Source organism: Anopheles marshallii, chromosome 2, assembly GCF_943734725.1.
Source record: "Anopheles marshallii chromosome 2, idAnoMarsDA_429_01, whole genome shotgun sequence".
Classification (NCBI taxonomy): domain Eukaryota; kingdom Metazoa; phylum Arthropoda; class Insecta; order Diptera; family Culicidae; genus Anopheles; species Anopheles marshallii.
Genome location: NC_071326.1, coordinates 16,518,798 through 16,660,121, shown reverse-complemented (window position 1 = coordinate 16,660,121; position 141,324 = coordinate 16,518,798). Strand labels below are relative to the sequence as shown.

The 141,324-nt window shown below is 43.8% G+C and overlaps 15 protein-coding genes across 17 annotated transcripts; 8 read left to right on the top strand and 7 right to left on the bottom strand.

Moving 5' to 3' along the window:
- Positions 1-11,593: 11,593 nt before the first annotated feature.
- On the bottom strand, positions 11,594-15,725 carry LOC128708075 (cingulin-like protein 1). Its single transcript, XM_053803032.1, has 5 exons — positions 15,438-15,725; positions 15,006-15,276; positions 14,203-14,738; positions 13,799-13,863; positions 11,594-11,873 (listed from the first exon to the last, which is right to left on the bottom strand). Exons 1-5 carry the CDS (start codon positions 15,723-15,725, stop codon positions 11,594-11,596), a joined length of 1,440 nt encoding a protein of 479 aa, XP_053659007.1.
- A 491-nt stretch (positions 15,726-16,216) lies between these two features.
- Positions 16,217-16,573, top strand: LOC128708285 (protein chibby homolog 1). Its single transcript, XM_053803254.1, has one exon. It carries the CDS (start codon positions 16,217-16,219, stop codon positions 16,571-16,573), a length of 357 nt encoding a protein of 118 aa, XP_053659229.1.
- Positions 16,574-29,502: 12,929 nt separating this feature from the next.
- On the top strand, positions 29,503-30,871 carry LOC128708223 (fibroblast growth factor receptor-like 1). The gene is made up of 4 exons (XM_053803183.1): positions 29,503-29,626; positions 29,715-29,824; positions 29,898-30,132; positions 30,228-30,871. Exons 1-4 carry the CDS (start codon positions 29,503-29,505, stop codon positions 30,869-30,871), a joined length of 1,113 nt encoding a protein of 370 aa, XP_053659158.1.
- Positions 30,872-31,027: 156 nt separating this feature from the next.
- On the top strand, positions 31,028-36,082 carry LOC128716184 (uncharacterized). The gene is made up of 6 exons (XM_053811107.1): positions 31,028-31,051; positions 31,449-31,734; positions 31,804-32,280; positions 32,578-35,207; positions 35,718-35,915; positions 36,002-36,082. The coding sequence occupies exons 1-6, from the start codon at positions 31,028-31,030 to the stop codon at positions 36,080-36,082; spliced, it is 3,696 nt and encodes a 1,231-aa protein (XP_053667082.1).
- A 2,988-nt stretch (positions 36,083-39,070) lies between these two features.
- On the bottom strand, positions 39,071-46,304 carry LOC128710357 (ankyrin repeat domain-containing protein 50). Its single transcript, XM_053805410.1, has 7 exons — positions 42,237-46,304; positions 40,806-42,159; positions 40,429-40,734; positions 40,040-40,350; positions 39,726-39,924; positions 39,338-39,653; positions 39,071-39,260 (listed from the first exon to the last, which is right to left on the bottom strand). Exons 1-7 carry the CDS (start codon positions 46,302-46,304, stop codon positions 39,071-39,073), a joined length of 6,744 nt encoding a protein of 2,247 aa, XP_053661385.1.
- An 11,795-nt stretch (positions 46,305-58,099) lies between these two features.
- LOC128716173 (histone H5-like) lies at positions 58,100-58,459 on the top strand. Its single transcript, XM_053811097.1, has one exon. The coding sequence runs from the start codon at positions 58,100-58,102 to the stop codon at positions 58,457-58,459; it is 360 nt and encodes a 119-aa protein (XP_053667072.1).
- Positions 58,460-60,737: 2,278 nt separating this feature from the next.
- Positions 60,738-61,247, top strand: LOC128709116 (high mobility group protein HMG-I/HMG-Y). Its single transcript, XM_053804101.1, has 2 exons — positions 60,738-60,800; positions 60,903-61,247. The coding sequence occupies exons 1-2, from the start codon at positions 60,738-60,740 to the stop codon at positions 61,245-61,247; spliced, it is 408 nt and encodes a 135-aa protein (XP_053660076.1).
- Positions 61,248-64,417: 3,170 nt separating this feature from the next.
- LOC128706673 (calreticulin) lies at positions 64,418-67,286 on the top strand. Its single transcript, XM_053801612.1, has 3 exons — positions 64,418-64,496; positions 64,608-64,712; positions 66,250-67,286. Exons 1-3 carry the CDS (start codon positions 64,418-64,420, stop codon positions 67,284-67,286), a joined length of 1,221 nt encoding a protein of 406 aa, XP_053657587.1.
- A 3,618-nt stretch (positions 67,287-70,904) lies between these two features.
- LOC128707634 (mucin-5AC) lies at positions 70,905-83,410 on the bottom strand. The gene is made up of 4 exons (XM_053802593.1): positions 83,386-83,410; positions 73,647-73,848; positions 73,455-73,566; positions 70,905-73,370 (listed from the first exon to the last, which is right to left on the bottom strand). Exons 1-4 carry the CDS (start codon positions 83,408-83,410, stop codon positions 70,905-70,907), a joined length of 2,805 nt encoding a protein of 934 aa, XP_053658568.1.
- Positions 83,411-86,435: 3,025 nt separating this feature from the next.
- On the bottom strand, positions 86,436-87,333 carry LOC128706774 (transmembrane protein 179). Its single transcript, XM_053801716.1, has 4 exons — positions 87,224-87,333; positions 87,014-87,157; positions 86,790-86,951; positions 86,436-86,712 (listed from the first exon to the last, which is right to left on the bottom strand). The coding sequence occupies exons 1-4, from the start codon at positions 87,331-87,333 to the stop codon at positions 86,436-86,438; spliced, it is 693 nt and encodes a 230-aa protein (XP_053657691.1).
- Positions 87,334-97,571: 10,238 nt separating this feature from the next.
- On the bottom strand, positions 97,572-115,390 carry LOC128708970 (diacylglycerol kinase theta). 3 transcript variants are annotated; one of them, XM_053803951.1, is made up of 16 exons: positions 115,279-115,390; positions 112,733-112,915; positions 112,090-112,281; positions 111,778-111,984; positions 109,815-111,032; positions 107,955-108,122; positions 107,420-107,556; positions 107,224-107,336; positions 106,673-107,159; positions 106,368-106,597; positions 106,131-106,279; positions 105,732-106,046; positions 103,417-103,708; positions 103,179-103,335; positions 103,000-103,107; positions 97,572-97,786 (listed from the first exon to the last, which is right to left on the bottom strand). In XM_053803951.1, exons 1-16 carry the CDS (start codon positions 115,388-115,390, stop codon positions 97,640-97,642), a joined length of 4,215 nt encoding a protein of 1,404 aa, XP_053659926.1. In that variant the 3' UTR covers positions 97,572-97,639. The 3 variants fall into 3 exon arrangements, with proteins under 3 accessions (XP_053659926.1, XP_053659928.1, XP_053659929.1); XM_053803953.1 differs by lacking the exon at positions 109,815-111,032 and adding an exon at positions 104,933-104,939 and having other exon boundaries at positions 105,751-106,046; positions 106,131-106,322; positions 106,366-106,597; XM_053803954.1 differs by lacking the exons at positions 97,572-97,786; positions 109,815-111,032 and adding an exon at positions 100,843-101,043 and having other exon boundaries at positions 105,867-106,046.
- A 7,178-nt stretch (positions 115,391-122,568) lies between these two features.
- On the top strand, positions 122,569-124,917 carry LOC128707174 (exocyst complex component 8). Its single transcript, XM_053802122.1, has 5 exons — positions 122,569-122,623; positions 122,713-122,868; positions 122,954-123,287; positions 123,363-124,674; positions 124,738-124,917. The coding sequence occupies exons 1-5, from the start codon at positions 122,569-122,571 to the stop codon at positions 124,915-124,917; spliced, it is 2,037 nt and encodes a 678-aa protein (XP_053658097.1).
- Positions 124,918-125,026: 109 nt separating this feature from the next.
- Positions 125,027-127,237, bottom strand: LOC128716162 (inner centromere protein A). Its single transcript, XM_053811086.1, has 3 exons — positions 127,211-127,237; positions 126,045-127,140; positions 125,027-125,979 (listed from the first exon to the last, which is right to left on the bottom strand). The coding sequence occupies exons 1-3, from the start codon at positions 127,235-127,237 to the stop codon at positions 125,027-125,029; spliced, it is 2,076 nt and encodes a 691-aa protein (XP_053667061.1).
- A 495-nt stretch (positions 127,238-127,732) lies between these two features.
- On the bottom strand, positions 127,733-129,309 carry LOC128708467 (N-sulphoglucosamine sulphohydrolase). The gene is made up of 2 exons (XM_053803446.1): positions 129,225-129,309; positions 127,733-129,153 (listed from the first exon to the last, which is right to left on the bottom strand). Exons 1-2 carry the CDS (start codon positions 129,307-129,309, stop codon positions 127,733-127,735), a joined length of 1,506 nt encoding a protein of 501 aa, XP_053659421.1.
- A 932-nt stretch (positions 129,310-130,241) lies between these two features.
- Positions 130,242-131,283, top strand: LOC128708155 (ras-related protein Rab-4B). The gene is made up of 3 exons (XM_053803116.1): positions 130,242-130,257; positions 130,404-130,484; positions 130,703-131,283. The coding sequence occupies exons 1-3, from the start codon at positions 130,242-130,244 to the stop codon at positions 131,281-131,283; spliced, it is 678 nt and encodes a 225-aa protein (XP_053659091.1).
- The last annotated feature ends 10,041 nt before the right edge of the window (positions 131,284-141,324 follow it).

The window sequence follows — 141,324 nt, the reverse complement described above, 5'->3', positions numbered from 1 at the left end:
TTCCTATGTGGTTTCTCTTTCTTGCCAGTTTGCTGAAACCTGCTCTCGTTTCTGAAGATGGTGCACTATATAAAGCTGGACAGCCTTAACCTAAACACTCGATAGTTACATACGTGGTCGGCTTCAAAGTGAAACATTATTGTGCCTAGACGTATCGAGAGCGCAACCGGCACTACGGAAGACCATAATTCGTTTAAATGGGAAAAAAGGTTGAAGAGGTTATTTTTACACCCGAAGACCATCTCAGCTACCGAGGGGAGAATGGAAACGATTTGTGACGCGGTAAGTTACAAGCGGTTTGCACGAATATTGACCACGAATCTTAACACAAACCCAGTTGTCTAGTTAACCGTTTTTTTATATAAGGGATAAAAGTCATCGATTATCTCTTTGCTGCAAAAGTAAAAACAATCCTACACACGTTAGAAGTAAAGCCATTTGAAGCACAGAAAACCTACAGCTTTAACCCGGCCGTGATACAACGCAACATAAACACGCGCACCACCGTAACACCGATCGTCCACCATCGCCATTTCCTTTGGTTTGTTTATCGATTCGCTTCAAGAACAATTTGTCAGCTCATGTTCGATCTCTTAACGATCTGTCTTGCCTGTACAGATTGTGGTCTGTCAATTTGTCGCCTGTTGCCAATTTTTCTTCACCGTTCTATTTGCTTTTCGCGTTTTCCCGGCTTCTAACTTCCGGTGCGTCGCAGATATGGCCAGTCCGTACCTGAAACCGATCGATAAACATCAGGTCGAGTGTTGCCTGCTGTCCATCACGAACCATGTTAGCCAATTTGTGTGTTTGGCAATGTTGAAGTTGGTTTAATTATTGGTCCACTTACCTGCCCAACTACCTGCCGGCTGCTCGTTTCTTGCTTCCTTCGCTACTCCGGGTGAGATTGTCATGATTTCGATGTACTACACCAATCAACCTTGTCAGTTCTAATGAACTTTCGATTCGTTCGTTCAGTTGTACTGTTTGTTTATGCTTTTAGCTGTACTGCAATCTCATTACTTTATCGATGTTTGCGTGCGTTCGTTTCTTTGTTTTCGATAGTTCAGTTTTCCTATTATTGGCGCATTAAAACACATACCACCCTTCTTTGTTATTGTCTTGCAGTGTGCTGCAAGCTTCCCATGTGATAAGTATTTTGTCACTGGGTTCAGTTTGGCATTAAGCTCCCAATAAAATGTCGCTAAGCCGATTACTCGCTATCCAATGCGGCTATACGTCGCAGTAATGTGCGTACCATAAAGATGGACAAAAATATGCAATTATGATTGAGTAAAACCACAAACACACATAAAAACTGGCCAAACTCACATTCCGGCTGCGTAAAGTTTTCTCATTTCACAAAATCCACAAAAAAAAACACTAGAGAGCACAGAGCGCAGGGAGAAATGAGAAGACGTGTCGTATGCGGGAATGAAACGTCCAGTAGTGTCGTAATGTCAGTGTGATGGGCCTTGCTGTATATGAAACCCTAATCAGTCTATGTGGCTTCTCTGCAGTTGTGTTCAAATTTGTGCACTTTGATAAATTACTGATAATAATTAATCTTGAAAATATTGTTGATAAAACTAATACGAATGAACCTACGGTTTATGATATTTAGGCACTAACATAAGTGTTTCATTTAGATTTTAATATGTATATCAAATTATTTAAAAAGCATCCGTCATTTGATAACATATCGGTGTTTTCCGGTACATTAATTAGCTGTAGTTTATTTTTTGATTGCATAACAAATTTTTATAGTTTTATCTAACTTTATTACTATATAACTTATTATTTATATTATTAACTTATTATTTTTAATACTTAGTTTAAATTTAAGTGAAACATCACGAGTTTTTGATACTTTTTATTATTTTTGCTCATTTTTGTTTTTTCCAAAAACTTCCAAAAACTTAAGAAATATTAAACTAAATTTAGTCTTACCAGATTTTCCCACACATTCGATTTACAGGGACCTTCCCACAATTAATATACCTTTTTCAACAGAGATTACTCTATTCATCCATGAAAACCAAAAGAAGTCAGCGAGAGGCTATTCGCGGCTATGAAGAGGGCTGTGTAAGTACGATGCGCTGAATTCCCGACCCGGTGGTCGGACACGTGGATGTTGTATGACTGGGCGCCTCCATCACGCCGTGTCTGGAACATCTGGAGTGTGGCAAAGCATATTTCTGCCACCAAGAAAGGACCCCAAATTCTATAGAATTGTCAATGTTGTCTTCCGGCTTTTCAATGATAATTATCATTTAAATGGACAACTCGAACTCTCTTTCATTCAGAGCTCGTCTTTAGCTAATATTATATTTAACATAGAAAAGAAAAATCTGAACAAACACCAATACAAGTACTAAGCCGAAATACACACCTCGCGAGGACAACATTTGCAAAACAACCTGAACCATCATGGCCCTACCTCACCCAACCAAATACCAGCTACCCATCTCGCAAAACAAACTATCAATGGCTCTGCATATTCCGCAGATCATGGCACACATGCTGTGGCATCGGGGCTGCGGTTCTAATAATCTAATTTTCGCCGCTCACCCATGATAAATGGTCGTGATAAATGCTGCTTAACCCGAACGAAATGGTCAAGCTGTATAGACGTATGTCAGCGAAAAAAGCATACCATAAAAACGCACGCACACTGAAACCACCATCCACAACATGCGACGCCAGGCACTGATGCGGATTGGGACGATATGGTTTAGTGTGTGAGATGGAGAAGATGGACCAAAACAAAATAAAAAAAAACAGAACCACACAATCTCATCAATAATGCATTTAATCTCTTCGCGGTCTAATGTGAAGCTGGCAGCTTGTTCGGTTCCCTCTGTTGCTCCGTCAACTGATTGCTTTCATATTTTATTACGAGATTTTTTCTTGACGTTCACTTGCTTATACACACACACACGGCGCACAGTGTACATTTTCCAGCCCAAATGGCTCCCGGAGATGTTTTGTGTACGACGGTGACGATGACGTACACTTCTGTCTTGGCGCAGCATCCAAAACAAAGTAAAAAAAAAAAACGCTTCTGAGTTCTGTCGCACAAAACACGGCACGGCTCTGGGCCGAAGTACATTGTTATCGTTTGATAGCATCGGTTGATTATGATTGATGGATGGATCACTTTCGCTGCCATTGACGTGCGTTGTTTCATTTTTTATCACCTCCATCAGCCCTTGCTGGCGAACTCTTTAACGCTGCTCCAAAGGTCCTGTAAGCCGGCGCGCTTATTTATAGGCTCTTAAGTCCATGTCTGCGGCAAAAAAAATTATATCTACATGCCAGTGGAGGCTTGGATTTACAATCTGCTGCGGAGTGATTCTGGTGTTTTTGTTTACATTCGGCGCAAAATAATATGAACGACTAGCCACTTTGCAATCTCATCGTTAGACAATGTTTGCGCCTAAATGTATGCAATGCTTGTGAGCGGGTTTGGTATTTCAGCTTTGGAGTAAGTTGCGGAAAAATTGGATTTATTGAAAAGGCACACAAACTTATGTTTCATAAATTGATAATGGAAAACTTTACTAAATAATTAAGCTAATAAAACAAACACGGGCCTATTTCGTGTTGATGTTTTTTTCCTGGGGAAAATTCAAAGTTACATGCTGGTCCTCAAACAAACGTAAATAAAACAAATTTTGTGACGCCTTTTTTTTAATTTTTTTGAAAAATGTAGTTTTTGAATCCCTACAGCTCAACTCATCCGCACGATCATTATGGGAATAAGATATTTAAATCTAATTTCAATTTCATAATTATCTAAAATAACACCAATTTTAATAAATAAGCCATAAACTCTTCATCCAATGAATTGAATGTTTTGCATTATTGACAAGTTAATTTAAGTTTACATAACTTACTTATTTACTTATCTTGCGTTACAATCGCTTCGGTTCGGTTCGGAACCGGTCTTGGCTTCCTGCAAGAGTCCTCACAACTGCTCACGATCCAGGGCCTTCATCTGCCAATCCATTATTTTGGCCTTTCTGACGGACGCATTAACGCCATCACTCCATCTCAATTTGTGCCTACCGTGCCTTCTCTGGAACTGGAACTTTATAGGTGTTATATAGTTCTAAGTTTACAGCAACCATGTTAAAAAATACCAGATACAAAGAAATCAGATGCAACACTGAATAATTGCACTGCAAAATTATAATAATACAAGAAAATGAGAATTATAAATAAATATATAAAACGCTTTCAATTGTAAAAAGAAACTCGTTTTCCCCAAATGGAATAGTTTGCAGTAAAGTGGATATTGTTTTCAATACAAAAACCGCGTCTTACTTCAAACATAATTCCATTGCAGTAAGAACCTCCTCAACAAACAAATGGTGCATCCACTACCCAAAGCCACCATTCGTTTCCTCGCTTTGGAAGTAAAAAGATTTGCTACTGACAAACAATGTATTCGGCAAACACGTTTTTCCATCAACATCGCCAATCTACAATGAAGGAATGAAGAAAGGAAGGCTTCTATCATTACCTTCTGATGGTGCTTAAACATTCTGCACCGTAAACGTGCAGTAAGCTTGGCTGTACTTTTACACAACTTTACTTCTATGCTTTTGCGCTGGTGTTGCAAACTGTACAGCATCCATCCTCGCTGCAACAAACTATCCAACGGGTCGTGATTCTTACCAAAACTCTTGTTCCTGGGTAAGAGAAAAAAAATATATATATAAATGCACCATTATTCGAACCAGACCTGTAACACATGGTTGCAAAAAGTTTATCAATTTCGCGGTATTTGCGCTTCTTGTACGCGCGCATAGGGGTTCCATCGTGGCCACGAGCGTACCGGCGACGTTTTGCGTCGTTTATCAAAAGCACAAAACGGTCAGGGGGGTGGTGATGCACTTTTTAAAATTCATGAAAGAATATCATGTTTTGGGTGGTGGGCGAAACATCGGCTGGCTGCACTTTATGGGGTGCAGCTCGCGTGCAAAAAACCAGCGTGCCTCGTACCCGGTGTATAAGGGTATGATCATACGTAGATAGCATTATAAGTTGCCTGCCAGTTGTTGCCCTTATTGGGATTTACAACCATTCTATGGTTCTCTTCAGCAACGTGTTTAAAGCAACGAAAAAACGGGAAGATAGCGTCGATACTTTTAAGAGCTAAATGGGGAAATTCTTCCTCTGTGCAGTATTTGCTCTTCATATCAGTCTCATAATGGGGATACTAATACCGGCCATAACTTCACATCCGATTTCCAGGCGTCCGTCTATCAAAGCGACCATTTCCAATTAAAACGTTCCTGGAAGTAATTTGATTCGAAACTCTATCACCCTTCAATTGGCCTCAACATTCACGACCGCTCGGTACCATCATTACAATTTAATAGCCAATTTAGCACACATACATACCGAAACTTCATCCCCCCCTGTAGCCAAGATCGCTTACTTTTGAAGCTTGTTGGGAAACTGTATTGGAACTGATCGCCACTGAATGGGGCCACACTATTCCCAGGTTTATACGGTCAAGCTCCGGATAGAAGAGATTTAGTGAAAACTTTCCCCATCGCCTCATATTGGCGCTCGAGCCATCAAACACCCGCTCGATCTACTGGTGTAATATATTGGAACTTATCTCTGTTTTTTTTTATTCTTCTCCTAGGTTGTATTTCTTTTTTTATTTTTGCACACCCTCAGGTTCGCTTTCAAAACGTCGTCCAATGATTGTTAATTCAATGCACATAATCTGTAAACTTTCCGTCACCATTCACCTTTTCCCCACCGGTGGATAGTAATAGTTTCCCCACCCGTTATCTCGGTTGCGCAAACGGGCGCCCTCTTACGGTCAGTCCCAACCGCTACACGGACCTGTTACGTATCTCCCAGCACGACCTGATTGTAGGTTCAGCGAAGCCATCGTACGAAAGTTTGCGACTTACGAAGAATGTTTTCTCTACCGGCACCGGAAGCTTCGATCACTTACTCCGCCCGCCGACAATTGGGTTACCCGGTCGGGGCGCACGTACTACACAAAAGGTACTGCCGGCAAGCAGTGCTGTGGAAGCGCTGATGGAGCCTTTTAGATACCAGTTGATTCCCTTACGTAACGTTGGCCCCGGGTGCTGAGAGGATACCTCATATCCTGCTTTCTATCTCTTCCCCATCCCTTCGTAGTGATAGCGGCCTTATATATTGGCATGTGTAACATTACACTGAAACTTTTACGAACTTTCGAACCGTGCACGGATGCGATGAAAGCCAACAAGTGAGTTCACCGCACAACCGGTGAGCAGGGATGGGTGGATGGCAGGGATGGAACCAGAAGCCACAAGCCCAAACAAACATAGATTACCTTCGAGTGCAATTCATTTTACTTTCGCTCCCACAAGACTTCCGGCTGTGCTGTTCCCGCACGCTCGGGTGGAATATCAAAGCTGTGATGCGAACGCACTGTCAAGAAGATGGCAATTTTGTCTACTAAATCAGTACGTACGTTCACTGCCAACCCTGCCCTGGTCCGGTCCGTGAGCACGGGACATGTGCAGGTACAGCATCAGCTTAGAATTCCCATCGTCCCGAAGGATGTCCGGATCGGTGAGCTGATGAGAGAAGCGAACCGACTGCATTTCATCGATGCATCATCAATCCGCACTTCGGGAATAGTGTTCAACCTCCCAACGGCGGATGGTCTTATTGAGCGAAGTTACGACCGAATTTATTTTTATACATAACATAACGCCCGCAAAGGGGACTGAGAAAGTTTCAACGGAATTGGGATCAACTGTACGATGTTTGCCCTTTGTAACCTGATCGTTGATTGACAAAATTACACAAGAATTGGATTGAAGTTAGCAAACCACACATGGGAGGAAGAACCTTTTAGCAACTGGAGTTATGCTTTGATAAGTGTATCAGGATGACCGACTTATAATTTTACACGATAATACTTGATAAAATTTAGCATTTTTCAATGATGGTATAAATAATTTAAGGAATTGATTGATAGAGCAGTTGGCTCCGCGATAAGAAATTTGTGTAATTGGTACTCTCGAGAAGCCAGGATAACGGTCGAGTTAAATATAGAACATTCAGAGGACTAGATGAATGATATTTCAAACCCTTAGCAAACCTCTACTTTGCTACATTACTTCACATTCCCATGACTACTACTGTCCCACTACCATCTAAAACATTATTACCTGCCACTGATTCTTTCGCTAAAACTTCCCCAAAGTGCATCCACACTGCTAGAACGCACCCAATAGAAACCCCAACCAACAACGAAAAACTACCAAGAACAACGAGAAAAACAACCCAAAATGATCGGATTTATGGGACCACGAGGCGTGCATTAAAAGTGCACTAGACAGGAAATTTATCGACCGCAATTTTGCACCGTTCCATGCTGGCATACTGGTGTAAGGAATCCTGTTCGTTTCATTTTCCTTCGTTCGCTACCAAAAAGCGTCGCCTACTCCGTTGTGATGCATCCCATCGAAAGAACATACAGCTCACATCGCATCTTCATGTTTGCTTTCTTCCACGTTCGATCTTAGCTGAAGGGTGGAAAACGCATCGATGCAGTGTCCCCGGTGACACGAACGACAACGGCACTTTGTGAAGCACTTTTGCCAGCACCTAGGCGTTGGTGGAAAACTTCTTCGTTTGTAAGGTTTCTGGTTAGAAGATGTGCTATCACCGTCTACACGGGGGAATGTTTTCCATGCACCAATGCGGGGCACATTTCACCAACTGCAGAGCGTACCAGCTTAACCCATTCTCTTCCTGTCGTCTGCTTGTTATGGGTTGTAGCAGCAGACTTATGAATTTCTGTTCCGTTAGTGCACCAGATGGTGCGAGCTTAGCTGGTGGAATCGACAGCCACAAAAATTTCCCATCCCCAAAACACCCTCAACACGATCGTGCATATTTCGTCAGCTCGACTGTATTATCTATCCGAACCACCAAACTATCCATCAATCGAGACTCGGCGATCTCCTTTGCGGTTGGTGAAATTGTCCGAAGACACGTCGCACGTCTCCGTCAATGTGGGCAACATAGAGTGCCTTAAGTTTTAATTAGTTTCGAGCTCCTGTTTATGACTTTTGGAAGTTGTAAGCCAGAGACTTTCGCCCTAAATAAAAGAGAAACGCTCATGGAATATGGTTGATCTATAGCGATAGCACTTACTCCTGGTGATAAGTATCAATAGAAGTTCGCAGTATTTATTAGCATGAAATTGGACCTCTGGTCCTATTGCTCTGTTCTGCTCTGCAATTAATATTCATAAGTTGAGTAATTTATTATAGATCTTCAATTTCCTTTTGAATTTCGTTTCGTGGATAACAATAACGTTGCTCCCTATCACAACATCAATTATGATAAGAGTTAAATAGTTCAATCCCTGCAGCTAAAACTATTTCTGTCTATTTTCTATTTCTATCCGAAAAGACAGTTTCTGTTTTCAAATTGCTTCAAATTCGTTTCATTTAATCTCAATTCCGGCACACGTTGTTGCGGAATGAGTTTAAAATCGTTCCATTTCTTCCAACAAAAAACTCCCATTTAGATTAGATTCCATTTTTCGCTATTACCAGCATCGCAACGACCCTGCCATGTCCTTGGAATTGCCAAGGATGAAGTAAAAAAGAAGGAGCAGAAATAGAAAACCGCGATCCGTTGCCAAAGTATTGTCCGTGGCTAGTGTACGTGACATTGGTTTTTCGTACCAGCAAAGGTTTTACAATGTGATGACAACTTTTCTTTTTTCCTCCTTTTTCTTTTTCTCCTGCATCCAGCTATAAAAGAACTACAAAAAACAACACACACACATCTTCTGGTTACCAAAAGCAAGATAGGAACAATTGGCTACCTGGCCACCGGGAGATTTCTTCTATTTCTACTTTCCCGCAAGTTTTACAGTGCCGATTTCAAACATGCTTTCGTTCAATTGTTGTCGACGCTTTACAGAAACAAAACAAGAAAAACACATAGCACTCCACAGAAGAAGGACACACAACACGTACGTACCCATTCGCTGCTGAGTGGCACGTAAAGACGTGAAGATACGAGCTGTGCCGTAACACAATTTTTGGTTAAAAATGGCAGAGAGCTGGTGTCATGTTGCACCATCCGTAAGAGAGTCCTTCTCGCCTCTGCTGCAGCGATGGTCAAGTATCTTAGAAGGAGTTAAACTCGGGCACAAGTGCAAATTGACAATAGATTGTGTTTAAAAAAAAGACAACGTACACATTCGAAATATACCTTTCGATTTGTTATTCTGAGGGTCGTGGTGAAGAGAACTATCAAGGAAATTTTCTACATAGAACTAAAGGTTAAAAAACCGACAATTACTATCATTTTATTCGTATCATTTTGCGATTTCGCCGTACCGTGTTCTGTATGCTAACTTCGTCTATATCTTCTACAGCACAACAATGCAATTAACAACTCTTCCAACACGTTCACTCCAAACTAGATGACACTGTGTGCTGAACAATGCATTTTACCAAACACTAAAAGTTGCATCTAAACGATAAAGCTTCCACCGCTACCATAGCAACCCGTTGCAATGATGACGAGATTACAAATAAGATTATTCTCAACCTACACCCAATGGGCCCGCACATCAGCACAAAACCTGCAGACAGGAGCTGAAGCTTTCATAAACTAACTTGCGAGTGTCACTTCCCAAAACACTCACATCCCAAACACACACACACACACGTCCCACAATGCACATTAGATGGCACGTCTTCGTAACAATTAAATTGACTGCCTGCCTAGCTAACTGACGGACTGGGTTACTGAGTGTAACTTTCCGAGCTGGTAGCTGGTCCCGACGGAATCGGATACGTCTTGAGCCGCATGCCCGCCATGCTCCTGGAATGGAATGTGATGCCAAAGTCAAACACGTCCCAGCCAGTGCCAGCAAAGAAACTTTCCGCGAGTCTTTAGCTGCAATAGCTGTTGCACCGACAGCATTCCACATAATCTCTGGCGGTGGTTGGCACTGGGTAAGCGTGAAACTTTCTTTGCAGCAAAGACATTATTATTCATTCCCCTAACTGGCGGTAAAATCGGTTAAGATTAAACGCTCGCATAAATTCACCCGCCCGTAGTGCAGTGACAGCGAAGTTTTTGGGGTAAGAAATTAATGTACCGTGTAGAAAAAATGTCGAAGCAAAATGGTAGTTAAAGTCGTAGCACTTTTGGCGCACAATGCTACCCACGGCAAAAAGTTTTACGTTTATATCTATGTTGCACAACATGAGGATGGCTATTGAATTTTAAAATGTATTTACGATATTTGTAGTACGATTTGGTACTCCTCGATGTAGTATCCCATCTTAAAGGTTCTTTATGCAATGCATGTAGTTATTATAGGGTTTTCAAGTAGCTACGGACCTACTGTAGGAACCCTACATAAATTTTTTAATGAGAACTATGAGTCATTAAATGATGTCTTGTTCTTACCGACTAAACAAAGCCTTTGTCTACGAGTATCCATCACTGGATGTATTATTTATCTATTGACTTCATTCAGATAGTATATTCCTACTTCCTAGGAACACGTGGGACCCGAGTATTACCACGAGACTGTACGGATACTTAGAAAATTACCATCACATCATGAAACTCTATTCAAATAATTCGAAAAGTAAGCTATTCCCATCAATTGAAGTGCGAGTTAATAAAAGAATACGAATGTTAAATACTACATTAGACGTGTTGTTTTAATTTCATTTAATTCTTCAATATTATACCATATTCCCTCATACATGTTTGCGATTTTTTCTAACAAAGCTTTTACCTCAATATTATTGTAAATGTTTCTTAGCACACTAAGTCATCCACTTCACTATACATTATTAGAAAACTATTTTTACAACCTTATTATTTAATATATTAAGTCTCTTTCATTTGTATCAATCATCAATGTACCAGATATTTATGGAAACGATTCCAATCATGGAAAATGGTTCACTCGGCACAGCTATACTTTTACAACCTATTTTATTCACTTTGTGTATGGCTTCAGCTTATCATCCTGAGAGATATTTTCGAAAAGTACAACCCATCACCATTAAGCTTCATCCAGTTTGGTGGGAAAAAAAACCTCATTACGCAACTGATTACGCCTAATTACGAACGTGTGAGATTGAATAAACGATACGCACAAGGTTCAATTTCACGGACATAGATACGGGAAAACTTTTTAACACCCACAACCATACTTCCACTTTCCGGTTCGATATTGACGATTGGATATCACCCATAGACACTCTCGGTAAGTAAGCATCGCCCGTTCGGCCCGGACTGTGGCCGATACAATGGACCGCTGCATCAATTACAATGTTTGTTGATCAATTGTGTTACGAGTAGTACGTAACCTACCCCGTAAACTTGACATCATTACAACTCCCGCGAGGTTTTGTTTGCCCTAGTTGCGTGCGTGTCCATCCTGGCAAGTAGAACCAGCCCTCTTACGCTAATGGAATTCATCCTACTCAGCTGAAGGGCTTTGCCGGTGGACGATGGACGGAAGTTTCACCACAAAGCCCGTATTCCGCATTTACCACTCGCTAACCCACTCTCACGGACGACCGTTCGTCGATGTTCCGGTACCGGCAGTGATCACCGACTGGGCGCCTCCATCCAACCGACCGGGCGCCTCCACCGGTGACGATGCCATTAATAGCTGATCCTTTAATTGATTGTTTTCCGCTGTCAGCTTGCAATTCTCTCGCTGCATCGTTTCAATCTTTCGCCGCAGCTCGTCGGTTACCGAAAGCATCTCGCGCTTCCAGCGTTCCTTCAGCTGTTCACTGTTGGCCAGCAGACGCTGCAGGTCTTCCTCCCGGGCACTGCACGCTCTAGGGGTTTGCGGGCCCGCCAGTACGATCGGAGCCAGGAAGTGATAATTAGAAATGAAACAAAGATAAGGAGAATTTGTAACGATCAAGGCCAAGTGAGCGATTCTGCAACGCATAGGGCATCGGGACGTTGGCGAGTAAGGGTGGAACGTATCCTTCCCAACATCCTGCCACGTTCACACACGACTATTCGAGAATGGACGACGATAGATGCAGTGGACGGGATAAAAAAAAGATAAGAAAAAAGTAAACAATATAAAGTAAGAGATATGTAGCTGCCTGCTGATCGAAAACTGCATTGGACACCAGGAGGGCACATACATCGAGATGCACTCGGTTTCGTTCCACATTTTTAGCCAAAGGAAGCATCTCTTCCGTACGACACAATGGCAAAGGATGTGCCTTTCAGCAAGCACTACGACAGGACCGCCCCGGACAATCTCGACAAATGTGTGTAGAGGATCGCTTTATGTTCCGATAATTTATATATGCCTTTTTTTCTCGAACTTTATTGGCCTTCGCGTAAGGAAACACGCTGTGGCTGAAAGCATTGCAAACGTATTTTTTCCCCTTTTCAAACAAGCGTATTTGCTTTTAATTACCATTCATACTGCTTTATGAGTAGTAATTTAAACGAGTATTTAAAATTTATCGGTTGTGTACATCGTACCGAATGCGCATGATGTAAATGAATAAACTAGCTCTTGATTATGTTTTATGGCCATTGGAACATCAGAAGCATACTGAAAAACGAAAGCTATAAGTTATTTATTATTTTTAAGATATAAACAAATCTATTAGAGTTAATAGAATAAAACAAACCTAATGAAACATTCAAATACAGAGTTTACCATAACTATATGTCCACCTGCTTTCTTTGCAATATACTTTAAATCCCAAAGAGATAGATAACATAACAGCTATGATGGGGTGTATGGCTGTAAGAAAATGTAGGAAAACGTTTTGGTTCTAAAATAAGTTTTGGCATGTTTAACTGATTCGTATCACGATTGAACCGCTTATTCTCTGTGTTGGTTATAATTCTGTACATAATCCGAAACATTTACAAACAATACAAACAATACATAACAAATACTACACATTTTCAAGTCCGTACATTTATATTATGACCCAAAATTCATGTCTTAACCGTAACTCATTCAAAAAATAGTTTGAAAGTATGCTAAAAGTATTAAAATACGTAAAATTGCATTAAACACAAGTTTTGCTAGCAGTGTTCCTATTTATGTAAGGCGGAATTTAAGTAATTTACAAAAAAAAGGTGCGCATGTAGTTGTGGTAAGCACTGCATAATCCAGCAGCAGTTTATAAAATAACCATCGAAGAAAAAAGTACAACAAAAAGAACAATTTTAGTGTTAAAAAGAGTTTAGCGATTTGACTTGGCCCATCCAAATGGAACACAAAAATAAACCTTAACACAAACAACCAAGTTTATTACAATACAAGAATTATAAAATTAATTCCCTTTGATAGTAAAATAAAATATATAAACAAATAGAACTAAACAATTTCCGATAACGTTCAAAATCTGGTCCGGATTATGCATCTTTCGCTTTTTAACGATTCTCTTCTACGGGTACTGACGCTAAAATGTGTTTTTTCAACCCAGCATTCGCTTCGCTTTGAGCGCTTCGAAAACCAATCTGGACCAACCCCAAATCAGTGCCTGGTAACGAAAATATCCGCATTCCATTTCGATAACACTCCATTCACTCTGGATTGGCTCATTAATAAACGATAATGGAAAATATGAAGCAACGGTACGACAATACCACCTCCACAAAACTTCCTACTGGCGTTTGTGAGTGTGTGTGTGTGTGTTTGCGGACAAATAGAAGGAAGCGAACACTAGCGAACCAATTTCCTTCCATCGGCGCACTACACACAACTCGCACTACTCACCGGTTTGTTTCCTTCTCTTTGGCCATCGTTTTCTGAAGTGCTTCCATCTTGAGTTCCATTTCGATCTGCGAAATAAAATCGGGATGTAGTTGGTTGTGTTTTTTACTCTCAAATATCGTTTCTTCTATGCAGTGACACCCCCCGTGTGTGTCATTCCCAGAATTGCTTTCCGTTATTGCGGTACCGAAGCTTCTGGTGGATGCAAAATGCCCAACTCAGCATTATCATCGCAGATCAGCATACTAGTCCTGCTCGGTACCACCTTGATATTAGTGGAGGTAAAAAAAAAAGGAAGATCCACTCGCTACAAATGCTACCCAGCAAAGGCAACACAATACCGGTCAGCCTTGGAATACATATACTAGTAAAAGAAGCAATACAGAAAAAAAAACTATCGCTCTTACAATCATCTTTGAAGCCGCCCGCAGATCGGTATCGAGATTTTGGTTCGTTTTTAGCAGCGTTCGGAACTTTTCCTCCACCGTGCGGGCCCTCGTCTCGGCCTGGTTGGTCCGCTGTGCCTGTGCCTCCAGTGTGCTGCGGGTTTGGTCAAGGGCCCGCTCCAGCTCGCCTATTCGCCGCTCGTACCCGCTGCGCAGTCCGCCGAGCTCGTGTTCCACCTTCCGTGCCGCTTCTTCCATCACTTGCCCGATGGTTGAGGCGAGAAAGTCACACTCTTCGCGGGCATCCTGTTCACGCCGCACCACGCAGTTCTTCTCCTCGATCGCACTGTCCGCCAACTGGAGGGCTTCCTGGACCTTGGCGAGGGCAACGTTTTCCCGGCTCATGTGCTGCCGGGCCAGTGCGGCAGCGGTATCGAGCAGCGTCTCCAGCTCGGACTTATCCCTCATCGTGCGCTCGAGGTTTGTGCGCAGCTGACACTCGCTTGTCCGCAGCTCGTCGATTGCCTTCGTTAGCACTTCCGTTTCGAGCCGGTGCGCTACGCCGTTGGTGTGAAATAATTCCATTCCGCGCGGAGTGAACGGGATAAACACGCACAGCAAAAAGTCGTGTTCCGCCAGAAAAAGGAAATACAGAAAGTGACGTTAGTGCGCAAAACCTAGGGCAGTTTCGGTGCAAATCCCCGGGAATGACAGCAGCTCTTAAGGCTGTGTCATACCGTAACCGGATCGCAAACTCTAATCCCCCTTCAGTGCGATGGTTGCCGTCGCACAACATTTACATACCCCGTCGCGTACATGCCTACCTTCCACGGCTTCCTCCAATACCTTCACACGTTCCTTTGCCACCTGCTGGTCGCTCTGCAGGTGTCGGTTTTCGGTTATTTTTTCGTCCAATGCGGCTCGTACGCCCGACAGATTCTGTTCCAGCAGCTGTACGGCGGCCGCGTACTGTTGCCGTGCGTCAAGCACACCTTTAGGCTGCTTCAGTTGCCGTCGGTACTCGTGAATTTCGAGCTCCAAAATGCGGATGGTACGCTGCGAGCTTTGCCACAGCTTTTCGAACGTTTCCTTTTCCTGTATTTGTTTGTTTTTCGCGCATCCATTGGGATGGAGAAGGGGCAAAGGCAGAGAGAAAAAAAAAAGAAACAATCCCCAACAGTTTATGCCGAACAAGCTCGGTAGATATATGCATTTATATTGATACCGAAGCCACCGTAAGCCACCAGGACACGAACCTCTTTGATCAGCTGAATTTGGTTCTGCTGGTTCTGGATCACTTCATCGCTGACACGTTTGTAATCCGGACCGGCAACCGTTTGCGCGTCGTGCCCGTACGTCGGATCTAGTGCTTCACTCTGTACGCGTTCGAGCTGCTGCTGCAAATCCGTACGGATGCGGTCGTGCTCCTGACGGTGAGAACGTAGCTCCTGTTCAATGCCACGATAAACTTCGTTAAATTTCGTCAGCAAGTCACATTTTCCATCACTCCTTTTTGTGTGTGCTGCGACACTCGCAACCGACATTACAAAACAAATACGCCCAATCAGTGGTGTGAAAGTTTAGGGTTTTGTTAATTAATTTTTACTATTGAATGAGAGGATTTTTGTTTTCTGAAAACAACACCACCATCACGGAACGTCAAACAGGCACTCTTGTGGGGTGAGATATCGTATGCTCATTTAGCATTTTTGTGTGTGTCCCTACTAGCGTCACCATGGCAACGGAAGCGTGTGGTGTATTCATATAGCGACGGTTGCTAAGCACCCTGTCACAAACAGTGCCAGTGCGTTTGACAGCAGGTAAAAGCCAACCCCTTTTGTTCGTAACGTCAGTCGCTGCTATACATATCCAATTGACAGCTGGCAAAAGCGAACGCTTCCAGCAGATTAGCGCACAGATTAACACCACAGGTAACTACCGGAACGTAGCTGAAATGCAACAAGTCCACTAAATCCTTTTTTGCGTCGTACGCCCTTTTCAGGCCGTCCATCTACGCCGCCCGAACGTCGCCAGGATGCCCATTTTTCAGAAGAAATTTTCCCCGAAAGTCGCACCACCGCGTACCCAGCGGCTCAATATTGGCTGTCCACCGCCGGCCGAAGATTTGGACGACTTCCGCACCATTACGCTGAATCTGGTCGACAAGCAGCTTTGCTTCAACGATGGCGTTTGGTTGAATGGGCTGAAGCCGGTTCCGGGCGGCACTGCAACATCCGGTACAGGCGTCAACCAGACGGACGATTTGTTGCGCATGAAGCGGCGTATGAAAACGCTCGAACAGGAAAACAACATGCTGCAGGTGAAGCTCGATGTGTTGGTCGATCTGTTGACGGAAAATGTGATTGAGCTGAATGAAATTAAAAACCACTAGGTGGAAAACTCAAAACCATCGTTAACTTCATTTTTAAGGTATAAAAACGTGAAGAAGTTTTAATTAATCAAGGGAAACATTTGGTTGATTGATTGCACTAGGTATACTGCCTCAACATCTAATGTACCGATGGGTGTATGTTGAAATGCTACTGAACCGGATCGAACAAAAGATTTTACTTTAGGTCAACAAATGATGTCACGGAATTATATTTCATCACTCAATCTCTTACAATATGCAATAGTGAAATTATTAATCCCTTGTTGCCTGTATTTGCTTATGAAAGTAACAATTACATACAATATTGTTCAATCATACTGCATATCACAATCTACCATAAATCTGAATCTCTCTACTGCGCTTTACATTTCATTCCATTTCCTCTAAATCAATTAGTAGAAGACTTTTCACCCAGTGAACCTCAGTTAACCGCTCCAAAACAGAAGGTTATCAAACCATCAAAATGTTCGGAGCGTTGAAATGTAGCTTTTGATGAAAAGTGGATTTCCAATTTCCATGCTCCCGGTATGACCTTAAAGGCTGCATGTACAGCATGATGTCCATTAGGGGGTTTTCCAAATAATTCTCATTTCCTTTCCACTGTACAACAAAAAACGTAGTGCTAATGGTAGAAACGTTCTGGCAACCATTTCCATCCATCTCCAGCCGCAAACAGTATCGGCAAACATACACAAAATGGTGGCTGTATGTTAATAAAACCAAAGTAAAACAAATAAAAAACTCCCGAAAACAAAAATGACTCCCAAGCAAAAACGAATATAAAACAAAAGGTAAAGCAACTGGCCTACCGGAAACGAAGCTTCCGGAGAGCAAGAATGGCATTTTAGCAAAATGTTCCCACAACACCACACAATGTAACAGTGGCGTGCAAAAATATCAACAACAAAAAAAGGAAAGGGCAACAAAAAGGTGTACATTACAGGTCAGAACCACATCGCACATCAGGAGCCACATCAGCCTACGTATCGCCTTCCAGGCAATCGGTGAAGGTAAACGAGACCAACTAGGGAATCACCTCGCATCGTACGGTCAGTTCTCATGGGGTAGTCCCTTCCGTCGGTTTCTCGTGGTTTTATTGTTTGCCTTTAGTATTCGCTAGCGGTTCGAAAACATCTGTGCGACTGCAAGCAATCCCACGGCATCAGACCACTGTTTTTTTTTGTTGATTTCCAAACTATTAACATTCGAAAAAAAAAACAACACAGTCCAATAGGGAACATGAAATGACCACACATTTCTAACAACGAATACTTGTTCACATATGTTTGGAATGGTGAGTTTGGTTTAAATCCTTCTATATAAAACATATTTACAACCACTTTCCACTAACTGTCTATTATGATCGTTGTTTAAATTTCCTTCTCTGTGTGGCTCTATTAAAAATAAATTCAAAACACTTCCTTAAAGATGAACAGTTATCAAACAACCTATAGTAGACATACACCTCACGAAAAAAGAATATTCAATTGGATAAAGATCCTACCATTGTCTGCGAGGATTATACCCACACATCTATCCCATAACCGAATGATGATGACGATGATCATGATGTTATTCTGGCTGAATGCATGATCTAACGTCAACCGTTGCCTGTTGCCGTAGCCAGCATTCTGCACGATCCGGTGGGAATGATTTTACTAGCCGGCAAAAGTCATCTTGCTTGGGAATGAACTAGAACTAGAACTAGAACTAAAAAATGGCTGCTAATATATTATACGCGTTCTTTAACAGCATATGGATGGTAGAAGAGTACATGGCTGCTAAAAAGCATACCGAAATAGTAGTAGTATACCAAATTTTCATAGGCATTCTTCTTCCATTCTATTCGAGTAGGAACTACGGTCGTATGTCCACACTTAGGGGCTTACCTAAATTTTTATTGCCTCGCTGTTGATAGTATATTTTCTGCGTCTATCTGGATTTGAAAACATTTTAAAGCTCATTGTTAATAGATCTCGTGTTGTTCTTGCTATTACGAATTAACTACTATTTTGTATCAAAAAATTCTCTTCCTGACCTTGCACAAAATATCTTCCCAATTCTACAAACATTTTCAAAACAAAAGGAGCAATTCGACGATTAGAATGATTCCAAAACCACCACAAAGTTATCGGATGCTGAATGTTCGCTTGCGCTACTATTACCCTTCAACGGTGGCGATGACTATTGCCCTTGAGGTTGTCTAATGAAACATCCGACCGCTTCGCTGGAGGACTAATTCCACGAACGCTTGTCGCCAATCGCATACAAAGGACACTGACAGCTACAATACGGTGCGAGGATCTTCAAACTGGCGGCAGACATGATGCCGTACCACATTCCACGGCACTGCTCCCTCCTCCCGCCAAATACCATCGGTCATCGGGCATTCCACAAAACCCGTAATCATTCCGATTGTTGGCGCCGTTGAATCCTCTCGGTGTGGGGGAGGAAGGAGGGACTCCTGCTACCCCAAAAGCGTCCTATAATCAGGGCCACATTCCTTTATCTAGCGATGAGCGTCGTGACAGAAGCGGACGGGGTTTCATTTTTTTCTCGTTCACGGTCGCATCTTTTCTGCTGCGTCGTGCTGTCGCTGCTTCCGTTAAACCAGCGGACGCGCGTACCATTTAAAGATAACGATGACCCGTGCTTAAGTATTAATCTTTTTATTGTACGCCATTCGGGTGAGAATTATTGTCAGCCGTCGGGGGAGGGTTTTTTTTTGCCTGCCAGGTTAGCCACCAACGCCGAACAGGACGAAGTTGCGTACAGTCTACCGAAACACATTTTGATGCAATGGCACTGACGATTTTATGATTCATTTTGGAATGTTTACGACCGCGCAAGAATGGTACAAGAAGAACAACAGGACAGTGTACTATCGAAATGCAGTAAGATAAATATGCTTTTTGTGTGCTGTGTTCGGATCGGTTCAATAGTACAGCTGGTTGAATGTGCGATCCAACAGCATACGCCCAAGGGTTCAAACCTCAAACTGGACCTAATTTTCTTTGCGCACAGGGGTTTTTAATTATGGATGATTAAAGTTTAAGAGTCGATCAAGTCGACAATGAAAAGTCGACGATGTTGTGCAGTTGACTATTATAACTGCAAGAACATATTAGAACAAGAATTAATGTTCCAGAAGCTTCAGAAGAGAGATGAGTTATAAATATTTGATAACATACATAAAATACACTTAAACAGCAGTGTGTGTGTACCAAAAATATCAAAAAGAAAAAGTTGAACAAATAATTTACTTATTTACTTATGCAAAATATACATTGAAACAAAAAAATAAATCACTTCAATAATATCCCTATTTCTTCGCACAAACAAACATGCTTGACCGAAGCAGCGTACCACAAACCGTTCGCATATGCGTTCCAAACCTGGTGGCGGGCACAACATTTACGCGCGCGAAAGAAAAAAACAATATACAGCCCTCCAACATCCAAAACGGAACGCACATTGTGGCCGCGTATCGTACCAGCGGGCAAGCCAACCTTGAGTTTAGCGCTGTACGAAGCAGAGCAGCGTGGATGAGTGTGTACGCGCGCGATCGCACGTTGTTTACGTTTTCCGCCATGTAAAAAGATGACGCATCCCATCCCTGCGTTTTCTTTCGCCGGGTGTGTATGCGTGTGCCGTGTATTGTGCCTTATCCTCCTGCTGTTTATTATTTATCTGTACCATGCCAGAACACCTCCAACCCCACACATACGGATAGTGGGGCCGCGTCGTGTATCGAACACTGTACGCCCTACGCTACAGGTGGGTGAGTTTACGCTTCACCAATACACGGTCACGGTGATGGGATTGCCGTGGCTAAAGGGGGTTGGGTGGCGCGAACACACATATGGAGCCACACGGGGTGGTTTCCCAGTCAATAACAATAAAGTGCGCGGTGATACGGTGTGTTTACACATTTTCCAGTCTAATTTTAACCGCCGATCCGTACGGACGATGGACACTACCGGTGCAGTGTGGACAGCACACACGGCCTACAAACACTCGGCGATCGGTTTATTGAACCTGCGATCGATGCGTGCTAGAGTGCGTGCTTCACCCTCAATCAAGTGTACCAGCTTTATGCTTGTCTTATCCTTTTTTTAACTGTTGCTTAGTAACGGATCGAAGGATAGCTAAGTTAAAGCAACCGTTAAAGCAGTGACAGTGTGATGTGAAAACCAGAACGTTTTATGTACGCTGTGGAACTCACATTTACAACGAGTTTACAAGAGAGTTCCACCACCAGAATGTAATGGAAAAAAGTAGGATGATATTTTTTTCTTTTTAATTAACAACCAACCTCTGGCTCAAAGTGTGTGAAAATTCAGTGAAACGTTTGACAAACGTCATCACCGATAACAGCCACACGTCGTCACCAGGCAGTGTAGATCGGCAATCGAACGGAAGCCCACTTCAACTGCAACACAATGTAGGTCGGAAGCGTGGAAGTTTCAATACGGGAAGCAAGCAGTACAATTCAGTGTAGCAATTAGCACGAACAGTAAAATATCTACATTCGATCTGGTTGCACCAGAAACAACGAGCAAACCACACGGAACCGTGGAACACTATCGCTTCCACAACGACCGCTTATCGTGCCGGTGGTGCAGGTTCAGCTTAGGGCGCTCGCAAAACATCCCCCCGGTTGGCTGCCCTGGTTCTCAATGTGGCGTGAAGAAGGTAGGGTATATATCGGAGGTACAGCTGTGTTGATTTTTTGATACGAGCTAGGTTTCGAACTGCCCTTATCAGCACACAACGTGCGTTCGTGTGTCTGTGGTGCGCCTCTCCTTATCAGGGCAAAGGGATCCCCCGCTACACCCGGCGAGCTTCTTGGGGCTGTGGCCGATATATGTTAGCTTTCGCACACCCTTGGCGTCCACAAACGCCGGTCGCTAAGCTAGGCGCAATAAAATTTAATGAACCGTACAATAAGCCTTCTTCGGGGCGAGGCTTGGGTAAGAGGCCCATCGTACATGAACCGATTGAAAGGATCTTCGAACGGTTGTACATCGGTTTGGATTGATTTTCGTTATTTATTACCCATAAGCCGATCGATATCCGGCAATCATATTACGCTTGCGGGGTTTTAATCGCATTTAACGGAGGGGTATTTAAGCGATGAACAACGATCGAAAGCCATGATTACAATTACACTTAGATTAGATTGTTTGTACATTAATACCGGGAAGAAGAATTTTTCAATTGAAGAACTAGATATTATTAAAGCGATTGTGTCTTGCGATTACGATTTCATTCTAAGGCTGGGAAATTTTATTATGTCATGAGAAATTTACAGTTTGAAACGACATTTTTTAGGCCAATGGTACCACTTAAAGGTGACTGACAAATCATTTGTACACCACACGAGCTTAGAACAGAAAGTACTAATGGTCAACCAAACTTTGCGAACATGAAGGGTTAAATGAATAAATGAAAGGGCTAATGTTAAGTTTCAGAAATAAAACACGGAAGCGTCTGTAGAACTCCAAGCAAATTGAAACTAGCAGTGATATTCCTGAAGATTCAGAAGAGATGAGTTATATCTCTGCACAGCAATTGAACCTGTTAGCTCTAGTGATGTGAATTTCGTTCCGAACCTACTAGGTTCGTTCCGCTCCTTCTGTGGAACAATCGAACCTAGGTGCATAAATATTCATAAAGTAGGTGTTTTCTACTTACATGTTTAGTTCGTTTTGCGATGGTTGTAAAGTTAACGTTTACTTATGTTTTCATCCTCTGTTTAATGATGTTTTTAGAACTGGGATGAAAAATTTTCGTCGATCTTCCGTTGTTCCGTTCCTTTAAGAAAAACAACCTGATTCAAATCGTAATGGTCGAGAACGTTAAGTAATATATCACAATCCAGTTGCAATAAGTCATAATATTACCTTTCACACTTTCCAACAATACAACAAATCGAAAGAATGGTCTTTTCTTAGACTTTCTTTCAATGGGCAAAGAAAAATATTTCTCATTCGCAATGCAAACTGTATCAGCCACAGTAAAAGCTGCAGCTTCTGACTTCTGATGCTGTTCTGTGCAGGAAGTTTCCAGCTGCACCCCAGCTGCAAGACACAAACCAACGTAAAGCGCACCCAGCATCCGGGATGTTGGGACCATGTTGGCAAGTGATGGAAGCGAAGAGTGCAACACGAATGTCTGATTCGGATTGGCAAAAAGGGATACCTTCTGGTGCTGACAACACTTAACCTACCATTGTCCCGGTTGTTACAACCGACTGACTGCCGGTATTGCCGGTTGCCAGCAGCAATGCGAACAATAAATGCACATAATTAAATAAATTAAAGTTTGAGCAAAGCTATCCAGACTGCACGTGTACGAGATAGAGAGAGTGAGGGGTGAGGGACGGAGTGCAAAAAAATGGCATAATTCCGCAAAGAAAGGATCTCCTAACTACACATCACCGTTGGCCATTGCTGGGAAGGGAAGATCGTTGTATCGTTCCAGCCAAAACCATCCGATTCCGATGTACGCAATCTGTGCCAGTGCAGAAATGCATTCCTTCGAAAGAGTCACTTTCTGCTGCATGAGCACCAACCAAGTATCCAACTGCCCTGATCCGAATGCAATGCAATGAAAATGTTTCTCCAGGAAGTAGAATAAAACAAAGAGGGGGAGCAAAAAAAAAATGCCCCGGAAAAGTAAAGAACAGAGCCAGTGGGTGAGAAAAATATTAGCAACTATTTAACTTCTTCCATTATGCAGCTGACATTTCACCGGCTTGGACCGGCAGCACTTGATGATGGGACGCACTCTACCGGCGTTCACCGTTCGTGCATTGCATGCGGAAAGTTTCTTAATATCAATTATTAATTACTTCTTCTCCATTCGCTGTTCACTGGCGTGCGCGCGCGTGACTGTGCCGGTGCTGAAATGCCGACGTTATTACAATGTGTAAACTTCAACCCATCCTGCTAGGTAAACGGTAAATAATGAAATGGAATGAGCATTGGTTTGTAACTTTAAGCGTTTTGTTTGCGTTGTAAATTGTTCCATTTAGTGTTGGAGCAGTTAAACAGTTTCCATTAAAATTCTGGTCCCTGATGACTCCCTTTTAATATTCTATTGGTATGTGAATAAATTTAATGTAGGATTATTGCACCTTAAGCTTTGTACACTTAAGGGCATCAGGAAAAAAAAGGAACATTTTTCCATGATGACCATAATGTCGATGGCTTCTTGCCCTGTGGGATACTCAAAGCGCTATTGCGCATTCAATTTGAGGATCGACTCAGAAATTGATGATCAACGGATCATCAATTTTAGAGCACGACCATCAAGGCAACATTACGTTGGATGGTCGAATATTCATATTCTTAAGGATGATGTAAAAATTATGGCTCCTCCTGAACCAAATCCCGAGAATGATCGAGTGTTTTAATCGCCAACAGTGCTCTAATGATCTTTCGTCTATAAATGATGATCAGTAAACGACTACGCTACTTCTAGGCACGTGAAGTCTTTCCAACGTAGTTTAGATTTAAGATCATTATATATTTTAGGTGTTAAGATACTATTTGGGGCGGTGCCACTCTTCCCACCCGTACCAATTCTCCGTAGGCAGGCCTGACAATTCGGCTACCATTAAACGATGCCAAAGAGAGCCAAAAATGACAGGCTTAGACCTCTCAAAACTGTTGCGTTATGTTAGAAAAATAAACTATTTAGATATTCAATTTGCTAAGGATTCTCTGTGACTAGAACGTCATTATAATCGATCCAAACATGTCTAATCTTATGTTTTAAAATCTAAAACTAGCACTTTCATATTAAGAAGTGTACATAACACAATACAACCTACGATTAATCTGCTAGATACAAAAAACCTCTGACTATCGGTAGAAACTCCAACTCCAAATAATCTTTAAAAAAAAATACTTCGAGGATCCTCACGATAAGGACTCGACCATTTTGTATAGCCAGCAAACGCCAGGTCTTAGAACGTTAGAGCGATTAGTAATGAAACAAATAAACTGTTTGCTTGTTGAAAAACAATATAATTCATCCTACAAACTCGCTTTGTACCATAGGTTGCATAAAATATTGCCTCTCGTACAATCGTCGTTGATTCAACCCGCCACCGTATCACTAGCCGTTGACCTCGTCAACAAAACTGTATAGGTGCACGTAGATCATGTTGCCCTCTTCTATTTTTATACACACAAAGTGCCACTTCCGGCTAAGACAGTTAGAAGCTTACCCGGTTCGATATAAATAGCACTTCCATTCATCGTTGCCGAAGCTTGGTACAGTGAAATTGCTAATCTAACTCTGCCGCACTAATAGCTGCACTAGAAGCTTCGCTTTTACCAAACCACACCACTATCCATCACAAGTTCTTCTCGGTGTGCTTTAGCCCCGGGCCGGCTAGAGCCGATTTTAGCTCATTCATACCGGGAATGTGGAACCGCTAAATCTCAGCCAACATCACCACCCGATAAGCAGCTTACGACCAACGCTCGGCTACAAGCGCTTTACTGGCCCCCTCCGCCGAGAGCACGTGGAAGCCAGCATCGCAAACGGCAATCAAAATGTCCTTGCCCAGCACCAGCAAGAGCAACAGATTAGAAATCTTACAAATTTGCCACCAATTTTTGTGCACGGTTACCGGTTGGTTCGACGGGAAGCTGGAGAAGGCATCGCTAGGGGGCTGGGACAGGGAGGGGGCAATATTCAAATTGTGTGCTCAAAGTGATGGTCATCGAAGAAGAACACATTTTGGAGCTGCGCAAATCATGAATTTGCTGTTCTTTTTTTTTTTTTTGCACTCCAAAAGTTGCTTGTCCTTCTGCCAGAAAACTTTCCTTCTAACCAATGTTGATACAACCGCCCTGCCGTCCGTGCTATCCTCCCGAATGCCATCCGAGCATTTATGTTAAATAAGCTAATTCGAATCGTACAAAATTCACTGAACCACAGCCGACGTTACGGGGCAATGGCAAAAGCCTCGTAAAGCTCGCTAACAAAGGTTTCGGGTTTCTCGAAACTTTTAGCTCGAACGTTCTTTAGAGTTCTTGAGCAAAAAAAAACCTCCCTCTCGACCAGCACACTTCATAAGGCAATGAATCAATGGAAGTGTTAGTGCTCGGCAGTAACCTTTTCGTGCTTGATTTGAATGTTTTCCCTTCATTGGAACTCCCACTGCTCTGCACGGTCCATCTTTGCCCTCCTGCATAGGATGCTTCTTCTTAAGCATTGCACGACCTCACTCTCCTTAAGATGCATTTTTACAGCAGCAGCAACATGCAAAAAACATTCTAAACAATCTCAAGAAACTAAACGGCACACATACAGACAGTGCAGAGAGCGAGTATATTTACATGGTTGCGTCCGTACCAAGCAAAGCGGTAGGTCAAAATTTCATCTCCAGCTGTTCCACGTCAATTGAAACGTCGAAGTTACTGATTTATGGGTGTGCTTTGTGAGTCATACGATAACTCAAAGTGTAGCAAAACTCCTGACGCAGTTTTCTCATCTTCACACAATACCGGTACCGGGTGGGGACAGTGGGCCAAAACACTTCAAACGTTATTTCCCGGGGAAAAGAAGGAAATGTGCTTGCCGCTTTTGTACGATGAATAGTTTAGGTTGCAATAAATTTTCCTCCATGCCTGGGAATGTGTTTGACCCGAAACGAATGGATTGCCATGTGTGAAGAAAAACAGCGAACAAACGTTTTTTTTCTCTTTTTTTTCCTCTTATCGATAGTAAAGATTTGCTGAGTGTTTTATGAAGAAGCTGGCTGGATGCTTTCGTTTGACCATATCTTTCCACGTACTTGGCAGCGCGCTGAGATACAGTTGCAAATTCTTTGAAAAGGGCAAAGCACTAGCACTATGTAGAAATGTCATTGATATTACGTTACATTATGCTTAGATTATGCTGGAGAAAGGCAGAAGAAAGCCAATCACAGACTAGAGTTCAAAAGTTCACTGAGTAGAGCAAGAAAATGGCGGCTAAGCGAGAGATCTCCCATGGTTACCGGAGTACAGTGTTTAAGCTCCATTTCCAACTTTTATTCAGAATGGAACAACAACAAACAATAGTCCTAACGCAAGGGAAATTTGTAGTGAGTGTAAGATTTTTTTACCCTATCTTAAACAACCGTCCCAATTCTAAATTACCACACTCTGTTTGCCATGTCATTCATTCAGCACAAAACCTAATTCCCCACGCTGGGAATGGAATCTTGCAATACAAAAGTGGAAGTATGAAATATACTTCAAAAATCCCAGCGCTTTATAACTTAAGCGTTTACTGCACCTGAACCCCGAGAAAAACCGCCCTGCTGTTCGTTAAATTTACTCCTCGGCCAACTCTCTGCCCCGAACGCTCCAACCGATCCAGGCAAGCGCATACTTTCCACCAGTCAGTATTAGTATTCTAAGTAGAAACAGTTGAGGGAATGAAAACGACTGGTGGCAAACGGTGAGATAATGTGCACGGAAGTAGTTCCTGTTCGCATCTTTATCATCTGTCTCACCGGTCGCCACTAGCCGTTCGCCTGCCGACTGATGGTGCGACCAGAACTTTACTTACGCTGTTCCACGCGACTGACCTTGGCGTGGGTTGCGTCTAGTGTTTGGAATGGTTGGTCGCGGCAACAAATCCTGTCCAACGCGTGAAAAGCTTGCGCGAATCGCATATAAATAATGATTTCCCCACAGAAGGGAGCTTACGCAGATGGAAGGGGGAGTGATGCACCCTCCCTCGTTCTCGTCTTCCCGTGGCCGGAATGGTGCTACCAGGAAACAAGTGTTTGATTTATGGACCAACAGTCCAACTAGTTCAAGTGCAAGCAAAATAACCCCTTACCCGGACCGTTCTTTTCTTTGTCCGCTCTTCACCAGCCACCGGGTCCGGATTCCGGATGCGAAGATGGGGATGCGAAACATAACAACGCCGAAGAACACTTCGTCTTGAGCGGCAGAGACACTAAATCCGGCTGGACGAGGTTTGGTGCACCTTGTCCGCGTTCGCCGTACGGCCAACGACCGGCAAACCGGAAAATGTCGTTTCAAATGAATTTACTCGCATTATTTGAATGAGAAATAATGGTGCTTATGGAGCTGTTTGGATTACTTTGCCCACCTTCACTTCACCGGGAAGACGGGAAACGTCTTAAGGAATGATTTCCTCGGAGTGTAGACTTGGCCGGTTATGTCATTTTTTTGTATGTTTTGTTTTGCTCGTTACTGTCACACCAGACCCAGTTCGTTTCAATAACGGAAGACCGGTTCTTCAAACCTTTAAGCAATGTTTATCTTCTCTGCTTTGCTCGTCAAGTATATTGCTAATCGTTGTTTAAAGGATTTTATTATTTATGAATTTAAAACCATATTAATGAGGGTCGTTATAATGTGCAAAAAAATCCATTATGAAATTACTCCATTAGTCCATTATTGTGTCTGGAATCATGTCAAATCGTGGCTGGATCATCCCCAAACAATCTCTTTCTTATGTCCTAGTTTTGCTTAAGGGCTTATTATTAAGATTATATTTTACTTATTTTATATGAAAAACTTTCCAGATAGTGACCTATTATACTTATTTTTACCATTATTACTATTTACTACAATTGTTATATACACTGCAATAGATTAGACGATCATGATCTTCAATGCATTAGATCCATATTTCCGTTCCACATGCCATTTGTAGTTGTCGTTTACTTGTCGTGGATTTAACTAAGATAACGATTTTCCCACAAGATTTACTAGAACTACTATATTGACAATAGACCCGCTTAACGATCAGGCGCTACTACCATGGCGCTAGCGTTCATCCATTTCTTCTTTTCAAAATCTCAACGGCATCATTTGAACAATTCTAAGCAGGTTGTCCAGCTTCACTCTCATGACATCACTATCCTACCGAGGTTTGACAAATCTAAACCAATAGTAAGATCATCACCTATTAGGTGCTGACTTATCACGTCCATAGTCCTGTGATTCTGAGGTGTTTAAAAGCTATCCGAACCCCAAATCTCGGAAGTACTGTAAATATAAATGTCCCGTATCACTGGTCGGATATCTTTCAAGTGGAGAAGTTCTGTCCATTAACTCCAACGATTTGGAACAACTTCAAAGAGATCTTTAAGTAACAATCATCCTTCACTCAGATGAAATTATTGACCAAACTTGACAAAACATTATGTACAAATAGTTAATAAAGTCTTAAAAAGTTTTACAAATGACGGTGAAGCACTCCAGCAATAATTCCAACGAGATTCTAATCAGCTGGTCACGTGATAAGAATCACACTGGATGACCCATTCCGTGAAATTCTTTGAATCCCTCCCTCTAGGATGAAGCAACAGTTTCTAGACCCAAATCGAACTAGTTTTGTGTGGTTAAGTAAACACACGTAAAACCACCTGAGGGTGAGAATTCCCTTGTAAATGACCGAAGGACGTGATTCTAAGATCCATGCAGTGTCGAAGAGAAGCGTTGAAAAGAGTATGTTTACTTTTGCCAGCCAGCGACGATTGAGTGATAAATGTTTCTCACATATTTTGATTACTCAGTGGGTGCTGATGCTTGCGGAAAAATTAAAGAAAAAAAAACCAAACCTCACACAATAAAACTTACGCTATTTCGACGCGAAACCAACGCTCAGCTTGGATTCCTTCGCGAACGAAGACCGTACAGTGGCCACGTGCTGATGAAACGGTATCGATGGATGGATGGATAGAAGAAGTTCTACAGAACAGACTACTGCTATGGTTACTATGGTTGCTTGCTTCCGGATCTTGTTTTATTTCACACATACATACACATATCATCTGCCTTCGTTTCAGTAAACCACAGCATCAGGTAAACTAGCACGGAAGAATTCCCATGCTGAAAGATGTATAACCTGCGAATGGAAACGTTTCATCGAGTGCGGTCATGAACTGGATGCCCACGTACGCCAAGCTGCATCCCGGTGCAGTGTTTTTTGTGCTACTACTGACCTGCACGCCACGGCATTCGTGTACCGTTGATAGCAGACCGGCATCGACCGATGTTGAGAGTAGGTAATGGAAAATCAATAACTCGATCTACTTCTACTAACTGTATTCTTCTCCCTCTTTTGATTCTCCTTATCCGACACCTTCCAGTACCCAAACTACAACAATGTATTGCCGGTGCGGACACTCGCCTTAGGTGCGGTATCAAGGAGCATCATGCGGATCATATGAATTCTTCCGATGTGCAGTGGTACTTTAAGGTGCGTTACTTATTAGTTGTTCATGCACCGCAATAATCTATCTTGCTGGCCCCTTTTTTCTCGCATCCTGCAGCCGTGCGGCGGTGGTGGCTTTCAGCACATGACATGCAGTAACCCTGCCATCCTGGACACGCTCGATTGGCATCCGCTTGAGTGCGATAATAAGCCATGCAAGGTCACGCTGACCATACACAACGTTTCGGAAACGGACGCCGGACTGTACCGGTGCACGATACATCCCTACCGGACGGACAATCAAACCCAGCTAGACATACAGCTCGTCCGAACGTTCGAACTGGTGGTGACAAGTAGGTGCAGGAACAAATTCGGGCAAACACCATCTCCAACCCATGGATTATTGGTAAATAATACCACGTGTACACCCTTTCTTCCTACTTTGCAGAGTGGCCGCTCGATGAGTCAATACCGGCACCCGAACTGTTGGACAATCTGCCCGCCAATACGACGGCTATCATTGACACGCAAATCGTCCTGCAGTGTCTGGTGCGCAGCAAGGTGCAACCCACCATTAAGTGGTTCCGGCGTATCAACAAACCGCTCGGGGAGCACAACTTCAATCAGAACAAATCGATCCGGTATTTGGAGAATTCCTACGAGCTGCTACCGTCGGCTGGCGAAAAGCTCCTGTCGTACGATGTCTATCTGAGCAAGTTGATCCTGTACAATGCGTCCGAGCGCGACATCGGGATATACGTGTGCGTCGGCATTAATTATGTCGGTGTCAGCATGGCCGATGCGTACGTCAATCTTGTGCATACCAACGGGATGCCGGTGCAGGGGTCAGCCGGTGGATACGTAGGGCTTATGGTGCTCTTTCTAATACCGATTGCACTGGCGGTTGTTCCTCTGATAGGCTGGGTAGTGTTAAATGTATTACGCGCAAGGCATCACTCCGAGGAAAAGTCACTGGTGCATCAACCCGCTGCTACCAACGCTTACGAACCACACCTGCAACGACATCACGGCAGGAAATGTATCAGACCGGACAAAAGAGAACATTTGTATGAAACGGTTAATATGGTGTGAATCGGTGCCTGCCCTTCATATGTACATAGTATACATTAATTATTTAAATAACTTTACTACTCTTTATTTACTTACTTTATTTTATTTACGGGTAAATCAAAACCATTCACCATGAATTAGATAGTACGTCCATTTTGATCACAGATGGCACTATAAATGCTCCAAATTTTACCCCTGTTTGTATGCAATATTGGGAGAAATGACATTTCTTCAGTCTAAAATTTCAATTGGGAGCTGCAATTTGTTCAAAATTTGACCGAAATGATCTATGCTCAATCCCAGTGTCCATAGCTGTCAAAATTTCAATCTCACTTCATTTACCACAAGCATTTCAGACGCTAACGAGTGCGTTTCTACGTTCTGCGTAATTGTCGGTGAATTTACGATTTATTTTTGATATCTTTATTTTTACGTGCTTACACAAGTGAACGATATCCATTTGGCCATCAGTGCAGTGCATTCTACTCGCAGTTCTACGGGTTTTAGTACGATAAATTGAGTGCGCTTCTCCGAAGCGTTGTTTTGTGGCGGATGTATGTGTGTGTGTGTGCGCTGCATGGTCAACATACGGTTTTAGTTCAAAATGCCGCCAACCGTTGCAGACATCTTCACCGTGGACAGTAATAATTCTTCGAATCCCATTTCAAGACGTACAAGACGGCGTTCATCAGTGTCTATTAGTGATAACTTAGCACCAGGTGTGACGTCACGCAGATCCCAGAGAACCCAGCTCGGGAAAAAAGATGAAAACAAATGCATCATTCTACCCGATGTACAGCGTAGATTGATGGGCTGCAGGGTACTGCTGACAGATATATTTTCACCAGGCTCACAACTGCAGTATCCCACGAAACATATAAAAGGTTAGAAGCTATTAGTAACTTAAATTTGCATATTGCTCTATAACCTGTCATATATTTTCCTCGTTTCAGATGTCAGCAACGTCAATCATAATGTCCCGGAGAAAGATGTAACCGTAAAACAGTCCTTTTCCGGACAGAGTAATCTCCAATCGACAGAACGGAACAGCTATGTAACTCGACGAACCAATTCCCGGCTAACGAGAAGCATCAGAAGACATGAGTCTTTGGCTGAGAAGCGAAGCGGCACGGTAAATATTGCTGCTGACGACTCGCATTCGATCATACATTTAGACGAGTCCAGTATCGGCATGACAAATGTTACCGAATTAGCGGATGTAATACAAACATTCTCCAGTAATGATGTCATCGTACAAACGTCCAAAGATGTTACCGACTCACAGCCACGTCGCCTTACCAGAGGCATGGCGTTAGAAGATCTCGACAGCAATGAAAACACCATTGCTTCTCGGACATCTTCAAATCGAAAGAGCGATCATGTTATTACAGAAAAAGACACGGGTGTATCTCCACCCAAACGAAGCCCCAGTATAAAAGTTCCAGTTCAAGAACCCTCGCTAGAAGCTGATAAACAAACCATCAATACTGGAACTTCCATCATACACCTGGACCAATCCTGCATTAGTACGAAAAGTATTGCAGAAAAAGCAGATCTATCATGCTCCGGAAAAGATGTCATCACGCCTAAAGATGTTGCCACTACAGAGACACGTCGCGTTACTAGACGAACGCCGATAAAAACTATCGAAAGTGACAGCAATGCCATTAGTTCCCGCAAAGCACCTCAACGAACGTCTGATAACATTATACCAGCACCAAAGACAGGCGTGTTTGCACCTTCTATTTTACGGCGTTCAGCAGCAACAGCATCTTCAAAAGCTACCACTGGCAGTGAGGCAGCTGCGAAACAAAGCATCAATACTGGTACTTCGTCTTCAAATCGTTCGTTGAGTAAATTGAACAATGATGCGTTTAAAATTCTAATTGTTTCCATCAAACGTATTGCTTCGGCTTTGTCGGAGGCTGAATTAAAGCGTCTCAAATATGAAGACTCGACGCAGAATAGTAGAGTTTCATTACGTTCTTCAAGTGAAATCGGATGGCGCCCAAAGAGTCGCATCAAGGTTGAAAACAAATTACTGGCCAGGACAAGATCAACTATGACTAAACCCAAAATTATGATCTCGTCCCCAATAATCGAAGTTCCGGAATCTCCACCCGTGCCCGAGCGAAACCGGCTGGCCCATTCGTATCTTGCTGTTCCAAAAACTACTCACACAGCTCAGTTAGACAGATTTAAAAAGCCTCATCCAACGACTCAACCATCATTGCCACTACTAATTGAGCACGAGGACGAAGAGAACGATGATGTGTATGAATTTCTATCGTCCTCTCAAAACAGTGAAATTGCCAAATCGAATGAAACCACCCAAAAGGCGGCTAGACACAAAACGGTCCAGAAAACGTCAGTAAAAAACAAGCGCAAAGCTACTGCTGCCAAACCCAAGCCAAAACCGCCGAAACAGCAAAATCCATTCGGGTGTAATAAAAAAACGTTGAAAAAAATCATTAAACAGCTGGGAGGCGGACCCGTAAAGCAACCCGACACGGTGGACTATAAGATTAACATGGAAATTCCCAAAACACCACCCGTGGTAGCATCACCCGTGCCAGAACCGCAGCAGCTAGATGACACTGAGCTTCCTTATCATGATTATAACGCTTCCGTGAAAGTCTCTCGTATTGGTAACCCTACGGTGGATCGACTTAAAGCAGCGCAACCACCACTTGCTCTCACGTCTACTCCGTTCAACAAGGTGAATAATCTCAACGTAACAGCTGCACAAAAGCCTGCTTCACCATGGCGCCTGCAAGATGAAATAACCGTACCCAGAACGAGCTACACTCATCGAACGAAAGAGATGCTTCCTTCGTATGAAAGTTTTGCTATAGAAAACAACAACATCCCCGTGCGCACATCCGCTTTCGTTACGGAACGACGAAAGTCACCAAATGAAGGAACTGAATCGATTGTACCACCAGTACCCGAAAAAGTTGCCGAATCCAGCATACACGAAGAGCAGTCCTTCGAAGGCATTGTGAGCGATAAAGACTTGCGCGAGTTCGAACAAATGTACTTGGAGCTGAAGGCGACGAGTGAAATGAGTCAGAAATTGATCACAGCTATTCACCACAGCAAAAAGAATAGGACCACACCGAAACAAAACCAAGCGATGCGGTTGGCATGTCTGAAGCTGAAGAAATGGTACGATCGTTCGATGAATACGTTTAACCGATCGATGCGAATCATCAACAACCTACAGCGGACAACTGAACAGTCTGACAATCGTGCGGTGGCTTGTCCTTCGCCACTATCGCTCGAACAGCAGCGTGCGGTACACAATTTCAATCTTAGCACCGATCATTTCCGTTCCATGATCGACCAGCTCCATTCGGCCATAAATGATTCCGACGTAGAAAATCGTCCACCTGCACTGTCCTCGTTTGAGGCAGCTGACACAGGTCTACAGGGTAATGGAAATGGTCCAATAACAAAATTGCATAAAGTGACAACTTCCCAACCGCCTAAAGATGTCATAATTCTACCCGAACGCGGTACCAATGCGAAACGGAACCCTTTGATGCCTTTGAATGTGGTGCCACTTCCACAGCGTACTAGCCCATTAATATCTCCGCTGGCTAAAAATCCGACAACCGGCCCGAACACCATCCGCCGAGAGCTGCAGTATGACAAGGAGAATGAATCTATCCAAATCAACGACAAACAACAGCAAAAAGACATTGAGAATGTCCCGCAAAGACCGACACCGGATCTTTCAGAACCGTACGTTGGAAGTGTGGTAGAAATTAACGACGAAACCGCGCATAATGATTGCGCCTATAATGACGATAATACTTGCCACAACAGCAACGATGGCAGTACGGAAGCGATAGAGGGTACGCGGAATTTCTTTGGGTTTGATGACGCTGGCGATAGTGTAGAAGAAACATCAACCGCTCAAGTCACACTTCCCATGCCGCTTAACATTTCGCACGAAACGCTTCAGCGAAGATTGCGGAACATGAAGCAATTGCTTCCCAAACGACCCTTTTTCCGAACACAACCCAAACACCAAAACCGCTCTAGTGGACCGACACGGTTTCCCACAACAAAGTTGCGCGCGTTTGGCAGTCCAACAAAACGACCGCATACGTTGCGTGAATTCATTGCATCTACACCTCGCCCTGCTGAAACAGGATCCTCGACGGTGCAAGCGACAGTGGCACCGAAATCATTGCAGCCGTTTGATGTTGAAACACCAGATGTGTCGGCGATCGAACTTATCACTGAACCAGCTGCAGCTGTAGAGCAAAATGACCACGGTGCGCAAAACAATGAGCCCGATGTCGCACTGTTCGATACGCCGGATCGACAGGAATGGTTAAACAAGTCCGTAAGTGTTAAGAATTTATTTTAATCCATTTTAGCATCACAATGGTTTTTACTATTGTTATGTTTATGTTTTTTACTATTGATTAATTTGCTAAGGAGATAGGAGAGAGCAGTAGGAAAGACAACAATTGTACAATAATGATAATATAGGTAAAAACAATGGGATTCTCGATGCCGTGTACAAAAACAGCACACAGGGACATTATAGTCGAACAAGTGGTACGATTTGCACAAAGTTAAAAGCACTCGAAACAAGGCTTCTTTAACCATATCGCCTTCATAAGAGATCTATCGCGTAGACTGCAGAAGATTACGGAAAAAGAGACTTGCAATAAAGCGCTATCGCAAGTGGTCACGTCGTTCTCTAACCTAAGAAGACTTGGAGGAATTTTCGCTCGTCTTCGCAGTCGAGTCAATATCTCCACACTCCAATGCGATAGCATTTGATGAAGCCTACGAAAAAAATTATGTTTATTGTTGCGTCCTTTTCTTATCTTTATATCATGTTTAGGCCCATCAACGCACCTACACACGCATACCTCGGCGGAAAAAGATAAATATATACCTAGCGAATCTGGGACTGGACGACGACAGTGAGGAGGATGAGGAAAACGCTCCGCCACAAGAGCTGAGCTCAGACTCAGAAACGGACGTTGCGAAACGAAAGAAAAAGCCCATTAAACGTAAAGCTCAACGTAAAGTAGAACAGGTATAATCTATAGCAATGAAAATATGAATCCTGTCATTAATTGTGCTTATTCTTTTTTGTACTGCATCATTATTTCATTCCAACAGACAAAGGAATTCAAACAGTTTGTTGACGACTTCAATGGGATGTGTGCGGAAGTGGATCGCTATGAGATGATTATCGAATAAATCCATCACATCGATCGATACGACAAACACAACGGGAACTCTTCACCACCTTTAAGATGGTCCAATCGGAATCGGGAGAAACCGGCACGGATGTACAGAATCTAGTAGTTTGCATACTCCGCTGAGCGAATGTATTTCCTATTTCCTTTATCGGGTGTACTATTTATCACCGCAATATATTTTATACCATGTTTTATTGATCGTATTAAAAAGTTATATAATTTATTTTCATTTTTTTCAACATTTATCCTGGAAGGATATGTTTTTGAACTGCACTATTTTTGATGATTTCTAACCTTTTTTCTTTTCTTCTGTACATACATAAGGCAAAACAATAAAAAACACTGACAAAAAACCATACACAGCGTAAATTTTATCTTTTACTTACCACTTATTCGTGCGTTGCTCTCTGTGAAAGTGTGTTTTTCGTGGTTTCGGTATTGAAATGGTACAATATGGTTCTGCTTTGACATGCCATAAAGCAATTTCTACTTTAATTTTGTTTCTTTATTTCTTTTGCACTACGTTCTCTCTTTGTTTTCGAAGGGTCACCCTATCAATTATATTGAAATTAAGAAGGAATTATTCACGGTATTTACTACCGCGCCGACGCTTCTTGCGTTTGCGTTTGTATCATACCTGTTTGCGCACAGCATTGTCACCGCAAAGATATACATAAGAAACGAATAAATAATACATGCTAATTACGGGCGACACAAACGATTATGGAAACACTATCAATCAGTATATGAGGTGGAACTTAGCTTACTTGTAAAAAAAAACAAAATCACACATTTCATTCCTTATTTTTCAGTGGGATCTAATCGATCGCATCTACCAAGGGGGACACTCAGAGAAAAGGGAACATTCCATTAAATCTTTATCTCGAAGATGCATTCCCCGTATCCGTTTGTCTCTCTTTGCTTCGATTGTTTGAAGTAATCGCGGGCAGTGAAACACAAATATTATATGGCATCCCGATACAAACCATTTTGCCGTAGGCCAGCCCGTATAACTAAAAATCGACTAGAATCAGTAAGTTTATGCCTTGATGCGCAGAATAATTGGGCCACCAGTGGTGCCGGCCATTTTCCTCCAACCACTTCCATTTGAGCTGTTGCAGTGAAGATTACTACATCCTTTTCATTATCTCATCTAATTCCACAGATTAACCGCAAATCTTCATCTTTCCTGTTTCCTTCTTCTATCTAGATTAATGGCTCATTTCTTCCTGCGTACGCCGCACAAAACGCCAGAAAGAGGAAGAAAAAGATTATAAAAGAATATGTCAGTCAATCAAACTAGCGTCTCAAACTGGTTGTGGAGTGTGTGTGTCTTTAAATATTTTGCTTCGATTGGCTGGTTCGTACAATATACGAATAAGTAATTTTAAGTCTTGAAAATAAACGCTTTCCATTGTTTTATCCTTTGTTTCATCAACTTACAGTCTAATTAGAGGTGAGTGCTGTTTTATCAATTGGTTTGAGTGGTTCAGGTTGTTTGATTCGTGTGGCCCTTTTTGTCTGTCGTTCTTCACCACTCTCGGGTTTCCATCCCTACTTCTTCACGCATGCAAAAAAGATCAATACTTGAAATGACGATATAATCTTACCACATACTGTAACTTGAGTTATTTACTGGGATTTATGTCTCATTTTTCTTTTCTCTTCTACCGTTTCGTAATAATTCTTCACATCGTACTTTTTGCTTAACAAGTGTGTTGCTTTGGGCCTTCTATTATCTGCAACGCGGGGGACATAAATAAATGTCTTTTAGATAAAATAATAAAAAAAAGATGTTGTGGACTGATTGGTCACGCTAGGAGGCATCTACTTAATTCCATCCTACCGTTACCTACCGTTACAAAACATACGTTTCAAAAACCCATCGTTCACATGTGTTACGTTACATAAACGGCGATCAGTCCAATGTGTCTCTGTACTATTTGCGATTAGAGAGGCTTAATCGCACTGCCCCATACACTACTGGTACGTCAAATATTAAATTCAATATGAAAATAAATCCCATCTTTAAAGAATTGCAAAAGAACCTCTACAGAGATACGGTTGTGTAAAATTGTATCGCAAAAGAGGTACTAGAAATGTAAACCAATAATTTGACAAACCTCACACCATTTAAGGCATTTAACTGATGCAAAAGATGTCACTCGTGCGATAATATGCTCCAACAGCTCCAACAGCATGGACCGATAATACGAAATTTCATATGCCTGCTCATGTCCTATTATACTGTATCTGCCTGTTTTCCCTGTTTACTCTACAACCGGTGTGATAAACTCTTATATTAAAAGGAGTGTTCTCCAGCTACTACTGGTGGTGTGCACGGTTAATAGAGAGAGAGAGAGAAAGCAACTCTCTTAGTTGAATATTATTAAATGCCACACTATCATCACATACTGATATCCAACACATCTACTACTCTATGCCCTTTTCATTTGGATACAGCTCTTATCATCATGCTACGATCTACCAGTATCATGATCGTTGCGGTTCTTTTGCCGCGGCCTACAACGGTACAGTTCAAAATGTCACTAAAAAAAATCGGGTGCACGCTTAACTACGCTACTACGCTACGCTCTCACGATCTACCAGTATCATGATCGTTGCGGTTCTTTTGCCGCGGCCTACAACGGTACAGTTCAAAATGTCACTAAAAAAAATCGGGTGCACGCTTAACTACGCTACGTTCGTGCAAGGGGAAAGAGTAATTTATGTATAAACTTTCCAACACCACACAAACTGCCGTACACTACGCACCACTCTCACGTGGCTTCATTATTCGTTATTCTATCGCATATAACACATTGCTTTGTTTTGACCCACCTTGTCACACACTGGGACCCATCTTTCTCCCTGTCCTTGCCTATCCACACGGTTGTTGAGTGAGAAAAATGTACATACATCCCTGTTTTTTAAGTAATCCTCCAATTCCCGTGTGTGCAAATACACTAAATTTCTGGTCAGCAAATTACATCTGGCTTTCCTTGCGCCATTGGAACGTGCCCGATTTCACACCAATACTAGACGAACCCTGGTTGTTACCACCACTGGAAAGTATGTTGTTCGTGCGTCGGATAAGCTGCGCCGCCGAATCGATACGGTTGCGTATCAAACGCATTGCCGGATTTGTCGCAATGCCACTGCGCTTCGATGATTTACTGCAAATAAATCAAACAGATTAGTAACAACGTCCAAGCGGATAGCTTAAAGCGTCATCCATCTCCCCATTACATACCCCCCTGCTCCGGCACCACCACTAGCTCCCTGTAGTTGTCCGCCAACTTCCTTCTGATTGTTGCCGAGAATGATGCGCATATGCGTATCACGGGCAAAGTGATTATCGTGCGGATTCATAATCGTACTGTTGTTCGAAAGGCTAATGTTCATCTCCTCGAACTGTTTGCCAAGCAGTGCCAACGATGACGGTGGTTGATTCTGTCCCGGTGAGCTAATTTCACTGCTCGGCGAATGCGGTGGCGTCGCGTACAGTGGGGACATACATCCCAGATCGAACAAATCGGCATCGTTCGGATTTATGCGTATGTTTGAGGCTATGAAACGGAACGGAAACGTATCAATATAGATAAACGGAACACAAAAAAACACAGCCGACCAATGCTTACCTATATTTGCTTGGTACTCCTCAACATTTGGCAGTACCTGGGAATGTTTTTTGTTTCCAAATTTGGCAACCGAAGACGACGATGTTTGCTGGTGTTGTTGATGATGCGGTTGATGCTGTTGCTGCACGATGTGGTGCGATTTGGAGTTGTGATGGCGCGAATGTTTTTGAAGTTGCTGCGTAAATGACATCGGTGCTTGCTGCAATAATAACGAACATACGAAATTGACAATTGGATATTATTTAAAAAAAAAACCAAACATTCCAATGATGCTATCCAACAACATTATACGTTCTTTTGGTGAACGAACGCACCTCATTACTGCTACCGGTAGATTGACTAGAGATGACACTTTTACGCTTCTGCAAACTGCTCGTGTCGGAGTGCATCGTGTTTTCGTAGAAGTTGTTGTTTTGCGTAGTAGAGCTAGTTGTGTTTGAGTTTGTTGACGATACATTTAGCATTGCCGAGCCACTGCCACCACCACCGGCTGGCATTAGCAGGTTCGGATTGTTCGGATAGCCCGACGATGGTGATGGATTGTGTATGGAGCTGCATGGTGGCAACTCATCCGGAGATTTTAAATTCAGATGAGGATGCATCATCTTACCACAATCCAAATCATCTACATGGGAGGAAGAGAACACAATGTTAAACAACAAGCATAATAATTTAAAGTAAACAACCATAAAATTGTACTCACTCTTGGTAAAACTTTCCAGAATTCGAAGCACATTGTTACGATTCGATTTTGCCGCAAGTTTAATCGGTGTCCGTCCGCAGTGGTCCGACTTGTACGGGTTAGCACCGTACTTCAGCAGATAGCTGACACACTTCTCGTGCCCTTCCTGCGCGGAAATGCCCAACGCCGTTGCCCCTTGCTTGCAGGCATGATCTGGAATCGCACCGTAGTACAGCAAAAGCTGCATCACTTCGTGATTACCCTGCCAAGCACAGGAGTGCAACGGTGTTCTAGATTCCAAGTCCATCGCATTCACATCCGCGTTGCCTGAAACGAAAAAGCAAAGAATGAAGCATAATGTAAACCGCATTACAATTGACTTGTTCCATCATACATACCGAGCGTTATCAACAGTTTCACCATTTCCGCATGACCCTGCCATGCGGCCACATGTAATGCCGTCCTACCCTCGCTATCCGGAATGTTCACGTCAGCGTTCGAGTATTCGAGTAAAAACTTAACCGCCTTCAGCTTATTCTCCAGCGCCAAAATGTAAAGCGTCGTGCGCGAATCCGCATCCTTCGAGTTGATATCACAACCGAACTTTAGCAGCGTTTGGATGCACTCGAAATGTTCCTCCAGGCACGCCAAACGGAAAGCCGTTTTGCCGTCGTGCGCTCGCTGATCAATGCACGGTCGGTGTATATTCAGGATCGCTTCCATCACAGCATTATGACCCTCCTGGGCTGCCAAGTGTAATGCTGCCTTGCCCTCATTATCACACTCATCGATTTTGGCCCCCGATTCGAGCAGCTGTACGCAGATATCAGCGTACCCTTCAAACGCCGCATAGTGCAACGGTGTCCAACCGGCATTATCGCGATGCGTTTCGTCAAGTCCACGATCTAACAGTTGCCGCACCGTCTCCAGATTACCTTGGGCAGCCGCTACACTCAGCACAGTTCGTCCCTCCGAATCCATACAATCAATTCCACAACCCCAAAAGAGCAACAGCTTCACAACATTCGCATGGCCGGATGTGCACGCCGCCCACAACGGAGTCCTGCCCATGTTGTCCGCCATATCGGGATCGGCACCATTTTCCAGCAGCAACTCACAGATCTCTGCATTGCCTTCGAACGAGCTCACCAACAGCGGTGACATTCCTTCGTTGTCAGTCTGATCAGTGTTTGCACCGTATTCGAGCAGCGTGGATATAACCCTGCTATATCCAGAGCTCCCGCACAGGGCCGCCACACACAGTGCATTCCTTCCGTCCAGATCCGTATGATTAACGTCAGCACCGTTCTCCAGCAGTATCTCGACGATATCATAATGGCCCATGTACGATGCGGCAATAAGCGAGGTGCGTCCTTGCTTATCGATCGAGTTCACGTTTGCTCCCGCCTCGATCAGTATCTTTACAATGTCCTCATTGCCACTCCAGGCGGCCGCTCGTAACGCTGTACGCCCCTCCTTATCGGCACGATCGATTGCGCATACACCCGTTTCGATAAGCAGCTTCACCACCTCGGTATGACCGCCCCAGGATGCCGACCGTAACGGAGTCCAACCGTCACGGTCCGCATGGTTCACGTCGATCATTCGATACCGACCAGTTCCGTCACGCAGCGGTTGTTTGTATGTAAGCAGCAACTTTACAATCTCCTGGTGTCCATTTCGTGCCGCTATATTAAGTGCCGTCTGTCCATTGAGGTCCTCTATTTCCAGATCTATTGGATCCTTGCATGCCTACAGAGAGAAGCAAAAGGTAATTAACTAGAAACAACTATTCTATTGACGGGTGATCTGCCCATTTTTTTACATACATTTAACGCTCGTTCCAGCAGCGTATGGTTTCCTTCGTTGGCCAGAATGTGTATCAGCGCTTTGCCCTTGTGCATCTCTCCCTCAAACATATCGCACTGCACTCCACTACCGACACGATCATTCTGTATATCCGATTTTGAATCACCTAGAGCGCTGCTACCACCATCACCACCACCCGTAATCGATGGTCCTGCGCTGTACCGATGACGGGCGAGCCCGGACGAAAGACCAACGGCACCACCGTCTCTAACCACCACAGAACCATCAATAAGTCCACCGCCTGCAGTACCACCATTTGCTCCACCACATTCTAACAGCTCTAGGTTGATAGACTTTTGCAACTCCTGCTGGCAACTTTTTTCGCTCGAGATCAACAATTCCGCCAGCTCCGAGTCAATGTTCTGCGATCGATCCGACAGTACGGGCGAGTTGATGGCGGACGACTCACAGGACAGTGCCGTGTCCGCATTGTTAATTCCCGTTTCAATCAGCAGCTTCAGCACCTTGCAGTCTGTCGGTAGGTTCGGTTTGAAGAAATCATTCAAAAAGATCATAAAGTCATCGTTCAACAGACCGTTCAGGAACCGGTCCAGCATGTACTTTGTGCGCGCAGACAGGTTGATATCATTCCGACATTCATCCTCACACATTGCACAGCAATTCAGCAGATTGGTGTAAAAACAGTCGCTCAGGTTCGATTTAGTTTCCAGCAGTATCAACAGCAGATCGAGATCGACATTCTTGCTCGTCAGATACTCGCCCGTCTTGATCAGGTGGTACAGATACAGGCGCAGCTTGTTCGGACAGATTTCATCGGCCACGACCGTGTAGTACATCGAAACCATCACGTGGCCCTCGTTCAGATCGCACAGAAACTTTTTGGTGCTAAACTTCACATCGATCAACCAGTCGCAGAAAGAGTTGTGAAAGATGCGCACCGCGCACGGATTTAACGGGCTGTACTCCACGATGTTTCGCATCAGCTCCAGCCGCCGCTCAAAGTCCTCCATCTCGAGCGTGTAGTTGTGCGTTCGGAGACAGTTGTAGATGAAGTACTTGTCCACGTAGCTGTTGCACACGAGTAGCACGTTCAGTATTGGGCGTATCTTGCTGTATTGCTTTTTGTTGAAGGACTTCTGGCATATGTACAGGTACAGACCGTTCAAAGTGCACGGTATCAGCTTTATCTCACGGAACGTGAAAAAGTTCTCCCGTATCCCGTTCAACACTTTGTACAGGTACAGCAAACATCCGTTCGATTTGATGTACAGCTGGTTCAGACTTTCGATGATGTCTTTGGTAAGATTGATGCCCCGGAAGTCCGTATTCAGCCGGTTGATAATGTACTGCTGCACGTCCTTTACCACGTGCGACTTGCGCAGATCGTCCAGCGTAAGCTTCTTAAACCCGGTGAACAATTTGGTGATGTTTTTGTTCTGCTTCTTGGCCGTGCACACCATAAACAACCACTTCGGCATCAGGTGGATGTGGTTGGAGAGTAATTCTGCAATGTTACGGCTCTTTGTCACCTGTTTGCCTTTGAGCGTGGAGATCAGGTTACCGTCCTGGATGTAGTTCTCGTCGATCGAATCGATCAACAGTAGCAGTGCATTCTTCGGCGGGCACAACTCTAACAGTGGAAACAGGATCGCCTTCTTGAAGCAATCATCTGGATTCTTCTCAATGCTGTCCACCGTAAGTGATTCGAAAATGTCCGGATTGCTGAGCAACATCTCGTAATACCCGTCCGCAATTACCTGGCGACAATTTTTCGACTTTGGCAACGGTGGCGGAATACTCGTTTCCATCGGTTTTGTCGATCGTAACTGAGGGTGGGGCTTGTCCTCCGTATCGTTCCGTGTTGGCGATACTTCTGACGCAACGGTAAAATCTACTCGATTCTTAACCTCTACGCTTTCACTGGCTTTTACCTCGATATCTTCGTCCTCCAGTAACTTTATATCGCTAACATCCCCCTCGGCAATCGCTTCTCCGCCACCCTCAAGAATAATGTCCTCGTCTCGTTCCAGTTTAGATCCGGTATCGTCTTCTTGTTGTTTCTCTTGCTTACCACCACCACTACTGCTACTCTCGTCCTTGGTTGGTGACATCTTCTTAGGGCTTCTTATCGTACTGCCGATGGCGATCGGGATCTTGGAAACTTTCGACGGCCTACCCGGACTCATCGTGGCTTTGTCCTGTCTGTCATCTTCGTCCGGTTCTTCCGCCGCTCCCGCATTTCCTGTGCCAACTTTCGTCATTGGCGGCGGATGCGTTTTATACGCATAGGAAGGTTGCTCTCGATCTCGACTCAGACTTTCGACCGGTTCCGATTGTTGACGGGACACTTTCTTTCGACCCGAACAGAACTCTGCCACCCGTTCGTTGATTTTCATCTCTGTCCGTATTGCATCTTCCAACTCCTTATCGACTGTCTCGTTCGAATCGTTAGCACGATCCGTTATCGCAGCAGGTTGGATTGGGTCGTGACCTACGGGTGTAGGGGAATGGTTTTGAGCCGGTTCACCCTTCAGCTGTTGCTGATCCGCTTCCGGCAAGCAATCGTTACTAGTATTCACCGGTTGTTCGTTCGCTTCAATCGAAGTTTCCGACAGGTTGATTATCTCTTGTCCCAACATACTGCTCCCGGTACTGTTGACGTAGCTCGAATGACTTAAAATCTGCAATATAACGCTCCGTATAAACATGCTCAGACTATGACATTCCGGGTTCTGGGAGTTGACAAAATAGCAAGCCAAAAGTCTGCGATTAAGCATTCCTTTAGTGCCCGACGTTCCCTCGATGATGTCGTTGCAGATTGACGTTTTCCCTGAACCATTAGACCCGAGAACAAGATAGCCCAAGGATGGCAAACCAGTTTCGCCTGCCCGGTGTCCTCCATCGGCTGGGGGAGGTATGCCACTAACTGCCGATTGGCCACTACGCGCGAAATATCCTCCGGCACCACCCGGTGTCGGTACGGATGACGAAGATGGTATGACACTGTCAACCGAAGGACCCACTCCCGCCACGGATAATGGTACCGGCGGTACCGGTTTCTTGGAGACCCGTTGCTCTAAGCACATGGCAATCTTTTTCAACACCCACTCCCGATTCAGATGCGCACTTATAGCTGGTTCGCCTCCACTCGTACTACCGCCGATCGGATCGGCTAAGTTGTTTCCTTTTGATCCTCGTTCCGTGTTCAACGCGGAAAGGGGCGGTGCCGATGGTTTCGGTACTATTCCAGCCTCTCTTTCTATCTCGACCGCTGTCGGATCCATTAGGTCCGCCTGTTCATTATCCTCCTGGGATTGCTGCTCCGTCGTAGTGCTCGATCGAGCTCGGTTTAGTTTGGCCAGCATTTCGAGCTTCTCGTTGCAACGTGCCTCCAACTCGTTCAACGATTCATTAATGCCGAGATCTAAATTTTTGTCCTCCTCCTCCCCTGCCAACGTTTTGTAGCCACCTGCTACAAACGATGCCGAATCAGGTTCGTCTCCACCAGCCGCATGGAACGGCAATGGTTGATCGCTCACCATCGCCCCATTGCTGTTCACATTCCGCTGCACCAAATCGGCAAAGTGTTCCTTACGCGCGAGGTACGAAAAGTTCGAACTTTGGTACGTTTTGTGTAGCTCGATTTTCTTATGCATCTGCGACGTATCCTTCAGGAAGTCCCGTATTCGTCGATCTTCCAGTTCGGCGTTTATGATCTTCGTATCACGCTCCGCTTCACCGCTGAACGTGCCAGAGTTGGGTTGCGCCCGTGTCCCCGGCGCTGCATTGCCATTTTGCATTACTGGGACGCTACTATTGAGCACCTTTACTGGGCGTTCCGATTTCTTCAACGGTGTCGCATACAACATGTCCTTGCTGTTAAGGGCAAGATTATTCTGCAATTTGACTTCACCGCCCTCTTCAGTACTACGGCCTCCTCCTCCTCCTCCTCCACCTCCCTCTAACACAGCTGATGCACGATTCCCGGTACTGGTCATTCCGTTACCGTTCCGCAATGCTTCATCGGTGTGACATGGAAGATTTTCGTAAATATCATCAGAGTTCATTTTTTTCGCTTTCTTTGCGTCGAATTCTGCCCTCCTGTCTGTTATATCCTGCTACCGTTATGGCGAAAACCACTTACAGTCGAACATGATCACTTTTCATTCGTCAGTTGCTCTGTGGCGCTAACCATCGCACATGATCGTCGGTTCCCTTGTGACTTTCCACAGCTTTCCGGACCATTCGACAGTAGTATATGCAGTTTTTCTGGTCGAAAAACGTTTGTGATCGCTATGTGTATGTAATTGCACCCACCAGGGCATTCACTCTGTATTCCGATCCTATCGCATTCGCGTACCGCTGCATCGCATGTCAACTATATAAAAATATACATATATGTAACCGATCGGGCCTCGTTTTACACCGCGTGTCACAGGGCACGATCGATACGATCGCACCTCGTATTACATAAACACGGTACTACTATCCCAATTATTGCAGCAATGTTGGCGCGTTTGACACGATGAACCGTGCGCTTATTGGGCTGATTTGGCCTGATGAGCTTGATGTAGTGTCGCCACAGACGTGTTAGACGCGCGGATGCGACGATGACACGGTTTTGCGATGCGTTCGAATGCGGTGATCCCAAGCAAATCTCAAATGGCGGAGGACAGTCTAAAAATAGAAGAAAACAGAAAACAGTCACCAACGAAATTAGTAACGGCTCTAACTTGGCGTTTGCATCGTTTTAAGTAAAACCTAAAGCAGGGCACACCAGACATGGGGTGCCACTAATGTACAAACACACGCAAACGGATACTGGTACCGGCAGTGCATCATCATGTGGAAAATTTATGTTTTCTGCCCGGTCTTAATGTACCGTATACCACACACCCGGCAAGTGCCGCAACCCCCTAACACGAAGATTCACGATCCCATTCCCACCCCCAAATATCATACTCTGACCACCCACCATCCAGTTCCACCACCACCCGGATCGATGCAATCATATTTCACATAGGAAATTGCGGAAAGCTCCACACGCACCAATAACAACATTACGCCACACCGAGAAAATAGAACCTTACTAGTCGCACACTCGTAATCACATTTCTCCTGCTAGACCGCAATCGATACTGCTTGGCTTGTGTGGAGAATTGGGACGACAGCAAACGCGGCACGAGTGGTTCCCCATTCGATCGATCTCAACGCATTTCAATTGGGTGTGTAGAGCAATATTTTGTTTTATTTTAAAACCCGCACCGCCTACTGTAGCCAACGGATTCTGATAGCAACCGCAACAACTTTGCCCACATACGTTCCAACGAAAGTGCTCACCGAGGAGATAATCCCTTCGCAACGTGTGTGTTTACTACGATTACTTAGATTGTACGGTTTGAGGATTTTTTGCCAATCACTTTCTCCAAAATCCACAAGGGATTTTCAGTGACGGTGAGATCATCTTTCGGCCGAGTTGCGGATTGAGAAGATAATTCGATTGAACCGTTTTTGGAAATGACGACACCTAACGACGCCCTGCATACAGAAATTGCCTAAGCATGTTTCCTGTTTGGCTGACATCAGCTAATAAGGTGGAATCTAAACCAGAGAAATGAAATAAAGACGATATCTTTGAGAATTTTGTACTTCTATTGATGTGTAGGTAAGATAATTTTAAAAGAAATGATCAATCAGTTTTGAAGCCAAGTGAGGACGATTACTACAGAATTCTCCAAGAAATCTCCAGAGAAATCTCCAAAACAAAAACCAAAGATAAATCCTCATATTTTGCTGCAAGATAACTACTCCAACTAGTGTTGTGCTTAATGATTCTTCTGAGAAGAGTCATTCATATGAAGCTTTAGTGAGCAGTTATTGAAATCAGGAATCGACTCTCTAAAGAATCATAAACCCTTAGAGCAGTGGCGAGGCAGGGCCTTTAACACTGCCCTAAAAAGCCCTAAGCGAAATAATGACAACCGATTGCCGGTCGAAGAGGGGCGAGAGGGAGGAGAGGGGGGAAGCAGATTGGATAATTTCCTTGCATTCATACATACAGGAATACAGATTAAGATTCATTCGGATTCATGAATCTGAATCAGGTTTACCCTACACTACTTCCAGCGTTTAAATATTGATCAGTACCAGTGTTGGTTGTTTTTTTATTTTTATGTTGGGCCCGTTTTGACATCGATCGTCCTTTCTCGATCGATTGTTACCCAACAAGCTACTAGGCGGTAATAATCAAAACGCCACTAACCTCAATTTTGTAACAGCACCAAAAACAACAGAACCGCGCAGTGCTCAGAACCGCGTGTTCGCCTTCTGGTTACCCCTGCTGGTGCCGGCAATAATCAACTCATTACGAAACATAAGCAAGCGGCGGAAAAAAAGAAATATTATTAACGCGCTCGTTGAAAACCGAACCCCAATCCGGCATGTGTGGCGGCTTTGGACACTGGCAGAGCATAACCGTATGCTGCCAACAAAAACCGCGTGTTGCTGGTGTGTGGCCTTTTGGGGTTCTTTGCGTAGTTCTAGGGCCGTTAATGGGGGGGGGGGGGGGGGGCGACTTAAGATGATGCTGGTTACACCATGGTTAACGATGTCGCCCGTCAGCTGGAAAGTAAATTTAGACGCAGAGAGTTCTACTCGACTGGCCGATGCAAGATGCTGAGTGCCGAAAAGGGTTTACAGTAGGAAAAGTGTCATCTCTCCAGCAGTGGTGCAGAATGTTTTAAGCAAATTCAACATCGTAGCACGCACCATATGGTTCAAGATTCAACGCTCCGAGGACAGTACGCATAATGTCATCCTTAATCCCGCGGATGGTCTAAACCACACGAAACCATTTTTTTATGTTGTTGCCTAAATTGTTCCAACCGAAGTGTGCCGTGCGATTGGTGGGAGATGTCAAATTTCCAACAAACATCGTTTGTCCAGCTGTCACATGTTGCCCCGCCAATCGCAACCACCCAACCCCTCTTTACCGCCTACTACGATTGTTTTGTTTAACTTTCCTTTGCTCCGATACGGTGCCATGGGTTCACGTCTTCCCGTTGGCCGACTGTTTGTAATGCGCAGATTTCACGGCAAATCGTAAAACCTCTATTAGAACAAATTAATAATACACCCGTACATTTATCATCCCCATGCTCTCGGTCAACTCTTGGGGAACCTAAACGAAAACATGCTTCCTTGCTTGCCTGGAGTATCTCTCGCGCCGTCATTTAACACCAGCAGCGCCAGCGACCAAGGTTCAACCGCTTTGCACCATATAACCTCCCCACGGGCACTGAAATGTAGCAGCAAACAAACAACTGTTTATTTATTTGCTGGTATCTAGAATACAAGCTTTTCTTAAATACGCTTTCATGGTGCAAGTTAAATAAACGCATGGAACAAGTCAATTTGGGTGAGGATGAGCTCTGCCCGCGTGGGGAAACTTGCCGATTGGCGCCAAACGATCGCAACAGCATCAATAAGGAAGACATCGCGCCTATGCGTTGCTCTCATCTCGGTTGGTTTCGATACGCCTTTTCCTGTGCAGCTAATTTGACCCAATTTTCAAGACCAGAGAACTCGTTTCACTATTGACGGACAGTTGGAAAGCATTCATGGACATTGGCATCATCTCGAGTTAAGGGGGTAGTGCACTCTGCAAGATTCTTTGCAGTGTTTGTGTTATTGTATATTTTAACGCACAGGTTCATAAAACACTCCGTTCCAATGTTACAGACCGAAGCAATGTTGCAGCACTCTGAGAGTATAAAGCATACTTCACATTTTTGGCGGAGAACTTAAGAAAATTGTGTAATGTAGATAATACTTTTTGTTTCTGGACAATACATTTGGGATGCTTGGCATGTTCGTATTGGGTTAAGGAATACTGTCGCATGTTGGAGGCTACACCTGGTCATGTTGCGCAAACAGTTTCTCGTCCAAAATAAAAAATGAATTATTGACAATCGCGCCAAACGAGAAAAATCTCTGCTCGACTTAACCATACTTTTTGCTGATCCCTCCGGAAGATCAACAACAGAAAGAAAGTTGACAACTTGCACATTTTCAAATATGTCTAAAACTGACAACAATATCAGAACGGAATATGAAAAACGTATACTTGACGATGCACATTTGTATTCGAACTTATTGATCACGGTGCCATGCCATGTTTGGCCATAATTTATCTTCAACAAATTCCGAATTATGTTTTCAAGCTGTTCAAAGTATACTACCCCCTTAAGAGACATTCACCAAGCGGCACATTCGGTTCCGCGTGGGAGTGCGCTTTAAATATAATTGTTTTGAACCGTCCAGTTTTAATAATCGTATCATCCCTCTCTATAGGAAGGAGCATCACATGCAAAATGATCCTATTGCCAACAACAACAACAACAAAATTCACCAACTAACCAATTTAGCATTATCACACACACGTACTAAACTTTTTTTATGCTTTCCAGTAACACAGATTATACGTCGTTTTTCGTATGATCTCATTTCGCATCTGCTATCAACATTTTCCTTTTTTTTGGCAGGCAATTAATCCCAATCAGGTTCTGCTTGTGTTCTACAACGCGAAAAAAAATAAAGCTATGCTTCAATGACGTAGTACGGGAGCACAGAACACTGATACGGTACTACGCCCTGTTTTTCACGCCACACAAATGCCGTCACTGTGAAGTTAAGTCATGTTTTGATTAAGAGAGATTAAGAGAATGTTCTCCATGCATTGATTGTGAAACAAAAAGGCTTAGCTGTCCGGAAAAAAGCCCAAATCATCAAAGGATATGTAATTTTGTCACCTCTACGTGAAGAGGGCGCAAAGAAGACTGGAACAATTATGCATCCGATGCACAACAACAAGGGGCGGTTTGTGTGTGTTGATGTCCTCTTCGCAACATTAGCATCCTCTCGAATCGCTGATATATTTAGCGGCCCTGCCAACCTGTGAAGCACGAGCCATCACTTGACACGAGCGAGCGGTCAGGTTCATGGGCTTCATGGTATATACACACATATACACAGCTTTTTCTCAGGCGCACTGTGTCGTAACGGCCGTGTTGTAAAAGTGTGATGGGCACGAGATTCCTCACTAGTGCGAACGTGTGTTTCTGCCCGATTTCGCCTCACCATGCCACGGGATCGTCCCCATGTGTGGATGGACTTTTCCTTATTACATCGGTGGTTCGGGAGCAGTATTTACGGTTACGTACGCATCTGACGACCCAGACCCAGACACCTACCAGCGGGCGGGCCAGCAACAGCAAACCAGTTCAATTAGTAGCACTTTGCACCACGCGCACCATCAATGTTTGCTGCTGCTGCTGGCCACCTTCAGCATTTACCTGCCGGAAAAACGGGAGCGCACGTGAAGAAAGAATCGAGACCGCCCATCAGTCGCATCGCCGGTACGGAATGAACGATATATAATACAAGTATGGTCGAATTATATCACGCTCCACAAAAATTCTGGGTTCGTAGTTCTTATATTATGTCGCAATCAAACACACAAAACGACACATTTCGCTTTTCGCGCAACTTGTAATAAGATGATGTACGGAAGACTCCAAAAATCACACTCACACGCAACCAACTGTGACGTGATGTGTATTTGCAATGATACATTCACGTATCACGTTTCTACCCTGTTTTTTTGGACTCCGTTGGCCATGAGTTTTCATGTCAGATCGGATGACATCAGCTGCTGCTGCTACTGCCTACTAACGAGAACAGCGAGTTGAGTACTTGCAGTATTTCGGAACAAGCACGCCAAAATCGATTCCACCTTTTTTATACACTCCGCCACACAGCCTACTACGGGATGCAGCAATATGATATTGCAAAACTTGCATGAGAGGAGCTTTTGTTGTTCACAAGACGACAAGACGTTGAAACCATGCCAACCTACTCTCACTGTACGTTTATGGCACTGCTTTTATTCGGTAAATTCTGTACCTTCTTCAGCACAAACTCCTCTTCAACTGTTTGGGAGCCCACACCACACAACGGCTACACGACACATTCAGAGTTAAGGCGTGACGACGCCTTAAAGATTTCTTTTTGTTATTTTTACCTCTCAGTAATTCGATGGCTGCTTTTTTTATAAAAACGAACCCGCACACACCGCTTTCCGAAGATCATGATACACCGGAAGTGGTAGCACACGTAGAACGCATCTTGCAAAACGTGGAAAAATCGATTGACTCGCGAATAGAACACACTCACAAGGAAAGGGACCACCAAAACCGGACGTGGGTTTGTTGCGACGAGTATATTTCGCGAACAGTGTTGTGCGCTGCTCGGCACAGGGGATGATGAACTTCAACAGTGGCAAATTGTGTGAACTTCAACCTTTTTCCCCCTGGTGCGGAACACGACTGCACAGGGCTGCGGACGAACTCTCCCAAAATTTTCCCTCCCCTACCGCCCCCAAGGGCCGTGGGGTTCTGAAACCGGAGATTAGCAGAGATTCGGGGACGTTTTTTTTTTCGGGAACTGGATGTTCTGTCTCGCAGACACCAAAGCATCACATCGAGAAATTCTCGCCCACGGATTTTTCCCAACTTTACCAAAAGGATAGGACATTCGCGAGAACAAACAAAGCATTACAGGGCGGGCGGGCGAAATTCGGAGAGCAAAATGAAGCGAGAGCAAACGCAAATCCTGAGCGAATATAGTTACGCGCGCGTTCGCTTTTCCGTGCCGTAGAGAGGAGATGTTGAGATGCACATGTTTAATTGAAGGAGATTACTTCGACAAGTGCGTGCAATCCGTTCGGTGCCGTACACAAAGCGGAATGTGGACGAGGATATATGTCGAAAAACCAAGAGCAACAGCGAGAGAGAATCGACGAGCGTGGTCTAAATATGACCAGCGACACGGAAAATTCTCCCACAAACATCGAGATGTTTCGTACAGTCCGTGCTCGTTCCGCATATCCTGCCGACAGAACTAGAACTCGTTGCCGGATGGTGGCGCTGTCTTGTCATCCTGCATATCCGTTTTTGTTTTCTTACATCTCCCAACCCAAGGACCGTGTTGGTTCGAACATGGTGATAGAACACAAAACCGTTTGAACTTCCGCCGGATTCTGAAGCACACTTGATTATGTCGGCCTACACCACAACAAGATAGAGCCCGTATCTCGTTAGACTGAAGCATACATATGCATATTCATTTGCTGCACTTCCTTCGTTCCTACTACACGTGGAGGGTCTTCGTTGCGAGGGGAAGTTGAAATTAAAAAGAAAAAGTTCTCCTCTCTTCCATTTGGTCGGTTACGGGACGTTCGATGTTGACACGAGAGCCCTGTAAACTCCTGCGTTTGATTAACCCCGTCAATTGATCCATTCCGTTCATCTCTTGTGTGTCGCCTCCTACGTGGAATTGTTGGATCACCATCGCCATGGTTACCCGTTACGTCTTGCAACGAATTCTTCAATCATTTTATCGATGGCATGGCATCAATTAGACAATGTCGATCAAGGCTATTGGTCACTGGTTATCGATGACAGTCAACCAAGTTGGGAATTTTCGATGATTTTCAACAAAACAACATCCAAACACTTCTTTCCACCATAATTTATAGCGACCCAAGTGTCCTTTGAATACAATCAAGTCGAGTTGAGCGTCCATGTTCCATATATAAACATTGCATTGCAATTCCAACTTGGTGCTTCCGGTTGCTGCTGTAATCGCCGTCACCAGTGCGCTAATAAAATCGGTAAACCTACGTCACCGGGCGCCCATTCCCAAAAGTGTAACCCTCCGCCTTGTTGCAAAGATAAACGCCGCACGTAAACCCTCGTGGAATAAATATTGGAGAAGAAAAGAAATATAAAAATGCACACCCCAGTGCGCAAGTGGTTAAAGGGGCAGGAAGAACCGTTTCTGCAAAAGTAGCGCCTTCTCTGCATCGGATGGGCCAAAGAAGGAGCCAACAATGGAGGACCCTTGCGCTCGCACACTCTAGCCGCATGCACTTGGGATCAGTTTAAAAGAAAAGGTGTTACAAATTTGCATTCGCATATCAATTTACCCAGTGCCAGTGTAGTTGGGATGTTTTTTTTTTGTTTTCCTTTGCTTTCGTTGCTGTGGCGAGGTGAGTGTGTACGTCCTTCTCTTGTGAGGGCCCCTTTTACATTCCGCTTCACGGTCAATCACGGATGGAGTATTGCATTCGCACTGTTTTGCCGAAAGTTCCGAACCGCACAGGGTTCCGCACCGTAACTGCACCTTGACTACTGCGATAAATTTACACCGATATCATCCACTAACACACAAGACTTTACGCCTTGGCTTTTCGGTCGATTCTACAACTTCAATTCGTACCAGATGCACTGGGCTGGAAGGGCTTTTCCACTTCACCTCAGTTGGCAGTGAATATCGATTAGATTGAACATGCCGAACATACCAAGCACACTGCACAAATTGCACTTCTTGGGATCAACTCAAACAATATTGCTTCGCTTCTGAATCAAACAATGTACGCACAACTATACCAAACACAACCTGATCCCGCACACCAAACAATCTTCCAGCGATAAACACCACGGCCAACCTGCTTGTGAACACTGCCTGCTGAAATCACCTCTCGGAACACTTCTTTCCAAACCACGAAACGTTCAAATGCCATACGGGACACCATATGTGCAGTGCCGAAAAAAGAGTTAACCTTTCCGGGAGACCGAATTGGTCCCGAAATGGTCTACTTCACGCTATCCTACGTTTAATTACGGCACCATGACGCCCGGACTGCTACCGCGGTGACACATTCTGGACTGGGCACTACTTCACTTTTTCTCGTGTTCCCAACCCAAGGAACAATTTTTACCCCGCAACTGACCGGAATCATACTCTAATGGGGTTATTAGACCCGACCGATTCTGCCAAGCGCTATCGTCGAAGCGGTCGGAAGTTTTTTTTATTCGACCTTTGCAGTTTTAGAAATAGAAATAAAATGAGATTTATTGATGATGCTCTGCGCAGCATTATTACACTAGCGGACGGCATCTGTCAATCGCCCTGCCAAAGACGGTTTGACAGATAAACGAAAAAACTGCTTGGAAGAATTGGTCAGGTATAAACCAGTTTCTTGTATTTTATGATTTTACTTGGCGACTTCGGACCGGTTTTTTTCTGAATCGATTCAAACAGAACTAGCAACTTCTGAACTTCTTCTTGTGCCTTCTCGTTCTTCTGAGACTTTGTTTTTCCGTAAAGAACACCTTCGCAATTGTTCTAGACGGCTTCCAAGAGAAGTGCGCGTGTAGATTCTTCTAGGTTATCCTAGGATATCGGTTTAAAATGATGTAAATTAAATATAATCGATCAAGCAAAGTTAATGAATATTGTCTATTCAAAAGTACACCGGAAACTCATCGCAAAAGCATTTTACCGGCGTGTGCGACGCTCTATGACGGCAATGGAGCTAGATGTGTATGTGTGCGCGTGCATGCTCTAGAAAATGTGCGTCAAATAAATTATTTCCTCATTTCTTTCACACACCCTGCCACTTCCTCATTCCTTTCACACACCCTCAATAGGCCGGACAATTCTGCTATCCGGCCGGTTATCCGGCCCAAAAACGGCCATTCTTTTGCTTCGTACCAACATCGGAACTGCTTCGTGGGTCAGTAGCAAAAGAACGCGAATAGCTATCACGCACACCATTGCAGCGTGCATACGGCGCACGCGCTCCCTGTGCATAAGCGGTTGCGAGAGTGGGTATGTGTGCGTGTGTGAACGAAATTATTTGCTCTCATTCCCTCTCGCATGATACGGGCTGCCGAGAGGGAATTTTTTGACAAATAAGGGCCAATTTAAACACACTCCAAAAACGCTTTATATTTTAAACAGACAGTTAACAAAACGAATGTGTAAATTGTGTGGCTTTTATTCAAAATTATCGTTTTTCCTGTGTGTATATTGAACCATCGTACAAAAAATCCTTATATTTCTGGCAAAAAGAATAGAAAAAAGCATTTTCAATAATAAATAACATTATTTATAAAAGAAAACTTAAATTTCTCCTTCACTCTCATCAGAAATACCAGGCAGCAGATTATTGTTGTCGAAGGAAGTACTCAGCAGAAAAATTGCATTTTCCTTTGTATCATACATAGCATTGAAGATACCAAACTTATGCACATAATCAAAAAAAAAATGATGCATATCGTCAAATATTGGAAAGAGATAAAAAGGAAAAAGAAACTAATCATTGGACATATTAAGCTAGGTAAATAGATTACGATGTTACTTGTATTACACTTTATATTGAACTAACTTTGTTTACTCGTCAGTAGCATGAAGTAAACGATAATAAATTTTAACTTGAGTTTTATGTTTTGTTCCAACAAGCTTTTAATTTTATCAACATTTTATGAGAAATTACTACGTTAAGGAGAAATCTGCTTCCTTCAATATCGTAAAATTTATACATTGTAGGTTTGGTAAATGGAAAACCAAATTTAAAAAAATTCCTCAGTTGCTACACTTCACAATTAACGCGCACCTTGTGCACTAGCCGTACTTTGAGCGCGAGTATGGAAGAAAGCATAATTGTGCACGTGTGTTTGTGAGTTTGTTGCAGCAGCGACCGTACATTTTCTGATGCGTGTGTGTGTTGGTGAAACGCCGGTCAGCTCGTTCTTGCTTTCCGCTTGCTTCTCATTATCGTTAACAACTTTTTCACCGAGCATTCTGTGTTGAAGTTGGGTTCCGAACGTTCCCTCCCGTTGTGTACCGCCAAAAAGTTGTGCCGTAAGCCAAGCAGTGTTCATTTTCCCAGAACTGAAAAAGTAAGTCCCACACGCATTGGGAACAGAAAATTCTCAAGCCGGCTAGAAGCAATTTCCAGCTTTTCCACGGGTGTGGCGTATGGGTAGTTTCTCCATTTTCTTTTCGTCGGAACGCGTTTCGACATATTTGATGTACAATAGCGCTCCTCGTTCTAAACGCCGTAAATTGACATGCAAATGGAAGAATATATGTGATAAATCGTTTTTGTTTCCTACTACGATGGCTTATCCCGCTGGTGGGATTATTTTACCGTGGAGTTTTTACTAAAATTAGGTGCAACCATCGGACAAACCATAATGGCGGTAAATCGTAGCGTCCCTAGCGACGTGTAGTGTAGCGTCAGTAAACGAATATTTTATCAGCATGGTGAAAAGACATGCCTTATCCATTTCGATGCTGGTAATAAGCGATTTTCGTGTAAAATGGTACAAAAAATCAATATTTTTTATTTCCCTCGAACGTTTGTGAACCGGGAAAAAAAATCGGCACATTTTTTTATGGCCAACATTTCGATAGTTAACCAAGCTAAGACGGCAAGAGCTCTCTCTTTTGGCATGATGGACTAACATTCCTTTCAGAGATAAATAGGACAACTTTACGCCTGTTAAAGCGCCATGTAAGCTTGGTGTGCCTTGGAAGAGAGAAGATTTACAGCACAATCGCACTAATTGACAACCGATTGGATGTATAAACCGACGCGAACACTACTCCGCTACCATCCCAGGATAGAATGTTTAAAAGATATCGGAAGTCGAAGGCAAAAGTTACACAAAGTTTTTCTTTCGTTATTCATTGGAATCTTCAAATGAACAAATATAGCGAATATTAGTGTGAATATGGATTCATCCCCATTTCTATACTATTGGCGCAACGCACCATAATTATCACGATCGCATTTTATTATTCTTTATATTAAAAAAAACATCATAATATTCAATTAAACATTCCGCGTACTCCTAAAGAGCATTTTTTTGAGCAATTAGCAAATATTTACAAAAACATTGTTTGCAATCGTTTCATTTTAGGTTTGCCAACACACAGTACAATCGATAAAATGACAGAAGAAAGTGCAACGGTTAAAAAAAGGGGACGTGGACGTCCGCGGAAGTCGGACACTGTCGCTCAATCGCCCCAAGAGAAAAAGAAACCGGTGAAGGAAGCGGTGGAACTGCCGCCACCAGAATCGGCTGACGATTCAACGGAAACCGAGGAAGACGTGGCACCACAGCCAGCGAAATCACCGGCTGGCAAAAAGCGTGCCGCTCCCGAAAGCCAGAATGACAAAAATGAGCCAACCCCAAAACGGGGCCGCGTTGGTCGTCCACCCAAGGCGGGGAAAGCAGCCCAGGCAAGCAAGGGGAAAAAACCGGCAAGCAGCGGCCGTGGTCGGGGACGCCCGCGGAAGAATCCCTAAGACTATAGAGACTAAACTGGAAGTTTTGGAACTGGCGGGACACACACACACACATAACACAACAACAAAACCACACACGCTATCATACAAAATTTGTTATGATAAATCGGGATAATATCAGGGGACGACAAGCCACGACACCGCGTTTTTTATCCCCACCCCTCAATTGATGATCATACGCACTGCGTACAAGTAGTTTTGGAATACTGACAGTTTTTCCCGTTACATTCTTTGCCATCGGTTCACCACCAGTTGCCTCTTCGATGAATGTTACGTTTTCTCGCTTCCCGCATTTTAATGGGAAGTGCCAGTATAAAAAGCACTACTTATCGATCAACTAAAACCAACACTGATTGACGATCATTTTTGAATCATTCGAATCATCATTACTATTAGGAGTCGGTGCAGAAGATGGAAAGCAAAGCAGAATAACTACAATATTAACAACAATACACAATGTTTTGTATCTTAATTGAATTGTATTTTTTTATGTAGGATGCGAGATTAAAACGATCAGGTTTGGGACTAGACGATGCGGATGTGGAGAGTGGAAGTAGCAAAGTATTTGCTCGTGTGTTTTTCTTAGCAGGTGTATTAATCGCTGTACAGGAATGTGTTCTCGCATAGCATGAGAATAGCCTATCCACGCCTCTTACGTTTTGTCCTTTCTGCGCCATATGTTTCACAATGTCTCACAAAACTAATCAGACACTTCGCATCTAGTAGCCCATTCTGGTAATTGACTTGTGAAATGTACAAATTGTAATGAAAAGCCGTAAAATAAATCGATGTATTCGGAACAAATGTTATCATACATACTTCATATCTTTACCGTTGTTTTTACAGTAGATGTTGGGCATTTAAAATAAAGAGGACTGTTTTATTTCTCTTAAATAGGTTCAAGGGGGGAGGGATGTGACAATTGCAAATTTCGAAGCGAAACTATCAATTCAGCTTTAGGGTTTTAAACAAAGCGTTAGAACTCTGTTAGGCATGTGACGTTAACAAGTGCAAGGACCTTATCAAGTACGTAAATAGGCTGTTGAAATAAAGTTAAATGGGGTTTGAAACTTTTGGGGATAACTTTCATTTCACAGATAGGGAAACTGTTTCTATGTTGAAATATTTAACAGACTTGTCAGGGTCTGCGCAAAAGAGATGTGGTAGTTGGTGCTAGAGCCTTCAAAGCCCGTTTCGTGCGCTTGTTTTCTTATCATTTGTAACAGCACAATTCCTCATAAACTCTTCCGAAAGCTCAATTTCCCGATGGCAAAATGATCCCCAATTAATGCCGCGCACCGTTCAAAAAACGGCTATGTTGAAGAGTTTTTCGAATCCGTTGATGCTCAGAATTTACGGGAAACTCTCGAATTCGCTCCGGGAAACGGAGTCACCACTACGATGAAGAAGCGCGCGCCCACATACACTCACACATACCTTCGTTTCTGTATAAAAGAAAACGCAAAGGATACTAGAGATACCGGCAAAGGATACTAGCGCGTGTAGTTCGCTGTATGGGTGTAAGCGTGTACACAGGAATAGGTTGAATGAAAACGGTGGCGTGTGTGCGGATGCGTATGTGTGCGTTAATGTTGTTTTCCGATGCAAGCCGAACTTGACCGCGTGAAAAGCGGTGCGTACGTATTTATATCCTGTTGGTGGCAAATCATTTTCACTCGCCCCGTGCGTGCGTGTGTGGGTGATTGGTGAAGTGCGCCAAAGTTACTAAAGTTGTTCTGCAAAATAAAAAAAAGAAACTGGTCGAGAGCCGTAAAATCGCTACTAGCGGACGAAAAGCGAGCACAGGTAGATTGGATTTAACAAATCGATGGCGACTAGATGGTGGGGAATTTTCACTTTCGGTACCGCTATTTAGCATTTTGTTTGGGGGAGAGCTTCCTTGCCCCGGAAAATGGTTCGTTTACGGTACGTTTGGTCTGTGTGTGCGCGCGCAAATGGGCTTTTCGGCGGGCGAGAAGGAGCAGCTTTTCACGGGGATGGTTTTCGATAAGCGCCTGGCGGATGCTGAGTGGGTGGAAAATGTATCCAAATTTGTTTTCTTGTTTCTAGCATTCTCTCGATTGCCGAGTTTTGTTGTACGGTTTGTGGGGGAAAAACAGGAAGAAAAACACAAGTGACATAGTGTACGTTAAGAAGGTGGCTTTCTAATAAAGTTAATACATTATTTTTTTCTTTTTATTAGTAAGTAAGCGGATATAAAGCGCTTGGTGTAGTGGTGTGTGCTTCGGAGAAATAGCTCAGGAAATCGGCGGACACAATGTCTGATGCGGAGGTCGTTGAACCGAAGAAGGGCCGTGGACGCCCACCCAATCCGGACAAGGTAAGGCGTTCGGGCACGTGAAAAGCACCCCCTATTGGCCGTTTTCCCGGTAATGTGGCCAACTTGTTCTAACGTATTATCCTTTGCCTACTGCACCTTCAGAACAGTGTCGCACCGAAGAAGCGAGCCCGCGCACTCTCACCGAAAGAGTCGAAGGTAGCAGCTGAGGAACGCGAAAAGGAGAAAACGGTTGTGTCGGACGATGGTGAGGAACCGTCCCCGAAGCGGGGCCGGGGCCGACCGAAGGGAAGCACCAAGAAGGTGGCTAAATCGGCGAAAAAGGCACCGGTCGCACCGGTCGGCCGGGGCCGGGGCCGCGGCCGCAAGAAACCGGTGAAGGAGGAATCGTCCGAGGAGGAGGAAGACGAGGACGAGGATGAGGATGACGAGCCGGAGGATAGCGAGGGCAATGAGGAAAATTATGAAAATGAGGAATCCGATTCGTAAGCTGCCGTACTTACAGCAAGCCCAAACGCCACTGTCATACTTTTGATTTCGCCAGTCCGCGTTCTGTAGATGAAGTTTGTTCTCACAAATCAAAAAGCCATTTGCTCGACCAAAACGGCGAGTATAGTTCAGGGAACGGTGAAATGGAACGATCCCTTCCTAATCGAGCACAGCAACGGCGTGTTGAAGGCATATGTGGTGTGGATGGACATTTTAAATCCCTTCCTTACGAATCGTGTTCAACCGAACTATAATAAATCGAACCGAACAACACCTGTATGTTTTATCGAATAGAAAAGAAGTTCTGTGTTATATTCCTTTCTTTCAAGCGGTTTAACATTTGACTTTCAAACATGGCCTATCTCCTAATTTTGAGTCCATTCTACGGTGGCGAGCCGTTTTTAAAACGCATTATCTGCTGTCGGTGACTGCAGTACACCGCCGTGCTAAGAGCTAAACTCATTGTGTTATCTATTCTATGTTCTATCAACCTTAAAATGCATTTGTTCTTGTGCAGCAGGCGTATGTGCTATACGTATTCGTGCGTTATCAGCAAGGCTACGGTAACAAATTGACGCAAATCGTGCCGGTGCGCTTGCCAGATCAATTTACTAAACTTAGAAGAACTACCTCGTTGGGACAGTTTTGTAAATTCCCTACCCGTCTTATTAAGCTTCATACACATTTCGGTCAACAATTAGAAAGCAATTAACAAACCCAGCCATACCTTTTTTGAAACGATTACAAATGGTGGCAGGTGTCGCGACCTGTGCAAATGAAAGTGACGTGTTTATTAACATGGGAACCCTCGGGTCTTGTGATAAATGGTATAAAATTTTCTAAAAATTGTTATTTTTTCTTGCATTGAACATTTAATTTTCACATGTTGTTTTAAATTATTTTTTATCACTCTGTAATTTGATTTTTAACTAGCTTTTTAATTTAACTTGTTTGCTTTTTATAATTTATGATATTACTCTTACCTTAAATGGGTTTCAATTTTGTGTTTGTTGTGCTTTAAACACATTTTTTATTAAAAATAACAAGCAAGATCTGGTTGTTAAGCGTGTGAAATATTTTTAATACCATTAATTCAAACTGAAAATTTTGGGTAAAAAGGTAAAATAGAGTCCCAAACAAACATTTGACATTTCGAAAGTGCTAAGGGGCTGCGCACACGCAATGTGTGTTTCTTTCAATCGCTGGTGTGTTGTTTGTTTACATTTGGCATCGTGATCGTTACTGTGCAGGGAAGTGATGATTTTGTCCTCGCTTTGGATTTTATTCTGTTAATTGTTGTACAGTGTTTTAATTAATTTATGTTTCAGCTAATTTTATGCGACCTGCCGTGTACCGTTGGCGGATTTTTGCAGAATGATGCAATGCAGGTGATCGTTTGGTGATATTTTCCGGGCCGGTGCAACTCCCGGTCGAATGATTGCTATCGGAGGATGCAGCAGTAGACGAAGTGTATGACAACAGTAGGCGCAACGGTACCAGCGCTAGCAGCTAAAATGATGCGCCAAAACTCCCGGAATATGTTTTCTACCGCTGGAAATTGCTACCGGATGTTTTCCACCAACGTTTGGATGCGGCAGCAGCGGCTACTGGCGACAGTTCGTCTGCTATCCGAGCAGACTGAGGCACATTCCCGTTGAATGTTTGGTAAAAAGGTAAAATAGAGTCCCAAACAAACATTTGACACTTGCGTGTGCGCAGCCCCTTAGCACTTTCGAAATGTCAAATGTTTGTTTGGGACTCTATTTTACCTTTTTACCAAATTTTGTTGGTAAGCTAAACCAATCGGTCCATTTTTTCATAACATTTCAATAGATTATCAGGATTGCGTAATTTTAACATAATTTTAAATTAACTTAGAAAATACTCTTTTTTGGATAATCTCTCAATCCACTCAAAATCGAAAACTTTGCCTGATGGGAATGTTTAACGATTTTATTTAAAAATTATTCTTTTTGGCGATAGTGTCGCCACCTGGGAACGCTCTGGTTGGTCCGCGTTGGACCAATCAACGGCTCACAATTGGCATACTCTGTGCCCGATGGGTAAATTTTGACAATTAACTTCAAGCGAATGACGATTTGCAGAAAAATGACATTTGATTATGTCTAGCTGTGAGATGATTTGACACCAGATAATTCTTGATGGTACACGAAAATAGGTACCATTACCAATGGTACCACATAAAAAAAATCGGTAAGAATCGGTAGGTGCAGATTCTAGACGAGCACATAAAGAAGACAGTGAAACACAGAACTTAAAGAGATTATTCGAAATATACAATTACCACAGGCAACTCACAGAGTTCTTTGCTTACATCCGAGGTCGAGTTCTTCTCATGACACTGGTTTGAAGAACTGATCACAGCTTTGCCACACCCGCCCCGAATTTGACGTTCATGACGGCAGCTCTGATTTTGCAGTCCGGCAATACCAAACAAGTTAGATATGTGCCGCATCTGGCAAATGCGGAATAGAAAATTCAAGTTTGTGTAGCTTGTCTTCGGTTTTCGGAGCAATGAAACATATTGCATTAACACTCGCATAGATAAATTTTGTTTTTTTTAACATCATTTACTCATTGATCGTACTCACTCCCACAAATGGCCCGTTTGCACTTTCCAAATATTCGTTATTAGATTTTTGTGGAAAATGTTTGTCACACCTTAACGAACAAAATTTTTAAACGAATATTCATGTCAATAACAGCTGTTCATTAACAAAAATTGGGTAACACGGGAGGGAGTGAAATATTATCGTTTCTCCAGTTCAAATGTGTAATATTTAACGAAAATATTTCAAAAATCATGCCATTTGACGCGTCTCATAAGCACTCTTATTAGACGTCTATCAGCAGGCAGTACCACTGCCAACTGAATGCTGTCGAGTGTCAAATCCAAACCCACCGGGCACAGAGAATGCCAATTGTGAGCCGGTGATTGGTTCAACGCGGACCAATCGTAGCGCACCGAGATGGCAGCACCGTCGGCAAGAAGAGCAGGCTTTGAATAAAACCGGGTGCCATGGTTGTTTATTATTATTCGTCCATTCTACGTTCGTGCGGCTAGTCAGCTTCTTGCGAGAGGAGTGCATCCGAAGGTGCATTTTCGAACCCTGTAGTGCTAGGAAAAACGTTACTAGTTTCTACCCAAAATGCGTGCGTTTGCGGTTTTACTGACCGCCATTCTGGCCGTTAACGCCGAGGTGTACTTTGAGGAAGGATTCAAAGACGGTAAGACAGTGTAGTTTTGTCAGATGATTCCGGCCATCCGGCACCATTTCCCGGCAAGCTTTTTTGGCTAACTTTGTCCATTTTGTGTGTGCGTGTGTTTCTTCTACACAGATTCGTGGCAAAAGACCTGGGTCCAGAGTGAACACAAGGGTGTTGAGTATGGCAAGTTTGTGCACACAGCCGGAAAGTTCTTCAACGATGCCGATACCGACAAAGGTAAGTACTGTAGCAACAAAAAGGCGTTTTTTTTCTTTTTCACTCAAGACGCTCACAATAGCAGCGTGGCTAACTAGATCGCAAACACTGCGGCGACGTGTCAATTTTCTACGATGTGAATGACCGTTATTCTTGTGCTATAATCCAGAATGAAATGTAAGGGGCGAGTGTAGATAAAGTGGGTGTGTTACATGAAACGTGTGAGTAAGAAGAAGGGAAACACTGATAAACCACGATGAGTGCATGTGTGGCATTAGGGAAAAAATTGCATAATTTTCCCACAGGACGTCCCAACAGGGGTGACACACACCAGCAAAGATTCTTTTCCCTTCGGGTTTAGGCCCTCACAGAACACAAAACGCTGCACGAAAGCGAGAAGGAGAAGGCGAAAGAAGAATAAAAAGCATAAGAACGCTGAACGCGAAGCAAAGCTAGATGACGTACCCGGCATCGGAGCACAAGCCCGAATACGATCGAGAACAGGAAAAACCGGCAAAACATCACGCGCATCGAGTTTTCCTCTCGCTCGCGTAGCAGTTTTGTTCTTCTGTCGCCGTGGCAACGCTTCCCAACGTTGCTTTCTTCATCAATGCTACACTCATATGTGACGTGTCCCGGTGCTCGGTAATGGTGGTTCCGCATCGCAGCGGAATGTTCGAGAAAGCCGGGGCGTTGTTCAGCGGTGGGTCCAGCCTTTATCGGCGTTCTCATCGCTCACCCATGTTTCAAATGGATTTATGATTACAGTTCGATTTTCCATGGCCTTGTCTCAAGGGGAGGAGAAAAGGGTTTTCCTGGGTCGAATTATTGTCATGATTTTTATGTAAAATCATAGACCACGAATGTGGTGCCGCGGGGTAACATCTGCGGCGGAGTGTAACTCGCAAAGTTGTCGATGTTTATCAGAATGCTTGCTACTGCTACTACCCTGCCCCATGTCCCCCTATCTACGCAACAAACGGACGGAACGGGCATGAAGCATGCAAAGGATGTGTTTTTTCTCTGTTTTAATTATTAATTGCGTCCACCAAAGTGTAACGCTAATGTGCGTGACAAAAGCATCAAATAAGCTTACGATTGCTTTGATGCTCTTTTTAATTGAACGTGTCTGCAAGACCCGTCCCGCGATGGTCAGGTGGAAAAGTGGGTCGGAAAAAAGGCAAAACTTTTCATGGTTCTAGAAACATCAGTGTATAAGAAACATGCACAAACGACCCCCAAGAACGAACAATATATTGAGGTTTGTTTTGTTGTTGTGTTTTCGTTGTTTTGTGGAACAGAGTGGAGATCCATTTTTTTGCTTTGTTGACTTATTTTTAAACACAATAGTCCTCATTACCTTCTTTTGGCGCAGGTTTTCCTGAAATTGGTGTCGCCGGTTGCAAGCTTTGCGACTGCAACACGCATTTATTAATCCAAAGTGGAACATATTTAATTTTGATTTGCTTTCTGGTGGTGTGAGAAAAATTTAAACAGTTGTGTACAAAAATGGTCCAATAATTATATTATTTCAATATTAACTTCTCTTCTCTGACAGGTCTGCAAACGTCGCAAGATGCCCGTTTCTATGCGCTATCGAACAAGTTCACGCCGTTCTCCAACAAGGATGATACGCTCGTCATCCAGTTCTCGGTGAAACATGAGCAGAACATCGACTGCGGTGGCGGCTATCTGAAGGTGTTCGACTGTTCGGTAGATCAGAAGGATCTGCACGGGGAGACGCCGTACCTGGTCATGTTTGGGCCGGACATTTGCGGACCGGGCACGAAAAAGGTGCACGTTATCTTCAGCTACAAGGGCAAGAACCATCTGATCAACAAGGACATTCGCTGCAAGGACGATGTGTTCACGCATTTCTACACGCTGGTCGTGCGGGCTGACAACACGTACGAGGTGCTGATCGACAACGAGAAGGTTGAATCGGGCAGCCTGGAGGATGACTGGGAATTCCTGCCACCGAAGAAGATTAAGGATCCGGAAGCAAAGAAACCGGAAGAGTGGGACGATCGTGCCACCATCCCCGATCCGGATGATACGAAGCCGGAGGACTGGGACAAACCGGAACACATTCCCGACCCGGATGCTACCAAGCCCGACGACTGGGACGACGAGATGGACGGTGAATGGGAGCCGCCGATGATTGATAATCCCGAGTACAAGGGTGAATGGAAACCGAAGCAGATCGACAATCCGGCCTACAAGGGTGTCTGGGTGCATCCGGAGATCGACAATCCCGAGTACGAGGAGGACAAGAGTTTGTACCTGCGCGAGGAAGTGTGCGGTGTCGGTATTGACGTGTGGCAGGTGAAATCGGGCACGATCTTCGACAACTTCCTCATCACCAACGATCTCGAGGAAGCTAAGAAGGCGGCCGCCACCGTTAAGGAGACGCAAGAGGGCGAAAAGAAGGTGAAGGACGCACAGGAAGCCGAGGAGCGTAAGAAGGCGGAAGAGGAAGCGGCCGCCGAGGAGGCTGCCAAGGACGACGAGGATGAGGATGATGAGGATGATGCGGACAACGCGCTGCCCGGTGAAGCGACCGAGGTGGAGGACGATGGACACGATGAGCTGTAAATGGTCGAAGCAACTGTCAACAACACATAGCAGGACGCTTTAAACGTATTCCTATGGAATGCGGCACTTGAAAGGATGCGAGGGCAGAGAAAGAGAAACGAGAGAAAGAGCGCAAATCGACTGCCACAGAAAATAGGAGACCGAGACCGGAACAAAACCGACGTAAAAAGGTTGAGTGGACGTAACGCAGCATTTCACTTACAAAGGGGTAGAAGACCGCAGGAAGAGACTAATCAAGAAATCTGTTTAGATAGCCGATAACGTTCAGAGAGAAGCAGGGACTGAGTAATAATGGGCGCACTTCAAACGGTGCACCACCTGTCATCGTTGCGTTTTCGTTTTGAAAAGACACTAGCTCGGTGCGCGTGTGCTTGCTGTACACCCATGTAGAGGTTATTTCCTACTATCCTACCCACTTTATAGGTGGACAGCTATTCTGCGATTGTTAAAGGCAGGTACGACGACTTTAGACTATGTTCAAATAGTCATCTCAAGCAGGGAATGGAACGGGAATGCACGACCAAGGCACTGAATGGATGGCAAGATCGTCGAATAATCTCATACAAACACACCCACAGTAGCCTCTCTTTCTTCCTATCGCGCATTACTTGGCAACAAGCTGAATGGTCGTGTTTAAGAATGTACCGATTCGTTAGGCAACGTGTACAGGAAAGTTGTTTTGTTTTGTGGGTAATCAGTTTTGTTTTTAAATCCATTTTGCCCCTATATGAGTGTATTTGATTTAGGTTTTTAAGAACTAGCAGGCAGGTCACCTTACAGCAGTGTAAAATATGAAACCCAATGGACATGATCGACGAATACTAGAAAAAAAGCAGCAGCAGTACCAACAACAAAAAACTTGTTGAAGAACAAATGTGGTGTTAACGATAAAGAGAAACAGTCAGAAACAATAAAAAAGAAACAAATTAAAATAAAATTACGATCGAACAGTTATTTACTTCCATCTTAAATAGTTTAAAATTGACAATGACATCATCAACGTGCAAATGAATTCGACTCGACAAGCTGCGGTGAGTCTGGTAATGATGTCATTAACCACCTCGTGCAGTCTGTTCAGAGCGCCCAAATGGATTTAGATGGAATGGTCGCTTTTAAAGCGGTCTGGTGGTAGATTGGTAGCGGCGCCGGTCGTCACACGACAGGACAGGACCAATCCTCCGTACGCAGGACTGACTATCCGGCTACGGGTAAATAAAGTCGAAGCAAGCCAGAAATGACCGATTAAGAAGAAGCCGGATTTACAGTTGTAAAACTGGAGCTATTTTTGGATTCTTCTCAAATTTAACTAGAATATGTTTATATGTTTATATACCGATTTTAGTTCGGAGAATGAATCCACATCGAATTCTAAATGATCCACATCAATTTTAAAATAATTCCAAAATGGTTTCCAAACAAAGTTTTTCGCCGGTCTGATTAGCTAGAGCAAAAGCTGGGGTTATTCATGTGGGGCTTTCGTTAGAGTTTCACAATTGATAAGAATATCTCAGAATTTCAATATAGATCGTAGTAAGGAACAGACCAGAACAAAATCAAGGACACCAGCGAAACTTGGAAGCCTTGCAGCACAGCAAACTCAGAGTTCCACATACACCCATACACCTCTGAGACATGGACTTTGTTCAAACCAGGACGAAACTCTCTTAGACGGGTTCGAGAGGAAGATACATATCATGTTATTAAAATGACACCGGACGTCCTGGCCCGTAAAGTCTGCGATCGACCATGAGCGGTTTATAGGGCTCATGCAGTTGGTCGTTCCCTGTTGGCCATAACGATTGACCTCATTGCGTTTTACAAAGATAGTAAAAGGAGTTGCCGGCAACACTCTTTTAATTTAACTTTTACAAAGCAGAATCAAGAAATACCTGTTCCTGATCCAGAAATTCTTTCTTCAAAGTAGACATTTCCAGTCGATTGTTTCTCAATATATCGTTCTCATTCAGTTATCCTGCACGGAACTACAAAAAAATTATAAATGAAAAGATTAATTACAGTATGGTAATGCAAAACAAACGTTAATTTCGGCCCACCTGAAAGAAAACACGTCCCACCGGGCAAGAATTCCTGTTGCTTTCCATATTTTAATGTGATCATCTTCTTCGCGGACTTAAGTACACTAAGGTATATCAATATAACTACTGCACACGGTATGGGTGCGCTCCCTTTCGCAACCATACGGGTATGATGTGTGCGGTCCCAATTACCGATCATGTACGGCGGCGCATGCGTACCTAACACGCGCGTAAGTTTAAATGACGAAAATGCATAAACGCTACTGTACTAGCTATTGATGACGGGTTACAAAAAACAAACAAACCAAACCGGGATAAACGTTTTACGTCTGGCGGAGTAAACGTGTAGCTAGAATACATGCGTTTGGGTGTGTGTGTATATATATAAAAAGCAAGCCACAAACTCCCAGCAAATCCGTACCGGGTTTGGGGTTTTTCTCTCATAATTATATCTCAGCTCTCGTTCCAACGTTAGTGTTAAGGGTTATTCTTCCGCCTGAATCGACCCTCTGTTATTCCTTGCGTGTGTTTTTTTTTCGTTTTCTTCGAGGATCATCGATCTCTGTGGGCTCTAAAATCGTAGCGCACATCCCACAAAACCCCCACGTACGGCGGAGGGAAGGAAGTAGCGGGGGTTGATGGTATTTATTTTCCATTTTCAATTTTACATCGTTCACTAATATTCCTATGGTGTCAATACTTTAGGCGTAAATCCATGATTTCTAATCAGCGTTGCTAGAAAAAAAGCGATTGGAATGATCGATAGGAAATTATCTTATAGCTTTACGTTAATTCACTATTACGTTACTGTTTGGGGCGTGTCCTGTGTTGCGTTACCGTTAGCTCCACACGGCCACTCGTTTCTAGACTCGTGTTTTTCACCCCGGTCTTGAAGGAATGAAGATACTCGCTAGTAAAGTAATCATTGATAATACAAATACTTTCTCTTGTCTTGCTTGCGCGGTTTGGGGATTTCGATAGAATGGAATTTTTGTTGCGTTGTCTAATTTCTATCGTACATTTACACATTTCATAATTTCAAACTTTTTTGTAAGCAAAATAAACTCATATCCGCGACTCATTGTGCGCGACCGGATCCTCCTTTCTTCATGGCAAATGTGATACTAGTGTACCGAAAGTACGTAATTCTACCTCATCAAAAGTCCAACAAGTTACTAGTAGTTACCGATCTCTCCGATCTTCGTTTGTGCTTCTCCTAGCTGTCCAATGACCTACGTAACTATTCAATCACTGTACACGGGCCCGTTTCGTACGTATAATAACTAAACGGATTAGATAAACGGCCAATTGGTTCACCCAATGCGGGGTTCTTCTTCGTACGCGTACGGAGGAAATTGATCAGCTGTCGATCGACCTCTAGTAGTAGGAAAATTATGAATAAAATATAATACTACTCAAAATTGCGATCGCAAACGCTGCGAATTGTGTTTTGTGGTTCTTCTAACTGCCGGGAACACAAATTACTGCGCCGTCCATTTTACGTCCAACCGCCGGCACACAGATGGACGAAGATTGGCGCGGTTCGGTGCGCTTTTCTCGGCGGCGGCCTTTACTCCGTTCATCATACCTGCGTGACGCATTGGGCGTACTTTTCTAGTTCCTTCTGAAGCGTCTTCACCTTATCCGACTCGCCACGCAGCATGCGCGTCAGCTCCTCGATCAGTCCGTTCTGTGTCGCCAGCTGTCGCTCCATGCGGTTTACCTTCTGCTCCAGTTCCTGTACCCGTCCGCACACGTTCTCCATCGAGATCGGAACTGCGTTCACCGATTCGGTCGACGAGGGTTTGCCGGCGGTGGTGTTCGTGCTACCACTGCCCATAATGTGAATCGTTTTCGCATTGCGGTTCTGTGGCGTTGGCGAAATGCTGGTGTTCCGGAGGTTCACACTGACGGGACGGCTGTTTGGTGAAGGTGCGGTGGTACCCACTGCCGATGATGATGATAGTTCGTGTGTGCCGTTGTTTTCGGTGACCGCTGTTGTCGAGGAGACCGTACCGGTGGATGAGGAGGAAATGGCAATTTTGGTCGTGGTGGTTGACAGAGCGGACATCGATTTGGTCATGGCGCTCACGTTGGATGTATCGACGGTTGACTGTTGCTGCGAACTACCGCTACTGCTGACGTTAGCAGTGGCCGTCTCCTTACGATTGCACGACGCAATCAGATCGAAGGAACTATTCATATTGCTGGTACTGCTGGTGTGATTGCTCTCCGAAGGGACGCTCGTCGTTGTGGCGGATCGTTCCATTAGCCGGGCACGGACGGCATTACACGACGGTACTGGCGGTGTGCCGGTGCTGGAAGTGGTGCTCGCATGGAATGATTTGGAAATGCTCGTCTCCTCCTGGTGATGAACGTGACTATTGTTGGTGCTGGTGTTTTGCGAGGACGTCACATGGTGATGATGCTCGGGTGATTTGCTTTCCGCGGCAGTCGTCTTCTTCGCCTGGCTCGCTTTCAACTCGTCCATCCACGGTACTTTGTTCTTTTCCCACTCGCGTGGTTTCGGTACCTTTGGTGCCGATTCTTCACCGTCTCCCGCCGACACGATGGAACTGGAACCGAAGGAATTGTTAGCGCTCGGTGGCCCTCCGGTGGCTGTCACGTCTGGTTTTGGACTTTCCGACTCGAACGATAGAGATAGTTGATTGAAGAGTCCGGAATTGCCATTGCTCAACGAAGCACCACCACTACCGTTGGCGGTAATACCGGTGGTATTCGGATCGGTTGTTATAATACTGCTCGGAGATGAGGGCGGCCGTCGTTTCGGAGCTTTCGCTCGGTTCGCTCGCATATCCTTCAGTACCGAGGTGCCACGCTCAACGTGACCCAGCTCCACCTCGATCCGTTCGCCAACGATCGATCGGTCTCCGTTGTCGGCAATCTCCGACCTCACCTTGCTGCCACCAATACCATCCCGTTCGTCCGACGATTTGTCCTTTTCCACGGATGGTCCACCACCTTTTACTTTTTGCTTTAACCCGGAAAACAGGTTCCCTGTTACGCTGGTAATGGAAGGTGATTTTTTTATGGGAACTTGTGGCTTTTTCCCCAGCACCGGTGGTGGTGTAGCCTTTTTATCGTCCAGATTTTCCAAACTTTTGCGTATCTCCGACGCCTTGTTTTCCAAGCTTTTGCGCGGAGGTTTCTCCGTCACGATGCTTCCACCAACGACACCCGCCACCGGTGATGCTGAATTTTCCGTGCCCTTGCTTTCGAGTGATTTCCGATGTGCCGCAACGCTGTTATACGTCGGTGAACCGGTCACCGAACCAGCGCCACCAACACTCCCAACACTGCCGGTTGATTCGTTCAACGAATCTTTCGAACCGAAACTTTCCTTACGGTAGGCCGTGGTAGAGGACGTATTGGTTGACGTTTGCTTGCCAAACATTTGCATCTTGGTGGCCGTGGGTGGACGGTCCGGTTTCGGAACGTGTAGCGGATCCTTAACCGGCGACACTACACCCGGATGGTGTAGACTACCGGTGCCGGTTGTCGTGCTGGCAATGGACCGTACCGAGGCCGATATGTTAGCCGACGATTTGCCACCTTCCGGGGGCAGTAACGAAACGAAGTTGTCCGGAAATACGCCAACCCGCCCGCGAAGTTCACCCTTCCACCAGCCCTTATCCGGTAGCTCCTTCGAGAGGATCGTTATGATGTCACCCTCCACCAGCTTCAGCTCGTCCTCGTTGGCAGGTTGATAGGCGAACAGTACCTTACACAGGTCCCGCACCGGTTTTGGCGGTAGCGAAGGGGCATCGTGCCGATCAAGATCTTCCCGCGAGCTATTCAAGCTGGTACGGCTTTTGTTGAGGCTGTTGTTTTTCGATAGACTCATCCCTAACGACCCGGTTCCTGCCAGGCCGGTAGTACTGTCGATCGCCGTTACGCCCAGCCCACCGACGTTACCACTCTTCCGGCTGGACGATTTGGGCGATACGGATTCGATCATTTCTACGAAATTGGACGGAAACACACCCACTCGCCCGTTCAGCTTACCACGCCACCATCCTTCTTCGACCTAAAACAAAGAAGAAGCATCCCAGTTAATGGAGCATTGTAGTGTAATTTATGGTATAAACCGTACACGTGGTAATGTTTTTACCTCTTCAAAAAATTCAATAACATCACCAACTGCTAGCGTCAGCTCGTCCGCTTTGTTTTCCTGATAGCTGTAAATGACCTTACACCTTCGGTTCAGTGTTGCACTTTTATCCCTGAAAGCAGGAACGAAAACGACACATTCCGTTACCGGTTTGTTGGTGGAAAAGCCATTACATCCGTAAATTCTACATACCTGAGGACGACTTGGTTCTTATCCTGCGATTCTAGCACACGGACAAAGTTGTCCGGAAACACTCCGGTGCGGCCGGTAGCGACCAGTGTGCCCTCCCACCAGCCGCCATCCTGCACTTTGATGTTCGTAATGATGGCACCCTTTTTCAACGTCAGCTCGTCCGGTTCCTTTGCCGTGTAGTCGTACTCGACGACGGCACTCACTGAAAGTAGGACGAACGAAAGTGTTGGTGTTAGTAGAAAGTTGGCAACGTTCTTCTTCTGGTGGGAGAATAAATGTGATTGAAAAGGTGGAGTATTAAAAACGAAAAACGCTTCGTACAGTGGTTTGAACGTTGTAAACACACAATCGTCTCAGTTGGAATGCCGCACAAACGAACTAACGAAGGGGTAGGGCTACGGAGTGGTTTAACCTATATAAATGCACGTCTATTGCTTTGCGAGACAAAGCTACGATCAGTGGCGGATCGTGCAAGCGTAGGTCCGCGCCTAAGACAGCAAACCTTAGTTGATCTCGCTCTATCACGCCAGCCGCGTAATGCTCGAGAACTGGGAAACGATACTGCTTTATGAGGATATAGCTATACATTAAACCCATCCCACCAGACGAGGGGGCCCCGCTGATGGTGAGGGGCAGTGAGATACCCGGAGGGAGAAGGTGGTTCCCATGTTTCACTTTCCCTCCCCTTTTGTAAGGCAACAGCAACAAACGCACGACAGTGTGCTTGTTGCACGGTTTGGCCTGGTTTTTGGTCTAGAGCGGACGAAGCAAAAGCATGGATGATGATGGTGTGTGCACACGATGCGGCCAGCCAAACCCGATAAAAGTGGAGCCCAGCTGCAAAAACAAAAACACAAGCGTTAAAGATCAGACGGTGATTCTAATCTGGGTGCCCTATCTGGCTGCCATTATTTCAGAAAGGGTGTTTTTTTTCGGGGTGGATTTATGCGCGAATGATTCAGGCACGAAGTTCATACTGTTAGAAACAGCATTGGGTAATATGTTAGCAAAATGTGCGCATTAATTTCATGCAGCATCTTAACATTTTCTCGCAATGATGTCATTATTTTTGAGCTGTTTTAAGATGTCTTTGTTATCTTAGGAATTCTCCTTGCTTTTTCCAAAACATAGTCAAATGTATTACGCTGTAAAACGAATGTAAAACTTGCTGCTCCAGCATGCGCTCTCCGGATTACGGCATTCGATTGGAAAGCCCCCAATAGCAAAGTGCCCTAGGGCCTAGGCCATCAAACGGTACAGCGCCACCAGAAGAGAGCACACACCTGAGATCATCTCGTGTGGGAATGGCCACCGCTAACTAGCGAGAGTGTGAGTGAACGCGTTTAAGGGAGGGAGAACCCGCGGACGAAAGAATCGAAAACAAAACATCGAACAACAACAACAACAACAACATTCGTCTCCTCCGGCATACCGGTAACCACAAAATTGAAAGGTGAACAACCGCCAAAGTGGTGACCACCCCTTACAAACACACAACCCGTTACACACATACACACAACCATACGCACTCCATAGATTCGATCATTCTCTCGATCGTTTCGCCCAAAGCCCAAAGTAGTCTTCGGTCGGTCTTCCAGCTTCACTTTGCCACTGAGCGGCATGTGGAAGCAAAAGACAACTGGAAGAACAAGCTGCACAGGGGAATCTCTTCGACCGAGCGACTCGTTAGATCACTCGTCCCGAGGTTGCGTGGAGTGGAGTGACCGACCCCCAAATCACGTCACATGCCGCGCTTCTCTTCACGTGCGGATGGCGATGAAGAAGCTGCCACTGGCGAGCGGTAGAACTAACACCACATTTTCAAGCATTCCTTCGGCCACGGTGACAGCAACGGGCAAAGCAAAAGTGACACGCGATTCAAATGCAGACGGTAAAAGCAGCAATTGGCCGGACAACAAACCGTACGGTGGCATGATTCGTGCGTGAAGTTACGGTATCAACCCGTGGTGGATGTTTTATGAAACATTTCCGGGCAACCACGCTCGTCTCCATATGCATGCGGTGACGAGATTTTGGGCGACTTATGAGATCGCGGAATGGTTTCAGAAATGCTGGTTTAGGCACTGTGTGCTAGTTTTGGGCAAACTATTTCCCCAGCGCACGCACGAGTTCGTAACGTGTGGAAGTATTTAGACATAGGACTTTTCAAAGAATTGCCCAACAGAGTTGCATGTGAGGCTGTTTAAGAAATTCGTTCCTTCAATTGGCATTTCTGTACCTTTCTGTGTCTCCAGTGTCCTAATATATCAGTGATCTTTCTACAGCTTAGCTAAGTCTTCATTAAAGTTTTACGGTATTTTTGTTTTAATTGCTCATGATCGTATTCCAGTGTGCGACAATTAATTATTCCAGTTTTTCTGGTCGACACATCAAACCCGTCTTTCGTCTCTCATTTTTATGTATTTAGCCTCCTCCAATCACGGGAATGGCCTAAAGAGATGATCTTCCGAGCTGGAGCCGTCCGATGTCATTGCAGTGACATGATCAGGTCACCGCTACCAGGCTAGTCCAAGCTAGACAAGCTTAATGCGTTATTCAGCAAATTTTCTTTAAAAATAAGAGTTATCGTAGGTTATTATTTAGGTTTTACTACTGGATAATTGGTGCGGTAGACAACGTACGAGTAACCAACACATCCGGTTCAAATTTCGACTGCCGATGGAGTATTTACTGTTGAAGTCACGTTGGGGATGGCCACGACTGACAAACGTTTTGGACCCTAACAGGAAGCAACAGACTATTTCGCTCGAATCATGACCGATGATCTTGTACTTCGGCATTTGGTTAGATATTCCAAAGACCAAAGATCAGTAGCTCTTCTAAAACGGCTGCCTATTGCAGAGACTGAATAGAACTGCTGTAAGCCTTTTTGTATTCATTAAACACTTGTTCATTATTTGAATATACTACAAGAGTTGAGTGTTGAGATTGAGAATGAGAGTTTTGCTTTTTGGTACCGATCATTCACGAACTACTGTAGGAATTCATCGAAGTTTGATAGGCTCAAACAATAAAAAGATTTACAATACGAATGGTGTTAAAAATATTACTCTTTGTCCTGGTGGATCATTCATCCGAGTTTCAACATTGCGTATTCAATTTGGACATGAAGTTGTGGGTAGTTTACATGATCTTGATGAAAATTTGCCTGAATATTTTCAAGATACTCAATATTTCTATTTGTATCTGATCTGGTTGTAGAGATTCAAACAACAGCTTAAGAAGTTCCTGAGGTATGCTAAGACGTTCAAGACTATTTAAACCTAGCTGGGTAGATCTCACTCATAATGCTTGAAGACTTTACAAATTCTCCTACAAAATGGAAGCATTTATCAGCTTAATTTAGAATAGTTTTGATGAGAGCTAATTAAAAATAGCCGTGAATAGTACCATTAAACTTTGTTTTCCAATGACAATAATAGCAGACACTTGTCTCGCCGTTTAGAGCATTCTAAGGGAAAAATTGTGCCACTGTAGATGAACACAAAAACAAGTAACATTAGACGCACGGGCAAGGCGACACCTAAGTCAAACGCGTCGATAAAGTGATACATCATCACCCGGTTGGCCGTGAAACGAAAACAGGTCCCGAACGGGAATGGTGGTGTGATCATCAAATGAAACGCACACACCGGGGTCACCCAGGCCCGTTGTGTCGATGATGTGCGGTAGGTATTAGATCAGTAGTTCCAGTAGCAGCAGCGTCAACGACGTCGATCGGTAAAAATTGTGTTGTATCTTCTTGCTCGATGCTGAGTATCAGGGGATCTTGCTGTAGATTTATACACGTATGACATCGGTAATGCTTATGGTGGACGTACAAGACATTTCATATGATATCAACACATTCGTGGGCAGAACAGGGATCTAATTTTTCTTGAAAGTTTCAGTGCAACTAAATATTTAGCTCCTTTAGAGAATGTTGAACTACACTGATTAATACAAAACAAAGTTTAAATTTGGAAAACAAAGTGTAATGGTATTATTCACGGCTGATTCGTGTATCACACACTGTTTATTAACTTTTATTAAACTAGATATGGAATCGCGAGCACAATTTAGTGAATACCAATTCGCCAGCCAGGCTGTTTATGCACAAGGATTCAAGAGTTGAAGATATACAAAATACTACGAAATTTTAAACAAATGATGTGCAAAATAGGAATTAAAAAAACATTTTCAATAATGATAAATATTTGTGTTAAGTTTTTATCTAATTTAATCGTCAAAAAATTCATGTTATATCTCAACTGTTGAAACCGCATGTGCGTAAAGATCCTGGCCGAATTGGCATTCACTAATTTGTGTTTTTTTTTTCACTTTCAAATTTAACGTTTATCTTATTCGCTTGCGCGATTCAATAAGTTAGGCACGCCACTTCCTATCTATCGCCAGACCCTGTATATCAAATGTATTACATAACAACCATTATGGGGCTACAATTTGAAATATCCCATCAGACACTTAATCGAAACTACAAAGAACTTTGAACATGTAAACATTAACAGTAAAGTTGGAACCTGTTTTGTTTTGATATGTCTGAATGTGTGTTAGAAGAGTAATTCTACCACATTCGAACATAACACGCGGTGTCCAAATGAAAACATTCATTCCAAAAAATTCCACCTTATAGTTTTATGCGTGCAAACCGTCCGTAGGATTTTTTCTGTGGTGGGGATACACACTGTGGTCATCTGCAATTCGCTGAAACGAAACGGAACAAACGCATTGTTCGTATGCAAATTGGTGGCCATAAATTGTGTGTGTGTGTGTTTTTTGTTGTTTTCGTTTGCCAAGTTACACATGACTCATCCGGACAAGGCAACGCGAGCAGCAGTCATATCCCTCCGCGGTAAGGTAAGTATGTCAGTATGCTGGTTATTGCATAGGCGCGTAGAAATACTACAACGCGAGACTCAGCAAAAGGTGGGAATGCAATATTAACAAGCTGCAAAATGAATCAACAATCATCCCGAGATTTCGTTGTACCGATCAGCGGCCAATACGGATGTCGCGCTAAACTTAATCGATCGCCGTGCGGCCCGTAACCGATTCGTGGCCTCCAATCGATTAGCAAAACAATAGCAAACGGCAAGACCCGACTGACGGCAGATAACGACGATAAGATAGTTGATGCTCTTGGAAAAGGGCGGCCCCAGCATGTGATGGTGAACTGAACGGAACGATTTCTCCTCGATGCGGAGGAGAAATGTAACATCTCACACGATTATTTTTACCGCTCGCGTCCGCTTTTTTTCTTTTAAATATAACAAAATCCGCAAACCAGTGCAGTGTGTGGGGCGACAGCTGAAGTGTGATAATTACCAACGTTCATCGTAAACACCATTACGATTCCTCATGAAAGATAATGGTTCGTTCGTATTTTTTAAAAAGAAAACTACGGACGATGGTGTTTTTTGTTTGTTGTTTTAATCAAGGTCCACAATTTGTCTGGGGGTATTTTTATTTTTTATTCGGAAAGAGATATCTTCACGAAGAGAAATAATGCCCATTAGACATTGGCAAAGGTTTCGGTTGGCTTCGATCGAGATCGAGGAGGAGAAATTGAAGTCGAAAATAACAATATTTATTCCTCTAACCTTTAAGAAAAAATAAACTACTCTGAACGATAATCTATTTGTTACGGTATAAATCATAACCTTTTTCATTATTTATGTATGTCATTATCCAATTCACTACCTGTCAGTAAAAGCGAAAACACTGTACAGGGTGCTTTATATGAAATGTAATTTGGATTTCATTTCAAACAGATTTACAGACAATTTAACTGAAAAAAAAAATACCAAAACGTCATCTATTATTTCTTCAAGTTTAAGGAATATCTACTCGAATTAATCTTAAAAGCGTCTTTTCCCAAGAGTCAAGAGCAAACGAAAAGATAACTTTTGACAAGAAAACAAAAAAAAAAACGGTTAAAAACACGATCACGCACGCACAACCTCACCGAGAGCTAATAGAACACAAGCAAGGGTATATAGGGGGGTTCCGGGGCGTATGGGACGTGCAAAGAATGTAATAAGGTTTAGGGATTTTAGGTGTGTGTGCTGGTACTGGAACATCCACGTTGCCATTGCGATAAGTGGCGCCCCACATGATGTTAGATAGCTGACCAACCATTTTGTTTTGTTTTTGTAGGGACAAAACTGTACCATCATGTGACGGCAATTGGTTTCCTTCTTCAATTGGTTTTTCGGCAGCGGTTTGTTCCTAACGGTGTGAAAATCTGCACAATCAGAAATCAAAATATTTGGCGGCCACTTCATATTAGGCTGTATTGTTAATAGGCATATCATAAATTGTTAGGTCCGCAACTGAGTATCGTTCGGGTTTGCATCGCATGAGCTAGCTGAAATTGGTTCATAAACTTAAATACCGTAAATCTAGCTGGGACGTATGGTTACCAAATAAACACATCGTTTATTTAACTATTGGATCAAGTACTTAAGGGGGCCTCAATTTCAGCCATTTTGTGACAAATAATCATGCCATGTCATTTGGTGGAAGTCTTACATTTTATTTGTTTTTAAAGCGAGTCATCCGGTATCTAAATAAGGCAATTTCGATATCGGCGACAGTTTTCGCGTAGGAAAGCGAAAAGTGCTTGAAGAGAATGAATTGACTGGGACAAGACCGGTATAAAATACATCGAGTTGTTGCAGTCGAACGAAACCACCACAGAAGGATGAAGATGGTAAGCTATCCTTCAGTCCTTCAGGATGTTACGCTATAACTATCTGAAATTCATATTTTCCGTGCGATTTTTCAACGGTCTTACCATCACCCGCTTGTCCACTAATATGAGAAGATATTAAAATGGTTTGATTATTGGATCGCTTCAAAAGGTCAGGAATATATTTTCAACAACTATACGAAATTTGGAAGCGAGACGACTGGATAACACATTCAGAGTTACCCAATACTTCGTATGAACCTCCTATAAATATAATAAATATTTCAAAAACAAATAAAATAAAAAAAACAAACACTGGCGTTACTTGGTTGCGCACCTAATAGGCGATGAAAAAGAAATTATTGCCAACCATAAACGACTGTTACAGGGTTTTTTTTATTGCAAAACCCATTAATCATCGCGATCAGCTATAAATAGACATGATACTTCGACAAGATCTCACTTTACTTCGGATGAAAAAAAAAAAACGTCACAACGTTGATTAGCAACGATCATAAACAATTCGCGAATGGCTACTGCCTGCAGTTGGAAAGATCGTCTAGTAGCCACAGCCATAAGCAGGTGAAGCAGCTGAAGAAGTTCATTCAAACTTCAACGTGGATTTTAACTTTATAGTAAATAAAAAGTAAACCCAGAGCGATATATTTGTTACTTAGTAGCCGGCAAAGCTTCTGTGTGTGCCCTGCTGCCGTCGAAAGTCGACGCTCACAGACCGAGCACAGATAGGATAAATGATAACGCTTCCAGTTTGCCAGCCTGTAGCGCTGTTGTTGCTTTTTTGTGCGATAAAAAGCACTTACAACATCCGCTTATGCCACAAAGCGACGGTTGTGCGTGTGAGATTGTGTGTGTGTGTACCTCTGTGCATGTATGTGTGTACTGGAGTGAACTAGTCGCTTCAATAATCTTATCAACGTGAAGCGCGATGACGCGACATCCCTGTAAGTACAGCGCACACACAAAACCCGGAAAGTCTGGCAACAAATGACACAATCGCAAGGGCTACCAGAAGGACACATACTTAGGGGGGTTGGGGGGAGGGGGGTATTTTTTACTTGTAGAAGACTAGTATTCATAGTATTCGTGTGCATCACAATGCAACAGACGTAGTGTTGTGTTTTCTCCGTTGTCTTCTCGGTGCCTTTAATCTTGAATCTTGGGTGTGGCCGTATGGTCGCAGTCAGGCCTCGATTCTCAACGCGCGCGTACAGGATGACAAACTCTATATCGACAGCCTGACAGTCAGAGAAATCACCATACGATTTGGGCTCCGGGCATTGAGTCATCCGCGGAATGATATGCCGGGTCGTCGGTTTTTCGTTCTTCATTTAAAATGCCTGACTTACTCGTAAACAAAACACGTACAGACACACAGTCGGAATGAAACGGTTTCGAGATAAAATCTATTCCTTCCGGGGCAGCAGTTGTCGAGTTTATTCGCTCGTGCAGCCAAAGGAAATTCAATCAACATTCGGCGACATTTCATCTCCAACCGCGAGCCGATAAACGTTGACATCCTGCAATTGATCTATTTCCGATACTTGCTCCGATACTCAAAAAATTTCCGATACTCAACGTTCAGGCCACAGGACAGTGTACATCATATCGCTGCTAGGCCATAAGACGTTCTTTATTGCCTAGGTTCTGTTTTTATCTTACACGCTCCTTGTTATTAAACGACTCTTTGATGATTGTGCCAAACTTTTTTCCGATAGAGATACGTCAGCACCCGATAGAACATTTCTAACCATTGGGTAAAAGTTTCCTGTTTCCTCGGGTAAAGTGCCAAGTATTTGATACTTTTGCAAAGGGGTAGGGAAGAAGGATACAAGAATGACTCAGAATGCTTATCTTATCTTCTCACGTGTTCCAAAACGTAAGCAATTTGCAAAACACCCGTGGCGTTCTCATTGCGAGTAGGCCATTGAGGTTTGACATTTCGTTTGACATTTCTTGGTAGCCGTCGGTTTGCCTCACCAGCCCCAATGCGAATGTAGGTCACTAGATAATTGCTAAGGCCGATCACCTACGCAACCCAGAACTTTAGAAACCGGCAGTCCCTGTGGAGGGAAGGGTGAGAAATAGAGAGCGAAAGAGTTCGTTGAACTTTAGACAGGTTGCAGCTGTGGGGGAGAAGGGATACTGTGTAAAATTTTCCCCATAAACACATGAACGAATCGTAAATGTCAATATAAAGCACCTCCATGGAAACAATGTTGAGAAAGGTCAGAGAAAGGTAAGGTAGTGTAACATAGTGAAGATCGATGGGAATCCCTATCCGCCACTAGCAAAACTAGGTCAAACGGAAACATAACAACACATGCCCGGTACCGTCGGCAAAATCCTTTTGGGGGTGTAACTGTCAGTCGGGGTTCCCTTCACACACACACACACACACACACACACATATGCGTGAATATGTGAAATCCATCATTTTGAGTTAATTAAAAAAGAAACGCAAAAAAGGGTGTGTGTGTGCACGGGTTCATTGTTTAGATAGGACGCAATGAAATTATGATATCTTCCAGGGATATGAAGGGGATATCCAAGTAGGTTGAATAATGACACCTGCACACGTCATTCAAACCATGCGACATGCACACACTTCCCTTGCTGCATTTATCTTTATTAGCATTCCTGCAAAATATCACGCCATTATTGTCAATTGCCGTCTTCATACTGTTGGTGGACACATTGCGCTACCCGCGACAGTTCATTCCCACAAGATATCCGGGGCCGTTTTTGAGGCGCTGCGTGACTAAACCCCCTGGACAAAAACAGATGATTCACCGTTTCCATGGGCGTGCGAGCTGCTTTTCGGGCAAAGTTATGCACAAAGAGACTACAGATATTAAATCACACGTACGGTACGTGTGTCAACCGTGGTCAAGGGGTTTTTTTTTCGGCGTTTTCTAACAATTTTGCTGATCCCGTTTAACAGACGAGTGAACCTATTTGGAATGATTTCTATTTCCGTACGAAACAAACCAAAAGGGCTCTGCTTACCTTCGGGTTTCGATAAAAGATCCATCGTGGTGCGTGCGGTTGTTGTTTCGAGCAGTGAATATTTGTGCTCTTGGAGCTGATGTTGCGGAGCTTACAGTCGCCAAATGCACCCCGGCTACAATGTCACGTATATGCACCGCCTCACTACTGTCGACGTTTTCCGGTCGAGGACTCCACGTTTACGGGCAGAAAGATGAGGGTTGATGTTTTTCGCGATCACCACCTCACACACGTGAACATGTGCGTATGTGTATTTGTGTATAAAGCCGGGGGATGTATTTTCCTGTGTTCGTACGGGTTTTGTTTTTCCTAGCCACCGTTTGGCTGCTACCACACACGCGTCTGATGCCCTTGCCCTGGGATGGGGAAGATTTTCGCTTTTCCTACCCGATGCGCTCCGCTGGATAATGGCAGTGTGTGGCGCGGACACAACACAGCACCTTGAATGCAGCTTAATGTCCCGAGTCCGAGGAGGGTGGCCCGAAGGAGGACCGGGGATCGGAGTTTCGGTGTCCCGCACCGAATGATATTAAAACAGGGCGGATTTGGTTGGATTCGGTGCGAAAGGAAGCGGTGTGGAAAGACGTGGATGCCGGCGACAGGAGGTATGTGCCAAGTAGCCACCTCAACCATCCACCAGAGCACAAAGACACGAAGTAAGAGAGAGAGAGAGAGAGGGATAGGTATGCTGGCACTGAATGCCGCCCCGTCTTCGGTAAAGGGGTGTTTGATGTTTTCACTTTTCACTTCTTCAATTGGAAACTCACACATGCCACTCTAGCACTTCTTGCAGATCGCCATAACCAAACGTTGGGATCCGTGAATGGATCTCGGTAGGAAAACCATTTGAAGGTATGGTATAATGAGATAGGCTCTTCCTCTCGCTCTCTTTAAAGCACCAACATATCGCGTATTGGCCGTCGTCAACCACGGCGCGCACACACAATGCCCTACTAAGCACAAGCACACAAACACGCGCGTACGGCAATCTCTTTCCGCTTTAGCAACCACCGTACAACTGTGGGCCACATTCGCGGTCCCCCGTATGTTCCGTACCTGAACACCAAATCTTTACCGACACGGCGGTGTTTCGCGAATTACTTTATCGATAATCTTCCCCTGGATGCACCCCGTCAGCACACCCCGATATCAACCAACTTGTGATGAGCAACCGATCGCGACATAAGGTTGGAACCTATTGGGACTGATGTTCAGAACCGATGATGTGGTTCCTGTTGACCGAAAAAAGGGCCACCACAGCAAACGCCTTGCTGCGATTGATGAGTCTGTTTGCAGCCGTAAGGGTGGACAGCCTTCGGGAATGGTGCAGAAAGATTGACACTTCCTATTTCCTGTCACCGGGAAATGGTACTAACCGGTAACGGCAAGGATACAAAACCGTATCGTATCCGACAGGTCCCTTTTACACCGGACCGAATGTTATTTCGAGATCGCAGCAAAAATGGATACCCGCATACTCACTCACTCCATGACCAACGCGTACACATAAGCACACATACACACACACACAGTCTAAGCAGCGAGATCGCCCCGGTTGACGTTTTTGCTTCTTTCTCTGTCGTCCCGTCGGTGGCTTTCTCTGTTGATGAAAGATGACCTTCTTCAACCGTAATTCAACAGTGCGGGACGCGTCACAGATTTGCGGTACAGTGACGGTTTCTGATCTATTGCTTTACTCTATTTACTTCCGCAGCGAAAAAATAAGGGAAAACCCCGGTGTACACAAATAAACACGCACACACGCACACTGCTACACGGACGTGCCACACTGCTTATTCTACGCACGGGATAATTCTGCGGTACACTGTGAAGAGGGCACGCGTACCACACTGCTGTCCTGTTACGATGGGTGATTAATTTCACGGAAAAAGGATATATTTCAGAGCGAGTTGATGGAACACGCCCGCTAACACCTGCGACGAGCCTCCTTACGCACCAGCTTTTGTCTTGTCTGTGTCCGTGTGCGTTTTTTCTCCTTCTGTTGGGCTGGCCAGCAGTGAACAATCAGCGTTCGGGTCATGCCATTTAAACGGCTTTGACAGCTGCTCACCATGGAACGCACAGGGATCATTACTTTTGACAGCCTATCAAAGTTTTAGAAATTTTTGGTTGACAGTTGGAAGCCATAATTTTAATAATTTCAATAACATATTCGTTGTGGATTCTTGAATCTTATGAGCTAAGGGGTCGAAGATAGTTAAAATAATTTCATAATTCTCTTGTTCAAGCGCAACACTAGAGCGATCATTGACATCTTCACAAAAATAACATCACTGCAGATTTTTCGCAATTCTAAAAGCACCTTTTTGCAAAACTGCTCTAGGGCGCATAAAATCAGTTTTAGAAGAATATTTGTCGTGTCATCTTTAGGCTAGCAATACTTGCTATTTTTTTATTACTTGAATTTGTACATCGATCTAAACAAATATGCATCGTAATTTCACATCGCGTATGTATTGGGTGCAAAATTCTGGCCAGTACATGCTACTATCGTGATGTTCACAATCGTTGGTTGTGCTAGTATAGTATGAGTCATAACGTTCCTGCCAAAAGCAAAACGCTTGTTCGTATCTGACTCTTCTTATCATCCCATTTTTTTGTAGCAGTTGTACTCAACGTGAACTGATCATAGTTGGAAAAATATTTTTCTAAAGGCTCACTGCTTATCACTTAAATTTTAATCTACGACCACATTCGACAACATTGTCGAAAATCCGGAAAATGCTACATACTTTTTTATCAGTGATTATATTTATTTCTTACTAGTTTCGTAATTCACCTTTCCGCTTAATTCGATAGAGTAATGGAATTTCGATTCCCAGAATAAATTTAATAAATGTGCGATAACAGTATACGTACATGAATCAAGTAGAATGTTAAAAAATAGCTGTATACAACACCAAATACAATGACCGTAATGTAAAGAAACAATATCTTAATGGATGTTCTTATTGGTTACTAATTTCCATTCTGGACAGCCAGTCGTACTGGTTCGTGTTACACGGAAAAGATCCAACAGTATTGTGTGTTTAGTTATCACTCAGCGCTCCAGACGGGAGCTCGGATGTTGTATTACGGTACACCTCTTCATTTACCAAGCGTTGCCGTTCGATGTACATCGAGACGCGGATGTTGCGCACCTGATGGTTGTTGATTAGTTTTAGCAATGAAAAAACTGACAAACCTACCCAGGTTGCGAATGATGCCCATGCGCCAAATTGTGCCGTGCCCATCTCAATGTAGAAACCGGATGTTTGAATGTTGAGCTCCACGTTTGTTATATTCTGTCCATCCGCAATATCGCATCTATATTGATAATATTTTTCGTTAAATTCGGATGGACTGCATTACATCATACCAACAGCATGAATTACAATACTTACGATGGAAAACGTGCGGTCATCTCACCGCACCAGGCCATGAAACCAAGCGTGATAGTGATGGCGGCGATCAGAGTCATTGTACAGAGCGAGATGCTAAATACCACGTCGAAAAATAGTCCCAAAAAGGAACTCTCAAGCTCTCGGTACGCCAGTAAAGCCATCCTGCAACAGAAAATAAGTATGATTACAAATGCGTAACCTGTCCCACAGTCCACCAAATTAACCTGTAGATTTGAACTCCAGCAATGATGAACAAGCAAACGCCGACGACAATGGGGTAGTTACAGTATGCTTCCGACGCCCATTTCACATCGAAGAGACCATCCTTTTCTTGCCATGTACCGGTGGTAAACAGTAAGCAGTGCCCACTACAGGTGTAGAAAACATGCGTTGTATATTAGACTCCAAAGAAGGGACAAGACGGAATGACTTACTCGAACGACCGGACGTGAATGGCGAGCGGAATGAAGATACACATGGAAAGAATGAATGCAAATACATGGCCAGCGATTTGGCTGAGTATTAACACATTAGAAAGGGCCATTTCCTTTATGGCGCATCAGCTACACTGCCGGTTGCAGAATTGATGTGCAGGATTCAATAAACCGTGTTCTTCTTCCTTTTTTCTGGAAGGCAGGCAATAGAATGGTCAACTTTCGTGAACCTCCTTTCGCCCGTCCGTTGATCTAGTGCATAGACAAAGTGTAACACAATATTCAGTTAATTGAAGTTCCATTGAAGGGAGAAAAATGACGCAAATATTCTACCAATTCACCTTTGTTTTCAATAATTTGCTAGCGCTATCGCTTTTTTGTAAACAATGCTATTTTGACAATCGTATTGCATACAGCGTAAGTTTACATCGTCAGACTAAATACTTTGTTGGATTGTCATTTTACAGGTGGATGAAATGAATTTGTACATCAGTTTGAACAAATTGTGCAAAAGCTGCAAAACTAAATAAAGAATGTTATCCAAACCATCAGATTTTTACACACAAATGGCCATCGTCGCTGTAGTGTAGATAGGCGTGTAATTCCTTTTTAATCATTTGTATCAGCTCACAATTGCCAAATGAGTTGCATATAGTTGCAAATATTGCAGTTATCCAACATTTTCGATCGATATATATATATAATTATGTACTAGTTTGTGCGATATTCAATCAATGAGGAAGTGTACGATTCGTTGGACCTGATGGAGCAATCCGAGATATTATGCTTTGCATTTTGTTGTTCATGATCATAGACTCAAGCTTAGTGATGAGAAGTTGGAGATGGATCGGTTGATCCGATCCGATCCAGGCTTGAAAAATCTGATCCAATCCTATAATATGGGATCGAATGATCCGGGATCACTGTTGAATAGCGCTGTTGATCCCTAACGATCCGGGATCACCATTGCTTGGAAATAGTGATCCCTTGTATGGGGATTGTGATCCCTATCGATCTGGGATCATCGTTATATGGAAAAAGTGATCCCTTGTATGGAGATTGTGTTCCCCAGCGATTCGGGATCAGTGTTTGCATTGAAATAGTGATCCCTTGTATGGAGATTGTGATCGCTAGCGATCTGGGTTCATCGTTATATGGAAAAAGTGATCCCTTGTATGGGGATTGTGTTCCCCAGCGATCCGGGATCATCGTTGCATGGAAATAGTGATCCCTTGTATGGGGATTGTGATCCCTATCGATCCGGGATCATCGTTACATGGAAATAGCTCTCCCCCCCGCCAACCATCCCACCAGAGATCAGGGATAATTCGGTCCCATCCGACATCCGATATCCGACAAACAACCCGATAGGTAAATATTAGGCAGATTGAACTAAAGCATATGCGACTACTACACGTTGGTACAATAAATACGTTAGGTTATTCAATTCGTTAGGTGAATCAATTTGTTTCAAGGAGTACAAAAACAAACAAAACAAACAGCGAGCTAGATTCCATTCGGATTTTAGCACCATGGAATGTAATCTATACAAGTATGAAAATAATACAACTAACTTCCTTTAACTATTGTAGTATTCTCGTGTATTCCAAACTTACCATCCACTCATAACATTTTGCTCGATCAATGTGATATAAGTATCCTATCCAAGAATTGATGAATAAAGCATGTCATATCAATTTTACTGATTTGTGTATATTTTAATTATACATATATGTATATATATATATATATATTTTGTTGTTCTTGCTATTGACAAATTATGTTTAACCTATTTATAATCACATATATTTATATATATATATATATATACTTTATATAATTCACTTCTTTATAATAATTATTAAATAGTTAATAGTATTTCTTCTGTTTTCCTCTTTTGCAGTAACCGATCTCTTGTGTAACCGTTGGTTTTATCCTCTGTTTCATGTTTTCTCTTCTTCTTCTCATTTGTGTTATTCTCTTTAGTGGCTTTGCTATTATTATTATTATAATATTATTATTATTATTATTATTTTTGTTATTTTCTTTGTTTGTTTGTTTCCTTTGTTTTCTCATTCACTGCATCATGTATTATCGTTTGTTTTTATACTCCTTATGCATGTATTTTTTCACTGTTTTGCTACCGGAGGTATTGTTTCTCGATCTCTCTATTCTTTTGCTCTCGTTTTTTTTTGTTTTATTTGTTTCTATTTCCTTCACACTCTCTTTCGCTAGTGTTTCCTGTCTGGTTAGCGTTCTGTTTCATGATGGGATCCTGCGCCTGCTTGCCTATTCGCTCGAGTTCATTCGACACCTCCGTACTGCAAACGATTCTACATGCCACATGTATCTACGATTTGCCAGTACACGATCGCCGTTCGGGTGGCAATGATTCCATAGCGACACAGCGTTGGGTCCACAGCAGCCCCCTTCAATTGGGTGCTTTCCTTGTGTAGTTTTGGGTATCGGTTTTCCCTTATGCTTTCCCTTTTGCATTTCACCCTCACTACCCTCCCTAGAGGAGCAAACACTTGCGCATCAAAACTGATTTAGTTGTTTACCGTTGCTAAACTCCCTTGTATATTACGCGTGAATGGATGAAATGCCGTAACGCTGCGAACTAACCGAGCGACCGTTGTTTATTGTTGTATTTTGTTGTTGTGTTGAATGATGTTTGCTGTTTTCTTTTTTTTAATTACGTTCACTTTTGATTTTACATCGATTTTTGAGGGTCACAAGGATTTCAGTTTTGCAAACTGCATCAAACTTCTTCCATTGCCTTCTTTGTTGTTGTTGGTCATTTTGTGCCTTCGGTTCTAATCTGCCCTCCAGGGTTCATGTTAGCCGCAGCGTGCAGAAACAATGCACTCGACCTTATGTTCGGTTGCCTTTAGGCGATCCCTCAATATCCGACCCTTCTGAACGCCCAAAATCGTTTCACAATGATGTACTGCGCATAGTGACCGCAGCATTGCGTCTGTAGCGTACCCCCGAAAAGGGGTGGCCAACATCGCCGACCAGATGGCCCCAAGTTGTCCACAGAAGGTGTGTCCACATCGCAACGCGTACGGCAAACCATCATGATACGATCGTAGAACGTTCCTAACAGAACGGATCGGACATTCGCTTGCGATCCTTGGGGATCGCCATGACCAAAGCTGCGTCTCACAGCAGTCGCCGAGTGCATCGCGTTTAGCTCTCTGTTGGGGCAACTTCACTTCAACGCTTTTCAAAACAGTGTGCCGTTCGTTCTAGTAAAGTTCGTACTAGTTTGCTCTTAGCCGCCGATGGAAGTGAATGTCATAGCATTGCCGTATTCGCCATATGTACATGAGCAACTTGGCACGTGTACGACTGGAAAACCTTTTGCTAACTTGCAGTCTGTTTTTATGTGTATGAGTGTTGTTTTTGTTCATTTGCTGCCTGTTGTTACTTCCGACACGTTACCTCGTTCAGTTTTCGAATTGTGTGTGCGTGTGTTCCGTTTTCTTCTTCTGTTGTTTATTTGGTTTTCTCGCTTGTTCTTTTTTGTTTTGCTCTGTGATTTTTTCATATTCAGTTATATTATGTTATATTTTTTGTTCTTTTTTTCATGATTTTGTATGTTTTTTTTTTGTCAAGATTTTCGTGATTATCTTTCTTACCCTTTTTCGACAACTACATCTATCTCTATCTTGAGATTTTTTTTGGGTTTATTTCAACGTTTTCATTAGAAGGATATACTGCAATATATTATGGTCAGTTTATTTTTTCTCATTTGTTTTCACTCATCCTGCCTAGACTGACTCTCCGTATTCTTGTATGCTCGTCAAAGTGCCTCTAGGCACGTTTATTTTTTTTTCTCTCTCTCTTCCTCTTCTTGTTGTCCTTATTACATGTTAATTATAGTAATAATAATTGTTTGCATTACTATTATCATTACATACCAACTAGACCATTATGTTGTAGTTCCCTTGTGTCTCTGTGTGTGTGTTTATGTTTATGTTTGGTTTCTTATACATTTTATTACTCCGCCACGCCCATGCACCACAGTTTGATAATTCGAACCAAGAAAAAAAAACGGGAAAACGGAGAAAATACTTGAACGTTTACGACTCTTCTCCCATCTGCCAGCTAGCGCCAACGCCAACCCTATCGTCCAAATGGTGGAATTGATTGTGGGTTTCCGAGCGAACTTTGGGGCGTGCATTGGCGAGCCAAATGTATGAGTGACTAACTGATCAGAAGGTGTAAATGAGGGGTTTTAACGAACTAAGTGAATATCGTTAACTGTCGAACAATGCGGAACTGAAACCCGGAAGACGGATACAATACGTGGTGATGTTCCAAATCGTGGTAACATTAACGAACCGAAGCTACCTATGGTGTGCCCGTGCCCGTTGAAGCACGGCCAATCAAATGGTATTGTTGGGTTTGGAGGGGGGTGGGGTTGTCACCATCGAAAAACGGGTATGTGTTACTAACTCTCATCGCTTAACGAACGCATTCGCCTCCCGGTGATGAACGCATCCTGGTACGGGCCCCGTTTGTTCGGTACTCCGCTAACGACAGCGGGAACATATGTTCTTCCTTTCGGCCTTCGCGGTCTCGCACGGCGACGATCCGTGAGGATATAAGTGAAACGCCACAATGCAGTGCAGACAGTCAAGTCCACACGCCACGTGGGTGTGGAAGTTCCAGCGCGGGAACCTTTAGAATGATGTGTTTGTGGATGTCCCACAGCGTTGATGTTGGTAATATACGAGTTCAGTGGGTTTTGGGAGGATAATTCATCGGTCGCTCGACGTTTGGCAAGGAAGTACAAGGAATAAACGAACCCGCGACGCCAACGGTACCGTAGTAAGGAAAAGGCACAAACGGAAGTACCAGGATCCCGTCCCAGGGGTTTGAATGCAGGTTTTACTGCACGTTGTACGTTGCACTGTTAGGTGGTGAAGTTGTTGGCCGGAACATAGGTTGATTGCTGACGAGTTAGTGACACTGAGCCCCTACCCTTTTCTCGATGGTGAGAAAGATTTGTGGGATCATTGGTCGGTAGACCTGAGAGGTGACAGAGCAAAGGATCTTGGAGTGGGATACGGGTAGTTGGGAGGTATGGAATAGACCGATGTACGGGGCAATCCTTCCTTTCCGGCAAGGAAGGAGGCCAACATCAGCAAAGAAATGGGCCGAACAGTGGATTGATCGTGAACCAACTCACCGATGCCCCTGCGTAGTATAGCTGTCTGTAAGCTCTAAACGTAAAGTTACCGCACTAACAAAAGCTCAAAACCCGGTAGCCCAAAGGCCGAACCGGAACCAAGGTTGTAAACGCGCGCAATTCCATTGTTGCACTGTTGCACCCAAAACAAAGCCGTGCGCGCCTTCCTTTCCTCCAAATACTGGTTGGCTGGTGGAAAGGGGTTTTTTTTTCGAGCGAAATGGAACCGACCGATGGATCCCCGGTTGCCCAGTTTCCCAAAATGGCCGTCAAATCGGGCCGGGCTTTATGAGTTCCCACACTTTTACGTGATCGAAACCCGTTCTGAGGGGAGTTTTTTTTTGTGCTCTGCTATCGTACCTTACACACACAAACTAACGCTCATTTTCATACACACACACAACATACACGCACAGGTAGAAGTAGAAGAACACTCACGCAGCTCGATCATTCGATTAATTGCAGAAGGAAAAAAAACCTCCCCCCAAATATCCGGTTCAATCGTCGGGTGTGTGGAAAAAGAAAACCTGCCCGTTGGCATAATGGGAAATGTGCCCCTGGGACGTGGGAATCATCGGTCATCCCATTTCCGTGTTCGGATTGCCCCGGGCAATATTTCTTCAATTGTTTTTTTCTTTGGTTTAGATGATGTTTCGTACACTCATACATTTGCTCACGGCGGGATGTTGTTTGCTAGTGGTCTGTGGTTCAAGTCTTCCAAACTTGCTGCTTCCTGTGAAACTAAACACTGGTGTCTCCCGGGAATGTCCGAACGGTACGAACGACGCGCAGCGAACGTTACACACCAGCTGTACGTTGGGGAACAGCTCGTGTGCGCGTGTGTGGTTGTGCGTACGTTCGCACCCGTTGACATTCCCAAATTCCCTCGTTGGAAGCATGATCGCGTGATCGCGATGTTAATATATCAACGAGAAACGAATTTCCCATCCTATCGTTCCACCGCGTTGCGGCTTTTCGCACTGAACATCCGCTAAACGGTGCGCTAAAACGTTACGGACCGAGCGCGTTGCTGTACGGCTGAGCCACGCGTCGAACAGGTGCGGCTCCACGGGCGGAAGCACTCACCATTACCACGGTGTCGTTGCTCAAATGTGTTTTGCGCGCTTGGCTGGATGTGTGCGGGTTTTGCACCGGTTGGACCGTGGTCACGTGGTTTGCTTTGGTCTCGCATTCGATGGGATGGTGTCTCGTTGTATGATTTCTTTCCTAGTACGACACCCGCAAAAGATGGTGAACGGGATTTGGGGTGTCATTGTTTTTGGTTGTTGTGTTCGTCCACTCCGCCTGACATTACAACCCCCTACACACTGTACACTCGAATTAGCTGTACTAAGCGAGCAGTAGAATGTTCCCTGCTCTCAATTTCCTATGTGTGTGTGTGATGTGTGATGTGTTCCTGCCCAGTACATCCAGACAGCGGAACTGGATGCTGAACGGTAGAACTTATTCTGTCCCGAACTTTGTGACTTTGTGCGACAAAAACATGAATGTTTCTGGTGTTTTGTTCTCTTCTGTCTCATGTGTGTGTGTAGGTGTGAGTGTGTGTGTGATGTTGTATAACTATTTAAGCTGGTAAAATACCATACGTAACGTAATTGTTGTAATTACATTTTACAATTATAAAGACATTGTAGCTTTTCACTCTGTCCCGGTGCGCTACCATTGTTTGCTGTACGTGATTTTTATTGTGTGTTTCGGTGACTAAACATTGTGTTTGTGTGTGTGGATGTATATGTTTGTGTGGTGAATACTTTTGTGCCGACAGGCACACACAGCACGACAGCACGATTTGTGCGCCGATCAAGGACCGTGTTTGTGCGTGATTTTGCACCCTCACTGCGATCGTGTTCGACCCTTCCCGCTTACGTATACATCTAATATAATAGTTACTGAAAACTGAAAATACTCAACTAACACATGCACTGTCCTGTCTACGATCGTTCGATCCGAAACGCCGACCATGGCGCGTTCGATCCTATTTCCGGCAAGCGGAGAGAGAGAGATGCATTCTCTCTCTTTCTCACCCTTTCTCTCGCCAGCTCAATGATTGGCAACTGTTGCCCGTAACGTAAATGTGTAACACAACGGTTTGTTTTCGCAAAACAAAACCAAAAACAATTAGCAAAACTTAACATCCACATCGAGATTGTGTTGTAAACGATCGCGATCGAAGGTTTTGTTTCCGATTTTACGCGTTGGTGTCGGCCCACTACATGCGCTACATACTAGCTGGCTTACTACCAGGCTTACTAACCCCCTCCCGGCTTACTAAGCTAACGGCCTGTCCCTTGGCTGTGCTGACCTGGGCTCACCAAAAGCGATCGCGCGTTACGCTTATGATTGTTTGCAGAAAACTAAGGTCCTCCAACTCGTCGAACAGAAAAACTCGTTCTGCGCCCACCACCAGTAAATTCGTATTAACATTTAGAGTAATTTTATTTCCATTTACTAGCCTTGACTTTTAATCCCGTGTTCTACAGTTTTTTTTTCTTCTACTGCATCTTCCTGTTTTCACACACTTTGGTGACGGTTTCCTTAACATGGGGACTAACAGTAGCGTTTGTTTGCTTTGTTAATAAAACAAAAAAACAAGTAAAATGCTTTTTGTTTTCTTCCTTTTGCGCCAATTGGTTGTGGATTTTTTTTCTGCCCGTTCTGGCACGTGATCGTATGAAATTGTGTATAGATATTGTATGCAAGTGGTTTGAAACCAGTTCCATTGAGAAGTTTTAACATATTTCGAAACATTTAGTGTACCTTTTAGGGTTCCAATTTCAACACTTAACTTGATTTATGAAAGTTACACAAACGTACCTGAAGGAGTTTTTTTTAACAAAGTACAGTAACTAGTACACAACGGTCATTCGACCCTTTTGTGTTTGGGTCGGTAACCCAAATTGAAAAGTAAAACCATGGAAAAGAAAACCGCATGCCGCATGCCGGACACCTACGTCCGAGGAAACTTCCAGGTGCATCCTGTTTTGTCACTTGGGAAAGGATTGTACCGGGGATTTTTTTTTACTCCTGCCTACACCGCGACTTCAGATGCGTCTATTCTAAACCTTTGCTGCCCCCTGCCACCGGTTCTGGTTCTGCCTAAATATACGTTGCTTCGTCGTGCAAGTAAAGAGCCATTAATTTAACGTTCCTTCACGTTCGTGTATATGCCACTGTTCTGTTCCGTTTCAGTGTGTGTTTCTGTGTTGGAGTTGTCACGTTTTGCTGATCTCTTTCTGTAACTGAACTGGTATGTTGGTGGTGGTTTTTTCCATTTTTATTTGCAATGTTTGGTCTGTTTGAAGTAGAATTCGCAACAGGTGTGTTTATGCTGCTGCAGTTGGATGTTGTTTGTTCCCTTGAAAAGTTGTGTTACTAAGAGCCATGTACTACTGTGAGTGTGTATGTGTTTGCATATGGTCGAGTGTTCGAATGGGTGTGTTTGTGTGTGAGTTCAGCTGCACAACGATTCCGACTATCGATTCCTTTGTTGACATCTATCCAACATCGTTCGTTAACTTCTTTTGCGTTTGATGGCCACCTTCCATAATTTGCTCTACTGTGTGCGTGTGTTTTATTTTCAATTTGTTTCGCATTACGCTTCCCATTTCACCACTCACCCCTAGCTTTGCTATTAGTAGGTTTTATTTATGCATTCGTTTTGCATCTACTATTGTGTGTGTGTGTGTTTCTTTTTTATTTCTTTAATGCTCGGTTTTCTTTTCTGCTACGTTTGTGTGTTGTTTGCTTGTTTTATGTTTATGCTAGTGATAGTATTTGAATAAATTTGCTTCACTTCCATCTAATCCATCTACAATCGGTGTCAATTAGGTTGTAAATATTGATGTTTCTTTTCTCTTCCTTGTAGTGGGGTTTACTTGAACTTTGTGTGCGTGTGTGTGCGTTTGGTTTTTACTTCTTAGCTTTTGCTCTGTTTAGCTTATTCCCTTTTTAACACTTCGACACATTTTCCGCGCTTCCGGTTTTACGCTCCACACAGTCACACACACACACTTTTTCTTTTCCTAGTTTTGACGTGAATTATCTACTACACGTACACGCACAGACACATACAAGATACATAGAGTTTTGCTATCGTGGGTTCAATGTGGTTTTCCGTTTTTTTTTTTTGTACAGATGTTTCATTCGCATTTTCCATCCCCCGCAACTGCCACCGGTCCGGTACACATCAGCGGGAGCGCGTGGGAGGAACGGATGCGCTTTCTATCGCCTATTGTTATCTAAATTGTACACATGTGTTCGTCCTTTGGGTGGATGTGTGTGTGTGTGTTTCGCTTCCGACAGTTAGGGGCTATTGGTTTTGGTTTGCAGTGATTGTTGTTGAGTTATTACTATTTTACACGACGAGGGGGTTTTCTATTTTTTCGCACGTTCATTTTGGCCCCCCGCTCCGAATGCGTGCTTCGCGTGTGTTCCGCCTTTAACTAGCCTTGTTCTGGGCGTATGTGGGAGAAGGTTTTGGTTCGATCGTTCCTGATGCGGTTGATCTACCGCATCTCCGTTGCACAAGTACGTGCAAAGTGCATCATTCTTCGTCCTGCAGAATCTCCACCCCAATCGTATCCACATACAAACACACAAACACACTCGGATAGGAATTGGTGGTGACGAGCGTTGGAGGGGTTTTGCTGAGTTGGAAATTTTCTGGTGACCGCCATCGCTGCAGCACTTCTTCGGCAAACCGTATTGCAAAATCGTTTCAAGAATATTCTTTTGAAGGACCTCATAAGTTATACTATTGTCCACTGTACAAAATGGAGGAGTTTTTGGTAATTAGAACTTTCCATGAAGAACTTGGGAATAAAGTAAGGAGTGCGTGAGGAGGGACAAAAAAGCCTTTGTAGATCGATTGCGGCTCGATCTCTTGCAACGAGGTAACTTCAGCAATGGCAACGTGGTCCAGCAAGGTCTAAACTACATTTAGTCTGGCCGCAACAAACAGACGCTGTCAGTGGTTTTCGAAACCTAATTTCTGTGTAACACGTTGGGTGTTTGCTAGTGATGACTGGTGACGACAAAACGGGACGATAGTTGCCTGTTCCGTTTCAAACGTAGAACACACCTTTCCTTTCCATTCTCCACCATGCCCACCCCACTCCGATACGCTAGTTCTCCTTCCCCCACGAAACACCCGCAAACGACGAAGCACGTTAAATTAATCGCTCGTTATACCATATTCAAAAATCTGTATTATTGGAGTCGACCTCGTCGGGTTCCTGGGGTGCGGCCAGCGTCATCTGGATCCCCGACGGACCCATCACCTGCATCGTCGGCTCGGTGTTGCGTCGTTTCATTTTTCCTTTCATTTTTTTCAACATTGTTGCCTAGCGCACAGTTGCATTAAGTTCGCGCCAACCAACACCATCATAATCGTCGTTCGTTGCCGCCGCCGTCCGGTCCATGAGAGTTATTCAAAAATTGTAGTGGGGTTTCGTGTGTTTTGCGGGGTTTTAAGTTTTGTTGTTTTGATTTTTTGGTTTTTGCCATTGTAGGTTTTATGCGTGTGTTCAGTATAACGCGTAACAGTGAGTAGAAAATGTATCGTTGAACGTTGGATTCACATCGTTTCATGTTCCGATCGTTAGGGGGGTTTTTGTTTGGTTTAGTTTTCGTATAAGTAGTACAAAAATAATTATGGTATTTGGACGCAAAAGATGTTTGAATTGTTCCATATGTTTTATACAATTATTTTTTTTAGTATTTGCGTTTGGTGATCAGTTTTGTTGTTTGCAGTTTGTTGATTTGTTAGATGAGTACGAACGAACGTGTTTGAGTTGTGCGTTCCGGCAAGTGGAACACAAGTGGGATTATTTAGCCATCAGAAATCGAGTGGTTTCGAAACGTTTGATCAGTTTAGTGTATTTGGTTTGGTTTGTTTGACATCCACACGGTTTGGAGAAAAAAAAGAAAGAAGAAAGAAGAATTGAAAACCATTTTTAGCATCGTATTTGATCGTGGCGAAGGTAAAGGCATATACGTCATGTTGAAAGTTTAAAGAAAAAGTAATAAAAATAAGAGCAAAGTGAAAGTGTTTTGTTGTTGTTGTTTAAATATCCGCAAACTACTTAAATATCATAAAATAAAAACGAAAAACGGTAGTAAGAAATGTATTACGAAAAGTTACTACCGATACAACGGAAGCAACTTCGACAATGGAAAGATAACAATAAAAAACCCAGGTAAATTATCAAAATTATTGAACCATGTATAAAAGAAAAATAAAACAACACGCTCAATACCATCGAAGCAATGGTACATCCTAGTAGTAAGATGATATAGAACGGAAGGAAATGAAGAAATGAAGAAAACAAACGAATAAATAATAACAAAACTAACTTTCGAAATTTTAACTTAATGCTACATCAATGAAAAACAATGAAAACTCCATTTTAAATACTAGCAATGTATCGGTATCGTAACGTAACGCAACAAACAATGACTAGAGAGAAAAAAAGGGAACAATTTAGAAATATTATAGTAACGCACAGAACTGCCAATGAATAGTTAAACTTGCAAGCTATTTCTGTTTTTTTGGGAAAGTAAAATATTTACGCAGGATTTATGCTCATCGAATAAAATAGTAGAAGGGATAGAGAGAGAGAGAAATAGAGAGAATAAAACTGTGAATATTGCGAATCGGTTTACTTCCTACAACTCAGTAAAAAAGACAGAGTAGAGCGAAGGAGAGAATGTACTGTTGCAAAAAAAAACACAATAGCAATAGTGTAACGTATTAAACAATAGCTATAACCGATCCGAGGATACGATAGCAAGCGATCGGTAAGTTAGATGGGAACGAATGGGAATGCAATGCATTGATGTGGGAAGAGAAGTGAATGCACAATGCAAATGTATGCTGCCGTAGGTCAGAAACGGAGAACAGAACAGCGATAAACGCTCGTACTGCATCGTACGCAGCAACGCGAGTGTAGTATAGAAGGCGTCTTTGTATGTGTAACGTTTTGCAGCACAAAATGGAACAACAAACCAAAAGGGAACAAAGGTCAATCCGTGTAGCACATGATGTGGAGTGTCCAGTGTGGTTACAGTACGCAGCAAACGCACGTAACGGGGTGATATAAATTCGTCGGAACAAGAGGATCGATGTGGATGGGTGGATGATGAGCTTGTGTGTGTGTGTGACATGATCCCATAACCGGGAAATGCTCAAGATACTGTTACGGTTGTACTATTTCCTTGTTTCGGGTACTGGTGCGTGGTAGTATGTGAATGGTGGCAAGTGTTGATAGTGTCTTCTACTAATGGCTAACACGGGAAGGAAGGATTTCACGTGTATGTGTGTTTATGAATGTATGTATGTGTGTGTGTGTGTGTGTAAATGGGTATTTTTCGAGAAGCGAGTTCGATGGGGTGACAAATGGTCGGAAATGGCGATACTTCTTTCTACTTGTGGCGTGCGTCAAATAGATCAATCGATAAGTATTACATATCAAGTCATTCGAAATACACGTACCATAATGTGCAGTTTTACGGTGAATGAGATATATGTAGAGAGAGAGAAAGAGTGTAATTAAGGATTACGATATGAAACGAGAGACTATGGAGGGGCTGGTTTCCGGGGGAGGGGGGTTTTGCTTGGTCAATATACACACATCGTATCAAGTGAGGCAGTTTGCATTTTAACGGGTAGTACAGTACATTCATTCGTAATTAAAATCTTTGGTTTTTTCTTCCTGTCGAGAGTGGATTAGTTTGCTAAACATTCGATTATACGGATGGGGAAAGTATTACAACACCGCGGGTTCGCGCAACAAATGCAATCGAAGGTGGGCCCCGTAACTTTAGCTCTTGCTTCTCATAACTCCGGCTGCCCAAAACCGCTAATCTTCTCATTCCCGAGAAACTTAGAGCAACAATTCATAACTGGAAGGCATAATGGTATGATGGGTGTATTTTGAATACAGTTTCCTTTTTTATGCTGGTTTGTTTGCGCTAAGGATCATCACCCGATCGGTAAATGTTTGCAACGAAAATGCGCTCTCTATCATCACTAAACTTAATGCAGCTCTAGCAAGAAAACCAGTAATTAGCTGGAACGGTTCGTACGTGGTGATCCAAACTCAAATAGGAAAAATGCGAACTCTAGAATTGAACACGTACGAGACATAAAGTGTGTGTCTGTGTGCGCACTAAACGATAGTCTTAGCTAGTGAAAAGCGTTTGTTTGGGGTTTTTTTTGTTGGTTTTAAACTAGTACTTTAGTGCTAACCATCTTCCGCTGGTGCAGATTGAAAGTTTTTCTTGTGTGTTTCGCTTGTGTTGTTGCGCAATTCGCTTAACCTGCCTGGACGTTATGCTCCGCGCAAACCCTAGCTTTGTTTAACGATTGCGTTTTGCGCTTTGTTTAGTTTTTTTTTTCGTTTTGTTCTTGGTGAGTTCATAGAAAACAGGAGAATAGAAAGCTAGGACCGGACGGACGGGTACTCTAGGTTCCGCTCAGGGCATCTTTATCACGATCTCCATTTTCTGGAGCTCCCCCTTGCGAGAATCCCGCAACGGCCGGTGAGATATGCGGTTCTGTTAGCCTCCGTTTGCTCTTAATTTTCTTCAGCATCGTTGCCTATAGAAAGTTAATTGCATTTAAGGTTGGATCAGTATTCGGTTCGGAAAACAAAACACACGTGGGGTGGTGTGAGGGGGGGGGGGGGGGGGGGGGTGGAGGGTTTTTAATGCTTGAACAGTTATGTATAATTAGTGTTAACAGAAATCGAGATTTACTTCTATGGTTTTGCTTTACAATGACATTCACGACAAACACGCACACACGCACACACGAACACACAGTCACGCACGCACACCACACACGGCTTCAAGTTGGTTTGGTTGGTAGCACGAAGGGAGGGTATGCATTTAACGTTCGATCAGATTTGCACTGTCTGGTTGTATAATTAATTTTGCGTGTGTTGTGACTACATGGAAACTATGTCATTCACTTTTGTCCCGGCATTGGAGGTTTATTGTCACTGGGGAAGTTAAATAATAAATGCAACATAAACTGCAAAATGCATTTGAAGGATTGTGAAAAGAGTTCCAAAGGAAATGAAACATTGGGTAAGATATACAGTCAGCATGTCTGAAGAAATATATTCTCGATAAGGTTACGAGGTTTCAGCAATGTTTGGTTAACAATTACAACACAATTACTCTGCTAACTATTGAATTACAGCTCAAAGCACAACACAAGCGTAACTGTGTTTTGCAGATCGTTATCCATAAATTCTTGAAGAGATTTGAACCGATTGACTTGAAAATAATATCAAGTATAGAATAGTACTTTTGTTAGAGCGAAAATGCTGATTAATGTACAACCGATTATCGCGTTTTCAACTTGAACTGTGCGCTTTTACTTTTCTGTGAAATTGAGCTCTCAAAATCCGGCAAGACAAGTACTGGTTTAAAGATGAAGATCCTTCAAAAACATCAGTTTTCGAGTATTTCGCTAATTATTTTTAATTACAACGTACATGTGAATAGAAATAGCTTCCACATGGCAGAACTCCTTATACTAATTATTTGGTTTAGTTTGTCTATTTAAAACCAAATCCCAAAAATAGCTTTAATTTCAAGCTACTGATTGTATATCTCCCCTTTAGTAGATTGTTTGACAATGGGTTTGCTAAGTGATTTATATTCTTTATTTATAAATACAAACAATTTTATACAAAAAATAAAGAATTTTCAGTAAAGCTAGATTTTAGTAGCGAATATACAGACAACTAGGTACATAGATTGATCGGGAATGCGGTATATACATATACAACCAGCGGGAAATGTATTTCCTTTCCGAAAGATGTTTCTTCTACTGAGCGCACTCAGATGAGTTAGTAGTCGAAACGGAACGATAAAACACTAAGTTTCGCTCACGGTGATTTCCCTATCTCATAATACAGAAATGGTTCGTCGAGTTGGTTTGTTCATACGGTATTTACAACATGAATCATGGTCAATTGTGGTACTGAGAGCAAAACCAGTCCCGCTACACACAATACGCAAAGGGAAAGGCAACGCTAAAACGTCAACTGTCTGTTTGGGTGTAAGTGTTCAGGTATTACGTGACGGTAAGGAAGGCATAGTATGGTAGGAATAATGGAAAATAGTCAACATAAACTACCAGGGAACTGTGTGTGTGTGTGTGTTCTTCAGATACTACGCGCCGTGTAAAGTGTTGGTGGCTAATGGTTGGAGTTTTGTAGGATGCTTTCAAACAAACGACACACATGCAAATGTTTACATCTTTGTTTATGAAAACAAAACAAAAAAAAAACGAAATCGTTAAGAAAGAATTTTTATCAACCACTTCATGAGATCTTCCATTCGGAAAGTCACGCAAATGAACAGCAAGAAGCCAAAACGAATGAAATGAATGTACATGCGGAGACCAATAAGAACGAAAAACGTAAGATCTGCCAAAAACAAACCAATAACATTGAAAAGAAAAACGAAAACAGACAATGTTTTCTTCGTCGCAGATGAATAGTGATAGGAAGGCACTGTACAAACGGGGGTACAAACTTACCTTTAATGCCGATTTTAGTACGACCACATCACCGGGGCTCTGTACCCACGGTTCTCCATCGACCTGCACCGGTATGTCGGAATGAAGATGAATTTTTATGTGACCACCCTGTGCGGAATACATGGTGGAGCGATTAGATCTTAAAAGTCCGTGTCTCACGGTCCGTCGAACACCCTTACCTGGGCTATTCGCATGGCCGAGCGCAGCCCGGACTGGATCTGTCCCAAATGCACTACACCGGTAACGCCGACAACTTCCAGCATACCGTCCCAGTGGTTCGGTTTGCTGAACTGATCCTCCTTTTCCGGTCCCCATGGATTTGCTCCGGAACCCCAGCTGCATTTACAACAACAGAGATGCGTCAGGGTTTGAGTGGAACTGGTACTCGTTTTTTTTATCTCACAAGCCGGCACTCACCTTAAGATATTCAGTATGATAATACCCTCAACTGGCGGTAGCTCCACAACCTTCCCGTCCACCTCAAGCCGCAGCTCCTTATGCAGCTCCTTTACCATCTTTCGTCCGACCATCTTCCGCAGGCCCATCTTCACGTACACGCCCTTGTTGTGTAGCCGCGAGTTGAACTTGTTCGGATTTTCCTCGCGAGCATTATGGAAGTCCAAGCACAGGTCGGCATCGATGCCGATACCGAAGTAGTTGTTCATTACGAATATCTGCGAGTTATCCTCACTTTGGGCGCCTCCAACAACTGATGCGGGAGAAAACAACACGGAAGTTATTAATGCAAACGTTCAACAAACGTGCGATCATGGTGTCCGAACCGCTTGGGGTTCATCTGCTTGATGCCAGTGTTATTGTTCGTTCGATGCTGGTTCGCTGGTACGCGGGTGTGATTCGTTTTGTTGAAATTTCAACCTAAACCAACTTTGCTTTGCATCGGTGTACCAATTTCAAACCAGGCTATCGACGAAATGTAACACTTTGGCCCTTTATACACCAAAACACATCCATTCCAATAATGACAACGAGCATATCAACAACAACACCGACCGGCCTAGAACAGTATTTACAGCAACATCCATCAACTATGTCTGTGGTGGTTAGTTCATTTAGTGTGATGAGGATAAACTATGTATATATATATTTAAAAGAGATACTCGTTATACTGTTTTCGGTATAACGTAAGATTCAGTTTCCATCATGGCCATTATGTAGTTTGCTGATCGAATATTTACTTTAGCCGTTTCCTTCCAGTCCTTCCGACAAGCCGTTTGTAATGTAATTTGTAAAAATAAACGCTTATTTTTAAGTTAAGGTTCAAGAGATAGCTTAACAAACCCTAAGCATGTTATTCAAAGCAAAGAAATAAATGTGTACCTCATGTGGTATTACTTCACTTGTTAGTGTTGGGTCAAGCAGCTCTTTCAATTGAGCTAAGTCGATCGTGTGTTCTGCTCAAAAGAGCGCTTTTGAGCGTTAAGCAAAACCCTTCTGGAATAAGCGAGTTGAGCTGAGTTGTGTGTTCTTAAGATATGTGAATAATTAAGCAATTGTTAATCTACATAGAGTTTTGTAGTTGCTCAGCGTAGCACCAAACTGAGCGTAATGCCACGGAGCGACGAACGAAATCTGGTCAAAAGAGCGCCTTTGAGCGTTAAGCAATATTTCGCTTGAACGATCGGTTTGAGTGAAGTGCTCGCTTGATTGCGCTCTGGAAGAGTAGAGTTTTCTTAAGATACGAGAAAAATGATGCAGTATCAATGCGCTCATTGGAGTATTTAGGCTTGTTCGAGCTGAATCTCACTGGTTCGATCTTCGACGCGTTTTCATTTTGCGGAACAAACAGAGCGCACTCGTTCAGATGATCCTCATTACCACGGAGGAACCTCTTTCGCTCACGACCCAACAAAGATCTGCCTCTATAGAGCTGTTTAATTCGTGTTTTAATATAACTGACTCATATAACCGTCACCGTCGCCCTCTGCCACAATCCTGGGCGGATGTTTCGGTGGACAAGTGAAGAAATACAGACAGCATGCACACCATTCATTCCATTACAAAACTACGACGGAGGCATACAATGTTACCACCACGCGATGGCATCTAGTGTGGACGGAACCGGGTAGTTTACACACTACTGTCGGTAGCGTAACGTAAGGTAAGCAAGCACAGCTGGCCAGTATGCCGGTTAGTACAGGGCATTGCGACAGATAAACAGGGGTTGGAACAACACACTACTGTGGGATTTGTACGCGGACGCTATTTGTTTGCTGCAGCTGAGGGAGGTATGTTCTGCAAATTTACTGTACTGTAGGCTTTTGGTTTTTTTTTTTACAAGGTATACTTGATTTGAGTTTTGTGTGTTGCCTTCTTTTCGTAGGCAAGCTAACTATTAAGCACCATTACTTCCAGGTGATAAAATATACTTGGAACGCTAAACGGAAGGATGCGACACTAGTTAATATTGTTGTTCGAACAAACGGCACAACCGACATAATGGTACCAAGTAGTAGAGAATATTGGTTGGGGGTAGGTGTGTAACGACAGCATCGCGAGAGCCACGATGTACGTATGCATGTACTAAAACGGGAGTGAAAAATTTGGTAGCAAGTAAAGCGAGGGTGGCCATATGCAAGTAATAGGACAACAAAAACAGATAATTAATATGAGGGGTAGATAGATAGATAGTGAGAGAGAGAGAGAGAAAGAGAGAGAGAGATTTATAGAGAGAAATAATTGCAAATTTGAGCCATCAAAGTAGAGCAAATGACCTTGCGCCGGGTTGGCCACGATTGCCACCGATGGGTGATGGTGTTGTTGGTTCTGCTGATGTTGCTGTTGTTGCTGTTGCTGTTGCTGTTGTTGTTGTTGCTGTTGCTGTTGCTGTTGAATTTTCTTCTTCTTACCGGTTGAGTTGGGTTGCGCCTTCGGTGTGGCATCTTCCGGTTTGTCCTCCGGATGGAAGACTACCGTCCAGCGGTCTAGCCGTATTTCTTCCGCATCTATTACGTCACGCAGCAGATTTAGCGGGTCTTCGCCACCGGTGTAACCGGCACCCCAACGTAGCACGCGTGCCAAATCATTACCTAGACGAGGTAAGCAAAACAGAAACAGAAATTGCATAAGGTTTCCAGTTTGTTACGGGGTTGCATTCGACCTTCGATACTTACCGGTGCCTAAGGGGACGATGGCACACGGTGGGCTAGAGCATTCCGAATCTTGACCAACGTTGTCCAGGCACTGCAACACCCATCCGATCGTACCATCGCCACCGCACACCAGAATTTTATAATCCTGAATGTGTCGGAAAACGTATAGCCTGCAAAGGTACGGGGAAATGGTCATACGGTTAGGTAACGCATGCGGTAGATTTTAGCAGCTCAACGCTACAACAAATCGTCACCTACCCAGGCAGTGGTCCACCGTTATCCAAATCAAACACTTGATATGGATTTAATAATTTACGAAAACTACTAATAAGCTCTAGACCCTGGCATCCTCCGGACTTGACATTGACAAACACCAGCAACGGTTGGACACCGGCCGGTACCATGCTCGGTTCGATGTTGGGCAACAGCAGCACGAGCAAATGTTTCTCCTCATACTTGGACTCCCGTAGCGCCTGGAATGCACGTACCTGCAACCCAACCACACACACACACACGGACATTAGCATAAAATCGTTTCACTGTCAAAAGCGGTCCAAACTTACAGCTTTGGATGCATTTTCGTAGGTTATCACTAGCGAACCGTACTCGTAGTAGATCGGACCAATGCTGCTGAACTTGTTCTCGAAGCCCAGAAACTCCGTCAGTATGTGCTCGTAGTTGCGCTGGGACAGCCCGGGCGGCAGGTTGCCAACGAACAGTGCCAGGTTCGGACCGTGCGGGTCCTGCTTGAGCTGCAGATAGAACCGCATCAGCTCCATCTGCCGGATCGAATCCTTCCCGAGCTGCTTCATGATCTCCCACGGTCGCTCGTTCCACGACAGTACTCGCTCGGTTACGCCCCGATCGAGCAGTATCTCCGAACAGCGGTAGTCCTCGATCTGGTGGCTCTGGAGGCCGAACTTTTTGAGTGATTCGCAAATCAGATCCTTGACGGTGGTATCGTTGTCCACCGGTATGATAACGTAAGCGTTCTCCACTTGCAGCTTACCCGGATAGACGCGCACAAAGCCGTGATCATTCTCCTTATCACTGGAACGAAGGACGCGGCGCGCGTTATTGCATACGTTCACCGGCAACTGGTGCAAACACTTACCGAAATCTTAAGTATATAGCTGGTCTTTTGCCCTCTACACGGTGTAGGCCTGGTACTGGATTCGGATCCTGCAATCTGACCTCGTCGCCATAGACATCAGTGAGAAAAAATAGCTGCAAAAACGTGTAAGGTAGGGTGGCGTTTAGATTGCGCTATTTGCGAACGGAATGTTGTCACCACACCGTGCGGTACATACATTTGGATCCCTGGCTATGTGGAAGGCCCTCAAGGCGGTGGTCAACAGTTGTTCCAACGAGCATGTTCTAGGTACATTAATGGCTCTGAAAATTCTTCTTCGATATGAACAGTTTCCGTCGAATACCTTGATTGTTTCTGAAATAGGACGTATGATGGAAAGCGTTAATTGCAGGGTTTTTGCATCTCAACTGAGCCGTCAGACAATTCGCTTAGTTATCGTTTGACCATTGATGGATCGATTTGTTATTTTCATTTTATTTTTGGCTCTGCATCCCCATCATATGGCCCAGACAGTATCCATCCATCCATCCATTCCACGTTGGATGAATCTGAGACTGCACGCACCACATCAAATCCGGCTGAGTCTGGTTTTTTTGGAGGCTGTAATGTTAAAATAGACCATCTCTCGCACACGGGCCCACCGTTTCCGGTCGTGCGAACAATGGCAATTTTAACGAGCCGTTCTCTCGCACACCAGCAAGGATTTTTACACGCAACCGCGCGCACACACACTCCCACACACGTATACGTACCTTCATCGCGCTCCTCCTTGTCCTTATCTTTCTTATCCTTATCTTTATCGGGCTTATGCGCAGAATCTGGCTTCGAGTGAGTACCGGAGCCGCTACTCTCGCCTCTTGGTACGTACTCATCGTCGCGATAGCGGTTCTCCGCCGTTATCTCCTCGGAGATGCTGCGAGCTGGTGTTGTTGTTGGATGGATGCGTTCGAATGAAGCAGGACGGTTGGTTTTTGTTGTTGTTGTTGTTGTTGTTGTGGGGGTAAGGTGGGTGGTAATGGAGGACGAGTAGCGGTGTGCAAGGAGCCGTCGTCGTTCCGACCGCATGGAAGTGCCCCGATGAAATTGTGGCATTCAGCGAACGGAAGATTGCATTGCACAAGGTAAGAAAAACGGGAAAGAGAGACAGAGAGATTGAGATGAATTGTACATTTGCCACCATACACGCAGTGTCGCTTATAAAGAGTAGAACATCATTTAGAAACAGGTGAGTAAAACCCCATAAAGGGAGGGAAAAAAACGGGATGGCGAAATTAAGTACACTCAAACCATTCGCTGACTGCAAGGTTTTTTCGCAACTCCAAGCACAAGCTGTAGAGCACTCTAAAGCATCTTTTTTTTTTGTGGAACTTCTATTCCTTAAGCCAATTCCTGTTCATTAATTGTTTCACAATGAAGTAACAAATCGGTTAAACGTACAGTGCGCCCTAGACATGCCGATTTGGTTGTTGGTGTTAGCAAAAGAAAGGAATGTCCGTGTGTGTTGTATGTAACTTTTTGTGCAATCGAGAACCTTCCGAAAAGAGAAAAAAAAAACGAAACGAAACTCCCACCAGAACGGAGACCCATTTTTGGTAAAATGTGCGATGAAAACGCGTTGGGGAGTGTTTTGTAAAAAAAAAATCCAGATGCCTTAACTTTATCGATTTTCGCACGAAATTAACAACACGACATGATGGTGGTGGTGGTTGGCCTCTCAAGGAACCCAGGATCGACTGCCGTCACACAAGTGAACACAAAACCACACATACACATACACACTCACACCGCACACCTTTATTGTTCGCGAATGGCCGTTTTCTTTTTTCGTTTTGTGCTTTTGTTTGCGACTTTGCCATCCACTCGATCGCTCTTTCACTGCTCTCTCGTTGCGCTCTCTTTCTTTCGGCTGCCGCGGAGAGACTGCCTGGCGGGGAGGGGGGGAGCTATTTGTGTTGCAAGGATCACTTGTGGCTCGTATGCCTGTGCCCGTATTGCATTCGTCATTCGGCGCATTTTCGGGGACGATGCGTTTGTTGCGGCTGCAGTGTGTGCAAGGTTCGAGCCCGGAGGGGGGTGGGCCATCCTGTTGCATTCGTACCACCTTCGTTGGTGCGTTTGGTGTGAGTGTACTTGCAACGAAAGTGTTCATGAAGTTTGGTTGTGTGTTTTTGTTGCTGTTGTTGTTGTGTTGCATCTCTCTCACCACCATGAGATTATGGTTGGGCTGACGCTGCGGTTGAAGTCTTGAAAGTCTGATGTAGCTTCAGTGTTAGTAAGCGAAACACACATTCCTCAAAGCGGTGGGCCAATACTTGAGGCACGGACAATATAATGCAACACACACACACACACAAACACACAGCGGATGCGTCATTCGTTATGCCAATTGTGATTGTTGCAAAACAAGAATACGAGTAGGGAAAATATTTTCTTAACAGTAATATATAACAAACGAAAGGTTAACGTAAAACAAGGGAAAATGCAATGAAACAATAACCATAAGTGTCAAAATGCATAAATAAACCAAACCATACCAAATCAACTATGAAAACTAGAAAACAAAAAAAAGGATAAAAACCAAACAAAACAAAACTAAAAAACCATAATCGCACCTCTGCGTACACGACATCCAGTTTTGCTCCAACCCATCGAACACTTGCGCATCTGGCGATAAATGCGGCCGAGAAGATGTTGCGTCGGTGGGTGAGAAACGGTACCGTGGTCTGGCACCGCACCAGCCTCCAATACGCTCCGAAAGCGTTCCGTATCGATATCGCTTCTTCCGGTCGGTGTCACGTTGGTAGTTTCACTACCGGGGGCCACCCTCGCGAATGCACTGACGCCAGCGGTACCGTTCGGTTCGGCACCATCATCGTCGTCGATGAAGCTGAACCCACTGACGTCATCGTACGACACAACCCGCCTCGGTTCAACGCAGGTAAGCAGTTCGTTCGCTGACGCCACCGTCAGATGGTGACCGAAATTACCCACGGCTGCTGCCGCGGCTGGTGCCGTCGTGCAGTCGAACGAGGAAGAACGTTCCACCGGTGTGCCCATTCCGTACACGGCATCGGTCCCATTTAGCCCACAAACGGCCACCCGAAACGGTGCCGAAGCGCACACGGACGATGACGTCAGTGAGCCGGACGGTGCATGTACAAGCACCGAGGCGAGTGCGGCACGCATCGGAGCGATTGTGGTCGGCTCTAGCGCACCACGGGCAAGCAGCAGCTTGGAAAGTTCACTGCCGTTCAGTGGCCCCTCCTGCCGTGCCTCCAGCGGCGATGGCGATCGTCGCATTATCGATGGAGGCGCCTGGTGCTTCTTGCGAAATCGTGTCAAAAACCGCGGACTGTAGTATGCGGCCGATTTGACAAAGCGTTTTGGAATGCTGTTGGTTTGATCCTGAAAGGAGCGGCTGCGCGTCACCAGCGTATCGGTCGGCGGGCCAGCATTGGTGGCTTTCGAGCGCCTGAGCGCGGGATGGATGAGATTGCGGCTCCGGGTCGGCCGCATTGGCCAGTCGTCTTCCGTTCGCAGCAGCAAACTGTTATCGCTGTGGTACTGTTGTGGCTGCGGCTCGTCGGGTTTCCGCTGCTGCTGGTCACCCCTATCCACCGCCATCGATCCAACCGTGCTGGAAGCGCTGTCATCGTCATCGTAGAAGGTGAAGCTGACCGGTGACAGTGGCACCGCTCGACACTTTTGCTCTTCCTGCTGCACACTGCGCAGCAGTAGTTCCGTGCTTTCGCTACAATAGTTTTGCTCCTGTTGGTGCTGCTGATGCTGCTGCTCATCGTCCTGATACAGCCCGATTGTCCACAGTTCCGCTACGGACGTGTCACGCGCGCCGGATGCACACGATCATTATTTCACGTGGTGGCACGTAACGCCCAAGCGCAAAGGGAGCGAGAATGAGCATACCATCGGCGGGACAACATTCAGCGTTAGGTAGCGTTGGCCAGCGAAGCGAACCACAAATGGGACAAATGGGTTTGATGGTGGTGGTAGCAAGCAACGTGTAGAAATGGATACACGAGCAGTAGTAGTAAAATGAAATAAATAGCGATAATGGGCACAAGGTGGCAGCGAAAGGCACACGTAGACGACGAAAACGAAAGGTTTTGAGAGTGTGTGTTTTTTAAAGAAATAAAAAAAAACACAAAACAATCGTTTCATACGCGAGGCGTTGTTTCGATATCGTGATGAAGTGAAACAGAAAAGGAAGAAAAGAAGAAAAAAAGGGAAGGCATGAAGAAAAGATTGAAAGAAAAAATGAAATTATAAAACCTCAGTTTGGTAGAATAATGTAGAATAGAAAAGTTGAAAAAATGTGACATCAAAATGCAAAATTAAAATGTATAACACACATCGTTAAACAGACACAGCTCGCTAACGCCCTTCGAAAATGAAAAGCATTATCTTCGAACGAATGAAAGGAATGAAGGAAACCAATGAATCGAAATGATCAACTTTTGCAATAAAAACCATTCTCCATTTTTAAACAATTTTCCACCTCATTTCTGGCTCCAATGTGTGCAACAGGGATGGTACCCCCGGAACAATGACACTTACGACAGGAATAGTCGCGCTGTATTCCCGGTGTTCCTTTGTTGCGGTTCTGCACACCGATGATCGCCTCCATCGGCACCTCCGTCCGGGGTATGGAGACGGCGTGCGGTGGCAGGTAGATCGGTTGCAGCGTGCCGAACGTACATTCGGCCGGGATGTTGTTTCTGCATCCGCCATGGGTGGTGGTGCCACACCATTCGCAACGATAACCTGGGTGGGTGGGAAACGATCAGAACATATTATTTAATCCAGGCTTGGGTGACCCTTAACTAGCAGCCGGGGGTATAATTGCGAAGCTTCGCCCGATTCACCTACCTGTAAGGCATTCGTAAGACCAGCATGTCTTCTTGCAGTACGCACACTTGGACGATTGTGGCAGGTTGCCTTCACGCCAGTGATGCTGATGTTTGACGTGGCCCAATTCCTTACCCGGGACGTAGGTTGCATTCTCCTTACAGTCGGGGATGGCAAAATCCTGGCACTCGACATGTGCAAAGTACTCACATACTGCAAAATAAAGTGTATTTATTGTTGGGATGCAACTGTAACGGCTGTGATCTTTATCGTTTCACCAACACGATTCGGTAGCAAACTCTACAAAACAATCAAGCACAACGTCAAAATGTATCGGAAAAAGGGTGGCATGGCACTGATATGCACTCCACCAGTGCGGTACAGTAAATATTTAGCCAGCCCAGCCCAGGGAAACAGCGTCGAGAACGGCACACAACAAAATGGCTGCGAATGCGATTCCAGAAATAACCATAGCAACGCGTATTGCACCCGCCCCGATTTTGCAGCATTGTGTACGATGGGAACAAAGAAAAAATCGGGCCACACCACACGTATGGCGCACCGGAGCTTGGTGTCCCCGTACAGCAACAATACGTGTGTGGCAAAAAAAGGGGGTTGAAATAAAGCTACACAGACAAAACAAGCGAAACGGTTGTTTACTTACTCAAGCAATGAACGGCGGGAGTTTCATCTAATCGCTTACGACAAACCGAACAAAACTTGCGCTTGTGGTGCGACGGTTCGGACCAACAGTGTGCGACCGGGTTCCGGATAAGGTACGGTGCGATGCCCGTGCACGGTGTCACGATATTGGTAACGCACTTTTCGTGTACTATAAAGTTGCACACTGAAACGGAAGAGAAGAGAAGAAAGGTAGAAACACATTTGTTTAAACATTTTATTACATGGAGAAATTACACACACACACACAACAGTTTGTTGAAACCCCAAAACCCCACATGATAGCTTATAGCAAGACCTAACGAACTGCTCTGATGCCATCGTCGCTCAGTAGATAAAATAGTGTTTTTTTGTCTGTGATCGTTTATCAATCAGCACCAAGCTGAGGAAATGGTTGACTATGGAATAATTAAAGATAGTTGCGTGAAACCAGTGGCAGTGTCGATTGTACTGGCACTCACGCTGCTCTCCCAAAGAGCGACAGCGCAATGAGTGACTCATCATTGTCCGCTCTGATACCAGACGAACAGAGTGAAGTTCGCATGCACTATGTGGGTGGAAGTGATATCAGAACTAAATAGGTTTGTTCCGAAAAATGTAGGTCAACTGACTAAAACACGTAATAGTCTAACCAATTTGCGTTTAAAAGTTAATGTAATTTATTCTAAGTTTGAAACCTTTTTTTTACTTTTAATCTCAAATAAAATAAAAGAATAAACCTACAACAGTTGAGATCGGAACTGTACCAACGTAATATGTTTTTAATGAAGTTGTTATTGTTTCTGTACAAGTACAGTAGCTGTACAGTACAAGTAAAAGCTTCTGTGACGTACTAAAATACGATTAAATTCTTTAGAATGTAAAAGTTATACAATACGTGTGACACAATATCATTGATGCATTTAATGCACCAAACATCAAATAGCACAACATATGGAAGGTATATAAATACTAAATCATTTTTTGGCTAGATTGTTAAAGCTTATGCTTATTTACTGATAGCACTCAATACTGAACTTTTCAGTTTCTTCATCAAACGTCAATCTCTATGGAGGCGCCTGGTGTTTTACGAACATTAGGTATTTGTAAATAGCTAAGCTTCATAACCTTGTGGATTTAGTATGCTGAATATAATAAAAATTATAATTTATGATAATTATTTATCAATCTCTAACATTCCATTTCTAAAACATTTTTGTAAATCGAAATGAATTGCCCCAAAATCACAATGGAGGCGCATGGTTGCTTATTCAAAAATATTTTATTTATCAAACTTAGTTAGTTTTCCCACACTACATAAATCAGTCTGTTAATGCTGTTAGTACATATGTGTGTGCTGGTTTCTGTAGATTGAGTAATTCCATTAAACAAAAAACATGCTCATGAGTAGTATGAAAAGTGTTACTAGGGAACAGAAAGAAATAACGCACGTGAACATATGCAGCGTGCTGAACCGATGTTTATGTTAGCCAGTGGGTTTATGTGATGTGTTCAGCATTGAATCTATTTTCTACCCATTTCCCTTAAGACGGGCACCACACCCGGACACGCCGATTTTCCCGGGTAACTTCGGTGGAGGAAATTTAAAGCAGCAGCACCACCACCGCCACACCTGACCACCGACTATGGTCGACCGGGTGGCAATGAACAGTGATGACGCATGAAAAGCCCTTCATCGATTTACCCCCGCTAATGCTAATAGGAAAAACGCAACGCTGGTTCACCAAAACTACTAGAGGGTCACACACAGCGGTTTGTGCAGTACGGGCCGTAATCGTATCTGGATGCGAAACCATCCACCTATGCTAATCTGCTGTGTTTAATTCGGGTTGCACAGCACGAGCAGAGTGAAAAGGAGAAAAAAAAATCGGTTTGTTTTATTGTTGGCCAACTAAAGCAGTTTGATTTGCGTCATGAAGAGACTTTGAATGTTTTTATATTAATCTGCATCTTTAGAAATGATCCATAAAATCTTCGTACAAGTTATCCCACTCTGTACTATGCATTGCAGTAGATGCTTTTTTTTTGCACGAACGTGTAAATTGTTAGCGGCTCAGGAGTTTCCTCATTGTAAAATGCTCAAATTGGGTAATAAAAATGGACATTTCAAGTAGTAATAAGATATGGATTTTTGTTATATGACGGTGTAAAGATATTCACTTTTTAATTTTATTCAAAATTGTTAATTAAATTATGCAATGAAGAGCGAAACTAACTTATCGGAATTATCACTTAACTAGTCATTTTTAATATACAACTAGAGATAAGCAATTGTTACTTGTAGTTGATCCGGTAGAATCAAAAGAATTGCTTAATGGAACAGAAATTGTAGCAGACTCTCCTCATTAAACAGAGAGAGCAAGCAAGCATAAGTGAGGGAGAAAAGCATGAAATGGACACGCACACAATGGTAGTAAGAGCGGAAGTGATAAAAGATAGACCCCCTCCCAGAGCTGAAATGAGAACCAGTGAGACCAGTGTGAAGCAGTGTAGCAATGAGATCGAAACACAGAATCAACACGCACGCACCTTCACAGATGTATCCTTGTCCGATGAGCCCCCACAGCAGATCCGAACAGTGATGGCAATAGGTTGGCTTGTGAAATGTCTTCCTACCGAATGTATGCTCACCACCCGCCATTTTGTTTCCTCGTAGCTCAAATGGTTGCGATATGGTGATGATGCCGCGATGCTGACGACACGCCGATGACGAACCGTATCGCACGAACGCACCCGTCTAGCACGGGTCCCGTGGGGTGGAAGTGGAGGGGGGAGGGGGGTGGTGTGTTGGTCGCAGGCAATGATAGACGGCAGGACACCGACAGGACGATCGACACGGTCAGACGCGTGGTGCGAAAACCGGGCGGTGTGTGTGGCGGTGGATGATGCCTGCCCACAACAGCTGGTTGGTTGATGACAACACTGGTGTGTCACACGGGACTTGTAGACTTTGGCTTGTTGTTGCTGTTGTTGTTGTGGGTGAATGTTGCTAGTTGGCGTTTTGGGGGAGTTTTTTTTTGTTGTTGTTGCTTTGCTGTTGCTTGTGCCTTGTGGTTACACTCTCGGTGGCTGCGTTGTTGTTGGTTCCTGTTTTGGGGTTTCGCTGCGTCTCGAAAACGCTCGAGTAGAACGGATCGGCGTATAAAATCGTTTCTTTCTCCCTTCGCCTAGAGCGGTGCACGATCGGTAGCTGCTGCTGGACCTTCGTTCCGTTCGGTTCCTTCCTCGTGCCGTATCCGTATTTTTCGGTGTGCCGTGTACACTGCTGGTTTTTATGGCTTCACTGCTGTCAGATCGAGCACGAAACCAGTAGCGCACCATGAGTCAGATCGCAACGGCACCATCATCTATGTGCCTGCGTACACCCGCCCATGCGGATACAAGCGCACTGGAGGTTTCGATCGTATCGAGCACGAAGATGTTCACAAATTCCTCCCCGTCGGTGGTACCAATTTATTGTGACCGCTCTGGTACTGCATTCGATACAGGGCGAGAAGGAATATTCGCGGTGTTGAAATCGAAGCTAACAATGTTTTCCAGCAGTGGACAATATCGGGCAGTAACCTCCGCAACGAACGGGAATTCAACCTCCACCACCACCACCAACACGGAACTCGGAACTGACACGCGAACGACCACGCGGGCTGTATTCAAACCGGCTCACTCACTCACCGTGGTTCGCTGGTTTCAACTTCCGGGTGTTGCCTGGTGCCGGGAGTTGCCGAGTTTTGTGTCTGGCGGCTGGAGGTGGGGGAACACAACGCAGGACTGTAAGGTACGGAGCTTCACCAGCCGAACTGTTGCACTTCCGTGGCGAAGGAGAACGAGCGAGATTCCTGCAAGACTCTGCGGCGGGGTTCTTCTCGTCTTCCGAGGTCGACACAGGACACTTTCTTTCTGGAGTTGTTCCAAATTTCCTCAATTCGACACACTGCGTCCGTTCACTATCGGTTGTTTGCCGTTTTGCTTACACACTTTCGTACCGTGTGTTCTTGTGTCTTCCGTGGTGAAGAGTTTCTATTTCTATCGGGCACTTCGCTCACACCTCCAATCACACTGCACACAACGCTTCTGTTTTCTCTTTCATTGCTTACACTGTGCTACACTTTCCAGTACACTTGCACTACAATTTTCACTTCCCTTTTTTTGGTTTGTTTTGCTGTGGGCGCATTTGTTTGTTAATTATCCTAGCTTGGCGCGTCCCGTTCCGTTACAACTGTGGGAGAGAGAACGGACAACTTGCTGTAAAATTTATCCAATCGATTCGAATTGGAGCGAACACACGGAAAACGGCTTTCTGGTTGTTTTCCATCTGATTTCACACACACACACTTTCACGCACTGAACTGATTTTGGAGCAAATAAAAAACTTCACATGAAAATTAATGTACTGCAACTTGCAACACAAAGGTAGAACAATTCATATTTATGCACAAAAAAGGACGAATTTCACCAATACCACTACCATTTTCCACTACACTACTAGCGAACGAGCTCTGAATAGAGCATCGAAACCACATAACAAAACACAGCTCAGCACAGGAAATTCGTGTCACAGTCACGGAACGAATAACACCGTCTCATGCAACGAAGATGAGCAACAAAAGAAAAACGTTTCACCACATCTCATTTTGCGAGTCAGGCGCGAGCTGTGAGCGGCGAGGATATTCGATCTGTCGATTTCGCTTTTTTTTAAGGTTGCGTACGGGCGTTTTAGTGGTTGCTGGTAAACTTCACCAGTCAAGATCAGCACACAAACCCTCACACACACACGCACACACGCACCCAATCTCGGAGGATATTTCGTAAAGGCAACAATCCGTACAGCATCGCCCACACTTTCTCCTTCGCACGTTTCGTTTGTGCTCTTTCGTTTCGCTGCTCTCGCTCTCCTGTGCGTGTGTGTGTGCTCCGGTGTTTTATTCTAATGGCGGATTCACACATTTTTCTCAACCATAGCCGTGTGTGTGTGTGTGGAGGGCGGTCGAGATTCGTGGCTCTCAATTGTTCTCACGCATCACGTTCGGCGTGAAGGAAATGTATTTTCGTCGTGAGCAGGAACCAACAGATCAAGGTAGCCTTCTGGACAAGATCTATATTATTTGTTGCTCGTTTTAGAGTATTTCAGTGCGAGTAGAATGTCCGGGTGGGGTGTGGGGGAGGGAGGGGTAAGGTGGACAGTAAGCCACAAAATGTAGCGAGATTGAAATGAATCTTGGTTTTTTGTGCATGATCTTAATTTTGATCGCTCATGCATTCACGTGCAAGCACGGACGCACATAAACACACACGCACACATCGACACGCAGCTCCAAAAACTCGCACACACCAGTGGGAAAAACTACTGACACCCCGTGTGTGTGTGTGTCTGTTTTTGTATGTGCGCGCGCGCGCACGTTCAATCGCTGGTGGATGATGGAAAAGCGAAACTGTTCCATCGCGTACGCCATTCGACGTGGATGAACGAAGAAAAAAAGCAACAAAAAAACATGAGCGTATGGGTGACACGGGACGCGAACGCACACATGTACACACGCAGGCGCACGCATGCATCGGAGCGCACGGAAAGCAAGGCAAGCAGAAAAAGCAAACCCCATCTCATGCCGTGGCTACTTTCAACGCATTGATTTCTTTGCACTGGCCAGCTCGGATTGTTGGGAAACATTAGCTAAACACCTGATATGTAAACTGATGTGCTGCGCGATGAAATCCGCTACAATTCGCTTATTGGGGTGGGAGAAACCCCCTTCTGTAAGTGTAGCATTTACCCAACCCACCATAATGTGCCGTTTGTGCCGATGAGACGGCACTGTGACGGACCCTATTTCGAGCCTGATTGATATATTCTCGCCATTGCGCCTTTGCTGCCCAAGCTTTACGCGACAGTGCCAACCAAATATTTTCCGATGACGAGATTGGTGATGATTTTGCTCATTTTCATTCACCATAATGTTTGCTCTCATCGTGCACCGTGTACCACACACTCTCGGGTTTACTTTTTTCTCGCTCGCTAAATTCATAATTTCCTACTACACACTCAACGCGGAATGCACAATTTTAACAACGCGCACAAACGCCGAAGCATTTCGCGGTATCGTGGTGTTTGTGCGGAATGGTGCGGACAGTCTCCCGAAAAGAGGAGTTTTTTTTTTGCTTCTAAATTTCGCTATTCGCATGATCGTCACCGTGCAACACCAGGCGACTGCTTGTATCGTTTTCATGCATTGTATGGTGGTGCGAATTTCGTTACAAATCGCCAAAGGTGTACAGAATTACAAGGTGTTGGCATTGCCGCCTGGCTGATGATAAGGGGAAGGGAGGGAGGGATGGTGGAATGAAGGAGGACAATACAATTTTCCACTTTCCTATCATCTCACACACAGGCGCACAAACACATGCACACGTACACATGAATTTTTCTACACGCATAATTTTTCGCTCGATCCGTAGCAACACAGGGTGTCTCGTACTGCCCAAAACATTAATGGTGCATTTCCATTACCATTTCTAGAGAATAGCTGTTTCCATTTTGCAAGAAAACAACAACAAAAAATCCTCACTTATTTGTATGTTACTACACACGGTAACTGATCGTGCGCCTGTATAAAAAAAAATGGAAATCAAATTCTAACACACACGGAACATAGAAGAACTAAATTTGATCTCAGTAGGCTGCTATGCTGTGAGTTGGTTCTCGCCCATCCTGGTTGCGGGGTTTTTCACGCATGCAAAGCATTGGAACAATTTTTTTCTCGCTCCTTTTTTCTCTCTCTCTCTCTTTCTCTCACGTACACTTACACACTCACACCTTGAACATCTATAATCCGAGAACGGGCACACGGACACCATCATCCGAACAGCATCACACACAGTCACTTTCTTTCACTCCCTGTTTTTTTTCCACCCCTTTACCCAGCGACCCATCATATTCTTCACCAATTTCCAATTGCTCAGCACCAACACTCGCACGCACATGCGGACACACAAACGACGCGTTGGATAACGGACCCGTACGCATACAGGCAAGCAAACGAGCGCGCGCGCGCACACGTTCGCATACGCACACGGCTAACGCAACCGTGTGCCCTCGTACACGGTCACCTCAACGGGGTCAAAGCGATATTAAAATTCACCTGTTTTTCACCATACCATTTGTTTTTGTTGCTAGCTAGTTTTCCCAATTTTTCAACACGCTCATAATTTGGGGTTGGAAAGGGGCGGCACTCGCTCATAAATTATCCACCATCACTGTTGCACTCCGTTCCGCAGATTTCCTTTTTCCCACACACACACACACACACACACACACACACACACTCACGGCCACTTACGGGCACACGATTTGGCTTCTTACTTCTGTTTCGTGGTATCCTTTAAAGAAAAGCGTTTCGTCGGCCGAAGGTGGGGATACTGACTGGCCCTCTTCCCACAAATGCTGATTACACGGACCGTGCACACGGGCACGGGTCTTCCGCTGCTGTCGCTGCTTTCTATAATCCCGCACACCTGGGCGACACGGCCACCGTCCCGTATCTGCGTTCTTGCTCTGCACGCTTTTTTCGTGTGGGGAGGGTATGGATGGAGGTGGGAGGAGAAAGCAGAGAAGAGTTTTAGGCCGTAACTGGGACCTGCAGCAGCAGCAGCTTTGCGGATCCGGAAGCGACCGTCGTGTACGCCGTGGATGCTGCCGATACCGATGTGCGCTGTTCGGTTTCAGCTGCCGTCGCCGTTAATGGTGCCACCGTCGCCGTCTTGTACAGTGCCAACGCAGCCAGAAAGTGTTGCTCCATTTTGTTCCCCCTGTTTGTCACCATTACGACGACTGTCGCTCCGGATGACACACGGGCACAGTGCGAGAAAGGAATGAAAACTGAGCCCACTTTTGCCAGCGCGTTGACCAAGAGACCAGACCCGTCCCGTGTCGGAGAGCAGTGCTCCCACGAAAATCGTTTACGTTGACCTATTCTCCCCAATTTGCTGGCCTGGAGCGCGTAGTTCGAGCGAAGGAATTTTCTGTTTGGTGAGAAGGAAAAAAAAAACAGGAACACCAGAAGAGTGGCAAGCACAGGCAGGAAAGTGAGAGAGTGAGAGGGAGTACATCGATCTGGTCGGAAAATCGTCTCTTCACACGGTGCAGTTTTCCTCTCGCTTACTGTGAAGGAAAAATCGAAACTGTCTCCAACGTTTTCTCTTTAGCGAGATGAGTGTAAGAGAGCGTCGAGCGTGTGATATGACACGAGAAAAGGAGCGTAGAATGGAAAGTGGGTCCATAAATTGTAGCACATCAAATCCTATGGACGTCATACATAGAGGAGGATTTTCCAAAAAAAAAACCCTGTCAATCAAATATCTTCATTCCACCCCAAAACATACACCTCCATGTCTGATGTGAAAATATTACTACAGTCTAGTCAACTGCGGTTAGTTACTGTTGCCTTGATAAACAATTCATAGGTTAATTTTAACCATTTCCTCTGAAGCATTTTTTCCATCTAACCGTGTCAAGTTCATGCGTGATCCTGATACTTCCCTTCGTAATTCGCATGATGAGGTTTTTTTTCAACTACCTCTACCATAAGAACGTTCTCTCGCTTTACTCTCTTGCTTTATCTTCCTCTTTCTGTTGCCAATCGTTATCGTTATCATATGAGATCGTAATTCCATTTGTATTCCGCTCAAAATTGCCTCCTATTCAACATCCGGTTATCTCTGGCGACTTGGCTCATATCTTTGTTGTCAGTTTTTGTTTGAAACTCCCTAGGGCATAACGAATGCTCTTCATCGGTATGAGAGTGGTTTTGAGCGTAAACACGCGTTGAGTTTGAAGGTGCTCATTTTCCGAACCCGCTAGCTAGGATACTCCGGAGCAACATCGTGTATGGAAGAATGCTTCTGCGCGTAAGATTTTCGCGAGAAGTGAAAAACAATGCCCATTCGTTCGACTGTGGTATTCGATGTTCGACTGTGGTTTTGATACTAACTTGTGGGGGGTTAAATTTGAATGAACGGTTCAGTTGGTATGAACTCTTTGAACAAGCGAAATTGATTTGAGCTACAAATAACTTATGATAACAATATAACCTGGCCGTTCTCCAAGAAAAAACGTTGTATGTAGAAATGCTGGTAATACAGTGAGCGCCTTTATTTTGCTCTGAGTGGTATACTGTGTATACTACCCCTTTGATTCCGGATCCCGACCCTTCCAACGGTCCCTCAGTCAACGAATCAACGTCCTTGGCTTGCTCACAGATGAGAACGTCGTATTAATATGGCCATATGACCAATCCGTTTCGAGGAAAGTTGGTCCAGGGTTTCTCTCATCCACCCTTAGCTGCATCCAATCACTGACAGGTTTAATTCCATTTCATCAAGCCAGCGAGCATATTCTATTTCTTTATGGTTCGTTCCGATCAAGATGCTGACGAGCACCGGCATCCTCTTCAAAAACTCTTCACAAAATTGAAGTCATCATTCAACTCGTAGCCCTCGTTACCCTGTCACAAATCTTAACAACCCGCTAGTTGCTTCAAAGCTGCCTCCTAAATAAATCATCAAATGTTTTTAAATTCAGCTAAAAGAAGTATAAATTGAATCTCAGTATTAACATTTACTATTTTCTCAAAGCGCTGGTTCGCGAATTCCATAGCACCCTGTTTTTTTAGCGTTACGCAGTTGTAACGGCGTTACAATTGTTATACCTCCCGATCTGTCATAACAAACCCTGAGAAAAGTAAAAAATGTTCTCTGATCGCTGCCCAGCGTAGTTGTATTTAATTTTCGTACATTTTGGCTGTATAATCATTTGCAGACGTAGTTAAAATGCCTGAAGCAAGTACAGCCGTGTTTGAGAAAGATAATTTCAATGCTGAAAAGTGTAAGTATTTGTTGGAATATCCTACCGCAATGCAAATTTCCTACCGATGATGACACAATTGAGCTGCGCTGTTTTTGTGTTGTTTACAGATGTGAAAAATCTAGTGCAGGATTGTGTGGGTGGCCCGGAACTGCAGCAAACGAAACAGAAAATTCAATCACTCAGTGAAACAGTATCGTCCACACTAAAGAAACATGTGTACGAAAATTACATGCAGTTCATTGAAACAGCGAAGGAGATCTCACGTACGTACCGTTATCTAAATATACTCCCCCATAGGTTTGATAGCAAATAGAGCATAACTGTATCTCTTCCTTTCATTTATGTTAGATCTCGAGTCGGAAATGTACCAACTGTCGCACATATTAATCGAACAGCGCAATTTACTGACCACACTGCGAGATGAATCGCTACTGGACGACCAGAAAAACATTATCGAAGAACAAAGCCTTGATCCAAACGTGAATGAAGAACAGCAAAACCGGAAAGCAATACAGCTCATTAAGGAATCGCTCATCGGTTACAAAGGGAATCTCGATGATAAGGTTTTCATCCACGAGGGTGGTCTTATTGAGCTGGATTCCAACGACTATCGGCCGATTTGTCGTATTCATCTGTTTCTGTTCAACGAAGTGCTAGTACTGGCCAAAGTGCGCAATGAAAAGTAAGTGTTATTATAAACGATTTTGTATCTTTTCCCATGTTGGTTAAATGATGCTTCTTACGAACAATTTTTTAGGAAGCTTGAATTTCAAACGGAGTACGAAACAAAGAAGATAGCCGTCATAAACATTAAGGATCTGGATGGTGTGAACAAGAATGCAATTAACGTGATTACCAGCGATGGAGCGCGTATGTTCCAATGCATTAATTCTGCTGCCAAACAGGAGTGGATCGACAAGTTCGAACTGGCTATTAAATTCCATCAGCTAAAGAAACCGAAGAAAGCGCAAGCCCCGCAACCTCCAACAACCCTGAAATTCGAGGCACCACAAAAATCTACCGAGAGCGAACTGCTCACACTTAGCCCAACCGCATCGGAAATGGGACGCGTCATTGTAGAAAATTTGGCTCCCGAGTGGCTCGTGACGGCACCGGAAGAAATCCAAGCGGAAATAGCACAGCGACATTTCGAAGATTGCTTGGCGCTGCTGCAAAAGTGCGAAGAACATCTCATCCATGACAATTCCTTCCATGGAGCAAGCGAAATAGCAGTGAAGATAAAAGCACTTAAAGCTTCCCTCGCTTCGGTGCTTATGCACGAGTTGTCCAACTCGCAGAGCCGTAGTTTGCAGGCAGCGCTGCGCTCTAGCCGCCGGCCACTGAAGTTGCTCGTGGAGATGGAAAAGTCACGTGAAGCCTGCGGCATTTTGCTGCGCGTTTGCACAAGTGCTATTCGATCCTCGCAGCGACAGGCACGCCGCAACAACCTGGCCGTATCGGAGCTATTCTTCTGCGATGTAGCGCTTGTTGCTAGCGAGTTCCTGCGTGCTTTCAGTACGAAAGCTTCCTGCACGAGTGCGCTCATCGTTTGGTGCAATATGGAGCTGCAATACTTTGCTTCGCAGCTCATTAAGCACTATCTCACGAAAGACACCCAGCTGGAAATGGTGGCGAAGGTGGTGGAAGGTGTGCGGCAACCTTGCCAAAAGTTGCGCGAAATAGGGCTGGATCTTTCCTACCATATGGAGGGATTGTTGCGCAGTACTCTTGGTCAACTGTTGGACGACGCCCGATACCGGTTGGTGGATTCAATCGGCCGTACCGAGGACCCATGGCAACCGTACAATCTGCAAACGAAAACTGGTCTTCGCGCGCTGCTGAAGGAGTTCGACGTGTTGGGGATTGACTTTCGCGCGTACGTGACTGGTGACACGTGGATTAATCTTACGCAAGCGACGGTGAACTTCTGTCGGCATCTGCTCCAAACGACGGAAAGCTGTGCTTATCTAGCGAAGTACGATTCGCTGCAGCGAGATGCAGAGATGCTCATTCGTGAGCTGTTTCTTTCACAGCATTCTAATAAACCTCCCAACTCGCTGAATGCTGACGTAAGTATTATCTAGAGCTCAATTGAATTGATACAACTGATTTTATTTTTATCCAACTTTCAGATGAACTTTGTGGCGAAAAACAAAACATACATGGCAGAAGTATTGTTGCCGATTGCGATGAAACGATTTGAACGAATTGCTGACAAAAAACCGGATTTGCTACTGGAGTTACACACGCAGCTGCGTACGGTTCCGCCAAAACCAAAGCCCCGTAGCGTGTATCAAACCGATGTACTCTAAACAGAAATTCTAAGCACGATCATTCTTTATTTTAGCTTAACATTCTATACCATACTAATATAATTGATCGCAAATGTTTCTCACATGCGCGACTGGTTGCGTGTATTTATTAGTCATCAAAACTTATTTTCGTGCCCGCGAATGGTTTGATTCCACTCTGTGCCTGTTTCGCTGCCCAGGATGGATGGACCGAGGCAGTGTTGTTAGGTTGTGATTTGGAGCCAACGTTACCGTGATGTTTCGAAGCTCCGGTAAGAAATCTCGGCGCTGTTGTTGATTCGTTTGCCTTATTTTCACTGTCGAATGTTATCTTCTTACCAGCAAAGGGAAGAATAGCTTTCTGTGCCTGTTTTGCAGCCCAAGAGGGATGCAAATCGGTACCTTTCGGCGCTTTCGATGTCGAAGTTAGTTTTATGGCACCGGGTTTGTTGCGTTTGCCTGTATCATCAGTGTTGAAGGTGATCTTTTTCCCGGCAAATGGTTTGATACCATTTTGCGCTTGTTTTGCTGCCCATGACGGATGAAGATCTTTCTTTGAAATGCTTTTTGGCGCTACTCTTCTGGTAAAGTCATTTGTATTATTTCCATCATCGTTAAATGCCGTCTTTTTACTGGTGAAAGATTTAATTCCATTTTGCGCTTGCTTGGCGGCCCATGATGGATGAAGATCGCGCGTTCGATTGAAGGATTTCTTAGAATTTGTATTCTCAACACTGTTAGTATTTTCAGTGTCGAAAACTATTTTCTTCCCAGTGAAGGGTTTGATTCCTTTCTGTGCTTGTTTTGCAGCCCATGATGGATGAAGATTATCATTTTTTGTTTTGAACTTAGCCGGAGCTGGCTGGGCATAAGTTGAAGAGCTTACACCACCGTCTTCAGCGTCAAACATAACTTTCTTCCCTGCGAAAGGTTTGATACCTTTCTGCGCCTGCTTTGCGGCCCACGATGGATGCAAATTCTGAGTTTTTACGGACGTATACGTCTGTTTGTTAGTAGTGAATTTTTCTTTCGTAAAATTGTTCACTTTCCTTTGCTTCGCCTGATTCAAATCTGTGGCAAATGCTGCAAACAAGTAAAAAAAACAATTAAAATCCAACCTATTCTCATGCACATTACCTTATTAGTACCTTCGGTAGGATCAGTTTCTAAACTCTGTTTTTCTCTTCGTTTTCTTCTGTTCTTTAACTTCCAACTTTGCTTACCATCATCACTTTCAACATCGTCATCAGCCGTTGGTTTGAGCTTTGGCGCTACCGCCTTATACTGTTCGCCGGTGTCCGTCACGAAGAAGCTATCCGTTACCATCTCATATCCATCTTGCTCATCTTCTTCCTCAGGTGCTTTATAATTCATGTCGTTCTTTTTGTTGGAACTTTTCATGTTTTGTATATCCGATTGATTCGGCTTGCTGATGGATGGTTTTACTAACTGAGGAGTATCTTTCTGTTTTGCTTCACCATTTCTTTTAACCTGTGGTTCTACTACAGCTTGGTCACTTGCTGTTTCATCGCTAGAACAATTCTCGTCTTCACTCACGGATATGCTCAGCCTTTCTTCCTGGTCTGATTCCTCCTCGGTATCTGATTCATCAGATTCCAGCCTTTGCTTATCAAACTCTTCTTCAGAATTATCGTCGGACTCGTAGGTATCACATACTACCGTCGTTTGTTTCTCATCATCATCGGTCCCGTGCGATGGATTTGGTCCATCGGTTGATGATTGTTTTGATGTCCTGGCCTTTTCCTTCAGCGATTTTATCTCCTTTCTTTGATTTTTTCGATTTTCCTTCTTGTTTTGCAGCACTTTCTTGATTCGTTCCTTTTGCTGTATTTTAGCTACAGAATATTTGATCGTTCGCTTTTTTTGAAGCGCATCAAGGAGTATCGCATTTGCACCAGCACCCAACTGGTTTTCGAGGGATTTTAGATAACGATCAAGTTTCGGATCTTGCAGAAACCGGGCCATGCTTTGTTGCTCCAATGGTGCTGATTCCAACGATTCGCCATTCTTCAACGGTTGATATTGTAACACTGCTTCGATAAGCACCGAAGGAGACATCGTTTTTATGTGGTTAAGAATGGCCTCGGTTGTTTCTGCTTTCTTTTTGGCACCGTCATTCGAACTGTTCGACGTTGCTTTGGAGGCACAAACTTTCTTGTCGCGTATGAGCTTACGCATGATGTGGATACGCGTTGTCTTAACAAGCGAATGCAGCTTTTTTATCTGTAGCAGTGCAAACAAACAACTACATTAATCTCTCGAATGTTAGAAACGAAAATGAAAGTGGTATTACCTCTTTTATAAGGTTGCTTTTATCCATTTCTTTTAACAATCGGCACCGGAAGATATTTACTAAACCGTGAACCCGCACTATTGTCACGTTTGTTTACCGTCCTGGACCATGTGTATTTGACAGCTAGAAAGGCATCTGCACACTGATCACTTCTATTGTGCTTTGAAGGTTTTGCTGAATCAACGATATTTGCTTCCGTAATTAATGCTAAAAAAATAATCAGCCACGCAAAAAAATATTATATCAAGTAAAACGTTATTAGTATTGATCTCCCTACAACTACAGACGGTTACTGTGGAAAACATGGAAGAAATATGAAAACATTATGTGTGATACAAATGGCAAGTGCGCAAAGCGCTTTTCGACGATCAGGCGTGATTATGAATTCAATTTGAATGATCAAGCAATTATTTATTTATTTACTTTCTTTTTTGAATTGTTAATGAACTAATGTATGGAAAAATGTACTTGCAAAAGTAAAAATTAACAGGAATGTTACACTAATCAAAGCGTCGGCCTGAACTAATGACCCAAGGGCAGACAGGTGGGATTATTTAGATATTCCCCGGTATCCTGCAGCACACCGTTCGGCGCGCAACGGAAAGGATCATCGGTCAATTCGAGCCACTTCTGCAAACGACCCCTCAATTCTTCAAACGTGTCCTTCATGTTGCTTTTCCCAAACAGATTTCTCGATTCGGTTGGATCCATCTTTAGATCATACAGTTCCCATTCCGGACGCTGATAGTATGTACGAAGCGTTTTGTACCACGGTACGGGTTGTTTCGTAAGTGTTCGATTTAGTATATCCTGGAATGTTGGCGAAACGTAAAAATCCTGATCGATCGGGAAAGGCAACTGATAGTTGAGGTTGTGTATCAGCTTGTAACGTTTGGTGCGTATAGCTCTCATCGGGTAGGTCATCGTGATTTCGTGGAAGCTCTGACTAGCAAACACGGCATCGTCCGGTTGATTAGATGGCTCATGGAACAACAGTGGCAACAAACTGCGACCGGTCAGCGTGTTTGGTTGCGGATGGGTAAGGTTAAACCATTCCAGTATGGTCGGAACAAGATCGAGATGGCTTGTCATCGAATATGTCACTTCGTTTCGGCGTGCGGCCTTGTTGGGGGATCGTATAAACATTGGTTCGGCCATTCCCGGATCGTACAGATTGGTCCTGGCCGCCGGCATCGGTGGCCCATTATCAGAGGTGTAAACAACCAGCGTATTCTCCTCCAGTCCTGCATCGCGCAACTCTTTGAGGACGAGTCCAACGCCCTGATCTAGCCGAGAAATGGTTGTGTACTGAGCTGCCAGATCATACCGTGCAGGTTGTGTGTCCGGCACGTAGTATGGAAGGTCGATCTCATCCCACACGTAGTAAATCGGATGCCAGTCTGGGATCAATCCCATTCCTTCTTCACCTGAGCCCCAACGTTCGCAGAAACTTCCGTACTGGGGAGTTATATGACCGCAACGATGCGGATCGTGGAAGGACACCATCAGGAAGAACGAATCATTGTTTGTTTTGTCCTGCTGCAAAAATTCTCTCACAAACAGTTTGATCTGCGTAATGTTTCTTCCAACCTGATTAATCGGATACTGTTCCTCAGTTCGCTCATAATCGAATCGGTACGACCCATCCGGTCCCACATGTTTCTTGCCGATCAAGCCCGTCCTTATGCCGGCCTTACCGAGAATCGATGAGATGCTGCGAACTTTCGGTAAGGAATTGAAATTGTGCACACCGTTGTGTAGTCCATACTGGCCGTTTTGGTGCTCCGGCATGCCCGTGAGTATTGCGGCGCGAGACGGTGAACAGCTGCTTACCGAAGCATAGGCATTGTTGAAAATCAAACTTTCCTTTGCCAGCGCGTCCAGGAAAGGTGTCTGTACGATACGGTTCCGGTATGCACCCATCTCAAAGCCTCCATCGTCGGCTACCGGAAAGAATGAAGAAGAATTATTACACGAAATATACTGCAGTTATGGAATTGTAGGCTTCCATTACCCAAAAGCAATAACACATTTTTGGCCTCGAATGGAACAGCCGACAGTAATACTAAGCTCAACAGTAGTTCCGTGCGCCACGACATCTTTTGATCTTCATCTAAGCTATGCGCGTTTCACCTTTCACTTTTTCCGGAATGTTTGTGGCAGTTTCTTTTACAGGTAGAGTGGTACGGTGCGACAGTAAAACACAATAAACTTGCAGAGTTGTAATGTTGCTTTCAAAGTTCAATGTACGTTTGTAGTTTTGTATGTACCGTTTTGTACTGATTCTTTGATTTGCCCAACAGGTTATTTCATAAAGTAGAAATTTTAAACACAACAGAAGTCTATTTTTGAATGTTGTATGTTTTCAATATAAGCGTTTCTACGTGGATAACAAGCGTGCAAAACTGTGAACAATTTTGTAAAAAAATGTTCAACATGAAAACTGATTTTTTTGTTTACACTGTGTTTTTTTGCATACGTTACAAATTGTAACGGGTCTGCATTACACCTTGCCTTGGCAACCTTGGCAATATGCATGTTCGAAATTAAATTCCACGCAAAACCATTTCTTAAAATAAGTTTAATCTAAGCTTGTGGTTTCTTTAACATAAATCTTCTGCATTATCAGAAAATGCTACAAACAGCTCTATCGTAGAGGATTTGTTTTCTTTTAGTTGCCTTCGAAATCGAGGCTTCGAAACGTTGGTTTGTAACGAGCCTTTTGAAATGCATGTCATCTTCGAATTTGACCACGGTTTAAACTCGGCACCATAAACTCAACAAATCACAGAAGGGGAGGAACGTCAAATAGAATATAGAAAAAAGCAAAAATAAAGATACAGAAAATAAATGTTTCCATCGGATAGAGTTCATACTTTGCTGAATTGCACTATTTGCTGCGTTGTATCAACAATACAAGTGTATTTTGGGTAGAGGTAATAGATAAACCATATTACTTTCGTGCTTTTCGTGAGATAACACCTGGTCAAGGGCAAGCTAAAGAAGGTGACGACGGTAAAGCGTAGAAAACATGTCGGAGTCCTACGGTAAATATTACACGCACTCAAAGGGTGCCTGCATCTCCTGTGCTGGCATTAACAAAATAGTGATTCATTAATATTTAATTTTGACCCCCTTTTTTATTTTTGTTGTTGTTTCGTGTCTCTTGTTTTTCGCGATACCCGCATATTAGACTATCTTTTCAAATTTCTCATCATTGGACGTGCGGATAGTGGCAAATCCTGCCTGCTGCATCACTTTATCGAGAACAAATGTAAGTAAACGTTAAGCAAAGTTGGCCATGGCCGGAAAGCGAGGTCAGCAAAATGCGATGAACCGAAACGTGTGAAACGTAGATGCGTACATAGCAGTAACATCGGATGGTTGTTCTTACACGGCCCCAAGATTACAATGTGAAAGTTCAAGCAATAACAAAATGTTATTTTGATTTTTTTGTCCTTACCGTGTTGTCGGTCGGTGCTGGGCGCGCAGTTAAGGAGGATAGTTCGCACACAATCGGCGTGGAGTTTGGTTCACGAATCGTGAACGTTGGTGGAAAGTCGATTAAGCTACAGATCTGGGACACAGCCGGACAAGAACGGTTCCGATCGGTAACGCGGTCTTACTATCGTGGTGCAGCGGGTGCACTACTGGTCTACGACACAACCTCGCGCGACAGCTTTAACGTGCTGTGGAACTGGCTGAACGATGCTCGCACACTGGCTAGCCAAAACATCTGCATTTTGCTGGTGGGAAACAAAAAGGATCTGGAGGAAGACCGTGAGGTAACGTTTCTGGAAGCGAGCAACTTTGCCCAGGAGAACGAGCTTATCTTTCTGGAGACGAGCGCCAAGACAGGTGAAAATGTGGAGGAAGCATTCTTGAAATGCTCAAAAACCATCCTGGCCAAGATCGAAACGGGTGAACTGGATCCAGAACGGATCGGTAGCGGTATTCAGTATGGAGATGCCGTGGCACGTAATGCAGCTGGCGGAACGCTCGCGAGTGGACAGCAACCGAGGAGTCGTCTGAGGCCGGACTGTGCTGGAAGCGGCAGCTGCCGATCATCGTAGAAGGTGTGGACAAACGGTAAGACGACTGTTTTATAGGTAAGTTTGTGTCATGAACAACTTTGTTTTTCTATCAAGCTTGCCTTCCTTTCTGGTGGAAAGTAATGAGATGAACAGGGGTGCCGCGTACGGATTCCGCAATGGCTGTTTCTTATCCGAGCATTAGAATAAAGCGTTCCGTTATTCCTAATCGGGCACACAGAAGAACGATTGTGTAAAGAAATGAATCTCAAAAAATGTGCTACGCAAAATGTTTATAAGATAAAATCTCGGCTATGGTTAGAGTTGCGGGTAGGCGACTTCTGATCATCCGGATTGTTTAGGATTCAGTATTGGACTATACGTTACTAAAATGTAATTGCACAGCACATTCAGACGCAAGACGTTTGAAGGAAAAAAGGAAATATTGACCTGCGTCCTTTCGATCGCATTTCAGTCAATCTGTGTTACTCTTGAACTTATACATAATCTTCCCAACCTAGCACGATATCCGTAAGGGTTATTGAATTGGTCTTTGTCTTATGTAATTCTAAGCGCTTTAGTTGTTGTCAAAAGTTATGTAAACGTAATAGATATGTGTCTTTTTGTTGAAGTAATGGATAATTTATTAAGGTGTAGCTTCACTTTATGCAAATTTAATACAGTTTCTCATTCATTGATTTGGCTTAGATAAACCTTATAACATCAGTACACAGTACCACGTTGGGAAACAAAACTCATGAGGTTATCTAACTGTCAAACAAATCATACATCAGTTTATCGAAATGATTATGTTCCGTTCTGGTAATATCTCTGGTTTTCTCAATTCTTTTATGAGCAAAGTGTTCTGGATCGGTTTTGATGTAAAGAGTATAAAGATTATATTGATGATCAGTTTATTCGTAGACGTAGATTTAACAGATGGAGCCTTCGGTTCAGTACCGGTTGAAATGTTTAGGGAATGTGATGTTAATTACGACTCGCGGGACAAAGTGCAGAGCAGACTAAACAACTTAAACCACTTAGATGTAACTGTAAAGAAACAAGAAAAAAAACATTTAAACCTCCTAAATACAAAAAAAGAAACTTTATTGTGCATTAGACATCTTTATACCTGAGAAGAGTGGAGGAGAAAATTGAAATCAATAAATTTCTTAAACAAGATTAGTTTATCTCTGCGTCAAATCATCTTAAGTACTCTCAATGATCTTGATGACGTGTAATATGGTACCGTTTGATGTGCTGTTTTTTTTAATTTAGCTTCGAGAGTGCTGAAAAATAAATATTCCATATTTTACCAGCTACACGAAGCACTCTCGCTTTTAGATATGACTTGTTAGTTAAAATTTTAATTATCATGTAATATTGTAAGTCTACAAAAATTAAAGTCTTAAAGTATAGTTAATAATACAAAAAAGGCTTTCTTTATCATATAAGTCATAACATTCCTCTTCTCTCTTATCACAAATATCACTAATTATACATACAGTAGAACGTCGATTAGCTGGGGCCTGATTAAGCGGCGGGCTGATTATCTGTGATCTAAAATATGACAGCTAGTAGAATAGTTCTGACTTTTATGTCCGTTCATCCAAGTGGCCTCTAGAAGAACTTGAGAGTTTTCTATCAAGAGTTCATAAAGTTAAACCCCCTGGAAAATGCCACATTTTTTTAATAAAAACTAACTTCTAATATTAAGCATATATTACATGATTGCTTTTCAAGTTGATCTGTCTTCTTCACCTTCAGTTATTGCGGTTCACAGTTGCACAGATAATCGACGTTATACTGTATATCACCAACTGCTATAGAAGTATTCCTCGAAATTTCTATTTTCATAAACAGATTCAGCATCTGTGTACAAATAAAATGTGCTATCCATGTATAAGCAACACCTTTGTTTCTGGAGGCAAAATTTGGATCAAAAGGTTCATATTATATCCTAGGAAATAAGGTAATTCTACAACATATCACTTTTTTAAAAATTCGGGTTAGTTGTTCGGTAGGGTTCTATAAGAATTCTTATGCGTTATGCACAAATTGAATGTTGAAATATAATTATTATCTACTGTAATGTATCCGAACACAAACTATGATATGATGAGTTTTGTATACAATAATTATAAAACTTAACATTGCCTTTTCAAAATATTCCGATTCTAGGCGTAGGATAAACATAACCGCTTATTATATTTCCACAGCATCCAGCATCTGGAGAAGAGGGCTCCATCGATGGGAGAGCCCAAAACACAAGCTGTAAGCTTAACTTCAATACGTACGTATCCTAAAAGTATACAAACATTTTTAAAATTACAAGAATATTATAAGAATTAGTTGTTTAATATTTGAAAATAAATATTTATCTCTCTCTCCCTCTCTCTCTCGCTCTCTTTCTCTCTCTTTCTCTCGCTCTCTTTTGTGCAACTTTGATACGGAACGCACCCATAGTGCGCACCTATAGTAGAAGAGCATCATCTCGAAAACTTTGATACTCTCGAACGATGTTGCCACCGATGGCAATGCGTACGAGAAGCTTTCAGAGGGTTGATTGCTCTCTCATGTATACGGGTTGGTGCAAACCAGCACGGATAGATCGTTTCTTTCATATCGTTTTCAGTCCATGCTCGTACGCGTGCCGGAGCGGTTGTGACTCGCACGGTTCTCACCGGTTAGTACTACCACCTCTAAACACCAGGTTCAGATACGTGTGGGACATCCGTATCCCTGCAGGTGATCCATGTTCGATGTTTGCTAGTGCTAGGCGCGCCGTTACCTCTGGATGCTGCACGGAAAGATCAGCAAACCCCGACGTACGCTCGAAAAGCTGCAATTCGTTCGGTCTGCAGCCCGCCTCGGATCGCGTACAGCAACCTGAACGCAATGCGGGCGCGTTGGCCTTGCCAAGGTTACCCGTGATGGTTACGTCCGTTTTCGGTGCACAGGAGCAGTTAAAATAGAGAGAAAACGAAAAGAAAAGATCAAAGGTAGTAGACGTGTGGATAGTGATTGTGGAAAGATTTACCACCGCTCAATCATTTGGGCAAGCAGCTCGTTGCCGTGCGGTACCACGCGCTGAACCACTGGAGGAAAGCAGAAGATTCAATAGAATAAGCGTACCGGTTTCGAAGAAGAGATGTGAACGTGTCGCACCGAATCTAATTCATGTATGTGTATTTTATAGTGCTTTTTTCTGTTTGCCTTGACGCGTACGGCGAGCAGCTTACCTGTGAAAGACCCTACTAGCTAGAAGTGTACATTTTCCTAAGCAACGTAGGCTGTTCCGTCGTATCGTTGGTTACGTATTGGATATCATCACGATCGCACTTGTTCGAATGAAGCGCAGGTGTATGTGTTGCTGCTAGCTTTGGCGTTTTTATCACGTGCGTGAGTGGATTTTGGGCGTTCGACACCCGGCCACACTGTTGCTTGTTGCTGAGTGAAGGTTTCAACGCGGCGTGAAACTCTTTCCCTGGAAGGTAAGTGCTAACTTAAGGTAGTTTTAGAAATAATCAATATCAGCTGGAAGATCGATCCTTCTCCGTATTGCGCTATCCCTAGCGTAGCGCAAGCGTCACAGTATCGATGAGGTGCCAGATCGCTTAACGAAGTCGGATGCTTCCCAAATGCGACTGGCACCTTATACAAACTCGATGTCACCGGTTGCGTTGCGTGCCGTTCAAAGTTGCCATTTCGTCTTCCGCTTTGTCCGAAACTGGTTTGATTGGGCCTGAGGCGAGTCCGCTCTGCCCAAGCTAGTCGACCAGCCAGCAAGGCGTCCTAAACCACAATGCTGTGTGCTCTGGATGGTTTGTTGATCTTGACTGGTTTGGCATGCTGCACGTGAGAATAGAATCTTGTTCGGCATTACCATACCCGGTGCCTCATCACGAGCAAAATTAAGGTTTGTTCGATCTGAAATGGATGTAGTTGTAGAATTGAGCCACTTTCTGAAGATCGTTAACGCGTTACTCAGTATTACTTCCTCCGTGCGATTATTGCTTCGCGGTTGTGCTGGTTTGGAAACAAACCCCTTCCTGTGTAATTTCAGCCTAACTCTACAATTTTAAAAATATCCTGTTACGGTAAGAATAGCAGGATTGGAATAGGAAACATAGAAATGGCTTTCCATTAGGAATCTATTTCAAGCTAGGTGCATACAGAAATCCTTGTTAAAAGTTCCAACTCCTGCAGCTCTGGCATCATCTTGCGTTGCGTGTAACGTCTCACCGGGCACGGTTGAAGCCACATTTTGTTTGACATAGTGAGTCTTCTTGGATGTAGTCTCCCATGAGGGGCAACATCGTTATGACTCCAGTTTGCTGACGTTGGATGTTTTTTGTTTTCTGTTTTCGGACATACCTGGGCCTGGCGTGAGGATCGCCAGTGTCGCTAGTATGTTTGCGGACCATGCCTCCCTCCATTCTGCTACATGCTAGAACAGCACTTTCCCACTCACCGGTCACACGTCGGTGGGGTCGCTGGTGTGTTTGTGTCCACCCGCCCGTTGCAGTCGCATGAAAAATAAATACCTTATAACGTAACCAATAGCCGTGCGATAAGGTTGTTTCGGAAGAGGCGGGGAGAATTCAACAGCAAGCGGGGCAAATAAAAAGGCTGATGGCATCGGTTTTTGATTAACCATTCTAAAGGGACTCGGTTGGGCGCGGTCTAAGCGAAAGGTTTTGGGGGAGATAGTATGCATGGTATGGGGAGGTTGGTAGGTCGGACTTGGAGGGGAAATTTCCGCGAGTGAAATCGTACCCCGGCAGAACACTGGCCGATGTCCTCCTGTTAATATCTGACCTTATTTCAACACGGTGGTTGTTCATTTGCCACTAAACAGACAAAGTTTAATCAATGGAATAATGTGTGTTCGGTGGACAATTTGAGCGATGAAAGAGAATCGGTTGTGATGTAACGTAGCAAGAAGCAAAAGAACACGAAGGGCATTGATTCTTTGAATCTCGCTGGCTTACTGGATAGAATTGGGTCGGAAAAGCATGGAAATGGAGTGTTTTGCCGGCAACCATGAATTGCTGATCTTCGCCGCGTGTGTCTTTTGCGTATGGAAAGACACTTAAAAACGTTTGTTCCTCGTTTTGCTAACATAAAAAAAGGCGCCAGACGGTCGATGCAGAGCGAGAAGTGCACTCAAAAAATGGTCGATGGGTGGTGCGACATTGGGACAAGCTCTCTCTTCACCGTGGTGACGACCGTATCGCCGACAGTTGCTTCGCCCATTTCATACTGCCTTGAAATTCGAACAGGTGCACGTGACCTACGGTTATGGGGCGCATTAAGTTTTGACGATGCGCGTGAGAAGTAATGCATGCAATTACTTACAATTAGTAGCTTAGTATTCGCAAATGAGCTAAAAGCCGGGTCTGTCCTTTGTGTTTCGGGAGCAGACGGCAGAAGTGAGGAAGACGAACTTGAGCACGGGTGCATGTGGGATGAATTGCAAATTGTTGTTACATGAACGTAAATCTGGGTGTTTGATAAGATGTGGTGACATACATGTTGCTGTGTTTTTGTGGTGTAAGTTCAAAGGTGTCGTTAGTTTCGAGACAAGTGCAGAAATTGAATAAATAATTACCATTAAGAAAGTGGCAAGAAGAGCCCAATAGTCCTTTTAGTTAGAATAGAATATCCGACCAATGTAAACATTTAATTTTCTATATCCCCTTTGCAGTCTTCGATATGGTTTCTCACAAGCCCCAGGACTAGTATCAAATCTCATTTGAACCGTTCCTTTGTATATCCGTGTACCTTGACAGCAGGTTAATGATTAGTTATGTCCACACAGCTAAATTCTCTATATTTAGCCCGAAAACGATAGTACCAGGTAGTAGTCACTAAGAAAAAGAATTCTATATAAGATTGCTTTAAGAGAGCTACGATCACGATCTTGAGTTCACGCTCTATTGGCATCGTTTGCAAATGGTTAATTCTGTGCCTCGCTATTGGTTAAAATTCTCTTAAAACAACGAAACAAAAACACCCTAGTCTTTTTGGGGGATGCATCAACTCCATCAGTCCACCTCGATTTAACGATGACACGGACGGCATAAAATGATTTTACATTATTTACTAATTTACTAATTGACCAGGCTACCGATTTTTGGCAAATCTCAAAGTGCATGCATCATAATATTGATACAAAATTGATGATTAAACTCACATTCCTACACTTTTCATTGCTTATCTACAAACTATCAAGCATATAACTGCTTCGTGTAGAAGCAAATAGTCTCGACGGAGCAGTACATTTTCCACCGAAGAAAATGTATAAAACAAAACATTTAATATCTATCATATGTCCTCTTCGATTCCCTTGAGATATGTAACACACTTGTCACAGCTGTTTTGCGGACACCGATAAAACAGACTTTTCCCCGACCATGATACCCCAACCTGCTGGCTTGCTGTTTGCTGCTATATTCTATTTCCTTAATCTTCCTGCCCCCGCACGGTTATTCCCACGCCCCCGTTGCGCCATTCAGTAGATTGAGGATAAATTGTACAACCAAAATTTACGATTGAAAAATACACCCTACGGATAGTATTTTTAGCCGTCTCGTCGATTTTGCGCCTTTCTGTCTGCCAATCCGGTACCGGTGTGGAGAATTTTTATCTTGTGAGTAAAATTGTTGGTGATCACGGCAAATGTTTGGTCCCTGTTTGGTTTTGTGCGTACATTTCCACGAACTGTTTGGGTGTTTGGCAATTGAGTTTTTTTTTTTTGGACCAGCCTCCCTGAACCAGATTCGGCCAAACAGACGGATGTCCAAACTGGTCCATCATCGGTGCACATCAGAATCCGAGCTCCGGTATCAAAGGAAAAGAGTTTGATCGCTGGGAAAAGTGGTGATCGGCTATACATATATATTTGTAAGTATATGGTGGCGAACGGTTGCTGTGAACGTTGGGTGGTCACCGTCCGAGGTCAGCTGGTTTGAACTCGCCCCATCCATACGAACACCGCACACACTTGCCGGAAGCGAAATCGCAGATGCGTTTGATCGCTCTGGAGAAAGAACCGATCGGTTTTCACTTGCACGCGGCACGCTGTTGCGGCACCTCTTTAACGGGTTTTGATCAAAAATTTAGATTTTTGTTTAGGTTTTGGGGAGGGTGGTAAACGCTAACGAGAGGAAATGTGTGTCCGGCCTGCCCTCTTAATGATCGATGATCGACCACCGGGCACAGCGTGCCAATCCGTGCTTCACCTCCCATACGCAGATTACCCAAATCACTTGTCCTTAGGATTGGTTTTCTAGTTGGGGGGTTTTAGGTTGGAGCGTTGCTCCCTATTCTTACGAAATTGGGGTCAGTTACTGTTACAGCGCCCCGCATGGGTTGAGCTAAGATGGATTAAGAGAGTGATCTCCTAAGCGTTGTACGTTATCGGTTACACGAGTACAGGCAAATCTCGCAAATTTCCCAACGTCACGTCCTTTCGTGCACTAGCGAATGAATTTTCTGTCGCATCATCCAAGCGTATATGCAAGGCGTGCCAAACTGTTGCTGCAAGCGTAAATAATACGACCGCAATCGTGGCCGCGCGTGACCAACACCCACTGTGGGCGTCCCGTGTTGCTAACGCAGTTACCAAAATGAACACGAAAACCATACACCTTCAATGAGATAACAAGCAGCTGATCCTCCTAGCGGGTACTCTGGTGAGGAATATGCAACAACTTAATGTTAACATGGATTGTTCGCATATTCTTGACATTATTTATTACATTTTTATTACCATCAATGCTAAATTTGTGTGAATTTGATCGTATTTGCATTGCTGGCCCTAGGACAAAAGATGGAAAATGATCACCAAGGAACGTCGGTTAGGGAATATGGGGGACCGGGGTCAGAAACGCAATTAACGCACGCACCATTTCATGTTTTAATCCAACCGTTCTTCATGCGGAGCGAAACGATACATTATCCGCAACCATCTGTGGCGCCTTGTCAAGAGCGGAACAAAAATTTAAAAAAAAAAATACAAACCCCTCCCCAGAAACATCTTGTTGAAACAAAAGCAATTAATATTGCAACGAGCCTCCCGGAAACCCTGGGGGCAAATCTGGCGGAATCTGGCGGAATCTGGCGTAACCGTGCCCCGGGGGGATTTAAATTCTAGCAGAATGTTAAAATGTTTTGAGCCCAAGCGGAGCACCACACCGCGCCAAAAACCAAAAAGAAAATGCATAAAATGCACACATGCTTCGACGCGCCGTATGCGGGCGCGAGTTTTTGTTGGCGGTTTTTTGTGGTCTTTTCGCGCACAGCCGCTCGTAATTACGTTACCAATCTTTCCATTTCTCTTTTGTGATCCGGTTGTATTATCATCTATCTGCTATCGTCGCTTCCGCAGCATCCCGCTGGTGGCTGGGATAACTAACCAAAAAGAGGAGAAAGAAGGGAAAAAGCATCCCGACGGTTTGTGCACATTGCACATAAATTATCGCGACAGGCCAGCATAAACAAATCACCAAAGCCCGGGCACCATCCGACGATGATTATCTGGTGGTGAAAACGTGTTCATTCTTTCGGCGGTTCGGCGCGTCGCTCAGCACCAAACGCTTCCAACTGTGCAGGAAGCACTGCCCGTACCATAACGGAGGTCGCTGCTCCCGTACGGATCGTAAGCCCCGAAACCCCGCGTTGTGTTGTTCGTTTTTCGATGTTCCTTTAAGACGTCTTTATTTTTGGTGCGCGAGGAATCCTTGCGATTGCAACCCGTATTTTTAATGTTCGATTTTTGCCGCGATCCATTTCGGTTCACTTTTACTTTCTTCACAATTTTCTTTTTGGTTTGGGTTATGGGGTTTCCTCGTTGCTACCATCGGGTTGTGCGCCCCGGCTTGGGCTGGTTTTACGTCATTTCTTCCAGATGCCTGTGATACGAAGAGGGGGGAGGTTTTCAATCTCATATGGAGCACTTGTTTTTGTTCTTGTATCTCACGTTGTTTGTTTTTATTTTGCGGATTAAAGTCCCAGACGCTGTCGGATTTCCCTTTGGGCCCGGCGTAACCTTGACGACACGCATCGTGGAGACATGATTTGTGTGTTGCGCGTGTAAAACTGTCTGTACTGTGTCGTACGATTCCATGGATAGGGGTATTGCCTGTTTCATGGAGACACTCACACATCCCCAAAAACGATTGGACAAATTTGATGACTCATCGTGGCGCGTGGCGTCTTGCGGTCGAGGAAAGCGGCCTTCAGGACAGAGTGAAAGTACATACATCTTATCAATGGCGGTGGAGAGAAATTGATCCTTGTATATACCACCACTTCTATTACGAGATTACAGGAACGTAAACCATGAAGATGTAGAACTTAATAGGCCATTAAATTTAGCAGAAATGTTTTCATCATTGCAGAACCAAATAACTTAGGTAATGTTATAAACACAATAATACGACATATCTCAAACCTTTTCAGACGAATTCCAATTGAGGCTACCATGTAGGGTTTGAGGCATTGAGTGTAGTGCAGAGCAAATCTGATTTCAATTGAATCTATATGACTCTTTAAATTGAATGAATGGCTCTTTATCTATAATATGGAGATTCATCAATCGTTGAAGTTTCTTAATTCTTAAATCTTAAATAATTTTTTGAGATTTAATTCTAAAAAATTAATCTACACTGGTGTTTACAATGGAAAGCATGCTTGGGATATTTCAAGTTAATAGAAAATATAATTTAATGTTTACATCTTCACGAACTCATGCATCTTTTGGACAGTCTTTGATATTCTTGAAGCTTTGTATGATTCTCTTCTATCACTCACATTTTTCTTATGATTTGTAACATCTTTATCATAAGCGTGAATATCCAAAGATTAATAAATCATTCCAATTGATTTGCCAATTTTTCGCAATAAAGGGCAATGATAAAGATTAAGAGTCATCCATTTAGTATAAAACTCTTTCTGACTCATAAATCTAAATCACATTCATGAATATTCATAAGAATTATTCATTATCAAACGAATTCTTCAATTAATCACTAATTGTTTATTAATGTATTAGTAGTTTTGTTATGGTTTTAGGTA

Excerpts from the sequence above, each read along its gene's own strand:
- LOC128708155 (XM_053803116.1), top strand. Across the intron at positions 130,485-130,702 it reads TCACTTTATCGAGAACAAAT|TTAAGGAGGATAGTTCGCAC; the intron begins GTAAGTAAACGT and ends CTGGGCGCGCAG.
- LOC128710357 (XM_053805410.1), bottom strand. The coding sequence starts at position 46,304 with ATGAACTCTGATGATATTTACGAAAATCTTCCATGTCACACCGATGAA. Across the intron at positions 40,351-40,428 it reads TCTGGAAAGTTTTACCAAGA|ATGATTTGGATTGTGGTAAG; the intron begins GTGAGTACAATT and ends CCTCCCATGTAG. Across the intron at positions 39,261-39,337 it reads GGTGGTGCCGGAGCAGGGGG|TAAATCATCGAAGCGCAGTG; the intron begins GTATGTAATGGG and ends ATTTATTTGCAG.
- LOC128708223 (XM_053803183.1), top strand. The coding sequence starts at position 29,503 with ATGAACTGGATGCCCACGTACGCCAAGCTGCATCCCGGTGCAGTGTTT. Across the intron at positions 29,627-29,714 it reads GGCATCGACCGATGTTGAGA|TACCCAAACTACAACAATGT; the intron begins GTAGGTAATGGA and ends GACACCTTCCAG. Across the intron at positions 30,133-30,227 it reads GTTCGAACTGGTGGTGACAA|AGTGGCCGCTCGATGAGTCA; the intron begins GTAGGTGCAGGA and ends CCTACTTTGCAG.
- LOC128716184 (XM_053811107.1), top strand. The coding sequence starts at position 31,028 with ATGCTCCAAATTTTACCCCTGTTT. Across the intron at positions 31,735-31,803 it reads TCCCACGAAACATATAAAAG|ATGTCAGCAACGTCAATCAT; the intron begins GTTAGAAGCTAT and ends TCCTCGTTTCAG. Across the intron at positions 32,281-32,577 it reads TCCACCCAAACGAAGCCCCA|GCGTGTTTGCACCTTCTATT; the intron begins GTATAAAAGTTC and ends CACCAAAGACAG.
- LOC128708285 (XM_053803254.1), top strand. The coding sequence starts at position 16,217 with ATGCCCATTTTTCAGAAGAAATTTTCCCCGAAAGTCGCACCACCGCGT.
- LOC128708970 (XM_053803951.1), bottom strand. The coding sequence starts at position 115,390 with ATGGCGGGTGGTGAGCATACATTCGGTAGGAAGACATTTCACAAGCCA. Across the intron at positions 112,282-112,732 it reads TCCCGCCGTTCATTGCTTGA|TATGTGAGTACTTTGCACAT; the intron begins GTAAGTAAACAA and ends TTTATTTTGCAG. Across the intron at positions 107,337-107,419 it reads ACATAGCCAGGGATCCAAAT|CTATTTTTTCTCACTGATGT; the intron begins GTATGTACCGCA and ends ACGTTTTTGCAG.
- LOC128707634 (XM_053802593.1), bottom strand. The coding sequence starts at position 83,410 with ATGGATCTTTTATCGAAACCCGAAG. Across the intron at positions 73,849-83,385 it reads TCTTTTATCGAAACCCGAAG|TGAGTGCCGTCGTCGAGTAC; the intron begins GTAAGCAGAGCC and ends TCCTACTTTCAG. Across the intron at positions 73,371-73,454 it reads TTATTGAATTTTTTGAAGAG|GTCGAAGAAGGATGGTGGCG; the intron begins GTAAAAACATTA and ends TCTTTGTTTTAG.
- LOC128707174 (XM_053802122.1), top strand. The coding sequence starts at position 122,569 with ATGCCTGAAGCAAGTACAGCCGTGTTTGAGAAAGATAATTTCAATGCT. Across the intron at positions 122,624-122,712 it reads TAATTTCAATGCTGAAAAGT|ATGTGAAAAATCTAGTGCAG; the intron begins GTAAGTATTTGT and ends TGTTGTTTACAG. Across the intron at positions 122,869-122,953 it reads AACAGCGAAGGAGATCTCAC|ATCTCGAGTCGGAAATGTAC; the intron begins GTACGTACCGTT and ends CATTTATGTTAG.
- LOC128716162 (XM_053811086.1), bottom strand. The coding sequence starts at position 127,237 with ATGGATAAAAGCAACCTTATAAAAGAG. Across the intron at positions 127,141-127,210 it reads AAAGCAACCTTATAAAAGAG|ATAAAAAAGCTGCATTCGCT; the intron begins GTAATACCACTT and ends GCACTGCTACAG. Across the intron at positions 125,980-126,044 it reads AGAAACTGATCCTACCGAAG|CATTTGCCACAGATTTGAAT; the intron begins GTACTAATAAGG and ends ACTTGTTTGCAG.
- LOC128706673 (XM_053801612.1), top strand. The coding sequence starts at position 64,418 with ATGCGTGCGTTTGCGGTTTTACTGACCGCCATTCTGGCCGTTAACGCC. Across the intron at positions 64,497-64,607 it reads TGAGGAAGGATTCAAAGACG|ATTCGTGGCAAAAGACCTGG; the intron begins GTAAGACAGTGT and ends TCTTCTACACAG. Across the intron at positions 64,713-66,249 it reads CGATGCCGATACCGACAAAG|GTCTGCAAACGTCGCAAGAT; the intron begins GTAAGTACTGTA and ends CTTCTCTGACAG.
- LOC128708467 (XM_053803446.1), bottom strand. The coding sequence starts at position 129,309 with ATGTCGTGGCGCACGGAACTACTGTTGAGCTTAGTATTACTGTCGGCT. Across the intron at positions 129,154-129,224 it reads AAATGTGTTATTGCTTTTGG|CCGACGATGGAGGCTTTGAG; the intron begins GTAATGGAAGCC and ends TCTTTCCGGTAG.
- LOC128708075 (XM_053803032.1), bottom strand. The coding sequence starts at position 15,725 with ATGTCGGTTGCGAGTGTCGCAGCACACACAAAAAGGAGTGATGGAAAA. Across the intron at positions 14,739-15,005 it reads ATTGGAGGAAGCCGTGGAAG|CGCACCGGCTCGAAACGGAA; the intron begins GTAGGCATGTAC and ends CCAACGGCGTAG. Across the intron at positions 13,864-14,202 it reads GGGCGGCTTCAAAGATGATT|ATCGAAATGGAACTCAAGAT; the intron begins GTAAGAGCGATA and ends TTTATTTCGCAG.
- LOC128716173 (XM_053811097.1), top strand. The coding sequence starts at position 58,100 with ATGACAGAAGAAAGTGCAACGGTTAAAAAAAGGGGACGTGGACGTCCG.
- LOC128706774 (XM_053801716.1), bottom strand. The coding sequence starts at position 87,333 with ATGGCCCTTTCTAATGTGTTAATACTCAGCCAAATCGCTGGCCATGTA. Across the intron at positions 86,952-87,013 it reads GCTGGAGTTCAAATCTACAG|GATGGCTTTACTGGCGTACC; the intron begins GTTAATTTGGTG and ends TTTCTGTTGCAG. Across the intron at positions 86,713-86,789 it reads ATGACCGCACGTTTTCCATC|ATGCGATATTGCGGATGGAC; the intron begins GTAAGTATTGTA and ends TTATCAATATAG.
- LOC128709116 (XM_053804101.1), top strand. The coding sequence starts at position 60,738 with ATGTCTGATGCGGAGGTCGTTGAACCGAAGAAGGGCCGTGGACGCCCA. Across the intron at positions 60,801-60,902 it reads GCCCACCCAATCCGGACAAG|AACAGTGTCGCACCGAAGAA; the intron begins GTAAGGCGTTCG and ends CTGCACCTTCAG.